The sequence below is a fragment of the Dendropsophus ebraccatus genome, chromosome 12, assembly GCF_027789765.1.
Source record: "Dendropsophus ebraccatus isolate aDenEbr1 chromosome 12, aDenEbr1.pat, whole genome shotgun sequence".
NCBI classification, from domain to species: domain Eukaryota; kingdom Metazoa; phylum Chordata; class Amphibia; order Anura; family Hylidae; genus Dendropsophus; species Dendropsophus ebraccatus.
The window spans coordinates 70,670,774-70,814,952 of record NC_091465.1 but is presented as its reverse complement, the minus strand read 5'-3'; the positions used below and the strand labels follow the sequence as shown (position 1 = coordinate 70,814,952).

The following is a 144,179-nucleotide window of genomic DNA, read 5'->3' as shown; positions in this document are numbered from 1 at the left end:
TTCTTTCACTGGAGAACCCCTTTAACACATTGCACTACCTATCAAGTCCTGAGTGGCAATTACAATCTGTATTAAACTCCAGAGCTGCATTCACAATTCTGCATTACCATTCCTTGCTGATCCTGGATCTAAATGAGCAGCTGCAACGTTTGAGATACATTGGCAAACTGGAAAGGGGTCTGGTGCTCACTGAGCAAGCGCTCCAAGGGGTAGATGGGGGAGAGAGTGATAGCATGGAGGTACAGGAGGAAGAGGCAAGTAGTTGGGTCACAGTTAGAAAACGGGGTAGAGGGAAGAGTGTGAGGGAGGCCAGTCCTGATCAGGCACATCCCAACAAGTTTGCCAAATTGGCGGATGAGGGGGATGTTGATTCAGGGGTGGCATTGCTGCAGCAAGACACTGCCTCTGAAAGCCAGCGGGGTGTCTGCTCCAGTAAGGTGGGAAACAGGAGTTCCGGGCAGGCCAGGCAGGTACTGGTAGTGGGGGACTCAATTATTAGGGGGACAGACAGGGCAATCTGTCACAAAGACCGGGATCGTCGAACAGTGTGTTGCCTTCCTGGCGCTCGAGTTCGTCACATCGCGGATCGGGCTGACAGATTACTGGGAGGGGCTGGCGATGACCCAGCAGTCATGGTGCACATTGTCACCAATGATAAAGTTAGAGGTAGGTGGCGGGTCCTTAAAAACGATTTCAGGGACTTAGGCAGGAAGCTTAAAACTAGGACCTCCAAGGTGATATTCTCCGAAATATTACCTGTACCACGAGCCACACCTGAGAGACAGCGGGAGATTAGGGAGGTAAATAAGTGACTCAAGAACTGGTGTAGGATAGAGGGGTTTGGGTTCATGGAGAACTGGGCCGACTTCTCGGTCGGTTACAGGCTCTACGGTAGAGACGGGCTGCATCTCAATGGGGAGGGTGCAGCCGTGCTGGGGGAGAAGATGGCTAAGAGGTTGGAGGAGTGTTTAAACTAGGGACCGGGGGGGAGGGCAACTACAATATAGTAAGTGAAGACAGAGTAGATGGAGAGCTGGGCCTAGATTATGGAACTGGGGGTGGAGCGGCGGGAGGGGTTAGAACAGTCACTAGTGACAAGAGGAAAGGGAATATGGACAAACATATTAAATGTATGTATACTAATGCTCGAAGCCTCACTAATAAAGCTGAGGAATTAGAACTCATAATGGTTGAAGAGAAATATGATATAGTGGGGATAAGCGAGACATGGCTGGATGAGAGTTATGACTGGGCTGTTAATATCCAGGGTTATAGTCTATTCAGAAATGACCGTAAAAATAAGAAAGGGGGAGGGGTCTGTCTATATGTTAAATCCTGCCTTAAGCCCATTCTGCGGGAGGATATAAGTGATGATAATGTAGAATCTCTTTGGGTAGAAATAAGAGGAGGGACGAAGAATAATAAAATTCTTATAGGAGTGAGTTATAAACCTCCAAGTATAGTGGAAGAGTCAGAAAATCTTCTTATAAGACAAATAGATGCGGCAGCGAAGCAGGGGGAAGTCATTATTATGGGGGACTTTAACTACCCAAATATAAACTGGAAAGCAGAAACCTGCAGCTCCAGGAAGGGAAGCGTATTTTTGGAAATAGTAAAAGATAATTACCTTTCCCAACTAGTACAGGAACCAACAAGAGGGGGGGCCCTTCTGGACCTGATCTTAACCAATAGGCCAGACAGAATATCAAAAATAGAGGTGGGGGGTCACCTAGGTAATAGTGACCATAACATAGTAAGTTTTCAATTATCCTTCAATAAAATAATTAGCAGAGGGGCTACAAAAACATTAAATTTCAGGAAGGCTAATTTCCAAAAACTAAGAGAGGACCTTGGGAACATAGACTGGGACAATGCCTTCAGAAATAAAAGTACACAAGAGAAATGGGACATATTTAAGAGCATCCTGGGTAAATCGTGTGAACGGCACATACCATATGGGAATAAACGTAGTAGAAATAAGAGAAATCCAATGTGGTTAACTTCAGCTGTAAGGGGTGCAATAAATGATAAGAAACAAGCATTTAGACTACTAAAACAAGAAGGTAGTGGGGAAGCATTGAGCAACTATAGACAGAAGAATAAAATGTGTAAAAAGCAAATAAAAGAAGCAAAAATAGCAACGAAAAGAAGGATAGCCACAGAAAGTAAAACGAATCCCAAAATGTTCTTCACTTATATAAACAACAAAAGACTTAAAACTGAAAATGTTGGTCCCCTCAAAAATAATCTGGGTGTAATGGTGGAGGGGGAAGAGGAAAAGGCCAATCTACTAAATACATTCTTCTCTACTGTATTCACAGAGGAGAATCCCATAACAGACGACATGACTAGGGATAATATAAATCCTCCCATAAATCTCACCTGCCTATATTCCTAATATTTAAAGATTCTATTACGACAGGGATTGTTCCACAGGACAGGCGCATAGCTAATGTGGTACAAATATTCAAGAAGGGGTCAAAGAGCGATCCTGGAAACTACAGGCCCGTAAGTCTAACATCTATAGTAGGTAAAGTATTTGAGGGGATTGTAAGAGATGCTATACTGGAGTATCTTAATGAAAACAATCTTGTGACTCAGCATCAGCATGGATTTATGAGGGATCGGTCCTGTCAGACTAATCTGATCAGCTTCTATGAAGAGGTAAGTTATAGACTGGACCTGGGGGAGGCTGTGGATGTTGTGTATCTGGACTTTTCAAAGGCATTCGATACTGTGCCGCATGAAAGGTTGGTCTACAAAATGAGGATACTGGGACTCGGGGAAAACGTATGCAAATGGGTAAGTAACTGGTTGTGTGATAGAAAACAGAGGGTGGTCATTGATGGAACATATTCAGATTGGGTTTTAGTTACTAGTGGGGTACCACAGGGGTCAGTGTTGGGTCCACTTCTTTTTAATATTTTTATTAATGATCTTTATGAGGGGCTACAGAGTAGAATCTCCATTTTTGCAGATGATACTAAACTGGGTAAAGTAATCACCACAGAGGATGATAATATCATATTACAGAGGGATTTGGAGAAGCTAGAGGCTTGGGCGGTGAAATGGCAAATGAAGTTTAATGTGGATAAATGTAAGGTTTTGCACTTAGGCCATAGAAATAATAAATACAGTTAGGTGCTAAATAATAAAACACTGGGTAAAACTACTTCCGAAAAGGACCTGGGGGTATTGGTGGACAGTAAACTCAACTTTAGTGATCAGTGCCAGGCAGCAGCTGCCAAGGCTAATAAAATAATGGGATGCAATAAAAGAGGTATAGATGCTAAAGATGAGAACATAGTTTTGCCTCTTTATAAATCACTAGTCAGACCACATATGGAATACTGTGTACAGTTTTGGGCACCGGTATATAAGAAGGACCCAGCTGAACTAGAGCGGGTGCAGAGGAGGGCAACAAAGGTCATTAAGGGAATGGGTGGGTTACAGTACCAGGACAGGTTATCACGCTTGGGGTTATTTACGCTAGAAAAAAGACGTCTTAGGGGCGATCTGATCACAATGTACAAATATATGAATGGACAGTACAGAGATCTTTGTAGTGGTCTTTTTACTCCTAGGTCTGTAACCATGACAAGGGGGCATCCTCTAAGTCTAGAGGAAAGAAGATTTTATCATCAGCATCGACGCAGGTTCTTTACTGTACGAGCGGTAAGACTGTGGAACTCTCTGCCACATGATGTTGTCATGGCCGATTCATTAAATAAGTTCAAGGGAGGCCTGGATGCTTTTCTTGAACAATATAATATTACAAGTTATGGGCATTAGATTTCCGGTGATACGTTGATCCGGGGATTGTTCTGGTTGCCATTGGAGTCGAGGGGGGAGTTTTCTCCCTGTGGTGGGGCAATTGTCGTCTCCCTAGTGGGGGTTTTTGCCTTCCCTGGATCAACACAGTAGGGTTTCCCTAGGTTGAACCTGATGGACTCTTGTCTTCTTTCAACCTTATTTACTATGTTACTATGTAATGTCTACATAGCGCTTCTCGGGTGATTTGCCTTCTGTGAGTTGTTCTCTTTGCAGCTAATACTACATTATAATATATTAGCTAAGGCCTGATGATTGCTGTTTCCAGTAACAATCTGTACCTTACTACATAAATCAGTTTAGTATTACATTTATAATTAAGGAACAGTAAGCATATGTGCAGTAGTTTATTTTGCATCATTACAATATGTAGCCAGCACTAGAGGACCACCACAATGGTGCACAAAGGGGTCATATAACAAACCATAAAATGGCTCCCTAATGATGCCCAATTATTCCAGAGGGGCCTGAAGTTTATTCCCCCATGTCTTCTTATGTATGACTCCAAGGCCATTGCCCTACCTTTGATTTGCGACCATTTTAGTTACTCTGGGGAAGGAAGTTCTTGGTGCCCAATCAAATGAGTTTGGAACATGCAGGCCGATACAGTCTGTATCTAAGTCCTCCATAGTGACTACACAGACTACCCTGCTGAGACAGACATCAATCGTTTTATCATAATCTGTCTGGATGTATCTAAATGGCGAGTACAGGGAGGTTGCCACTGTCTACCTTGCAGTAGTGGGCCATTGCAAAGCTGCACTAAGAATGACATCAAGTTCATTTATTAAAGGTATATTAAAGGGAACCTGTCACCAAGACAATGCTATCTAATCTATCACCATCATGTTATAGAGCAGGAAGAACTGAGCAGATTGATATATAACTTTGTGGGAAAAGATTCAGTATAACTTTTAACATGTTGATTGAAATCCAGTTGATTGAGTCCAGTGGGCGGGTCACCTAATCGACTGGACTCGTTAGCATGGGAACATCTGAGAATTACAAGTTATACTGAATCTTTCCCCGTAAAAGATATATATCTATCTGCTCAGCTCCTCCTGCTCTGTAACATGATGCCAATAGCTTAGGTAGAATTTTCATGGTGACGGGTTCCCTTTAAAATCATATTACTCTAAAGTTGAGTGGCAGCAGTAAAGTCCTCTCTGCTGCCACCTATGTTCATGTCAGGAACTTCCCTACTCTGACCAAGAGCTGCCAAGGACACAGCATTACGAATACAGAGCCTCCCCCCATGTACTTATTTACTAAATCAATGTATAATTTGCCTTTTTTCCCCCAAAACTGTTACTCTGTGGAGTACCCCTTTAAATTTGTGCCATACATGTGCATTACACTAAATTTTGGGTGAGGTGTTGCACCGATTTATAACCCTTTTTCCTATTCACTACCCTATAACACCAAACAGTTCTACCCACGACCTCTATGACCTCTACATGGATGCTTTTCTCCCTCTCACACACTCTATCGGTTCTCTGCATCCCATTTATCTTATTTTTTAATAATTAACCTCCTTTCTGTCTGCCGCTTCTGCCTTCATTTTTCGAGGGATTCAGAAAGTCCTCATTAATGCTGCGCCATGCATACCGAAACACCATTCAGCAACTTGTATTCCCCTCATGGACATAAAATTATCCTTTATCAGGAATTTAGCATTGGACAGCCTGTCGGCAGGTTTGCTGACTGCTCGTTTTGATGTCTTCGCTCTGTTTGGTTCACCTGTCTCTCAATATTAATCAGTTTTTGTTCCCGAATCCGCACTTTGTTTCATCCTTTTCATCATTTATCCAGAGCTGCAGGAGGAGAATCCTGCCGCATCTTTAACAAAAGGCTTAAATGCTATGCTTCCCCTTCAAGACCATTCCAGAGCTTATATATAGAATTAGCCAGCATAAAAATCTGAGGAACTTCATAAATATATGATATAAGCCTGTAATATACTCAAGAGCTGTATTCATAGTTCTGCTAACTGTAATCGGAAACAGTCAGCAAGGATGCTGTCACACACACCCATAATAGCGTAGGTGAATTTCCATAATACAACAGAGAGTTTAGGGCCTTTTACATGGCTGATTATCAGTCAGGAGCATTGGTAGAAATGATCCTTCCATCGAAAAGTGACAGCGATTAGCTGAGGAGCAGGAAAATATCTGATCCTTGGCTGATCGCATCTTTTGAGCCTGCTTTAAAATGTATCCTTATCAGATTCAGGGGAAGTGCAGGCAATAGCATAGGATAAGCATATATTCCTGCTGTCAGTTTCCAGATCACACAGCAGTGTATTAACCCTACTCCCGCTTCCCAATCTCTCCAATCCTCCTGTCCAGCTCCAGCAGCCACTACATCTTCAGGCTGCCTCCTCCAGAATGCTCGACAGCCAGAGCAGGCAGGGCGGCCTGACATACAGCGGCAGGATGGGAAAACTGGAGAGCAGGATGCCGGATCACACAGCAGTGCAGAAGGTATGTATGCAGTGCTTGTGTAAGCTGGAAACTGACAGCACGGTTATATGCATATATCTGCTGTCAGTTCCCATGGCCACACAAACGATGCAAGGATCATTTGTGCAGACTGGCCATACATGTCATAGGCCCACAACCCATGTCGCCAAAAAACTGACAGGTCCTAGTACGAAACACAATTGTAGCATGGATCACCACCATTCACTAATGAATGGGTCTGTTCATTGCAGCGAGTTACAGATGCACATCTGTAGTGCTGTTGGTAGCTACAGGTCTGCAGCTACGGACAGCAGTACGGACGTGTGAATGGTGCCTCACAAAAACAGTTAAAATCCGTCCTAAGAGACAAGATGGGCTATCACTGAGCTCACTGAGGGATCATATTACATACTGCCTATACATGTCTATAGAAAAGAGAATGGTAAAATGAAGAAGACGGGACAGCAGCTGGAAAAAGCCAGAAGCAGACAGAGAGCATTCTAAAAAATTACATGAGGTTTCAATAAGTATAAGATGTCCCCCAAGTGCCTGAGTCATAGCTTAGACTGCTCAATACTGCTCTACAATGTCCTCCATGCTGCTGCTTCTGAGTTTATACCTCAGAGATACAGTAGAGCATGATCCCCTATTGTGTATATGTATGTGTATGTTTGCAATGTGTATGAGACATTAATGATGTTTGCAATTTTTTTCTACAGGAGACTTCAGTGAGGGGGGAAAAAAAGATTACACGAAGCAATATTACATCATGTTCTCAAAGTTGCTTTACCATAAAGCAAATGTACCAGCAGTACAATACATCACTTTTCTGATTGTTCCATGAATAGACCGGCACGGGCACGGGTCTGTTGACGCCTCAGTCCTTTTTTTGAACTGCAGCCCAGTTCCTGCGCATGGCGCTGGGCTATTACCGAGCACCGGCCCAGCCTAAAGCACTGGAGGTGGGCCGGTCTGCCCCCAGTGGGAGGAAATCCCTTTCACTCTATGACGCAGCTCCATTGATTCTAATGGAGCTGCTTCATAGAGGGCAGGGGGTTTCCTCCCACTGGGCGCAGACCGGCCCACCTCCAGTGCTTTAGGCTGGGCCGGTGCTCTGTAATAGACCAGTGCGTGGGAAACGGGTTAAAAAAAAAGGACAGCGGCACCAGCATACCCATGCCCGTGCCGGTCTATTCATGGAACAAACAGAAAAGTGATGTACCACTTGTACATTCGCTTTAAAATCAACTCACACTCCAACTGGCAGTCTGTATGTTAAGTCTCTCTGTATTACTCATCTGTATACAGCTGTTTTAGGGGTATTGCCACCTAGCTAGCGAGTGGCCTATCGCCATGGGACCAAAGTGGTAATGTTTTTTTGGTACTCTCTTCTTTTGTAGAGATTACTGGATTGGCATACATTCCCAGTCATGTTCCCGTGAACACTGGAGGCGGGCCGACCCATCCCCAGTGGGAAGAAACCCCAGCCCCTCCATGACTTGACAATATTACAATCAATGGAACCCTATCATAGAGGGGCTAGGGTTTCCTCCCACTAAGGATGAGTCGGCCCGCCTCCAGTGCTTCAGCCTGGGCCTGGTGGTACAGTCACTTTAAAGGAAAGCTACCTTTAAAAGGTGGTGTGATTGCTGCTTTGCATATCACTTCTTCCCAGAATTCCCAGTGGAGCATGAACAGCCTATAAGTCTCCATACGTCTTTATGACGTCTATGTCTATCCTCAAGGAGAAACATAACCCCTTTGGTCCAGGGGGAAAAAAAAATCCCACTATAGACTATATATTACAAATGAATGATGAGGCTTTCCAGCAGTATTTTGCAATGTGTCTGCAGAAATGCAATTCACAGCATGTCCTGACAGTGTTCTGCTGGGAGTTGTACATTACTATTACAGTACTCCAAACTTTGTGACAAGCAGCAGTGTGTCCTTACCAATGCCTTATAACCACTCTCACCCACTCCATTTACACCAATGTTAATCAATGACTTTCCCATCATCTTCCTTCATTACTTTGCACAGCTCGGTGCATCCTACCGACACCTCCCGCAGCAGTCTAAAGATGTCTTTGTCGCTGTGGGGAATGGTATCAGAAGCTCGGCTCTTGTCCTCCATATGAAATAGTAATATTTGCTGGCAGCTGTGAGGCTCATGTTCCACACAGTCCTCTAGGGACTGGATAAGGCAATGGGAATTTCAACATTCAGAAATGTTCAGTAAAGACCTACCTGCTGCAACTCTACGGGCTGTAATAGATTCTAAGCTAATCTCCTACCACCCAAAAAGTAGAAGAGGGGGGGGGACATGACTGTGAAACTGGAGAGTACTGGATTCTATGAAGCTGAAGTGTTATGATGGAGATGAGGGCCTTCTGGTCTTTTGCTCCTCACCAAGCTGATGCAACTCATCTCCTGCTGCAGGGCTAGGGCCCCACTGCGAGGATAGTGCATATCAATGGCCAATAAGATCTGCACCATGGGGCCATGCCCTTAAATCCTTCCAGCTGCTTTATGTCCTGCAGGAAGTGGTGTATTTTTCCAGTCTGACACAGTGCTCTCTGCTGCCCCCTCTGTCCATGACAGGAACTGTTCAAAGCAGGAGAGGTTTTTTATGAGGGTTTGCTGGTGCTCTGGAATGTTCCTGACATGGACAGAGGTGGCAGCAGAGAGCACTGTGTCAGACAGGAAAGAATACACCACTTCCTGTAGGACATACAGCAGCTGATAAGTACTGGAAGGATGGAGTTATTTTAAATAGAAGTAATTTACAAATCTGTACAATTTTCTGGCATTAGTTCATTTAAAAAACTTTTTTTTTTCTCCAGAGTACCCCTTTAGGTGCTTCCTGTGACAAAGCTTCAACCTCTGTTACTTCATGAGTTCATCTAGACTTGCTACTAAAGGAACCTCCCCCTTGTTTACTGATTATTCGCAGCATTTGCTGACTGCCCTGACCTTCTGCCTGTTCCATGTGATGACTGCATTCCGCCTGCCCAGACCTTTGCCTGTCTTCTGAATATATCAGCTGTTACCGGGGGGGGGGGGGGGGGGGGGGGGGGTCTACTGCCAGGGCCTCTTGCCAGGGTTTAAGAGTGAAGATCCAGGCAATCTTTTACACTCTGAGCATCAGCATTGCTCTGTACCATACCTGAAGAGACCCAGTGTCTGGTATTGCCAAACAGGTCTTGTTTTGGATAGAAGATGAGTGATCAGTCACCTGTTGAGTCAATGGCGGTAAAAGGTTTAGGTTATGTTCACACATGGTATTTCCGTCAGTCTTTTGGTCTGTCTTTTTTCAACCAAAACCAGGAGTGGGTTGAAAACACACAAATCTTCCCATTATAATTTTGCCCTGTCAGTTCCACTCCTGGTTTTGGATGAAAAAAGACTGACCAAAACACTGATGGAAATACTATGTGTGAACATAGCCTGAGGCCGGATTCACGCGCTGTAAGACACTGACCGTTCAGTGACCTGGTTGTGTCACAGAATGGACGGTGTCTGTGAAGATCATCCTGGCGGGTACTGCAGTAGCGTTTTCTGCGCCGGACTTAAAAATGCCCCCGCATCTCCGGTGCTACGGAGATTTATGTAGAGGCGGACTGCACGGCCGAAAAAACCTACGCCAGCTGAGGACTGGAGTAAGTTTTCAGCGTATCTTTAAAAAAAAAAGATAAATCGTGCGGACTATGAGTCAGCGCCCCCCCCCCCCGTTCCGCCCCCTCCACACCCCCGTTCCGCCCCCAGCGTACCTGGCATAAAATATTCGCAAATCGGCTCTTTACGCCGGAAAAAAAATACGCCGGATGATACATGTCCCCCTATGTGTTTAAACTCTGTCCGGGATCCCATTGACTGCAGTGCAACATAAATTTTCTATTAATCACGGCCGTTGTTGCAAAACGGCAACAGTGGTCATAATTATTGGAAAATACACGTTTTGTGAACTTAGTCTAAGGGTGCGTTCACAAGTACAGACGCTGCAGATTTGCTTTGAATCTGCAACTTTAAATCTGCACCATTAAATCTGCTGCAGATCCTGTTGTGTGAACGTACCCTTAGACTATGTTCAGACATGTTAGACACCGGCCGTTATGTTACCCGGCTGGCTCACAGAATGGCAGGTGTTTCTGAAGATCGGATGATGTTCATTTCTTTTGAATTGGGATGCAGGCGCACCTACGGGCACATCCCAATTCAACGTTTCACACAATAAAGCGTGCGGCCAGTACCGCACTCTCCATTGTGTGACTTGTCAGGCTTGTGCAGCCACTATTCAATAGTGGCTGCACAAGACTGACATGTCAGTTTTTCATGCAGCCAAAAGAGATCTCGGCCGGAGTGTATACTATGTGTATACACTCCGGCCAGGATTCCCTCAGCCTGCAGTGCACGTACGTTTTGAATTAATCACAGCGAATTATCAACAACGGCCGTGATTAATTCAAAACTTACATTGTGTGAACATGGCCTTAAGATGTAAAATGGAATGAAAGTTTATTCTTGGTGTTAAAATTACAAAAATAAGTCATGGTTCACGTGTTACCAAAACCTTAAAGGTGGTCATCAATAAGACTAGACAAGATTAAAGTGCAGACCACAAGTAGATTTATTTTTAGTTGGAGGATAGTAGAGAAGGTCTGTAGGAAGTAACAGATGACTGACAGTTTCCACCTCACAGAATACACATCAGACTTATTATTTTTATTAGTAAAAAATGAACGGAGAGAATGAGAGAAAGTCGCTGAGGTGCCAGATGTGGGATGAATGATGTTAGAGCTGGGGAGTAGTTATATATTCCGCTTGCTAAAAATAGCTGAATCGCCACAAAAAGCTTCAGGCGAAAAGGATGGATACCAAAGAAACCATAGCAACAAGTACACTGAACATTTGAAAGCTGTTTTTATTGAGTATTAATTAAAGGGGTTGTCCAGATTTAAAAAAAAAAAAAAAAACATGGCCGCTTTCCTCCAGAAATAGCACCTTCCTCGTCCTTGGTTTGGGTGTGGGTTTTGCAGCTCAGTGGATGGAGGTGAATTGGTATACCACACACAACCTGAGGACAGGGGTGGCACTATTTTTTGTTTGTTTGTTTTAAATCCTGGATAGACCCCTTTAAGTAATTTTATAGGCTTCAAAGCACAAGACTGCGCTACTGAGAGAGTCTTATAACAGCATGTCCCCTTCTGATCTCTGTCAGGTCCAACGTCGCCATGGATACCTGGTGTGGATCGAACTACAGCAAGATCTACTGGTAGCTTAACAGCTGAGTCATGAGATCCTGGTTGCTAGGGACACAGTCTGGTTGTTAGGCAGCGCGTCCTTAACTACTTTGAAATACGTAGGTCTTCAAGCTCAATGCAGAATTGCCATCAAACTGATGGCAAAGAAAGACAAATGACGCCTCAGTTGCCCCTAGCAACCAATCAGATTCCCCTTTTCATTCCTTACAGACTCTATAGAAAATGAAAGGTGGAATCTGATTGGTTGCTAGGGGCAACTAAGCCAGTTTCACTTTACACCATGTTTGATAAATCTCCCCCATAATTTTTAATTTAAGACCTCACAATTTCAAGAACTCTGCTTGCTTTCCATGAAAGGAACAATTTTATTGACTTTCAGAGGAACATTCAATTTAATTTCCTCTCTTTCTTTTGACATGTAACCGTATTTAAAACTTATCTAGACTGATACACTGCAGCTCTTACACAAATGCTGTATTCACTGACATCAAGCAGTCACCTGTAAACTATAAAGGAATTGTAACCTTTTCATAAGTTCTCATTATACAATATATAAGCCTAGGCTGTTGCCCCCGTGGGTGAATATACAAAGAATATTCGGAGTCTTGAGACGTTGTGAACCATGTTGGCTCACAGATCAGAATAGCAAATATTTCACACAGATTGTACAAGATGTTCACATAATTATTATGCATGTATTTAGCAAGCACTGGAACCCGTACAAACAAAATATACTTTACAACCCCAGCCAGATTGTAAGAGTATTATCCAACGAAAGACGGGAAAGCAACAATAAAACACATCGTATTATGCAGACAGGTAGGCCCCGTTCACACTACGGAATCGCTGACGAGAGTCCAGGTGGAACTCCTCTGCCCAGGATTATGTCAATTATTTGAGCAAAGAGGTGCGAAGAGCCAAGGTGTCCACACTCTCCCATTGTTACTGATAGAAGGCAGGAGTTGTTGTCGAGTCCGCGCGGAGGAGTTCCGCTCGGAATCTGGACACCAATTCCGTAGTGTGAACGGAGCCGTATTCCTGATCAGCCTTGGGACTGATTATCTGGTGACAAGGCCATTGGGATATACTAGATGATAAGTGATCAGTCATAAGGATCTGGGACCGAATTGCGATGGCTAGAGAAATGGGTCAGAATGACTCCAAAACAGCAGTTCTTGTGGGACATCGGTATGAAGTGGTTGGTAGTGTTCAGTGGAGAGGCCAAACTATTCTAGTTTGGCAATGTTCTCTGAACGCGAGCACTCGGCATTTGACCCCCTATTTGGCAGCCTAAGGCTGTAACCCTTTAAGGGATAATCTTCCTGTGTGTATGCAGGCAACGGTGAAATAACTAACGGGAATTTGTTCATATGTCATTGATCGCATTTTTGGAGCCAACTGCAAAATCTTTGTCAATCTTCGCAAATCCTTCAGTCTATGTACACATCGTTCATTCATTATTACGGTCGTTTGTATAATAGAATATACGAATAATCTTAATTGCAATTGTAACTAAGGACTATCTTTCCATGTATCATGGTGAATGTTTTCAGGTTGTTCGCAAAAGCGCTTGTTTGCAATCATTCAGAGAAAATGCTTGGTCTAATAGGCCCCTTACTGTAGAGCTTATTGCTTAAAGGGGATCTGTCACTAGGTTTGTGCTGCCTTAAATGAGGGCAGAATACACTAGTGACAGAAATGCTGAAGAGATCGGTGTATTACTTATATAATTCTGTCCTGCTAATATGCAGGAGAATTGGATTCTTGCCAAACCCCTCCCCCCGCCCTCCAACTACTTATTGACGGTTGACTCCCTATACACAACATGGATAGATAACTGCCACTGCTGGTTGGCGGAGTTTTCTGCTTCTCATGTATATTGAGGACTACTGAGCTCATGCTCATAAGGAGGACTACTTATTGTCCATGTTATTCAGGAGGATATCAATCTGTTCAACTTCTCTGTCCCTAGTTTATGCGATCCTTACATAGGACAGCATAAACCTACTGACAGAGTCTCTTTAAAGAGTTAACGTTAAAGTGAACTGGACCATCAAGCAATAGAAGGCGGCCACCTAGTCTGCTAGTCTGGAAGATGACACCAGGATGCACTATAGGAAGAAGACAGAGACAGTGTGATCTTACGGGCAGAGTTTTGCGGGCTCCTGGCATTCCTAAGGACTTGTTAGCATTGCCAAGATCTACACGTACAGTCCATCAAGGATGTCGGGCTGCAACTCCTGACAGTAGTAGATGTGGCGGATGCAGACTAGTCACAGTGATCACCAGCAACACATTTCCCAACAGTAACAAAAAGGGAGAAAGACAACTGCAGGTGATGCACTGACTAATCCATGTTCCCTGTGGTATGGATTCTAGCATAGACCCCATCCATCACTATCCACCCCTGATGGATGGTCTCACAGTGCAACAAGATGTATCCATGTGTGGGCATTCACACAGTGTAACTACTGCACATGGCCACCCTGAGCTGTGAGGTTACTCTCACCCTGTTGCAGTGTATGTTTGTGTACGTGGAAGGCTTCCATTGTATCAATTATATCTATGAGCTTCCATTCACTTGTCCGTCTCTTACACATCAGATGGAAGGGTGCAGCGGACTCTGCTACCTCATACTGTGACATCCAGGAAAAGAAATATATATTGCATTGTATACTTTTTTTAACTGCATTGAAATTAGTTTGTATATAATTTCTCTCTGAATTCTCTATGTATGTGTTCAATTTTAGTTGACCTTTAAAGGGGCACTCCAGCAAAAACTTTTTCTTTTAAATTAATTGATTTTAAAAAGTTATATAGATTTGTAATTTACTTCCCTATATGTCCTATCTCAGGGTTGCATAAACTAGTGAAAGAGAAGCTGAACAGAATGATGTATCACTTACATTGTTCTGTGCAGCTGATCCAGAGATATCCTCCTGAATAACATGGACAATAACTAGTCCTCTCCATTATGTGCATGAGCCCAGTAGTCCTGGATATTCATGAGCTCCAGCAAACTTTTCCCACCAGCTGCTCATTGGTTATCTATCCATCCTTTGTATAGGCAGTCAACTGTCAATGAGCAGCTGGAGTGCGGAGGGAGTGGTGAATCACATTCTCCTGCATATTAGGAGAACGGCTAAACAGAATGATGAAAGTAGTACGCCGATCTGTTCAGCATTTCTGTCACTAGTTTTTGCTGCCCTCTTTAAAGGCACCATACACCTAGTGACAGATTCCCTTTAAGTCTCATTTGGAGCACTGGACCTTTTAATTAAAGTAATCCCTTCTTTTATTGCATACTTTGGACCCTACGTTTGCTGGCCCCCAAATCTTCTTTCAATAAAATGCTATTTTCCTCCTTCCATAGATAGGTTTAACCTTGATCACCTTTTTGCAGAGCATAGTTATTACCTGGGTCAATACAGATACATGTATACAGGTATGTTCATTTTTCCAATTACTATCACTTTCATGCATGTCTCTAATCCCTGTAGATAGAAAACTCTTCTGAAGTGGAATTTCATCAGTCTTATTTTGCTTGTGTTGGTTTTATAGGCTTCTGTTTGCTTTTCCTTAACAATACACAGAAGACCAAAACCTACTGTATACAGTACAATGATCTGGTTGCTAGGAGTAAGCTGCTCATTGGTGCCCATACACATTGGGTTAAAGGTGATGGTAATGGCTATTTACAAGAAAAACAATAATTCCTCAGGGATAGTCAATAAAGAACGATCGTTTTATTATCAATTTTTATCCAATAACTTCTGGGCCAGGAATAATATTACACCTAAGAATATTCCCAGAAAAATCATTTATCATTTATCCGGTGTCATTGATCATATTCAGAACTGTAATGGACAATATGGAGTTGAGAACGTTCATTCATTAGTTGTTTAACCATCAACCTACTTCAATCTAATGTGTGTGGCCACCTTAAAGGGAAACCTCTGCCCTCCTGGGCCTCTCCTATGTTCATCTGTAGCCCTGCCTGACCATCTAGCCCAAAGCGCTTCAGGTTTCTTGGTTAGGCAGTTCTGCTAGAGGGGATAAAGGGGTCCACCTGCTTTGTTAATGCCTCAAATTCACCAAAACCCAATTATCATAATAAAAGACGTAATTCTTCACGGTGGAGCAAAGCATTTGTATAAGGTACCATTGAATACTGAATTACAAGTTTCGTTTAGCAGTTGCAGTAAATATATATGGTCAATGGTGCTGATAGTTACCCCGTAAAACTTGCCATACCCATGCCATTTCTATTGACCAAAGGCTCCTTTAGCTATTTCTCCTGATCCCCCCCATATACAGGAACACTCCACTCAGTAAAGCATTAGGGAGACAAGCCACTGTCGGACACCTCTTGGGTAGCTAAAATTAAACATGCCCATCCTGCTCTCCACTGATATCATCTGTCTGGAGAGATTCAGGAGGCCCTTAACTAAATTGACCACTTTGGTCAGATTATGTCTAATGTGAATGATGACCTTAACACTCAAATGCCCTGGGGTCTGAGGACTCATGGGATATTTGGTATAGTGCTGGGGTATGAAAAAGTCTGGGTGCTAGTAGGTAATGAAGTTTGGAACTCCTGGAGTGTTGGTAAAATATCAATGCTGGAAAGTGATAAAGTATGGGTGCTGGAGTGTGGTAAAGTATGGGTGCTGGAGTGTGGTAAAGTATGGGTGCTGGAGAGTGGTAAAGTATGGGTGCTGGAGAGTGGTAATGTATGGGTGCTGGAGAGTGGTAAAGTATGGGTGCTAGAGAGTGGTAAAGTATGGGTGCTGGAGTGTGGTAAAGTATGGGTGCTGGAGAGTGGTAAAGTATGGGTGCTGGAGTGTTGGTAAAGTATGGGTGCTGGAGTGTTGGTAAAGTATGGGTGCTGGAGAGTTAGTAAAGTATGGGTGCTGGAGAGTTAGTAAATTATGGGTGCTGGAGAGTGGTAAAGTATGGGTGCTGGAGTGTGGTAAAGTATGGGTGCTGGAGTGTTGGTAAAGTATGGGTGCTGGAGTGTTGGTAAAGTATGGGTGCTGGAGTGTGGTAAAGTATGGGTGCTGGAGAGTGGTAAAATATCAATGCTGGAAAATGGTAAAGTATGGGTGCTGGAGAGTTAGTAAAGTATGGGTGCTGGAGTGTTGGTAAAGTATGGGTGCTGGAGTGTGGTAAAGTATGGGTGCTGGAGAGTTAGTAAAGTATGGGTGCTGGAGTGTTGGTAAAGTATGGGTGCTGGAGTGTTGGTAAAGTATGGGTGCTGAAGTGTTGGTAAAGTATGGGTGCTGAAGTGTTGGTAGAGTATGGGTGCTGGAGTGTTGGTAAAGTATAGATGTTGGAGTGTTGGTAAAATATCGGTGCTGGAGAGGGGTAAAGTATGGGTGCTAGAGGGTTGGTAAACTATAGGTGCTGAAGTGTTGGTAAAGTATGGGTGCTTGAGGATTGGTAAAGTAGAGATAGAGCTTACAGAGGTGTTGGCAGAGAAGTGTTTGTCTAGTGAGGGGTCCTGGTGTCTGAGGGGTTGTATCTTTCATAGACAAAGCTGTCTAATTGTGAGCATTTTGCTCCAGATAATTGTCAGCAGAAGAGGCCAATCTGTGAGAGAAATGCTATTTTACATACAAAGACTACCTCCCCCATGCCCATCTTCCAGTACAAGTAGAGCCATTCATCTGATGCCAATGCTCTTACTAGCTTTGATCAAACAGAGCATTTTTCTCATGACAACTCCCCTTTAAAAGAAGAAAGTCAATTCCATCGCTTTCCATCTAATGGCTTCAGCACATTGCAATAAGACAGCTGCACCGAGAAACCAGACCAGAGCACATACTCGGCAAACCTCTGATTTAATACCACAAATCTGGGACATCACTCCAGAGACTGCCATAACCTAATTCAGCAAATAATCTACCTTGGTAACATTTGAGGGTCTTCCCTTATGTTCACAGCTGTATGATACAACCACCTGCCATCCCAATAAGTGATGGAGGTAATAAGCCGGTCATAATGAGGCTACGGCCTGGATCTTGTACACTTTGCAAGAGATCACAACTGCAGTAGCCGGAGGATTTGCAGATGTTTCTGTATGGGAATAGCCGGAGAGGACATCTCAGGCTGCTGCCGTCATATAGTGCAGGTCAGCCGTTGCCAGCTCTAAATGAGTGATGGTTTTAATATCATATAAAACATATCCCATTCTCCAGCCACCACCAGCAGAATAGTCAGTTTACACCACAACAACACGGGCACTAGTGACGGCAGCTGTGGATACCTGGTCTATTAGGTCTAATGATAGGTAATTACCGTTTCTTTAGGTGTATCATAAATTTTCACATTTTAAAAAGTTTATGTGAAGGAGGGTAATGTTATGTCCCTGATGAAGGGGTATGGGACCCTGATACACGTTGGACTCAAAATAAACACTGTTTGTATAATGGTTTTATAGTACATACAGTCATACGAGCGGAGGTATCGGAGAAATGGATAGAAGTACTTGTACACCAGCCGTGCCGTGGATCGGCCATTGGAGAGCTTCTTTGCACAAGATCCTGGCATGGGGGAGGAATGGGATCTGAACTCCTCTCCTTGGTGTGAGTACTATGATTTGATTTTAATATTGATGCTATTCCCCAATGTCTCCTTTGTATGTTTCTATATTCATATTTTATTTGAATAATTCCTATTTTACCATCTATTAAAAACATCTGTTCTTAAGGGAAAACTCACTTTAAAAACTATAGTTTCCTATGTGAATTCTTCCAACTGAATAACAGAAGATCATGCTGTGTCACATGGCAATGATCCGAGGATGCGCTGGGCGACAACACCGATTCTTCCTTACCCTCTGTATTATGTTGTTCACTGAATCTCCTTGTGATGATTGGTTGCCCCCATACATTTATCACTGCCTCTTTATATACCTATTAATAGGTATAATAGCTATAGGTACCTATAAAAAACAACCTATAGGAGAGACAACCAGCTTGAATTAGGATATTAGGACCCACATAGGAACCCTCCTTGGAATGTCCCACTAAAATCTCACTTTTGGGCAGCATTTGAATAAACCCTGCACTTTTGTGCCCTTGTTCAAGGAATTATCCAGAAAAAAATAAGTTTGAAATATATGTCCTCCCTATGGTGTATGAGAGTCTGACATGCACATTGCTACACAGGGCACTGTGTGAAGCCTTAAAGGGAAACTACTAGCAGGTTAGAAAAATCTAACCTGCCCATATGTCCCTATAGTGCACGAGGCGCTGAAGACGAAGGTAATTTTCTTACCCTCATCCTTGGCACTATTTCAATGATCAAAGGAGTTTAATCCCTATGCTAATAAGTTGTTTTGGTGCACTGGGGGCAATACATCCCCAGCCGGCCCACCCCTCCTATTGAATACAAGCATAGCGGGACAGCCAGGACAGTAGTCCTGCCCCCAGTGCAGTGATACACCCCCAGGAAGCCCACCCCTCCCAATAAATACCAGCAAAGTGGGCCAGCCAGGGTGGATCGGGGTATTCCCACCCCCAGTGAACCAAAATGCTTCATTAGCATAGGGAATAAAGCAGCCATGTTTTGTTTCATTTTTTATCCTGTATGATAGAGATGCGTAAAGGCAACGAGACTTCTGGTCCTAGGTGATAATGCGATGCCAATAACTGGCTCCAGATGAGAGCTGTATTTTATTCTCAGCAATGGGGCCCCCTCAACTCCAACAGTACCAGGGACCTGACCCAATAATAGGGCCAAGAAATCCAGGAGAAGACAACTTTATTTGGAACTATGGTGAGGTGATAACCCAATCACCATAATAGACTCAATGACAACCTTCTCGTTGTTGAGATGGCTCCAACCAACCAAGTGGAATGAGCCAATGACAGGTGTCACTGCTCAAATACCAAACCAGGTAGCCCACTCTAGACCCTCATGATAAATAGGGTAAATATAAGTAAATGTCAGATTCTCAGGTGGCCTGTGTCTTCTTCGGATGGTTTTTGGAGCTGAAGCAGCATCATTTTAGAGATGCCCTATATACTGAATGACAGCCGCAGCCAGGTTCTTCTGTGCCGAGATTCTCACTTTGGAGAATAATAACCATTGTTGCAACCATATCAAGCCTGAACAAAAGAAAATACACAGACTTAGAGGATATCAAGGGAGCTTGACTATAATTACAGCTGTTGATCCTTAATATCATTGTGTAAAGCACTCAAAGCCCTTTCAAACACCACTATAGAAAAGAGCTGTATTTACTATGAAGGATTACAGAGACACACAACAAGCCTGGGGCGTTCTAGTTCAAAGGCAACTGAAAAATGGCTTCTTGTATATTCCATATATTATGGGAAAACAAGAGAAATTGGTCGGGCCACCTTCGAACACCACTCTCGTTTTTTAAGGCAAAATTTTGTACAATTTTAGGCTGGGTTCACACTACGTTTATTTCAGTCAGTATTGTGGTCCTCATATTGCAACCAAAACCAGGAGTGGATTGAATACACAGAAAGGCTCTGTTCACACAATGTTGAAATTGGATGTGGATTGAAAGTGGATGGCCGTCACTTAATGGCAAATATTTGCTGTTATTTTAAAACAACGGTTGTTATATTGAAATAATGGCCGTTATTTACTGTTATATGGCTGCCATCCACTCAATTTCAACATTGTGTGAACAGATCCTTTCTGTGTTTTTAATCCACTCCTGGTTTTGGTTGCAATATGAGGACCACAATACTGACTGAAATATACGTAGTGTGAACCCAGCCTTAACAGGGTTTATCTAACCTAAACCTTTATGGCATTTCTCCATATCCCAGGAATTTCTGCAACTATCCATGGAGAGGAGACATCAGCAAACTTGCCAGAAGTTTTGGTTCACATGAACCTGAACAATCGTGATTTGAATCCCGCTGTCTGGAGGAGGTGGATGCAGCCAGAGGACTGCCTATAAAACATGGGTACAGCCTATGGTGTCGAGATCCACTGCTAATCCGGAAGTTCGGGTCTCGGTTTGGGGTTTCGGTTAAGGTGCGTGAATACAGAGACGCAATGACTGTATTGCATGTGGCCCCTATTGGAATCAATCGGGGTCACACGCTTTGCTATATCATTGTGTCTCCGTATCCATGAAGACCCAAACTTCTGGATTAGCAGTGGATCTCACTGTTTGTCTGGAAGCAGTTTATCATGCCTTTAAATATTTAGATTTTGGCCTATTACAGGGGTTGTTCAAGATTAGAAAACCATAGTTGTTTGTTCCAAAACAGCGCCACACCTGTCTACAGGTTGTTTGTGGTAGTGCAGCTTAGGGCCATTCACTGTACCTGCAATACCAATATACAACTTAGGGACAGGTGTGGCGCTGTTGTTGAATAAAGCAGCCATGGTTATCTTATCCTGGATAGCCCCATTAAATGTTGGCAAGTATGCATTGTGACAGCTGACCATCAATCTAATCTGGATGAAACTCCTGTTATCAATTTAGGTAAAACAATGGCCACATCAAAACTCAAAACAGCCCATATATTGGTAAAGAATTTAAAAAAAAAATACATTTATGGAAAGATAGCCACGTTTAACTTTAGAGTAGAACAAATAGCCATTTAAGAGAGTAGGAGAAGAGGGAGCAATCCAAATTGGTTGGTCCAGTCCCTTTTGTACTGGGTGGCAGGACTGTTAGCCAATAGCGGTGAGAGCAATTGGCTTAAAGGGCTGATCCAGTGTTCGAAAAACATGGCGACCTTCTTCCAGAGACAGCACCACTGTTGTCTCCAGTTTTAGTGCAGGTTTTAAATCTCAGTTCCATTAAAGGGAATGGAGCTCAATTGCAAACCGCATCTGAACAGGAAACTAGGGTCATGTGGTCTTTGGAGAAGAAGTGGCCATTTTTTTCTATTTCTGAATAATCCCTTTAAGGCTTATGGAAAAAGTGAAGGGTGTGTGTTCTGTGGGTCTATTTATTATGTATGCCATTGACAAGGGCAAACCCAACAAGCATGACCCATCCCTAATCTCTTGACTTGATGACCCAACCCAGCAGTTGTGAGTGATAACTAATATGGTATCAAAAGTCTTATCCACAAAATGTACACCAGTAAAGCCAGTATGGTTCCCACGACACAGAGGTTCTGTTATTTCATTGTAACATCCTATAATAGAATTCTTGATTCATGGCGTCCAACTCAATTTAATCACTACACAGGAGACATAAAGCAAAATCTAGAGCACATCCATTCCCGGCACATAATGATCTGCTAGCGTACACACACCGACGCCTCGGGAGTGTGAAGGGATGCACGGGGATTCATTGGATTCCTTGTGGTTTTATAAGGTCACTTGATAGACATCCACTTCACGTTGTATCACCGATACGTCTTTGGTAGCCAAATTGTTTTTGAAAAGTGTATTTTTTTTTTTTTTTTTTTTTTTAAATTAGATCTGCGGCACAGAACCAATGCGCCTCTAATCCCGGGGGAACCAGACATGATGTACAGTAGTTAAGGAGCCCTGACATTGACCTATACCTCTGGCTTTGCAATCATTTCAAGAATTTACCGAGCAGGAATCCCTGGGGCTGAACTGGAAGAACTGGACTGGTTATCAGAGGGAACACACACAGACCTCTGTCCACACTGCCTAGAGCTTAGGTTTCACTACAATTAGACTTCACAAACATTTGAATGACTTGAAAATATCAGTTTCTGTTAGTAAAACAACATGGAAGAGGTAATACAATCAAGTTATAGAAGAGAGAGAAGAGAGTTCGGGTATTGTTATATAAGTACAGTAGTAAGCACTGTAAAAACTTAGCTGCTTTCTTCTAGAAACAGCACCTCTCTTATCCTTGGTTTATGTAGCTGCTCAACTCCAGTAAAGTTAATGCAGCCAAGTTGTAATGCCACCTGAGGACGTGTGACAGTTTTTTTTTTTTTTTTTGACAGGTGTCAGTAAAATAGGCATAGAATTCTCACTGGTGCCTCCTACTGGAGGTCGCTACCCTGTAAAGTACTAGGAAGCGGACATGCCGAACAGTTCTCTGAACCCGAACAATTGGCACTAGACTCCCGGCGGCTGCAGAGGTTAGATGCAGCCCTAGGGCTACCAGAAAAACATGGAGCAAAAGGATCAGTGATTAGTATATGGATGTGCTACCATGTCTGGTTTTTCTCCCTAGAATATCATTTGATATATTCTGTCCCCTCTTTTTTGCCTTGGTGTAGCACTCCTCGCCCACCCGGGTGGTTTTAGCTTTCCTCAGTCTTTTGGCTTTTGGCTTTTTTCCATTTTGCTTCTGCTCTGTGTGGTATTGGTCCCATGCGGCGGCCATTGTTGTTTGCGGCACGTTGTCTGGGGGTGGGGTGGCTCAATGCTAAGGGATGCCATGTGTAGCAGCATTGGGGCTGCTGGACGACTGGGTCACTCCTCCATCTGGCGTCCTCGTTGTTACGATGGTGGTCACCACATGGGGCTGTACCATTTTTTAGTTAGGTACCCGCACAAATCAGGAACATTGAAGCAGAATGTGCACTTATGTCCTTTGATGTAACTAACTCCTGATGTTAGTAGTATATAGTGCTGAGAAACAAAAGGATCAGTAATATGGATGTGCTACCATGTCTGTTTTTTTCTCCCTAGTGTATCATGGATGTAACCTATGGCTGTATCCATGTTTTCCAGGCCTCCTCAGGGAAGCATGCAACTTCTCCAGCTGCCGGGAGTCAAATGCCAATCGTTTAGGTTAAGAAAACATTGCCGAACCTGAACATTTTGTCATGTCCCCTCAACACTACCTGTAAATTAATGTTTGCCCATCAAAAGAGCCTTCAAACATGGTTAGGGATTATTAACCAAATCAGAACCTTCAAACACTACCCCTCCCACATCAAAGGCCTCTCATCCAGTCAACAAGCCCCACGCTCTATACTGATGAAGCAAGAACCTGAAACAGCTATCTATAGATGGGTATATATCCCGTAGAGCATTGCCTTGGCTATAAGCCTCCCTAAACCAGCTGGTGGTCTCCAACACAGAAAGAATACCCACCAAGAACCTGTGAAACACTGTAACTACATACCGGTCTACCCCTCTGCAGTACATCACTCACAGTATATGTGCCCAATGGAGACAGTAGATAATTCTGGTTAGTTGGTTATAGAGAATACAATGAAGAGCGGAAGCCATACAGGACTTCAGAAGTTGGCCTAAGGTCACCTGAACATTCTAGAAAAGCCATCTTCAGAGAGAGTTGTAAACTAATGAAGTGGGGTCCTCCATTCAGGATTCACTTTGGAGGGCCACACTATTTATGAACAACCCATTATTCCCTATGGGCGGGGTGTAATACCTGTTTTGTCCATCAGTGGTGCTGCAAAGGATCAGATATACCCATGAAATCCGTTTATAGTCAGCACTTTTCTAAGAAGAAGGCACATCTGCTGTACACTACTGCCTACTGGGTTTGAACCTGAGGCAGCGGGTACTTTATTCCTACAGCTCCTTGAGTGGTCATGAGGACCGGAGTGGAGCTTTATCATCCTGTATTACGATGTAACACATTTCTATCGGCTTATGGAATGACTATGCAATGTAACAGCCAGCTGGTCAGATCTAATGATACAATTTGGCTGCGGTGTAGCAGAAGCCATCCTTTCCAAATTGAACAGAGAACTGCACTGGCATAGCTCTTTAGTCCATCTTGTTTTACAAATCACAATGATCAATCCTGCAATGTATTTAACACATGCATTCACCTTTGGTAAACCCCTAGTAAAACATTCATTACTATGAATTGGTTTCTATGGTCTAATGAAAGGGAACCTTGGTCCTGAACATGTTTTCTCAACAGCGCACCATGAGGACTGACATGGTATTACAAGTAAAATATATCAATGGTATAAACATCTTTGAACACAATAATAATACAGTAAAGTGATAATGGGCTATCCGATGTGTGTTCTATCTGAACAACCTAACACTGAAGCTGATAGTGCTGTTTCCTGCATAAATTAGCATAAAAATTGATAAAATGCGAATGTAACACCTACTAATGTGCAGAAGTCTAGATGTTATAAGGAAAACAGGTCTCCACTACTAGCTCAGCTCAGATGCCACTTATACAAGATATATGTATAAGTGGGACAGTGGTGGGTGATGCGGCACAAATGCATTGATTTACTTATATTACAAGCCTAGTAGTGAAGAAAAAGACACTGGACAATCTTATACAGGTCAATGGAAACGTATACAACCCCCAAGGCAAGTGATCTTCCTAGATTGACGGACTTTCCTGTATATTTTTTTCAAACCAATATGTTCATAGTTAATATCATATATATTATTTATCAATAAGCCCTGGTATTTGGTCATTCAGAAACATGGTTTGGTGAATATAAGAGCCAGCTAGAAGGGTCTGAAACACATTGGCATTAGTGATTTTGCACGCAGCTCTAAGATTTTTACATTGAGTGGCAGCAGTTAGTGGAGACAGTGCCCCTCTGCTGCCACAAATGGCTTTGCTGGGAACTGCAGGGCTGCTCAAGCCCCAGCCCCTACTTAGTTACATATTGCTAGTGCTGCTGCATGCAGCATCAGTGATACTGTGCCTCCTTGTATCTCCATTCTCATACATGTTAACATTAAAAGAGACATTACAGTTGGAGAAGCTGTCTGTGTCAGTAGCGCCACAGCCATTAACCACATTCGCTCTGTTACAGAGTGCCATGCCTGCATTGTCTATTCTACTGCTAACATGCAGTACAATAGACATACAAGAAGACTCCGTATCACTGACACTACAAGCAGCAGAGCTAGAAACCAGGGCATAAGCATCCCTGCAGTTCCTGACACAGCCACTGGTGGCAGCAGAGGGCTGTGTATTCGTCACTGCTCCCACTCAATGCAAAAATGCAGGCGATTTTAAGAAACTTTGTAATTGGGTTTATTACCCGAACAATGCATTTTTATCATGAAAAAGAAGTTTGAAGCTCTCCCCCCATCTTCATGGTTCTCTTATGGAAAGGAGAGGGGTTGAGGGAGATGAGGCACCAAAACAGGACAACAAAGAGTTAATTTACAGCTACATCACCAGGCCATCTCCTCTGAGGTCAGCACTGACCTCTCTGGCCTCTGAATACCGGCTTTCACACAGGTCCCGCTGTGTAATCCTTAGTTCTCTGCTCTCTGCTGGTGATTAATCTCCCTCCTCCCCCTCCCCTCTCCATAGGCTACATGGGGCACTACAGATGTAAAGTCGAGATTTCCTGATAATGAGCAGTGGATAAGAGAAAGGAGGGGGAGGGGACCTGGGGAAAGTTTTTTTGAATGCAGATAATGGCATATTTGCCTAATAAACCCAATTACAAAGTTTCTTAAAATCGCCTGTACTATTGATACAACAGTGACACTTTAAATATAACTATTAAAAAAGATATATAATTTTATTAAAGAAATGTAAAAAAAAAAAAAAAAAATCTTCCCTGAAATTTTCCTTTAAAGTAATTGTCCAGCCCCAGAAAACTCTTGTGAATGGACTGGCGTAAAAAGAAAAAAAAAAGGTAATATTTTTCTTCCCTAAATACTTTTGCCATGCACTGTATATTACCTAGATTATATTTGCCCCATCATGAACCCTAATTTTCATCAACCCCCTTTAGAAAATGAATTAAAACCAGTGAAGGTTATCGGGTGCTCTTTAGCCGCTATACAGTATTTGCACATAGTGAGATTAGCGGAAAGGACAGAGACTAAATATGTAAGGTGCCAGGCTCACCCCTGCAGATACAAGGTCAGTACATAGGCTGAGCAGAATAGAAAAGCAGAAAGATGTATCCGCTCATGCATGAGAATCTCTAGAATTGATACACAAAGCCGCCAGCTTGATATTATTGTGTTTATCAGCAGACTTTTTTTCTATTTTTTGGGTGTATTTTTAGGATCTCCACAACTGCGATCAGCCGCTTAGCACATGACTTATTAGTACTCATCAAATGTCCCCTCCCAGAATAGAATGGTGTGAAGCACGGCTCTAATCCTAAAAGTATTAGAGCTAATGCCTGATGGAATCTGTATTGAGAATATTCGGAGACTGCGCTTCTCCTAGCCTGGATGTTGTTTTATCTCTATCCACCTTGCTCTGCTCTCTTCCCTAATAATCCAGTCTCTTACACATCAAAGGCTTTCAAATGTGCTGAAATCGGCTGAACAAGGAGATAGATGAATCCAGTCTCGGTATGGAACCCAAAGGGGCTTTAGCATCCCGGCAAAGGAGGGGGGGTATGGAAATTGTGCAAAGGAGTTAAAAGGGAAAGCCGACTTTCAACAGCTCAGACTCCTCCCTCTGCCGACTCTGCTGGGAACCCGCTCATCGACTCCCATATCCACAGAGGATGGGATGATGGTCAAGGGCATCAGACTTGAAAGCAGGGGTTACACAAAGATGTCATCTCTTCACTAGATTTACTCCGGGAAACATTCGAAGTCAAAGTCAGAAAGGATCAAGTGCATTGGAGGGCAGATTTGTAATAAAGGAGATGAATTATCAGAGAATGATTGATTTTTTGCTATAAACATATCTCTTTATGTTATTTCTACCTGAAATGTTCCAGTGTTCTTGCAGGCCACTAGAGTGCACACAACAGGCTGACACTTTCTGGTTTCTGCTGCCTACTTAGCTTTGCAGTGTAGACTGAGACATGACTAGCGGAGGTGTAAGTATTAAAGAGGAACTATCAGTAAGTTAGCCCCTTTTTGCCAAGAATATGCTGAGGAAGAAAGTAATGTTCACATCACTATCCTGCAACAAAAAAATATAAATTCACATGAAGTTAAAGGGGCACTGTTTTTTGTACATTGCCTTAATACAGTTATATTACTTTCATAATTGTATAATATTTATTTTTATTATACATTGACTGGCCGCTGTAAGGGGCCTTCTTCTACCATTAACATTCGTGTCAGGAACTGCAGGGCTGTCCAAGCCCTGGTTCACAGTCTTCCACTATCTTTAAAGGAGAAGTCTGGCGATTTTCAAAAGCTGCCAGCCTGCAGGGGGAAGGGGGAAATTGATTACAAGTAACAACTTACCTCTCCCCTTGCCACTGCTGGGCTCGAATCTCCGCGGTATCCACGTCACGGCCCAGCTGATGGACTTGCCACTCAGCCAGTCAACGACTGGGACAGGATGCCACTTCAAACACTGTTTGGCTGAGCGGCCAGTCCATCAGCCGGGACAGGCCTTTTCCCCCGAGTCGTGACGTCATCACAACTCCCACTTGTAATCAATTTCCCTCCTCCCCTGGCAGTCTTTCAGAAATCGCCAGACTTCTCCTTTAATAGTAGACTATGTCCCAGATAGCAACCAACCACAGGTCGTTTGAGAAAAAAAGCTAAGCCGTGATTGGTTGCTATCTGACAAAAATTAGTCAGATTGGCAATTCTTTGCCAATGGTCCCACTGTAAGTCTGCCATGATATACGCTAGAATATCTTTTGGAAGGTATAATGACATATATCTCCAACATATCAGTAAATTGTGATGTGAATGTGCTCTTAGAGATGTAATTCCATAAGGATTTTTACACTAGGCTTCTAAGAAAAACCTTTTAACACCAAGATACATATCCCATCCCTGCTGAAGATGTGTAGAGTAGAGGAGCCAAGTTCACCCAAGGCCAACCCAAGCAGGCATCTCTTCTCTATGGTCTCCAAAGCACCCCCCACAGTGCTTCTATGGTACCTACACTCTTGGGATCAAAGCCAATCTAGGGTTGATGAGCCTAGAAGCATTAACTTCATGCAAAATTGATTAACTTAATTCCTACTTGTATTATTGCATTCTAAAACCAAGACATAAAGGTTAGACACGGTCCCAGTATTTCCTCCATGCAGCTGAGGAGGAGTAAACAGAGGAATAATTGCTGATGTTAATCAACTAAAAATGATTGCATCCTTTACCCACAACATTGGCTCATTAAAGCGAATGCCGAATGAAGATGAAATCAGAGACGGCAATCATGTTGAGAGAAACAGGATTAAAAAGCTCTCGCCACGTCTGTGACAAAGGATTTAGCATCCCCTTATTGGATCACCCGACGTCTTTGTTAAGAATTAGCCTGGAAATGCGAAGCCGAGTTGGTCCTTTCTATGTACATAGTGTGAGATGTAGAGTTCACCGTGTCTTGCTCCGCTCGCTCATTACGCTGATAAATGTGTTCGCATTGAGGAGTTAATTCTTCCTAATTGCAATATACACATCCAGCCACTAGCTCTCTCTCTGCCTTATCTCTCAGGCTATGTACCCAGAGCAACCACTGCAAGATAATATCACCAGGCTGCAGATTCCTTTGTCTTAGTCGGCAAGAATTTTAGATGGAATGGCTTCCCATATCTCCTTATCATTGTATCAACCGCTACCTGGTTGAGAATCCAATCTGGTCTGGAGGCGGAATTGCCTTGAAACAAGGAAAGCAGGGGGCAAGATAAGCAGGAGAGGCAGTGGCCTAGGGCACCCCTTTAATGGAGCATAGTTATAGAGGTTGTCGGGATGAGACAGCCTTTGGATAATGGTTAGAGATTAGCGCAACTGGAGCATGCTCCAGAGTGATGGTTTTGCATTTGAATACCGGTAGCTGAAGAAGTTGAAAACAGGGAAAACATTGATACAACTATAGGCCATTGGCTGTATCCATGCTTTCAGGACTCCCTAGGACTACATCTAACTTCTTCAGTCACTGATAATCAAATGCCGAAAGACCACACTCAAGCATGCTCCAGTTGCACTCATCTATAATAGTGGACTATTGGGACATGAAGCAATGGGTTCTACATTCTAGAACCCCACCACCAGCACCACCAAGCAACATAATCCAACTCTACTATATAATCCACATCCTTTTATCATAGATATTATTGCAGTGCATTCAGCTTAAACCTTACCATCTAAGGAAGAGTGGTGAGACAGGGGAGGCTCCTTAGAGGTCCTATGATAATTTTAAATGTTCTGCAGAGCATTGGGTCAGGAGCAATTATTATATACCATATCCCAAGCCTGCACTGGGAGCTTTCATAGACATCTTAAGGCCCTATTACACGAAGCAGTTGCCGGCTGTATTTTGACAATTATTGGCCATTACGGGCGATAATGGCTTTCTGTAATAGAAGACAATGATCTCGGCTGATTGTTGTCTTGTCATTGTCTTTCAACATGGGCTCTCCTGTGGGCTCCCTGGATGATCTAAAGTTTGTCTAGGGAGCCCCTCGTGCCCCCTGCAACTCATCGCACTTTTCTGCTTGCTGTCGGCATGTTTAATAGCTAGCACTGACCTGACAGGTTGGCGTTCACTTGCTCCAGGAGATCGCTCATGTAATAGGGGCTTTACTGTAGGACACTGCCTTAAGTTGTCCATGCTATAGAATTAGAAGAGCACATTCATACTCACTTTAGTAGAAGGCCAGAACATGCATAGAAACAGGTAACACATATCAGTTCTGTGGGTTCTGTATTTGTGGCAAGCTTTTACCATGGATACAAAGTAAGAAGCATATCCATTGTGCTGAAACTGGACTTTTCCAAATATAACGCATGTTACAAGACCTTCCCCCAAGAGTTCCAATCTCTACAGTTTTACCCAGTAGACATTTTGATGCTCCCCCAAGTATAGGCTCATTCTGCTTTGTTTCCTTATAAATTTGGATAGGAGGAGCATTTTCCAAGAAACAGAGAGAAAACTAAGGGGGGTCCTCTATTTCATTCCCATCTCCTGTTATAGAAGCATGAGCCTCCAGCTATTTCCTATAAGCTTGTTAGCTTATGGCTCTTGGATTGCGGAGAGGACGAGCCCTGTGCGGGGTCACACAGCCTTAGGAGAGGGGACCTGAGCTAGTTTCAACTCATTACAGCAAATTCATGAGATGCTTGTAAGATATATATGACCTCGGAAAGCGGCTTGCCCTACCATGAATCTAGATCTACCAATTCTTATACTTTGTCCAGTCCAGTTGTCCATTGTTATTGCAAATTTATTTTATTGAACTTTTGGAAGAATGATGCAAGTAATCACCTAAAGGGGTATCAGCACCATTTACATTAGGTGAAACATGATAGATTGGTGGAGTTCCTCACCCACCAATTGCGAGAGTTTTCGACTCCAGTCCTGTTTCCTCTATCTACCACAGGGATGGGGAACCTTTGGCTCTCCAGCTGTTGCAAAACTACAATTCCCATCATGCCTGGACAGCCAACGGCTGTCCAGGCATGATGGGAATTGTAGTTTTGCAACAGCTGGAGAGCCGAAGGTTCCCTATCCCTGATCTACCAGAGCTAAGAGGGACAGAAAATGGATTGGTAGTTGAGCATGAGCTGAAAATCTATAACACTAACAGGAACAGCCGTCCTTATCCTAGGCTCCTAATGGGGGGCCCAGCAGATGGACCCCTACCGGTTTACCATTTATGCTTCTGGCTCAGATACCTCTATAACAAGGGTCTTGAAATATTACTATTATCCAAGATCCATAAAGTAGTCGCCCGCTGATATATAACAGCAGGACGCTCCATTTTTAGCAGTAATCGTCACAACCAAAATCCTTCCTATAGTTTGGTATCAGTCTTTCATATCACTGTTGAGGGTTTTTAGCCCAATTTTCCTTTGCAGAACTGCATCTATTCACACCCACGGGATTTTATGCAGGAGCTGATCATTCCCGGTTCTGCCCCTTAAAAACTCTATTAGGCCAAACCAAAACTTTAATTCTATTCAATATTAAGATGTATTGTCCAGTGGTCCCCTTAGAATTTCGGAGATGATATCTGAGAACTAGGAGGAAGCTCCACCATACAAACCAATGGGATATGCCGGATACATCCATAAAGAACAATATATGCATTATGCAATCTATCCACCCTCTGCAGCTATAGTCCCTGGGATACATGTAAGAACATGCACCCCATTTCTATATGAATAATATCCTAATTCTCACATGAATGCATTGCAGTATATAGGAGGGGAGCTACTTTTTAAGGTCACATTCATTTTCACCAAGAGACACAAAGAGAAGCTGATGTCTATGCTACAGTCTATGCCATGTGGCTGTACCCATATGAAGAGCTAAAACAAAGAATTGCTGCTGTGATCTCATCTTTATCTTGTCCAGTAGTAACCATTACACCTGGCAGTATAGACGGCTATACATTACTTTACGGTCAGCGGAGAAGTTTTCAGGATCACTCATATTCCTGAGTACAATGCTGATCATAGCGGAAACCATAGAAGTTCTTAATTCAGGGAGCAGAAACTGTCTATGAGAGTGATATATAATGTAGATCACTGGCAGATGAATACTATGGCAAGTGAAGTTGGAAGCAGTATGGATCCGTATATGACTAGTCCAGGTCTACTGCATGGTTGCACCTTGGAACCAACCAACCAGATACAGTATTTCATCGCCGCCTAGATTCTAGCTTATTTAGATAGGTAACTTTATAACATATGTTAATAAGCAGAGTCCATATTGTCTTGCAAGAACAGAATCAGTTGCAGAAATAGAATGCATCTTATATATATAACATTGCATTAGACAATCCCCAGCATGGCCGAGCCGGTTCAAGACATTCAACCCATTGCACAGTCCTATAAAGAAGACCAGAAAATATCTATATGTATAAGATAAAGCAAAGAGAAGAGACATTGCAGACCCCCAATACACATGCACATGACATAGACGCTCCTTATTCTTCCAGCCTGAGATTTCAGCACCACAGGCTGGACAGCTCCTCATAAATCCATGAACTCAACCACCAAATGTCACCTTAAGCAGCCCCTCCGCCTGGCTCCCATGGCCTTCCTCTTCTTCTTCATGCTGTCTACTTTTTTGGAAAGATGGAAGCAGATCTGGAATAGGCTGCAAATTACCTTTCGCTGTATGGTAATAAGTCTGAAGCTGCCATGGGAAAACTCAGTGCCTCTCCTCCTGGCACAGTTTGCAGAGTGATCACTTCCCAATGCTACTGACCTCTATCTCATCCTAGATTTATCCTGGATGTGACCCTCAGGGATAATAACGTGGGGCACAATTCATTCCATGTACAATAGTGAGGCACACAGACAGCTGGGGACAGTCGATGTCCTGGGCACCCTAGTGGCACTCCAGTACAATGAATGAAGAAGTCTGGGGGATACTTCTATAAGGTGGCGATGGCAGTGCCAACCTGTATACACATTTAGTGCATTGTAGAGCAGAATGCAGCAGTGCATGCACAATATCACAATACCAGAAGGAATAAAGTAGGCTTTGCAGTATAGAAATGAGGCGAGTCATGGCAGTGCCAGTACTGGGGTAGAGAGGAAGTGTCCTACCTGCTGATTTTGGCTGCCAGAGTGCAGACAGGAGGTGACAGCCCAATGCTGCTGCAGGGTAGTCACCATGCTCTTTTGCTTGACATCTTCTCGCAGAATACCTGGATGTCACTTCTTTCAAGGCAACCTTTCCCAAAGCCGGTTCCAAGCACTCAGTCCCTGTGAATCACTGCAACCCCCACTCTGGCTGCTCCCAGCAGGATGTGGCAGTGTGATACACCGTATTCCTCCCACACACACAAGGTCTGGCTGTCTCCTGGTTTTCTATTCCCAGCATCAGTCCAATCCTGTAGCATTGACTAGTCCTGCAGCATAATGCCCATCCTAACAGGAATCCACTAATGCTCACTACAGCAAACCAATGAGCTGCTTAATGCACAAAAGTGATTTTTTTCTGCCCAAATTCCTCCGCGTTACTGCCTGAATTTTCAGCATCCCAAGAGCTGTCTCCCCGCCTCCACTTCAGACATGCACCCCATGGTCCTATTCCCTCCCTGGTTGCAGGCTGGTAGCCTTCTCAGCTGCTCTCTGGAGGTTGCTTTTACAAGGCTGCTTTGAGCTGTTTCCCTTGGATGCTCATTCTGCTCTCTCCATGCTTTGTTCTGTCAGCTACCCCCATCCTGGAGTAAGCACAGCTCTCTCTAGTGTTCATCTGCTTCAGCAATGGAATTCTAAAACTTGCTGTTGAGGAATGCACAGGATTATAATCAATGCTGTTACAGGGGCCGGGGATAGCAATGGGTTAAATAGACATGCACCGCAAGTATCTACCCCCCTGTATATTAAAACACCTATTTATTTTATTTTGTATGGTAATAGGATGGTAATATGGTAATTGGATGAACATGTATAAGCGAGCATGTAGTGGATGCAGGGGGGGGACATTTGCAATGTTAGTTTATACCAGCTTTTTCCTAATCTGTAGCTCTTCAGGGGCTGCAAAACTACCTTCCCCTGTCAGGGCATGATAGGAGTTGTAGTTTTGCAATACCTATAGAGCCGTAAGTTGGAGAATACTAATCTATATCCAGTACTGTATTTGGGAGGGTGTCTGTTAGGGGTGTGCCACCCTTGTCATTACCAATTGTAATACCAGCTAATGGCTTTTAGGGCATGATGGGGGTTGTAGTTTTGCAACAGCTGAAGGGCCACAAGAAAGAGAACATCACTTTATATTGTATTTAAAAACAATTCTTTTAGGGTTATTGCCAATAGTAATGAAAGACGAAGGCTATCAGGACAAGATGGGAGTTGTAGTGTTGCAACAGCTAAGGTCGTATTACACGTCACAATTTTCTGGAGGAAGCAAGTGCTGACCTGTCAGGTCAGCGCTCACCTTCGCATCGCTCCCCGCTCGCTGCCTGTACTATTACACACAGTGGAAGCAATGGGAGGGGTTGTGGTCAGTGGCGGTCTGCTGCTGCCGCTGCTCCTATTATATGGAATGACGAGCAGCAGTGCATGTCGGGTGATCGTTGCCTTTCAACGTGTGCTAAGCAATTATGGGTCTGAATGGTCAGTAATCGGCCAAGTCGATAATCATTTTATGTAATAGGCCCTTTAGAGAGCCACAAATTGTGGAACACTGTATTAGCCGTACACCACCCTGTTATTACCAATGAGATATCACTGACGCTGATGAACTGGGCATATAAAGCTTGCATCCCCATTCCCGCACCAAGCAGCTTAAAGTACTCTAACAGCATATGGACCTCAGATACCTCAGACACCACCATGTGCTGGGGAGGGTTGCCAACCATCCATTATTCTGGGCTGTAGACATCTGTAAAAAAAAAATATTAGCTGTCCATTTTTTTTCTGTTAAAAGGGTTATCGAGCCTGTAAAAATTGTTGGCCTAGGCCATATTAGAGTAGAGGGTGTCTGACTACCAGCGCTGCCACTAAACAGCTTGTACGTTTCCTAGTGACAGTAAATAGGCAGCAGCTCTTGCTTGGGTGCTGTGACCCATCAGTCAGCCGACTGGCATATGTGACGGGAGCTGGACCCTTGCTGATCTTATATTCATGGTCTATCTGGATGATGATGATGGACCCTGAATTCTTACCGGCTGAATAATCCTTTCAAAGTTGTTGGCTTCCTAAAAGCATTTACCACCTATTCATTGGATACATATAGGATTGGAGGTCTGGCCACAACATTTTCTTGCAGCAATGTCGGTCCACTGGCTTTTTACTGGCTCCTTCTACTCCACCCAGTCCCAAAGTTACAAACCTGTTTTTTTTAAAGGGGTTATCCAGCACTACAAAAACATGGCCACTTTTCCCCCTCTCTTGTCTCCAGTTTGGGTGGGGTTTTGAAACTCAGTTCCATTGAAGTAAATGGAGCTTAATAGTAAACCACACCTGAACTGGAGACAAGAGTAGGGGAAAAAGTGGCCATATATTTGTAGCACTGGATAACCCCTTTAATCACCTTTCCACAGATAAATGTATGATCATCTGCTCCTTTTACTGCTTTAGGTGGGCACAATCTCTGTCCGTCCCATAGCTTTGAATGGAGTGGCGGTCAGGCGAATGTACTTGCACACTCCGAGACTGCTGTTCCTGAAACTGGTGGAAGTACCGGAAGTCTGACAAGTGATTATACTTATATTAGGCCTAGTTTACATAAATCCGGTGGCATTTCCCTCCGCTGCAGTAGAGAAGCACCGGAGGGAAACGCATCTCTGAACTGATTGGATGATCCGTTCTACAACTGATGGCGCCGGACCGGCCGTACGGCAGAACGCAGCGTTCTGACGTACAGCCAGGTCAGCTATCCGGCACTGCATCCACTAAAGTCTATAGGGTGCCTTAGAGAAAGTCCCTGTCCCTGCCCGGACATTAAACTCTTGTGACCCCTGGTCCCCCCCAGCTCCTCTATGCAGTGCAGCACCATTTAGGACAGGGTTAGGAGCCTTGCCTCTCTAGCTGGTGCACAACTACAACTCTCATCATGTTTGGGATATCCAGGCTTGATGGGAGTTGTAATTTTGCAACAGCTGGAGAGCCAAGGTTCCCTACCCCTGCTCTAGAGGACTCCCATGTAAAAGTTGTCCACAATATTTTATCTCCTGTTCTGGTGCTGCCCCCTATATAGCTGGCCCCCTATATACTGTATATAAAAAAAACTGATGACAACTAAAGGAATAAACTGATTGCAACTGATATTAACTGATGGCAACTGATGGTTTTTCATAAAAAAATGATATAAAACAAGATGACAACTGATGACCTTTTTGCCATCAGTTGTGATATCAGTTGCAGTCAGTTTTTTACAAAAAACGGAAACGGATGCATCTTGTATATGTAAACTAGGCCTTACTTACCTTGTGAGGAGTTTAGTGAGTCATAAAGGAGTTTAGTGAGTCAACCTGTTTAAGTTGTTCAAAAAATAGAAATAATCAAACCAGAAACCTTGGTGTTTGGCAGAATAACAGGGGACAATAAGAAGTTGGACAAGACTGCCACTGAGTCCATGAGCACAGGCCAGTCAGTGACTGACAGCTTATTGCCTGTACCCTGTATAGTTATAAAGCTATCATTCAGCGGCAGGTGGTCGTGGTGAGCGGCTTTGCTCTTAGCAGGTGTGCAAGACACAAACAGTGATTCTTTTAGATGAAAAGTAATAAATAATAAATTGTGGATTTGGGGTCTCTATCATTAGGTGGAAACATCTAGTACAAAAAATCATCGGAAAGGGAATACTCCATCTAAAAGGGTTAAATTCAATTACCCAGTCCCCCACTGATATGTTCAGAAGCAAGCACCTGTATATTAGGATGTAGATGTAAGCCACCTCCAAATGACTACTCTCCAGAGGTGGATACAGAGGATCCCTTGTCTACATGAATTATAGGGAGACTGGTATAGCCCCTGATGCATTCTGGACACTGACTTTTGTAAGATTCCGCTTTTCAATATCGGCAAGGAATTCAGAATAATAATAAATAATAATAATTAATATATTATTATTATTATTATTATTATTATTATTATTATTATTATTATTATTATAGATCATTCTATTTTATTTTCCCTTTAAGCCCTGTGAATTCTGTATGCTATTACAAGAAGTAGTGTTCTGTTTAGAGAATATGTACATATCCACTCCTAAGGTCAAGAAGGGTCTTTGTGAAACAGCACATAAGGAATAGTGGTCAGCTCTAAAGTCACCTTCAAATAGGGTTGCCTTCTCTGGATCTTAAAGGGGTACTCCAGCAGAAAAAAAAAATCTTTCAAATCAACTGGTGCAAGAAAGTGACAGATTTTTTATTTACTTCTATTAAAAAGATTTCTAATCTTTCAGTACTCATCAGCTGCTGTATGTCCTGCATTATGTGTATGTGTATTCTTTTGGACATAGTGCTCTCTGCTGCCACCTCTGTCCATGTAAGGAACTGTCCAGAGCAGTAGCAAGTCTCCATAGAAAACCTCTCCTGCTCTGGACAGTTTTTGACATGGACAGAGGTGGCAGCAGAGACCAGTGTCAGACTGGAAAGAATACACCACTTCCTGCAGGACATACAGAAGCTGATAAGTAATAGAACACTGGACATTTTTTAACAGAAGTAAATGAAAAATCTCTGGAACTAGAGATAAGCGAACCCGGCCGAGGCTCGGGTTCATACGAACCTGAACCATCGGCATTTGAATCCTAATGTCTTCCCCATTAGAGGCAGGACCTTGGCTCGCTTCACTCATTTCTATGTGGCACTTTCTGATGCCAGTTGATTTGAAAGATTTTTTTTGCTGGAGTACCTCTTTAAAGGGGTTATCCAGGGTTAGAAAACAATATAGTTTCTTTCTTTTAGAAACAGCACCTCCTTTGCTTTCAGGTTGTTTGTGGTACTGCAGCTCAATTCTATTGAAGTAGATGGAGCTGGGTTGTAATACCACACTCAACCTGGGTACAGGTGTGGTTCTATTAGGGTACCCACCTACCTTACATTCATGTAGCTGTTTGTAGTACACATCTGCCGTATACATCAGCACTAGTGATGAGCGAGTACTAAAATGCTGGGGTGCTCGGTACTCGAGACTAGTATTTTTAGACTAACGAACCCTATTGAAGTCAATGGGAAACTCGAGCATTTTTGCAGGGGACCCAAGCTCGGCCCAGGGAAGGTTGCGTATGCGTATGGTGTATGCCACCTCTTACACAGGACAATGAGCAGTGAGGATGGATATGGCTGCACTAAAAAAGAAGGCAACCCTGCAGACTGGCTGCAGATGACAACAGATACTGTTCAGACTAGTTTTTGGAGGTTGTCGTATAGAGTCTGTGTGCTTAATGGTGTATGTCACCTCTTACACAGGACAATGAGCAGTGAGGCTCTAAGCAGCTGTACTACAAATCACAGCAATACAATGTACAATAGCAGCAGCACCAGTCACAAAAAAATAATAGTACTGAGGACTTCTTTGGGGTCTGTTTGCAACACCAGCTGTTCCCTTTCTGCCAGCAGTCAATCACCACAGTGTGCAGCTAAGATTGTGGTAGCTGCACTGCAAGTCCCAGCCAGCAGTCTGGAGTAATACAAAAAAAATAAAATTTTAAGCCCTTACAAGGGCTGTTGGGTTCTTTGTCTAGTATCCCTGGCTACAGAAGTGCTAATTCCCTCCCTAACGCTCTTCCTGACAGCAGCTCTGTCCCTAATCTCTTCCAGCATGCATGTGAGCCGAGTCTCGGCGGCCAAGACTTTTATATGGCAGGGTCATCTGATCTGGCCAACCAATTACTGCTATTGACATGGTTGGGTCCCATGTGATCGCAGGATGTACCAAAGAGTGTCCTTCATGTTTATTGGCTGAGAAATAGCGGCCAAACTTGCAGGAAAAGGATGATGCCATTTTCTCGAGTATCGCGAGATGCTCGTCCGAGTAACGAGTACCATCGAGTACCCTAATACTCGAACGAGTACCAAGCTCGGGCGAGCACGTTCGCTCACCACTAATCAGCACCTCCTGGTGCATAAACTTATGCATAGACCCCCCCAAATAGTCTAAAAGAATGTCATTTTAGTTGGTTTTCATCCAGAGCTTATTTTACTAGAATGATTAATGCAAATATCTATAGGATCAAATAAAAAAACATATATATTGTAGTATACATGGGATCCCAAGCTAGAGCCTTGTACAATACACCGAGCATTTTTAGCCCACATTCCAGTATGTTTTTTTTATGATATATATCCCATTTCCATTTTGACTGTGTTCTCCATGTATGACTAACGTTCCTCCAGGCTCTCTGACATATCGCACACTCCGTGTTTTCTCAGGTTCAGCAGATTTTCACGGTTCGGAAACCTGTCTTCAGAGCCAAGAAATTAATTTAAGCAAAAGAAAAAAAAAAAAAAAAAAAAAAAAGGACCTGCGCCAATGGTCCTCTATTAATATTATTAAGCAGAAGAGGCTCCACCATGAAACATGCGCTTCTGTAGCCATCAGAAAGTATTAACAGTGGGGAAAGCTTCCTCATGCATACACAGCGGAGATTAGAGAATAAGAGATGTCTCTCCTCCACTGCACTCCGCCATTCCTCCACTCCTGACCCCGGTGATCCTCTAGGAGGAAAGTACAGAAGGATTCATGAAAGATGGAATTACTATATAGGCCTGCCACTGATATTCTTACTATCTCAGAGGCGTCATCTATATTTTATATAGAGAGAATATATTGATTGAATGCAGTAGGGGATGCGTGTCTACAGTAACCTATAGAAGTATTGTATTGTATGAGTATAGTATTGGATCGTGCCCAAACTTAGTATTTTAATAAAATATTCTGATTTATGTTATAATGTACTAGCCATATAGTGGCACTGTTTAGCCAGGGGTTAGCTGACTATTCTTCAGCTTTGAGTTAGGGAAGGAGCTGTCTTCCAATTGGGGGCTACTCCAAGTAGGTAGGGACAGAGGTGCAGGTGGAGATAGGGGCTGCACTTCCCCTGTCTCCTACCATTACACATAGAGGGCAGCAGCCTATAATGCACGTTTGTTGCAAAACTACATTTCCCAACGTGCCTGAACTGCTAAAGCTTTGGCTGTCCAGCCATGGTGAGAATTGTAGTTTTGCAACAGCTCGAGGTCCCCATGTGTGACCACCCCTGGCCTATAACACATCACTTTCTGGTTGTACCAAAACTACAATTCCCAGGATGCACAGTAAAACAGACAGGAGACCCCTACCTTACATATTATAATTTATGAGTGATGTCATCAAATCAAAGGCACGTTGTTGCTGTTACATATGGGGGAGATTTATCAAACATGGTGTAAAGTGAAACTGGCTCAGTTGCCCCTAGCAACCAATCAGATTCCACCTCTCATTCCTCACAGACTCTTTGGAAAATGAAAGGTGGAATCTGATTGGTTGCTAGGGGCAACTGAGCCAGTTTCACTTTACACCATGTTTGATAAATCTCCCCCCGATGATCATATGTGGCACTGTAGACATTGTATTATGCGGTATTATTTAGACACCTCATAGCACTATTATTTGAGCCCTGGATGGTGCTTGTATTTGGGTACTGTATGTGGACATAGCACTGGACCTTTATTCTTGCACCTGTTTTTTGTTGTTGCCTTTAGCCTGTTTTTTGTATCCCATTCATATTAATAATTTACAGAAGAAATGGAGGATGGGGGGGGGGTAGTTATTTGGCCAAGAGGTCTTCACAGATGTCCATGTGTCCTGGTAAAACCTTGTCCTTTTGTTCAACCACAAACATCCCTCCTTCAGGGATTCAACCAATGTGGTAGTGCACACCTCCTCCCCGCCTTGCTGCTTCCCCCTGCCCTCCCCTTAGGCAGTATGTGTACCAAGTATGCTACACATACTATAAGTGGAAGATATATTTATTGCTTACCACAGTAGTTAGAAGCCACCTATGAGGTTCAAAAGAAAAGGTTCTGTATGATAGTGAATTGGTTGTTTCATATAAAATCATATACAATAAAGAGACACTGTTGCAAAATAAAAAAAAGAAGTTTTAAGAAGTCGATAGGGGTTGTGATTGCAAGTAGTCTTACAATATACTTTTATTTTTTTTTATATATTTTTTTGTTTTCTATATTTAAAGGGCATCTCTTTTTTTGCTGGAATTGCCCTTTAAATTAACATTATACATATACCTACTAGGTGTCTCTCTTCCTGCCAAACTGCAATCCCTCTGTGCCAATATTTGGTCTTTTCTCTGTTCAAAAAAAGAGACCAAACACAGGAAGCCCCGTCCACTGCATGCTTACAGGCATGGCTTGGTATTGAGTGACAGCCATTTCTGAGCAGAGCTAGGAGCCTGTAAGTAAATGCATGTGGTTATTATGGATGTACACTTCTTCCACCATTCTCCACAATATCTCACATTTATTTTCTATAATTATTATTATCTCAGCTTATTCTTCCCATTAGTGACATCTATAAGACTACTTTCACACTGCGTCTCAGTGCCAGTCCTAGCTATATGTTGGGGTTATTACATGTTAAATAAAGCATATTGAGTGGTATAAGTTAATTTTACTATAGTTTACAACTTAGCACTATAACATACAGGAAACCTTGACATTTACCATCTAAAAGGAGGCCAAATATATATTTCTTAGTCTCCATTAAGCAACATCTTTTCTTAGAAACATCAGCTCTTGAAATGCAATGAAACGCAAGTGGAAGATGACATAGTGAATATTCAATACATCATTATAACAAGATATTATAACTCATCATCATTATAATAGGAATAGGCGTTATGAGGCTTGCCCACTGGATTAGACATTTAGCGTTACTCATTGACTACATGAACTACTGATGAAGGGATTCCTATGTGATAAAGTTACGTACCCCATTAGGAATAGGGACTAGGGATGGTCCGAACCGAGTTCGGGTTCGTACGAACCCGAACCCTTGGTAATGATACCCGCTGTCTGCCCGCTCCATGCAGCGGGCGGATCCAGTGGGAGGACCGCCTGGAAAACTGGGATACAGCCATAGCCATAGGCTGTATCCCAGTTTTCCAGGCATTCCTCCTGCTGTATCCCCCCGCTCCACGGAGCGGGCAGACAGCGGGAATCTGATGCCGAGCGTTCAGGTTCATACGAACCCGAACCTCGGCAGGTTCGGACCATCCCTAATAGGGAATAATGGGAGAAAGAGGACATGACTTTCTAATACATGGTGTACAAACAGGATTAGGCCATGTTCACAAATCGTATCACAGAACGGCCGGTGTCGGCGAAGATCATCCCAGCCGGTACTGGATGTGTGCCTGTATCCCAGTTCAATAGTGAACACAATGGAGAGTGCCCAAGTGACCTACACTCATGTAGCAGCCACAACACCGCCAAGACTCTTCCAGCCAATAGCAACCCAGACTGCTTCGCCGCAGACACAGCTTTCTCATACAGGCTTGACGCCCAGCTGATGTAAATCCACAATTCCCATTATGCCTGGACAGTGAAATGACAGCCAGGCATGATGGGAATTATAGTTTTGCAACAGCTGGAGGGCTGTGGATAGTGTGCACCACTGTTCTAACAGAAAAGGCTTGACTAAAGCTTCAACGGGAATAGTGGTGTTCATTGATTTTTGGATGAGTGGCTTAAGGGGCAGTGAAAATACTAAGCAAGTAAACTTAGCCCGCCTAGTCCCCCACTGCTGCTATTTTCCTGAATGCCTGGTCCCTGCTGCTGTCCTTTTCTTCCTGGTTTCTGTGACATTTCATGCAGGAAGGTATTGGCCTATCATCCAAATCTCATAAAAACCATGAAAAATAGGGACACAGTAGGGACCGGACACTCAGGAAAATGGGGATCAGTCCAGGCCACTTATTATAGAACCCTCTCTTGTACAGTGCTGCAGAGTATGTCCCTTGTACAGCCCTGCAGAGTGTGATTTTCAACCCCTCGCATGCCTATACATCAGGGTACGTTATGTCAGCAGAATGAGAAACGGTACCCAAGGGTACATGAACTACTGATGATGGGTTCCATAGGTGATAAAGTTACGTACCCTATTAGGGATAGGGACTGATGCGAGGAAGAGGACATGACTTTCTAAAACATGGTGTACAAACAGGATTAGGCCATGTTCCCACATCGTATGACACCGGCCGTTCTGCGACCCACAGAGTGTGTCACAGAACGTCCGGTGTCAGTAAAGATCATCCCAGCTGGTACTGGATGTGCGCCCGTATCCCAGTTCACTATTGAACACAATGGAGAGTGCAGCCAGAGCCGCACTTTCCATTGTGTGACCTGTCAGGGATGTGGGGCCGCTATTAAATGAATAGCTGCCGCACAAAACGGATATGTCAGTTTCTTGTGCGGCCGCTAGTGATCCTGGCCGGAGTGTATACACTCCAGCCGTGATTCCATAGACAGCAGCTAAACGTAAGTTTCCTATCAATAATGGCCATTGTTGCAAATCGCCAACAACGGCTGTGATTATTGAGAAACTTACGTTGTGTGAACATGGCCTTACATTGTGAGGAGTTTTGCATGTGGATATGTAGTGTCCCAGCACAGGTGTGCCACTAACTTTCTACATCACCTGGGCAAAGTAACTCATATCAGGTTATCACAGTGGGATATAGTCTGAGTGTATTCTGAGTTTTCCCCACTAGGTTTCACTACTGTGTTTTTGTGTTCCTTATGTTCTGCACAGCTGCAGGAGTATACTGGGTTAACTGTTTTCTGTCTCAAGTCTGTCTTATGCCCAATCACAGGTGCAGGCTTATTTCCCTCCTTTTTCTGTCCTATCTCCTTCCTTCTATCTTTTGCACCACACAGCCCCACCAATCACTCGGAGGTTAGTTCCTGATGGGGGGGGGCCTCTAGTTCAGTCACCAGAGAGAGAGTAATGCACAGAGAGAGTGTTCCAAGTCAGCAAGTAACTACTGCTAACATGCAGTGCTAGACCCCTCAGGAGGAAAGGACATCCTCTGAGGATCAGCTTGTCCACGTCAGGGATACACTCCACAAGATACAGGGCAGTATACCTGAGTATGGTATTGACCTCAGCAGGACAAAGCTGCCACTTGCCTACGTATCCTTCTGTAATACACGGCTCTTCTGAAAGGTTTCAGGAAGTCTGCTTCACCCAGGGCATAGACCTGGTCCCTCGTACTACCCTTATGGGATGAGTATCCTGACACTGTAGGGCATTAGGCAGTCAAGTACGTGAGTACTTGTTTCTTCTTCTTTTTCTTCTTTTCACTATGCAATCCTGGCAGAGTACACAGCTAAATTGGACAGGGCCTTTAAGATGCTCCTCTACTCTCAGCTCTCTTTTTCAAGCCTTTTCTCCTCTTGCCTGCACCTGCAGTTACAAAGGCCTTATTTTGTATTGCACTAAAGTACCTCAGTAAACAGACGTTATTCTGGTTAAGCTACTGGACTATGTCTGTCATTCCACACCTACACACCAGATTATACTTGGGTTCTCCAAACCTACGGAAGCAGTGCCTGTCTGACGGGAGAAGGGTACCAACGCCACTCCGTAACAAGTGCCCAAGTGACCCACACCCATGTAGCAGCCACAACACCGCCAAAGCTCCTCCAGCTAATGGAAACCCAGACTGCTTCGCTGCAGACACAGCTTTCTCATACAGGCTTGCGGCACTCCAGCTGATGTAAATCCACAATTCCCATGATGCCTAGAAAGTGAAATGACAGCCAGGCATGATGGGAATTGTAGTTTTGCAACAGCTGGAGGGCTGTTGATAGTGTGCACCACTGTTAGAAAAGGCTTGACTAAAGCTGCCACGGTAATAGTAATGTTCATTGATTTTTGGATGAGTGGCTTAAGCGGCAGTGAAAGTACTAAACAAGTATACTTAGCCCGCCTAGTCCCCCACTGCTGCCATTTTCCTGAGTGCCTGGTCCCTGCTGCTGTCCTTTTCTTCCTGGTTTCTGTGACATTTCATGCAGGAAGGTATTGGCCTATCATCCAAATGTCATAAATAGGGACACAGTGGGGACTGGACACACAGGAAAATGGGGATCACTTATTATAGAACCCTCTCTTGTACAGTGCTGCAGAGTATGTCCCTTGTAGGGCGCTGCGTAGTGTAATTTTTAACCCCTCGCATGCCTATACATCAGGGTGTCTTATATCAGCAGAATGGGAAACAGATCCAACAATTTATTTTTCAATCTCATGACGAACCTCAACGACAGGAGCGGAAAAACATTGAGACATCTGTTAGTTAGGTCATAGTGACAGGAAGCTGAAGGGCAGTGACATCCTTTTTGGAGTGGTACCTCAGCAGGTGAATGTGTAGGGATTATCTGTACCCTCCCTCCATTCACACATTTCTTCTGCATAAAACGCCTGGTTGAATATTATACTGGCACAACTGATCCAAGTGGCACAGAGCGTGAGTAAAGGAAGTGGCATGGACATATTGGTCTCCTGAACTCTCCAGTTTCTACGCCTCTACCACATGGCACATAGGAGGAAACCTTCCAAGTCACTGATCAACCATTAACATATGAAACGCTTACGGTTTGTAGCACCTGCTCTGTTTTTATGGATGATGTTCTGATTTTTCATTCATCTACTTATTAAAAAAAGACTCCTGTCACATTCTCCCAGAGACAGCACCACCCATTTCTCCAGTTTGGGTGGGGTCCTGTAACTCAATTCCATTGAAACAAATAAAGCTTAAAGGGATAGTTCTCAAAAAAAAAATTCTTTCAAATTAACTTGTGCCAGAAAGTGCAACAGATTTGTAATTTACTTCTTTTTAAAAATCTCAAGCCTTCCAGTACTTAGTAGATGCTGTATGTAATGCAGGAAGTGTTGTATTCTTTACAGCCTGGAGAGCAGGAGAGGTTTTCTATGGGGATTTGCTACTGCTCTGGACAGGAGGGGGTGAATAGGGTCCAAGGCCGCTACCAGATATTGGGGGGTGGGGGTCTGCTGCCGCTGCCACACACTGGGAAAGGGAGCTTCTGGAGCAGGCAGCCTGACACACAGCTCAGCTACCTGCCCCCAAAGCTCACTGCTCCAGACCCGCGGCACCTGCCCTCTCTTCTCTCCTATCTGCAGCTCTGTACCTTGTATAAACCTCAAAGATTCTCTTTAGGGGCACAGCATGAAATCCGGACTGAATTAAGACGTATCCTGGCATTTGGCCACCACATGTAAACCAGCACTGTGTGCTTGCAGCCAGGCAAACATTTGCCATCCAGCCTGACATGGGTGCTTATACGATAGTAGTGTGCGCCCACCCCTGACCATGTGATGCTGTAGCTTTTTCTCCTTCACTTGTTAATGGTGGGGTTCACATATTAAAGGAGTAGTGAGGGGCCGACCAATTAAAGCAGAATTCACTACAGCATATATTGTACACTGCTAACCGTCATATGCGGGGGATGGGGGGGGAAACCAGTCCTCTCCCCCTGTATACAGAACCCGCACACCAGTCCTCTCCCCCTGTATACAGACCCCACACACACCAGTCCTCTCCCCCTGTATACAGACCCCACACACACCAGTCCTCTCCCCCTGTATACAGACTACACACACATCAGTCGTCTCCCCTGTATACAGACCGCCCTACACCAGTCCTCTCCCCCTGTATAAGACCCACACACACCAGTCCTCTCCCCCTGTATACAGACCCCACACACACCAGTCCTCTCCCCCTGTATACAGACCCCACACACACCAGTCCTCTCCCCCTGTATACAGACCCCACACACCAGTCCTCTCCCCTGTATACAGACCCCACACACACCAGTCCTCTCCCCTGTATACAGACCCCACACACACCAGTCCTCTCCCCCTGTATACAGACCCCACACACACCAGTCCTCTCCCCCTGTATACAGACCCCACACACACCAGTCCTCTCCCCCTGTATACAGACTACACACACACCAGTCGTCTCCCCTGCATACAGACCCCACACACACCAGTCCTCTCCCCCTGTATACAGACTACACACACATCAGTCGTCTCCCCTGTATACAGACCCCACACACCAGTCCTCTCCCCTGTATACAGACCCCACACACCAGTCCTCTCCTCCTGTATACAGACCCCACACACCAGTCCTCTCCCCCTGTATACAGACTACACACACACCAGTCCTCTCCCCCTCTATACAGATCCCCCCACACACCAGTCCTCTCCCCCTGTATACAGACCCCACACACCAGTCCTCTCCCCCTGTATACAGACCCCACACACCAGTCCTCTCCCCCTGTATACAGACCACACACCAGTCTTCTCCCCCTGTATACAGACCACATACACCAGTCCTCTCCCCCTGTATACAGACCCCACACACCAGTCCTCTCCCCCTGTATACAGACCCCACACACCAGTCCTCTCCCCCTGTATACAGACCCCACACACCAGTCCTCTCCCCCTGTATACAGACCCCACACACCAGTCCTCTCCCCTGTATACAGACCCCACACACCAGTCCTTTCCCCCTGTATACAGACCCATGGCCGTTTCTAGGGGGGCGCCCGACAGCGCCCGGTCTCAGCACATTCACAGCATTACTAGTCAGAGGGATCCACCAGCAGGTGCAATAACGTAAAAACTGCGCTTGCTGGAGGATCCGTCAGAGATCTGAATCAGTGCGGCGTCGAGGAGGAAGGGTGGCGCAGACATGTGAGTGAGACAGCTACACCCACCGCCGAGACAGCTCCAGGGTCCGGCGGAGGGCGGTGTAACGGACCTGTCCGGCGGAGCTGTCTCGGCGGTGGGTGTAGCTGTCTCATTCACATGTCTGCGCCACCCTTCCTCCTCGGCGCCGCACTGATTCAGATCTCTGAGGGATCCTCCAGCAAGCGCAGTTTTAACGTTATTGCACCTGCTGGTGGATCCCTCTGGCAACTGACAGACTGAAGAGGCCAGAAGAGAGGACGACCCGCTCCATGACACGATCAGGTGAGTATTATTATTATTATTTTTTTTTGTTTGTTTGTTTTTTTTGGGGGGGGGATACAGGGGGCATTATAAGTATATGGTGGACAATGCAGGGGACATTATTAGTATATGGGGACAATGCAGGGGACATTATTATTACTATATGGGGGACAATGCAGGGGAAATTATTATTACTATATGGGGGACAATGCAGGGGACATTATTAGTATATGGAGGACAATGCAGGGGACATTATTATTACTATATGGGGGACAATGCAGGGGACATTATTAGTATATGGGGGACAATGCTGGGGACATTATTATTACTATATAGGGGACAATGCAGGGGGACATTATTATTACTATATGGGGGACAATGCAGGGCACATTATTAGTATATGGGGGACAATGCAGGGGACATTATTATTACTATATAGGGGACAATGCAGGGGGACATTATTAGTATATGGGGGACAATGCTGGGGACATTATTATTACTATATAGGGGACAATGCAGGGGGACATTATTATTACTATATGGGGGACAATGCAGGGGACATTATTAGTATATGGGGGACAATGCAGAGGACATTATTATTACTATATGGGGGACAATGCAGGGGACATTATTAGTATATGGGGGACAATGCTGGGGACATTATTATTACTATATAGGGGACAATGCAGGGGGGCATTATTATTACTATATGGGGGAAAATGCAGGGCACATTATTAGTATATGGGGGACAATGCAGGGGGACATTATTATTACTATATGAGGGACAATGCAGGGGACATTATTATTACTGTATGGGGAACAATGCAGGGGGACATTATTAGTATATGGGGGACAATGCAGAGGACATTATTATTACTATATGAGGGACAATGCAGGGCACATTATTAGTATATGGGGGACAATGCAGAGGACATTATTATTACTATATGAGGGACAATGCAGGGGGACATTATTATTACTATATGGGGGACAATGCAGGGGGACATTATTATTACTATATGGGGGACATTGCAGGGGACATTATTAGTATATGGGGACAATGCAGGGGGACATTATTATTACTATATGGGGGACAATGCAGGGGACATTATTATTACTATATGGGGGACAATGCAGGGGACATTATTATTACTATATGGTGGACAATGCAGGGGACATTATTAGTAAATGGGGACAATGCAGAGGGACATTAATATTACTATATGGGGGACAATACAGGGGGACATTATTATTACTATATGGAGGACAATGCAGGAGACATTATTAGTATATAGGGGATAATGCAGGGGACATTACTATTATATGGGGGACAATGCAGGGGGACATTATTATTACTATATGGGGGACAATGCAGGGGACATTATTAGTATAGGGGGACAATGCAGGGGGACATTATTATTACTATATGGGGGACAATGCAGGGGACATTATTAGTAAATGGGGACAATGCAGGGGGACATTATTATTACTATATGGCGGACAATGCAGGGGGGCATTATTATTACTATATGGGGACAATGCAGGAGACATTATTAGTATATGGGGGGCAATGCAGGGGGACATTACTATTATTATATGGGGGACAATGCAGGGGGACATTATTATTACTATATGGGGGACAATGCAGGGGACATTATTAGTATATGGGGGACAATGCAGGGGGACATTATTATTACTATATGGGGGACAATGCAGGGGACATTACTATATGAGGGACAATGCAGGGCACATTATTAGTATATAGGGGACAATGCAGAGGACATTATTATTACTATATGAGGGACAATGCAGGGGACATTATTACTATATGAGGGACAATGCAGAAGGACATTATTATTACTATATGGGGACAATGCAGGGGGACATTAATATTACTATATGGGGGACATTGCAGGGGACATTATTAGTATATGGGGACAATGCAGAGGGACATTATTATTACTATATGGGGGACAATGCAGGGGGACATTATTATTACTATATGGGGGACAATGCAGGGGACATTATAAGTATATTGGACAATGCAGGGGGCATTATAAATATATGGGACAATGCAGGGGGCATTATAGGTATATGGGACAATGCAGGGGGCATTATATGTACATGGGACAATGCAAGGGGAAATTATACCTATATGGGGGACAATGCAGGGGGAAATTATACCTATATGGAGGACAATGCAGGGGGAAATTATACGTATATGGAGGACAATGCAGGGGGACATTATACGTATATGGGGGACAATGCAGTGGACATTATAAGTTTATAGGACAATGCAGGGGAAATTATAAGTATAAAGGACAATGCAGGGGAAATTATAAGTATATGGGGCAAAGCAGGGGACATTTTAAGTATATGGGGCAATGCAGGGGGACATTTTTATTAGTATATGAGGGCAATACAAGGGACATTATTATTACTGTATGTGGGGCAAATCAGGGGGACATTAATAGTATATGGGGAAGCAATGCAGGGGGACATTATTATTATTATAGGAAGACATAGCAGGGGACATTATTACTATATGGAGGTACAGCAGGGGATCCTACATACAGGGGGCAACCCACATACCTAGTGACTTTAGTGCACCAAGCAGCAGAATTACTACAGTTTGGGAGCCTATAAGGTGGGAAAAGGGAAGGAAGTTGCTGGAAATGTGTGGAGCCTGAGATGTCTGTCTTGTAGGTTCAGAAGAGATAAATTGTAGCTGCAAGAAATCGTCACGGTGGTCCTGGCCAAATGGAGCGGAAAGGGGAAAATGACGCCTCAGATCAAAGAAGTCGTCACCTGTGAGTCCCTGAATGATGTTTTTGTATTCAGTAGAACAATATTCGGTAAGGGTGCTACACTGTTCTATGCCATAATACACACACTGCTTCTTCCTAGTAACCTAAATCTAGATTAAAGCTCCCCTTCCTTCCCCAGGACCGAACTGGTCCGAGGTGGGGGGGATTCGCCCTGTTGCCAAAATGCCCTACAAACTGCCCTGTACAGACCCCACACACCAGTCCTCTCCCCCTGTAGTGAGTGATAGTGTACCTGATGCCGCTACCACTAGAGGAAGCTCACTGCACAGGGATTTCTACAGCTCCTACTAATCTGTATAGTAGAGCAGTATGCAGTGAGCGCCCTCTAGTGGTGGCAGGGATATAAAATCTATAACTCCATGGGTGGGCATGAGGATGCCTCCATTGTTGCCCTAGACTGGACTTGAATAATCAGTTCTTATCTTTTCCCAACAGCAGCCAATCAAATGGACTACTATGGAGGTAAATACAAGACTCTGAGTGACCCCATATCTACCCCCCCTCCTGTGTCCTGCACCCAATATAGAGCCTACTCTCCTATGCTGTACCTAGTATAGACCATACTCACCCATCCTGCCCCCAGTATAGACCTTACTTCCCCGTCCTGTCCCCAGTATAGACCCTACTCTCCTATCCTGTACCCGGTATAGACCCTAGCCCCCCCCTCATCCTGTCCCCATTATAGACCCTACTTCCCCATCCTCCTCCCAGAATAGACCCTATTCCCCCATTCTGTCCCCTGTGTAGACCATACTCCCCCTCACTCTTCTCTCCCATAGAATCATCAAATTTCTTCTTTGCTACTTCAGCACCGACACATTGGACTGAAGAGTCAAGTCCAATCAAGCAACCATCCAGTGAAAGCAAAAAAAAAATTAATAAAAAGATGACACAAGCAGTATGTAACTGGTGATCAACATAGTTGCTTTTGACCAAAAACAGTGCCACCCTTGCCCCTAGGTTGTGTTGGTATTACAACTTGGCTTAATTCACTTCAATGGAACTGAGCTGCAATACCACAGTACCACACACAAACTGAGGGCAGGGGTGGCGCTCTTTAGACTGTCATATATGAGAAATGTAAAAGCCTCTAACACTGCTCTTAATCCTTATTCACGAGAAATGAGTAATGTAGTAGAATATACTCTTTATTACTTAGAAAACATAGGGGCCAGCTACTATAAGGGAACTACATAAGGGGAATCAACTACTATAAGGGGACTACACCAGGGGGACCAGCTACTATAAGGGCACTACAAAGAGCTGGTCACCTACTATATGGAGCTACACATGGACCATATTACTAATAATTTCACTCTTTTTCTCTTTATATATATATATATATATATATATATATATATATATATACAGTGGTGCCTTGAATTACGAGCATAATTTGTTCCAGGACCATGGTTGTAATCCAAATCACTCTTAAACCAAAGCAAATTTTCCCATAAGAAATCATTGAAATTCCGACAAATGGTTTCACACCCCAAAAATAATGATTTTTTTATTCTATATTTTTTATTATAACATGTAAAACAAATAAAGCAGCAATTTAGAAAGCAGGATATGTTAAATTATAAGTTACTGTACAGTATACCAATCAGCATATGGAGTATAATGTATAGTAAGTGCATAAGAATATAAAAACAGCAGCAGTTTGTAGATACAGGATGGAACTGCAGATTCCAAAAATGCAGTAGCGTACTACAACAGGCTAGAATAGAGAAGCAGGGCTGCTGTCAGAGGTCTGTGTGGTCACATGACAGCAATGGGGAAGGGGGGTGTTCGGCATGGACCAATCAGGAAGTGAGAATAACAGAGCTGGGCAGGAGGACAGTGACAGAAACTTTTCTATACAGCAGTGTGAACAGCTGAGTGTAAGTGCAGGCACATTATAGCAGCAGTGTGTATAGCTGAGTGTAAGTGCAGGCACATTATAGTAGCAGTGTGTATAGCTGAGTGTGAGTGCGAGCACATTAAAGAAGCAGTGTGTATAGCTGAGTGTGAGTGCAGGCACATTATAGCAGGAATGGAGAGGAAGGGAAACACAAGGGCTGACAGAGACTGCAGGGAACATGGAGGAATGAGCAGGGCATAAGTGGGCACAGTATAGCAGCACTGTCTGCCCGGGAAGAGAGAGGTTACAGCTATGAAGAGATTACCTCAACAGTCCTGTCCCCTGATGGTTTTGCTTTTAAAGGTGATGGAGACTTCCTGGATCAGAGTACAGTTCTGTAGACCCCGCTATGCAGACCATGCCCCTCTCCCACTCACCCTCCCGCCCAGTACAGGGAGCTCTTACACCAAAGCAATGCTCTTAAACCAAGTCACAATTTTGAAAAACTGTGAGCTCTTCTTGTGAAACGCTCTCAATCCAAGTTACTCTTAAACCAAGGTACCACAATGTATATATATATATATATATATATATATATATATATATATATATATATATATATTTATTTATTTTTATATATATATATATATTTTTTTCTTTTTTTTTTCTCAATTGAGCCACTTATATGATAGGGACTAGAGATGAGTGAACCGGTTCGGCCGGTATGGGATCCGGGTCGGATTTTTCCAAAAGTCTGAGTCCGGTCGAACTTGGAGTTTTGGAAGTCCGCTCTGAACTTTTTTTTTCTTGCTTTCTAAAATGGCCGCCGCCATTTTAGAAAGCAGGAAGTTTTTAAGAGGAGCGGCCTCCATGTTGACTACTGCTGCTCCTGTACTGGCCTCAAATGACTATTGCTGGACCTTCACTGGCCTCCAATGACTACTGCTGCCCCTTCACTGCATTTGTGACCTTTTTCCTGCATAGACCCTGTAATGGTGAATTTCCTGCATAGACCCTGTAATGGTGAGTTTCCTGCATAGACCCTGTAATGGTGAATTTCCTGCATAGACCCTGTAATGGTGAATTTCCTGCATAGACCCTGTAATGGTGAATTTCCTGCATAGACCCTGTAATGGTGAGTTTCCTGCATAGACCCTGTAATGGTGAATTTCCTGCATAGACCCAGTAATGGTGAATATTGAAGTCTAAAAAAAAAATTACTGAGATATTGAAAAGATAATGATGTTACTGACATGTAAAGCCCTAAATTCAACCAAATACACTACCCCCGTATCATATAGATGCTTTAAACTATGAAATCCGAAGAAATCCAAAATCCGGTCGAACCGAACTTTCCGAAGAAATCCGGAAGTCCAGTCGGAACGAACTTTTGAAAAGTTCGCTCATCTCTAATAGGGAAATTATAACAGATACTGAGTGTTACATAATAGAAGCAGCAAGGAATATTAAATATCAATTAAAGGTCTCTATGGGGTTGATTCCATACTTTTGGATTTGCTTTCACAATGAGCAGATATGGTAACAGTAACAAATGATATTTTGCCATCAGACTACGCATGTCATTCCCTGCAGGGTTTAAATGGTTTCTCACACAATAAGATAGAACTGTAAATTTGCTTTGCAGCAGCTGTGCTTCAGCCAAAGGAATGCAAAAATGAACTTAGGGGGTTGCCATGGAAAAGCATTCCGGCTCAGTGCATTGGGTTCAGTAAATGGTATTTTACTCTGGCCGCTGCTCCTGCGCTGGAATAATCTGCCACATCTTTGGTGACATTAATTCTAATCAGGGACAATCTCCAGATTCTATTCTGGGAGTATATCAAGGCAACGCAGCGAATAGGACACAGCGCGGGAATCCGATTCACTACAGCGCAGTCACCATCATCACAGGGATGAACGGAGAATGTTATTCTGATATGGTCACAGTCAAAATTAATGTCAAAGCTAATGCTCATGGCTGCTCCCGGCCCCCCGCCTGAAGAATCTAGATAACAACCCTGCATATAGAACAACTCGGATTAGACCCTGAAGCGGCTACGGAGCACGTGCACATTGCTCATGGTGGAATCATCCCTCGTGAGGGACTCTACACAGGGTCAATGCATTGTAACCAGAGAAGAGGTGACAGAGCTGGGTGGGGTTACACTACATTGGTATGGAAAGATGGAGTGGCCATCATCACTGAGGAGAATGGAGGAAGGTCCAGCAGAGAGAAGTTCTTTAAAGGAGTTGTCTGGGGAGCAGAAGACGGCTAAAGTCTTTTATTCCCCGACGCTGAAGCTTTTTCATCCCCCCCCTTCCAAGACATGTCCAGATCACAGTTTCACCTACATGCAATGTCCAATAGCTTCTCAGTGTCACCGCTACATTGGAAAGTGTACAAAGGGGTATTCCGGTAAGGTAATATACATGTTGAATCATCCCCCATCCTGGAGACTCATTCCATACTTATTATCCTTTCAGTCTCCTTCCCCTAGTTGTGAGGTGCTGCTTTCTGCAGAAGACACAGAAAACTGTTTGTGAGCTGTTTATTCCACTCTGAACTCGTTCCTCCCCCCTCCCTTCCCAGATGGGTCATTTAAACAGCGTCCCTAACCAGCAGTCTCTGCGCTTTTGTTGCTGGTGACCCCACTGATTATTCCTCTTGCCATCTCAGAGTGCAGAAACAGCCGGCCAGGGACACTGTATACATAAGCCATATTGAAAGGGAATAGGAAGAACAGAGACAGAGAGGAGGAGTGAACAGCTCACACACACAGTTTTCTGTGTCTTCAGCAGAAAGCAGCAGGCTCAGAACCGGGGGAAGGCAACTGAACAGATAATAAGTATGGAACGAATTGTTAGTCTCCAGGAGGGGGGTGATTCTACATGTATTTTACCTACATGTATTTTAACATCACATGCAAAAGATGTGCTTTACAGGAACTTACAGGCGACTTTCTGTGTTGATAACTTTTGATCCACAAAATATTCTTCGATTTCGGTATACAATGGCAACAGGATGTTCCGGCGTCAAGCCTTCCTCAACTGACAGTTGAGGAAGGCTTGACGCCGAAACGTCCTTTTGCCGTTGTATACCTTGATGAATTTTTTTCTACAATAAAATTTATAAAGCATAAAATGGTGAGTGCCAAGAATGAACTTTTATAATACTAAGCAGTGTAAGCTGTAAATAAAACCTTGGGGTGAATTATAACATTCACCCTAAAGTGCAGCCCTGCCTCTCTCTCCAGCCATACTCCAGCCTTCTTACCTGCATAGATTTTTAAGGACAACTGTAACCTGATCCCTCAGTGAACTGATTCATATCTAGACAAACTTAGGCAGTTTTTGAACATTGAATACATTTAGGAGGGAAGTGAGAACATGAAGAAGCCAGATATGTGGAGAAAGAAGCATTTGTTTTTTACACTTGCATATCCAAATTTTGTTGTGCATGGGGTCTCTACCAGGAGCCCCTGTGCCCACTACCAAAGGGCATCTGTAACCCCTTCTAATCAGAACTAATGATAGATAATTTTGTACCCACAAACAAACATAGATGCCGCACCGATCATAATATCAGCCTGATATTTTCTCTATCCTTTTTAAAGTCAGACTAAATTGCCCTTTACCAAACCTGTTCAATTATTCATGGCCGACTTCACATACATTTGACCTGCTCGGCTTGGACTTTTTAATTAACACAATTTTCCTCTATTAAGCCGCTAGATTAACACTATAAACTCCATTAGCTTGAGTTCTAATCGGCACATCTCTTGGAGCTCCACACTTGTGCGCAGTTATTCTTCATCTCCTGGATAATCTTGTTATAAAGAGCTTAGCATCAGTTTTATAGTGCATTATAATGGCCCGATGCTGAATAGGAGCCCTGGATATGGGGATGGGATGGCGCGGAAGCAGCAACACTACAAGAAAGGGGGTGTCACCGGGCAAAATGCTGTTAGTCCGGAAATGAATAGTTATAGATCTGCTTAATTGGTTCATTCATTAGCTGCTAAATGGATATTTCCATAGACCCTGTCTCTTCCATTCATCATCCTCTTGTTTTCTTGGATGCAGCAGTTCCATATAAGATTTTATCATTAAAACCATTAGAAAGAACAATGATTCTGAAACTATTAGGAGTATCACCATAATTATGGGGTCGTATGTCCAGCTATGAACGCCGCTGTCCGCCATGTCCAGTTTATAGACACTGTAGATATGAGCTCCATAAACTGGTGAAAATACATTGCAATTCTTATGTTGTGCTGATTCAGAGTTCTACTATGTATTTATCCGGAGCTGCATTTGTAATTCTGCTGGTTGCAATTGGAAACAGTCAATAAGCTTGACCAAAGCAGGTCTGAAATATAATACAGGATGTAACTCAGAATCAGTACAGGATAAGTAATATAATGTATGTACACAGTGACACCCCCAGCAGAATAGTGAGTGCAGCTCTGGAGTGTAATACAGGATGTAACTCAGAATCAGTACAGGATAAGTAATATAATGTATGTACACAGTGACACCCCCAGCAGAATAGTGAGTGCAGCTCTGGAGTGTAATACAGGATGTAACTCAGAATCAGTACAGGATATGTAATACAATGTATGTACACAGTGACCTACCGGCAGAATAGTGAGTGCAGCTCTGGAGTATAATACAGAATGTAACTCAGAATCAGTACAGGATATGTAATATGATGTATGTACACAGTGACCTACCGGCAGAATTGTGAGTGCACTTCTATTTAAAAAAAAACCAAACTCAAGTCTTCAGTACATATCAGCTGCTGTATGTCCTGCAGGAAGGGATGTATTCCCTCCAGTCTGATACAGTGCTCTCTGCTGCTGACAGGAGCTGTCCAAAGAAGTAATAGTGACAAATCCCCATAGAAAACTTCTCCTGCCCTGGACAGTTCCTAATATGGACAGAGGTGGCAGCAGAGCACTGTGTCGGACTGGGAAAGAGTACATCACTTCCCGCAGGGCATACAGCAGCTTATAAGTACTGGAAGACATAAGTAATTTTTGTTCTAAAAAAAAATCATTTATAAACCTGTATAACTCTCTGACACCGGCTGATCTGAAAACATTTTTCCCTTTAACAAATATAAAAAAAAAAGCTAGAAAACAACCATGATATCTAATCCCTCTCTTTATAATGCAGGATTGCATTCAAGCCACTAGAGCTTGACTGGTCAGTATGATCCACATCGCTGCCCTTACTTAAAGGGTTTCTCAGGATTATAGAAAAGGTTGTTTTTTTTTTCTTCTCCATCACTCGGGTCCATCTGGTCCTGCAGCTTATCTCCACTGGAGTGAAGGATGATCGCTACTCGGATTCAGCTTGCCTACAATACTAGTCACAGCCCAGAGACGAGAGTGACGCCGGTTCTGCTAAAGAGAAGGAAGCAGGCCTTTATTTTATAATCTTGGACAATCCCCCTATAGCTGTTCACTCTTTAACACATCGCCTCCTTCCCCCCTTATGTTAAGTAAGTGTGGTTCCATTGAATTTACAACAATGGCTGGTGAATTGCTCTGTAATTATGTCATGAATGAAACGCCGTTCCCGCAGAACCGGAGGGTACAATGACACACACCCCCACTTTCCAGTCTATGGCTCTCAGTGAACGTGTCATATCAGCATACCTGATGCCTTCAGCCGAGCTGACTGCGATTTTCCCATCACTCCTCTACAATCTTTCTCTAAGAAACTTGGCTGAGCCTCTCGAGACAACTGTCTTCACATTAAAATTAAAACGCTGGCAGTCAACAGTTTGGAGAAGACTGCATTGCCACTGAGCAATTTGCAAAGGCTTCACTGCGGTATTCTTCAATGTAGCGAGCGGGGCTGATCTGGACGTTTTCACGTCCACAGACATCACCACGTTTATTATTGCAGAGAAAATTCTGAGCCTGATGTTCATTGTCGGTTACATTATGTTTCTGTGAACATTTATTTAAATGTAGATAGAAAAAAAATATATATTTAAAGGGAAACTGTCACCAAAATGATACAATATACGTTCCAAATGCGATAACAATTGTGATCTATCGTGATTAAATGAAAGCAAATTCAGAAAAATTTACTTTGAAGACAATTCTCAGTCTAAAGTATTCATTAGTAGAGAGGCGATGGGGGGGGGGTGACAAACAGAAACTCAGTGGTTAGCACTGTCGCCTTGCAGGGTCCTGGGTTCAAATCCCACCAAGGGCAACATCTGCAAAGAGTTTGTATGTTCTCTCCATGTTTGCGTGGGTTTCCTCCGGGCACTCCGGTTTGCTCCCACACCCAAAACATACAAGTGGATTTAGATTGTGAGCCCTAATGGGGACAGGGAGCAATAATTGGCGAAAATATGTAAAGTGCTGCGGAATCTGTGTGCGTTATACAAATAAAAGCATTATTATTATTATTATTATTATTATTATTATTATTAAAATCAAAACACATTACATGAATAAAGTAAATGGCAGATGCACAGATAGAGATGCACAATCTCATAAATAAATGAAGTGCACAAACGCTATCTCAGAACAATACTACTACAAACAACAAAAAAGAAACTAAGATAGATGAATTATGCACATTCAGATAAACAATAAAAATTCTTTTATTGAATATGCAAGCAATATATACTGTATACAGAATGTTTTTAGCTTGCATATTCATTATAGGATTTTTTTTTATCTGGATGTGCATAATTCATTCTTTTTTGTTGTTTGTAGTAGTATTGTTCTGAGATAGCGTTTGTGCACTGCATTTATTTATGACAGTGTGCATCTCTATCTGTGCTTCACCTGCCAGTTACCTTATTTATGTAATGTGCTTTGTTTGTTACCCCCTATTGCCTGTATATTGCTCTGGAATCAAGGGCGCTTTCTCAGTTTTTTTTTGTTGTTGTTTGTAATTCACATTAGACTACATTTCAGCAGAATAAGCCCTCCATGTAATGTCCACCTACTGAGCTTAGTGCTGGTGGTCACACACGCTCAGCCACCTTCCTCTTATGCAAATCTCTGCACAGTTATCCTTTGTTCTGTCCAATAGATATACATTGAATGATCCCCCCCTCCCGGAGACAAAAAGTTCCTTCTATACTTGTTTATTTTTTCAGTCTCATCCCAGTTGCTGCTTTTTGCTGAAGACATAAAAAAAAATGTGTGAGCTTTATTTCTCCATATCTAAATCCTTACCCCTCCTGGGAATGCCAGGAGGGTTAATCTGTGGTTGCTGATTAACTCACTTTGATTATCCCTCCCTGCATTTAAAAGTTGCTACAAAGTTGCAGATAGGGACTTTTTTTTTTTACATCGGCCACCGTGGAAGGAGGGAGTTGAGAGCAGAGACGGACTAAACAGCTCAGATACAGTTTTCTATGTCTTTAGCAGACAGCCTCAGGCTCAAATATGTCCAGAAACACAGATTAACGGCAGCACACCGGGAGACACATTGGAAAGTAGAAAAATGTATTTTCATTGTAGAGAAAGAAGACAGAAAAGGTAAAGAAGCCACAAATGATACATATCAACACTGTAAGCTGAGAACATGAAAGGATGGAGTAAGAGGACAATGTGACTATAATTTAAGTCTCAAAAACCGGGGCTGAGACAACATGTTTCTTGTAAAAATAAAAGAAACCTTGAAATGAATACATTGGAGCTATTAAGTTATACAATAGCTGTAAATCATAAACACATAACCACCCGGGCTGCACCTTTTTACACCGCATCTTAAATCTGAACATGAAGGGACGAAAATAGGGGCATTTTGGAAAAGGAAGAACGCAGGACACAGAGAGTTAGTGTCAGATTTGGACTATGTTCACTTACGTCTTGGGTTTCAATTTATAAAGTTTATAATGGATACCTATAGCACCTTAATGGCCCCATTCACTGATACATCCGATTCTCACATGGTGTCTATCATCTTAAAGGGAAGAATAGCACTGCATTCAGCACTATACTACCTATAAAAGCTGATCAAATTTGTGTTGAGGGCTTCAATGTAAAATATTGTTGAAAAGACCCACTGGGAGAAATGAAAACGTTCTAACTCATAGACAGTGTAAAACTAGACTAGACAAGAATGCGCAAGTTTTATTATAAAGGCTAGGATCCTTTTAATCAATGATTGGCAGGCAGGATGGCTCACTTCTGGTAATCGAAGTGATCGAGCGGGGCCAGAAATCAGCCAAGGAAAGAGAACACGTGTCTTTTGGCATTTAAAGGGGTTATCCAGCGTGGGGGCTATATTTAGATGTGGCCGGGGAGGAGGTGGCTGAAAGAAAAGGCGATGCGGGACCCGCCGCTGGAACCGGGGAGGTGAGTGGACATCTTTTCTTTCAGCCACCTCCTCCCCGGCCACATCTAAAAATAGCCCCCACGCTGGATAACCCCTTTAACTCTTCACTAGTCAGCCAAACAGCTTCCCGTTTAAACAAATGTGTGGCCGATAATGAGTATGACTATGATTAGGCTAAAAGGCAAGTGACCGATCGGCCTCAGACAGACTCTATGAGAAGAGCTGAGATATTACAGATTAATGGTATTCAATGGCATCACATTGAACAGTATGAGCAATCTAATGGATGCCTGTAATAGTCCCCTAGAGGGACTTAAAGGACAACTCCTGCGGGACACCCCCCCCCCCCCCCCCCAAAAAAAAAAAAAAAAAAAAAAACAGGCACACACAGACACCATGCTCACCATCCCTCCGGTGAAGATCGCCACTCGATTTGCCCACCGTCCGCCTCTCCATCACCGCTGTCCGCCGTCCAGCGATGTCTCTCACTTGCGCACCGGCAGCCTTTTCATTGGCTGGAGCGCATCACATGGCTTCCAGCAAGCTCAGCCAATCACATGTGCACCAGCAGCCTTTTCTATCCTATTCACTTTCCATGAAGACGCTGAGGAGGAAGAAGACCCGGACCGCCCCCCAGCTCTGACGTCGTCATCTCAAGATGGCGCCCGGGAGAAGAGGACGTTGACAACCGTAATAGGGGGGGTGTCGGGGGTTCGAAAGTGGGGGAAGGGGGCCAGACCAGGTATTTACATTTCGGATTTACTGTAAAGTGCAATGAGCAAAAATAAAGCCACCCAAATATTGTATTATTGAGCATTTTTTCAATTTCACCCAATAAATAATATAAATTTTTCTGTTTTTGTTTCGTTCTATATATTTCTGGTTAAATAAAAAGTGTCAATAAAAACTACAACTGATTCCACACAAAAAATAAGCCCTCATACAGCTGCGGATCCAAAACTGTCATTGTCATTCCGCTGCGAGTACATAAATGTCAGCCTCTTTAACCCACCGCCGCCCGGAGCATACTGTTCCTGGTCCGCGCTCCAGCTGCATCTGAGGCTCCCGATCCCTGTAGGTCCTGCTCAGCCAATCAGTGCACGGCCCCGCCACAGTCACTGCTTAGCTGGGCGAGACCTACAGGAGACGGGAGTCGGAAGCCTCAGATGCAGCAGGAGTGCGGACCAGGTACAGTATGCTCTGGGCAGCAGCGGGTTGAGGGGGTCCTGCTGCCAGTATGTAATCTCATTGAAAACGACAGTTCGGGATCTGCAGTGGATTTTGCTGCGAACTTACAGTGTGAAATCCGCTGCAGATGCGTCCTGTGTGAATCTAGCCTACTTGTTGTTCCTTGCTGGGTTTGAACCCCAGTGTTGCACACCCCATTAGGGTCACCTTCCAATAAAACGGACTCTAAAGTGAAATTGTAATGTAATGACCATACCTAAGCTGCACTGTGATATAAAGTTAAAGGGGTACTGGCCTGGGAAGGGGTATGACCTGGGAAGGGGTGGAAATAGAGACCGTTGGTCACTTATCTCCCCAGGTCCAGCGCCGGGTCCCGGATCGCGCTGCCCCCTTCTCCCACCCAGCCGCCGCTTCCTGGTCTGAGCTGTGACTTGACACGTGACGTCTCAAGGCAACTCAGCCATTTAGCTGTCTGAGTTGAGTCCCGCCTCGGCCGCTGAATAGCTGAGCTGCCTTGGACTCAGACCAGGAAGTGGCGGCCGGACGGGAGAACGGGGTGACGAGATCCAGCACCAGGCGCTGGAGCCGGGGAGGTAAGTGACCGGCGGCATCTATTTCCACCACTTCCCTGGCCATACCCTAAAAATAACCCCCGCCCGGAGTACCCCTTTAGCTACAAATCCGCCATATAAAGCACACTGGACTCTTTACATAAAATATTTTAGTAACATAAATCATCACAATCCAACACTCTGAGCAGATCTGACATCTGAGCTCTGATGGTCATTAGCTTTTCATTTTCTAAAATCAGCTGTCAGGTCAATCTGGCAGCAGCGAGCATGATATCAGCAGCGAGATTACAGATATCCCTGGTGATTACATCCTCTACTAGATACATGGATTTAAAGTGACCCACTATCTCCAAGCATCACCCTGTATGATCGCAGGCATGAGGCCACAATGGATATTAAGATCAGCGGTGCAGTAAACCTTCCTAAGGTTACGGATCTTGTGAGATAAGTGTTGTATATTCAGGATGTCGCTTCCAAAGCGTTCACATGCTCTTAAGAGTATATTCCTGTTTATGGAAGTGCTATAACCAGTGGTACTGGATTCTCTTAAAGACACAGTACATATAAAACCGAGTGACCTGTACTAAAGCTCAGAAAGAGACGTATAAAACAAATATATAAAGGGTAAAAAAGCACAAAAAAAGATGCAATTTATGGAGTCCGAATTTAAATATATGTACAGAAGGAATAAGCAGGGCAGATGTGGGCACATACATACAGTGCTCTCTGTCCGGGGAGAGAGGGGTTACAGCTATGGAGAGATTACCTCCACAGTCCTGTCCCCTGATGTAAGCCCCAGCCTGAGGTGGATCTGCTATGATTTGGAAGGTGAGGGAGACTTCCTGGGTCAGAGTACAAAGCTGTAGACCCTGCTATACAGACCATGCCCCTCCTCCACTCCCCCTCCTATCCAGTACAGGGAGCTCTTACACCAAAGCAAAGCTCTTAAACCAAGTTACAATTTTGAAAAACTGTGAGCTCTTCTTTCAAAATGCTCTCAATCCAAGTTACTCTAAAACCAAGGTACCACTATATAAATATGTATATGCACAACTATAATGTTACATTGTATTGCAGAACTAATAAAGCACTATTCTCAAGTTCATGTCAGTCCTGTATTATATAGTTTAAATAAAAAAAAGATTTTGCTGAAAAATAGTCTTTGGAAACACAGAGCTTCTTTTAGCCCTCATGGTTCCAACAGCTCTACTCAGCTTTTCCTTTCCTGGAGCCTCTTAGAGGATATGCTCCATTAGAAGTTGGGAGAAGTTGGCTAGGATAGGTTTATAAACTACAGTTTGTCTGAAATGCCAGCTAAGGGAGCCTGCAATATGTAGAAAAAGGTGCCCAGCACTCACCAATATATTCAGTTCATTTAATTTTACAGCAGTATGCTTTCAAAAAAAGAGTAAAAAGGAACATTGTTGTAGACCGATCACCTCATTAAACCTCATTAACATAGTTTTTTTTTTTTTTGGAGTGCTGAAAAAATTCCCTTCAACGTTATCTCATGGTCTTGCTTAAAGTGACTGTACCATCAGGCCCAGGCTGAAGCACTGGAGGCGGGCCGACCCACCCCCAGTGGAAAGAAACCCCAGCCCCTCCATGACGTGACTCCATTAGAATCAATGGAACCCTATCATAGAGGGGCTAGGGTTCCCTCCCACTAAGGGTGGGTCAGCCCGCCTCCAGTGCTTCAGCCTGGGCCTGGTGGTACAGTCACTTTAAGCTGATGAAGGCCATGCTTGGTCGAAAAGCGTACTGCTGTAAAATTGATGCATTTCACACTGAATAAATAAACTGAACATATTGGTAAGTGCTGGGTACCTCTTTCTACATATTGCTGGGTCCCTCCAAAACAAGCACCACTGACATAGGGAGTGCCAACCTTATACCTATACAGCTAAGGGAGCTTGTCTGTGGTTTAGGCAGCATTACATGGCTACTCCAGAGACTAAAAATGTTTTAATACATTCCTTTAATAAAGTTAGACACGGCCCCCTCTGCTGCCATCAACGATCCTCCACTTGGATCTAGTGCTGCCGCACAGCATTATACATGGCAGCCAGGGGCGTAGCTAATGTCTCCTGGGCCCTGGTGCGAGAGGCCAACTTGGGCCCCCCCCCCTCCTTTCACGACCAAGTGATGCTATTGGTGTGTGTGTGTATATATATATATATATATATATATATATATACACACACCAAGACAGATATTACCACTAACACCAGCATATTGGAAGAGAAAGTATTATCACCGTACATATTACTGCCATACTGTTACCGACCAAATCCTGTATACTGAGACCTATATTACCAGTAATACCAGTATATAGGAAGGAAACATTACTGCCACACCACAACCACTACCATCACCACCATATTGTTACTGACCAAATCCAGTACACTAAATCACCTCATCCAGTCATATAGAGGTGGCCCCAGCTCTACACAGGCTCTATACACCATATACATTACAGTGCAGTTATATCAGGTGACTCACAGGGGAACGTCTTCTCTGATCAGAGTTCTTCCCTTTTCATCTTCTTCTCCATTTGCCCTGGGCCGTTATGAGAACTTCTCCGAGCCACGAATCCACAGAATCTGCCAGACAGACATATTAGTCTCCTCACTCTGGCACCATCCTCATCTATATACACACTGCACATCTGTATTGTCCCTTTACACACTCCTTTAGTGGGTAGCCCTGACTCTATGTGACCCCCTAATAATATATGCCCCCCTCTGTGTATTCCCTCTCCCCCTATGTTGCCCCCCCCAAATAGATGGCCCCTCTCCCCCCATGTTGCCCTCCTTATAGATGGCCCCCTCTCCCCCCACCCTCCCTTATAGATGGCCTCCTCTCCCCCCTCCATATAGATGGCCCCCTTTACCCCCTCCCTTATAGATGGCCCCCTCTCCCCCCACCCTCCCTTATAGATGGCCCCCTCTCCCCCCCTCCCTTATAGATGGTCCCCTTCCCCCCCTCCCTTATAGATGGTCCCCTTCACCCCCCCTCCCTTATAGATGGTCCCCTTCACCCCCCCTCCCTTATAGATGGTCCCCTTCACCCCCCCCCCTGCCTTATAGATGGTCCCCTTCACCCCCCTCCCTTATAGATGGTCCCCTTCACCCGCCCTCCCTTATAGATGGTCCCCTTCACCCCCCCCCCCTCCCTTATAGATGGCCCCCTCTCCCCCCCCTCCCTTATAGATGGTCCCCTTCACCCCCCCCCCTTATAGATGGTCCCCTTCACCCCCCCCCTTATAGATGGTCCCCTTCACCCCCCCTCCCTTATAGATGGTCCCCTTCACCCCCCCTCTCTTATAGATGCCCCCCTTCACCCCCCCTCCCTTATAGATGGCCCCCTTCACCCCCCCCCCTTATAGATGGTCCCCTTCACCCCCCTCCCTTATAGATGGCCCCCTTCACCCCCCCCCCTCCCTTATAGATGGTCCCCTTCACCCCCCCTCCCTTATAGATGGCCCCCTTCACCCCCCCCCTCCCTTATAGATGGTCCCCTTCACCCCCCCTCCCTTATAGATGGTCCCCTTCACCCCCCCCCCTTATAGATGGTCCCCTTCACCCCCCCTCCCTTATAGATGGTCCCCTTCACCCCCCCCCCTTATAGATGGTCCCCTTCATCCCCCCTCCTCCCTTATAGATGGTCCCCTTCACCCCCCCCCCCCTCCTCCCTTATAGATGGTCCCCTTCCCCCCCCCCCCTCATAGATGCCCCCCTCTTTCCCCCCACCCATACAGGCTGATAAAAAACAAAACTTAACTCACCTGACAACGCGCTCCCACGTTGATCCTCACTCCTTCGGTCTGTCCCTGGCTGCTGCGCGGCTGCCGGGGGTGTCGCGTCTTATCCCCGGCAGCGCGCGCATCCCAGAGCTCCCTGCGCGCCGGAACCGGAAGTCAGGGCCCAAGGCGCGCAGGGAGCTCTGGGATGCGTGCGCTGCCGGGGATAAGACGCGACATCCCCGGCAGCTGCGCAGCAGCCGGGGGAAGACAGAGTCGGACTCTTGTGACCGCAAGCAAAACAATGCTTGCGGTCACAAGAGTGATTGAAAGGGAGGGCCTTGCAGGGCCCTGAGGGCCCCGCGGGCCCCCCTTTGTGGCGGGCCCGGTCGCGGCGGCGACCCCCGCGACCACGGTGGCTACGCCACTGATGGCAGCCCCCGGTGTACTGTACATTCTTATATATAGTACCAGTACAGTAAGTGTTGGTGGCAGCAAAGGGGCCGTGTCGCTACTTACTGCTGCCTGTCAATGGAAAAATAATATAACTTTATTAAAGCAAATGTGCCATTATGAATAGTGTTTTTTCTTTCCCCACTATCTTGTCGGCACCAGCGCAGGGATCCCGGTGGCACTGTCCTTTTTTCAAAACTCCAACGGTGCTGTTCTTTCCCATGCACCAACTCAGCTCTAAGCACTGGAGGTGGGCTTGGCGCCCCCAGTGCAACAATATGACCTTCCCTCTGTGACACGCCTCCATTAGAATCAAGTGTGATCGCGTCACAGAGGGGAGGGGACAATGTTAAAATGGGGTCGCCATATCGGGTCCCCAATGCATACAGCCAGGCTGGTGCACAAGAAGAGAATGGCACCAAGCATGGGAACCAGGCAGTGTTTTGAAAAAAGGACCCACCATTGGGATCCCCGTGCTTGTGCCGAAAAGGTAGTAGGGGGGGGAAAAAATCATTATTCATAATGGTGCATTTGCTTTAAAGCAATGTATTAGGGAAAAAAATAATAAAATTCAGCAATATGTACTTTTGAGAATTGTGAACATCATAACCCCAAATGCAGGACCCTATTCTATGAGTCAGAAGGGGGAACTGCTCTATAAAAGCAGACCCTATACCAGCTGACTAAATCTTACCATGTTTTACATGGGTTCTTATTCATTTAAATGGCTTTCACATAATACTATTCTCTCAAGATCCATCCCAAGATTAAAATATTTCCCCTATCAAAAGGATATAGAATTGGTGATGATCTGGCCGTCTATAATGAGTGGGGGGAATAGCAGTCAGGGTTGTACACTGCTGTCCATATCACTCAAAAGGACAAGGGATCTCTGCTCTTATTATCCGTCTGGGTCCCCACCAATCACATACTTATTGCCTATCCTATAAATCTTCAACATGTTTTAATATTGGGCTAACCCCTTTAAAAAAATATATATATCATTTTTTTTTTTTTTTGCCAATACCTGTAAAATTATTACTATAGATACCTTTCTGTAATATACAGATGCCATCACTGTTTGCATTATAATGCCTTATTAAACTACATTTAGTGACCAGGTACCTGGCTTTCCTTCACCCTAATGTATTTACAGCACATATACGTAGTGTGCAGAACACAGGAGAGCCCCCATTATCACCGTTTTACCACCTGGACATATGCAGTATATATACACAGCACTATATAAAGCTGCACATTCTTTATCCGCTGTTTTGTGCAAACTCTTCAGCTGGCGGAGGCCGTTATGTAATTGTTATAAAACCCAATGACTGACAATTCCAGACAGGGATAAATATTCATGGCCGGAACGCTCCGCACAAATGATATGTTTAATAAGAGAAAAGCAATTCTGAGTCTCAGCAGGTGGCTGGAGCAGCGGCTGCTCCCTTCTCTCTCTACGCAGGTCGCAGATTACAGCACAGATCAATAGCTGCAGCCACCTTCTCCCGCAGCGAGCGCACTTAAGCCCCCCATCTACATTAACTGCTTTGTCCTTTCACGTTTCATTTCTTTGTTTCACTTTTGCGCCACTTAAAAGAAAAGGTTTTGTTTGTTATTATGACTTATTACAATTCAGCCAGAACAAGAGCGGAGCTGTGATGTAAGGTGGGCAAGATGAGGACAACTTTACCTGTCTTTTCTATTATTTCATTGTTAAAGGGGTATTGCCATCTAAGCCTGTTATCCCCTATCCACAGGATTGGGTGTGACATGCTAATCTGTGGGGGTCCAACTGCTGGAACCACCACTGATCTCTATAACAGGATTAAAGGGGAACTCCAACGATCCCATAAAAAAATAGAAAGAGAGAGAGAGATTAAACAACTGTGTCTTCTTTCCCCTATACTGCTCAGGAGAAGCTGTTGTTTCTCTACCCTTGGCCAGGTGATCACTGTGTGATGTCAGTGGTGGGCGGGGGTTGCAGATGAGTTGTTACAGCTTGTCTGACAACAGAAGAGACAGAGATCATGTGACTTCTGTCTCTGAAGGAAGGGAGAGGACTGAGGAGTGGAGACAAAATGGAGCAGGCTGAGAGGATTTTTTGCAGTTTCAGGGCGTGATCAGGATGTGCAGCTGACAATTAGAGATGAGCGGACTTTTTGGATTTCTGGTTCGTGAGAACCAGAACGATCGGCGTCGGATTCCTGCTGTCTGCTCACTCCGTGCAGCGGGTGGATACCTCCTAAGGAACGCCTGGAAAACTGGGATACAGCCCATGCCAATGGATACCTTAGGAGGTATCCACCCGCTGCAAGAAGCAAGCAGACAGCGGGATTCCGACGCCAATCGTTCTGGTTTTCACAAACCAGAAATCCGAAAAGTCGGCTCATCTCTACTGACAATCAGCTCAAGTCATGTAATAGAAACCTATTAAAAACAAGCTTAGATTATGGGTGGGGATTGGACAGGGTTAAATCTTTCTTTAAAACAATAGAGGTGAATAGAGTTAATAGAATGGCAGCTTACACTCCCTATGGTACTTACATTGCTGCTTTACTGTTCAGAAGTCTCCATTTTAGAGATTGGAGTTCCATAAATTACAAGCTATTCCCAATGCTGTGGGTAACCCTTGGGGTAACCCTTTTAAATGAATGCCTATTCTTTGAATCAAATTATAGCCTGATGATCAAATGTAGTAGCCTAATGTGAATGCTTCCAGGGGCTACAATCCTAAAAGGGTATTCCCAGCATCAAAAGTTATCCCCAATCTACAGAACAGTTGAGAACAAGCCGATCTGTGGTGGTTCAGCTGCTGGTCTCACACACACACACACATGCTGTTCTCTATTTTTTTCCTCTATTTTTGGGATCAGTGGTTGGACATCAGTGATCAGCTGGGTATCCCTATCCTGTAAAAAGTGGATAAAGTGGTAAAGTTGTTTTTTTTTTCCTCATACATTGCTTTAAAGTGATACTGTCAGTTTTTTTTCTGTGTGTTTTTATAATTATTGGACAGTGTCAGTAAGGCGGGGCTTAGTGTCAGTTGAACCACCTCTCCCTGCTTCATCACAAGGGGGCGTGTCAAACAGCAATAGACTGAGGCAGGGAGAGGGGGGCTCAACGAATGCTAAGCCCCACCCAGGTGAGTGTAAAACATAAAGAAGGCGAAGACAAGTTTTACAAAGTTACATATGGATTGTGCAGCATCTAAGTGTGTGGATGGTGGGGAGAACCGCTCATAGAGTAAGGGTCCTTTTACATGCACAGATAAATCGCTTATTTGCTCGTTTAGCAAATGACAAGCAAAGTGATAATTTTTTTTTTTTTATATGATAGGAGTTTAGACGAAAAGATCATTTGTAATGAAAAGTCGGTAATGCAAGTGTAATTGTGTTCGTATATATTCTGTAAATATTTGTAATTCTGTTCATATCTATACACTGTGAACTATGAGCGTTTACACTGAAAGACTTCATAATGATTAACAAATCTGCGGAATCTGTTGGAGCTATACAAATAAATATAATTATTAAGATTAATAATTTTTGGAGGTCAGCTCAAAAGGTGCGATCAATGACACACGAACGATTCTACGTTTCTAGTTTGATTGTTGCAGCATTTACACCAGAAGATTATCACTTAAATTGGAACAATTGACTTATATTGTAGCAGAGAGGCTCGTGTCGCCCCTTACTGCTGCCACTCAAGTCCATATATAAGCAATTCATACAACAAAAGTATATGTTTATTTTAATGAAGTTTTATTACAAAGGAACACAATGTGGGAGATTTATCAGACATGGTGTAAAGTGAAATTGGCTCAGTTGCCCCTAGCAACCAATCTGATTGGTTGCTAGGGGCAACTGAGCCAGTCTCACTTTACACCATGTTTGATAATTCCCCCCCAATGTGTTTAAAAAATCCTGTACTCTCCAGAGTACCCCTCTAAGAATTTTGAATAACTTTAGACCCTATAGGGGGGATTTACTAAGTAAACTCTTCAGTAAACTTCTGGGTTAAGCAGATTCATTACAAGATGCACGCCTGTTAAAGGGGTTATCCAGGGAAAATCTTTTTCTTTTAAATCTGGTTTCAAAAAGTTACATAGATTTGTAGTTTACTTGTATTTAAAAATCTCAAGTCTCAAATCTCAAATCAGCTGCTGTATGTCCTGCAGGAAATGATGTATTCTTTTCAGTCTGACACAGTGCTCTCTGCTGCCACCTCTGTCCCTGCCAGGAACTGTCCAGAGCAGGAGAGGTTTTCTATGGGAATTTTCTCTGGACAGTTCCTACTGCTCTTGGAGGTGGCAACAGAGAGCACTGTGTAAGGCCCCCTTCACACGTCCGGAAAAACCACCCGGATTTCCTATCAGGAAATCCGGACGGTTTTCCGGACCCATACACTTTAATTAGGCACGGACACCCTTCCGGATTTCTCCGGAAGGGCGTCCGTTCCGGAAAAATGATCCGGAAAAAATAGGACATGTCCTATTTTTGTCCGGAATTCCGGCCCGGACGCCCCCATAGAAGTCTATGGGAGCGCCGGAATCACGGGCACTTTCCTGATGTACATCAGGAAAGTGGCCGTGATTCCGGATTGCCTTCTCACCCCCCACCGCCTATACCCCTCTCCCCCACAACTCACCCTGCACCCGACTCTTCCGTCCTCCTGCTCCCTGGTGCCGCGCGTCCTGGAGTGCACCGGGTCCTGCTGCTGCCGCCGCACCTGCCCTCAGGTTGGCGGCCCCCGCCCGGCCCCCTCGCTTGGCGACAACCGACGGAAACCCCCCCCCCCCGGACTTCAGGTTGACGACCCCCCGACACCCCCCCCCCCTACCGGACCGCCCCCAACTGCCAGCATCGGCGGCCCCCGAATCTCGGCCGCCCGCCTTGTCGCTCGCCCGATCGCTCACCCAGCAGCCCAGCAGAAGACCAGGACAGGTGAGATCACTGCTCTCGCTCTCCTCCCCCCCCCCCAAAGACGTAAAACTCCCACCATGTCCTGTCAGCAGGGCATGTTGGGGGTTATACTTCTGCAACCTAGATGGCCACAGGCTGCAGAAGTACAACTCCCATCATGCCCATCTGACAGGTCATGATGGGAGATGTAGTTCTGCAAACTGGATGGTCACAGCTTGCAGAAGTATAACCCCCATCATGCCCTGCTGACAGGTCATGATGGGAGTTGTACTTCTGCAACCTGGATGGCCACAGGCTGCAGAAGTACAACTCCCATCATGACCTGTCAGACGGGCATGATGGGAGTTGTACTTCCGCAAGCTGTGGACATCCAGTTTGCAGAACTACATCTCCCATCATGTCCTATTTTTACTTCTTCCATCAGGAAATCCTGAAGGTTTTTCCTGATGGTTTCCTGATGGTTTCCTGAAGGTAAAAACGGATTACTGTCAGGAAATCCTGATACTATCCTGATGACATTTAAGGCCTCCTGATCAGGATTTCCTGACAGTAAAAACTGACACGGACGTGTGAAGGGGGCCTTAGACTGAAAACACCACTCCATGCAGGACATACAGCAGCGTATAAGTACTGGAAGACTGGAGATTTTTATATAGAAGTAAATTACAAATCTATATAACATTCTGAAACCAATTGATTTGAAAGCAAAAGATTTGCACCTGAGTACCCCTTTAATTAAAGTATTACAGCAGCAATTGCCGGCCGTAGAGACCGTGTTCCCTATTAGGCAAAGCCCTACCCTACACACTTTTTCACAGTGGAGAGGACAGAGTAAACCCTCCAAGCAGTGAATTTTTTTTTACAAAAATTTGTGGCTTTGTTACACCAAGACCAGGCATAGACTGAATCATAAATCCCCTCCCTCCACCCAATGTGATTTGGTTTGGCCGGTGCCATCCCTATCCAGTATACATACATAGCGTTCTCGATGCTTCAGTGACATTGCACTGGGTATATTCATGCTGTAATCTATCAGGATCTCCACATGTGACAGAATATCCTAGAATGAGCCATAAGATTCATTTTGTAACATGTCATATAAAGAGGAAATATTCCGTAAGAAGACAATGATGAGAAAGATGGATAGTATAATGGAGAAGAGAAATATGGTGAACACCTGTGGGAGAGATGATCCAGGTGGTAAGAGGCAGCACGGAGAGAGAACAGAATGTCATCTCTCAGGAAAAGTTACAAGCTGTTGGATCTGCCTCCTCCACATTTTCTGAGACATGTTGAAGCATGAAAACATTTCTCTGTGAAGATGTTCATGATCATTCAGCTTCACTTATTAACAGCTGTGACAATCTTCCCCAAAGTCACTAACACTGCTCGCCTGCTACTGCTTTTTGGAAGACGACAATAAAAAGACAGATCTGCGGACTTGGGAGAACAGCAAGGCAAACAAATGGCAGTTATTAAAAGATATAATGGATAGATAGATAGATAGATAGATAGATAGATAGATAGATAGATAGATAGATAGATATGTGGTGTCCCACTATTCAGGGCCTTAGGCACCTGTTGAAAAGATCTCACTCCAGGTTAAGTAGTGAGGGAGTTGTTTACAGTTTTGCCACTAGATGTCAGTGTCTCTTATATGCTTATGTTCTTGTCTGCACGGCTGAAGTGAGCAATAGGTTAGTTATTGTGTTACCATGTGTTCTGTGCTAACCAATCGGAGGTGCTTTCTCTTCTTCTACCTATCCCTGCTGCTTTTCACACACACACAGCCCCTGTAGGAGGAGCTAGTTAGCTCCATGTGGGAGGAAGTGTGTAGTGCAGTCTAGTCTAGACACCCAAGTGTTCAGATGCAGCTAGAGACAACCAGTTATTCCAGTACTTATACTATATCTACTATGCAGTGCTAAGCACCTTAAAGTGACACTGTCACCTCCTATTTGCATTTTGACTGCTCTCCACAGGTGTAAAGGGTAAATGTTATAGCTTTCATTACTTATTTTATATTATACCTCATGGTGCTTGTTCTGGTAAAAAGTCGTTTTTATCACCTGTGGATTGGTATATGTGGACGGGGCCTAGCGGCCTACGTGCCACCTCGCTCCGACCCTAGCGCCACTTAGCCCACCTCCATATGTGACGTCATCACCGCATAGGCCCTGCCCCCTCAGCAGCCATTGGAAGGGCCAGCCTAAAGCTATGCGGGGACTATGCGGCAATGACGTCACGGATGGGGCGGGGCTAAGTGGTCGTAGGGTCGGGGCAATGTGGCACATAGGCCGCGAGGCCCTGCCCACATATACTAATCCCCAGGTGATAAAAATGACTTTTTACCAGAACAAGCACCATGAGGTATAATATAAAATATGTAATGAAAGCTGTAACATTTACCCTTTACACCTGTGGAGAGCAGTCAAAATGCAAATAGGGGGTGACAGTGTCACTTTAAGGGAATAGAGTCCAGGAACCTCCTAGCCCACACCAAGAACCTGTCTAAAAAGTGCAGGGAAGTATCCTCAAACACAAGAGGAACTAGCCTGGATAGGACCAGCCCCCTCGCAGTGCAAGTAACTGGGATACCCCCGAGAACCTAGCTTCATCCAGATAACCACGACATGAGCTTGTATCACCCTATTAGGACGGGTAACTTGACACTGTAGGGCAGAAGGTGGTCAGATGAAGTCTATACATGGGTACAAGTAAAGTATTCACTCTACAAAGTATTCTTTCAAAGTTCCGGCAGAGTACATTGCTACATTTGGTTAGGACTCCGTCTGCAAACTCTTCTCCTCTACTCTCTTCTACTCTAAACTCTCCAAGCATCGCTACAACTACCTCTCCGCTACTCAACTTCTCCAGCACCTCCTCAAGCACAAACAAGTTTCAGCACTGAAGCCTATGTGAAGATTTATCTATTCTACCAAAGTGTATTGTATTGCTAAAAGACTTTACAGTAAATTTGTTCTATTTTTGATAACGCTGGGACTCTGTCATCCTTCCTACTCACCAGCACCCATACACACTAACCATACACCTTGGGGTTTTTTTTCCCTGAACTGTGGGTGGCGGTACCGATAGTCCGGGTGGGTCAATTGCCACTCAGGGCCACAGTAAGCAGGCTGCCACTCTTTTCCCTAGAGTGACAGCCCAATCAGCAAATCACTGCTCACGATGCTATCCCATCCCAGTCAGCCTGTGATTGGCTGAGAAGGCTGTTACTCTACAGGTCTGAAGACCCTGGAGACCCACAAGAGGACACTGGGGGAGCGTGGACAGGTAAGTATACCTTTTGTTTTTGTTTTTTTTATGGTAACCATCTTTGGTTCGGGAGTGAACCAAACTTTTGGCAAAGTTCAGAAGTTATCTGGTTTCGGGAGGCTCAGCTCACTCATCTTTAACTATGGAGCATGAAGTTTGCACAGGCGTATCCTACCAATGAGCACCTATGATGGCATATTTATCAATATTTTGTTATATTTGGTGCCACTTTTAGTGATTATATTTGTTTTTATCCTAGATTCGTAGATAGAGCTAAAGATATGAGATGTCATTGAGCCCTATTAAAGAAACAGCCATGATAAACAAGGGGCACAAATCGTACCTTCTAGCAATTGCATTTTTCCGCCCTCCCCCCCACCATACAATCTTTCAATCATGTTTGAAGATGAAGTAGAGATGCACCTTCAAGTGTCACCAGAGCAGAGCTTGACTTCAAGTATCATCCAGGAATGAATAGTAATGTGGTAAATATACGAGTGAGCCCTGGCGTCCTGCCCCTTGTGCTGCGGTTTAAGCAGAATGACATCTCTTATGATGTGTAGTAATCTGGTTAAGTGATCATTTCTCCTTCAGCAATCAGATGTGACCCACATCCCAAAGCAAATGTAATAATAGAGAATGCACGGCAAGTAATGTCACTGAGATCTATGCGGCACCTTGTTTGGAGGCAATTTTGCGATTCTTCTAGCCAAACAATGTGCGATTTAAGAAAAATTCAATCAGCTCTAATGATAATTGTTCAGCCTCAGAAGGGACGACAATTGTATTTCATCAATCAAAATAGCAGATATTTGACATTCAGATGCATTTCTGATACACTCGCCAGTATTCACTGCCCCATTATAAGTGTCATTCCACTCCGCAATGTCCTGATTGCTGGCTGATAGGACCTACCCCTCCCCCATTGTATGCTGTCGGAGGAGCATGCGGCATGTTAAATAACGCAAGCTGCCTTAGGAATGGACAAATATCCACATGAGCTGCTTATATGAACAGAACTTCTCCTTAGGGTGCGTTCACACCTACAGTATCTGCAGCAGGTCTGCAGCAGATTTGATGGTGCAGATTTGATGCTGTGTTCAGTTATTTAAATGAAATCTGCTGCAGATCTGCTGCGGATCAGCAGCAGAAAATCAGCTGCAGATCCTGTAGGTGTGAACGCACCATAAAGAGGTATTCCACTCAAACATGTTGCTGTCCATGGTGAGACTAGCATTTCATATTTGTTATTATCTACTCAGTCTGGGCTGCTGCTTTCTGCTAAAGATGCAAAAAACTGTGTCTGAGCTGTTCAATCCTTCTCTGCTTTCAATCCTCTTCTCCCCCTTCTCTTTTGAGACATCTGATGTTAACAAGTCCCTATCTGCAACTTTGTAATGTGAACATTACAAAAAAAGCTACAAAATTGCAGATACAGCCTACTAGGGACTTACATAATCCGTATCAGAAGGGAGAGGGGAGAAGCGGGAGACAGAGAGAAAAGCTCACACAGTTTTTTATGTCTTCAGCAGAAGCTGTAGCTTAGAACTGGGGGGAGGAGACTGAATGGATAATTATGGATAAGTATGGAAAGAATTGTTAGTCTCACCATGGGCAGAAACGTATCAAAAGTTAGGTTTGAGTGGAATACCCCTTTAAAAACCTAACGTGTACTTCAGCTCCATATCTCCTGAACAGCCATAAAAGAAAACAAAAAAATTCTTCGTTCCTGCTGCCTCTGTTTATGGCGTAACATACATAAATTGACTTTTTATTAAACTTTTTATTCTTTTTATATAGATAATAAGGTAACTTTTAGCAGCGATCCTCTGACCGGTCATATATTATACTGCATTACCATTGTGATGCAGTGTATTGTGCCTGTCCACTTTATGTCTATGGCATGGCTATATAGGGGCACATACATGACACGCCTGGAGGCCTTCAGAAGGCCTCTGCCTATCATGAAAACCCATTGGCACCCAGTGAATGGCACTCGGGCTGGCTATGAAATCACAGAACCCCACAGATTACATAGTGAAAATTTAACCACGGCATGTAAAGCGTTAAGCTGCTAGGATTGGAGTTATGATGTTCTGATGTCATGTTGAGAGACGAGCTCCTATAATCCCAGCATTGGAGGCCCAAACCAGGCTGCTTCAGTGGTGGTAGCCTAGTATAAGGCACCTTAAAGGTCACTAAGACCACTTTAAAAACACTTTTGGGTGGGCCTCCTCCCACACCTCATTTATCATGATTTAAGCCTGCATGTTGGGACCACTGTTGGCCAATTTAAGAGGAGTGCGCCTCTAAGTGAATTCAGACAGGGAAAAGGGGGCCTAATTTAAGACCGATGTACCACCTACACAGGTCTTGATAACCACACACACACACACACACGTGTTAATAATTCACACAACCCTTTTAAAATAAAACCAAGAGGTCAAGCAGGGAGGACATTACAGCATGGCACACTTGGTACACCATGACAGACTACTTCAAACTATCTGTAGGCACTGTTGCTAAGGCTAGGTTCACACTGCGTTTTCAGCATCCGTTTAACGGATCAGTTTTTTGCAAAAAATGGATTGCAAAAAATGTATGCATTTGTGTGCATCCGTTTTTGATCCGTTCTTACATTGACTTCCATTATAAAAAAAAAAAAAAAAGGGAACAAAACGGATGCGTTTTTTTTTACGCACAATAAAGTACTGTTGACACTACTTTTATGACTGTTAAAAAAAAACGATCTGTTGAACGGATGCTGAAAACGCAGTGTGAACCCAGGCTAAGTAGAGAGGAGCAAATCTATAGCAAGCTTGGGTCTGTCCGAACTAGAGCGTGCAGCATTCGATTACAGGTGGCATCCAACTTCTGCAGCCACTGGCAATCAAATGCCAAACAATCAGGCTTGGACAGACCTAAGCTATAGTCCCCACTGCTCTGTGATGATGCAGGCGAACATAAAAGAGGTGTCAGATGCAGATCTAGAAAATTTAGAAGCAAAGATAACTTCTTGAACTCTTCGTCATGTTCTTCAGACCATTATTGCTGAAAGTGGTCATAAAGGGCGAAACTTGGTCTATACAATGGGGGAGATTTATCCAACAATCCAACATGTAAAGTGAGAAAGAGTAAAGTGAAACTGGCTCAGTTGCCCCTAGCAACCAATCAGATTCCACCTTACATTTTCCAAAGAGTCTGTGAGGAATGAAAGGTGGAATCTGATTGGTTGCTAGGGGCAACTGAGCCAGTTTGACTTTACGCCATGTTTGATAAATCTCCCCCGCTGTGTAGGTAGGTGGTACGTTTCACAATAACATCCACATCCAGGTACCATCTCTTCCCCCAGGTAAGTGACGCGCAGGGGCGTAGCTAATGTCTCTTGGGCCCTGGTGCCAGGGCCGTATTTACCACTAGGCACCCGTGGTCCTGTGCCTAGGGCAGCACCTTGCAGGGGGGCAGCACCAGGGAGCAGGGAAACAGAAAAAACATTTTTTTTTGTTTTTATTTTTTTAGTTACCATCCTCCCTTCAGACTTGCCAGTAAATCTGGTGTCTTTTCAAGGGGGGTGGGGGGTATGGTGGTATTCGTCAGGTCTGGCATCGCCAATAGGTGCGTGAAGATGGGGCGTCTTCAGGTTTAGTGCCTAGGGCAGCAGAAGCTGTTAATACAGCCCTGCCTGGAGCAAGAGGTCAACTTGGGCCCCCCCTTACCACATACTGACTAATAACACCACATACTGACTAACACCACCGCTGCTACTGATTAACACTACCACATACTGACTAACACCACCGCTGCTACTGAATAAAATCCTCTGTACATAGACCAATATCACTTCATACAGTCATATAGAGGTGGGCGCACTGTACACAGGCTCTATACGCCATATATATTACAGTGCAGTTATATCAAGTGACTCACAGGGGACTTCTTCATCTTCTCCATCTGCCCTGGGCCGTTATGAGAACTTCTCCGAACCACGAATCCACAGAGTCTGCCAGAGAAAGATATTAGGCTCTTCGCTCCTCACCATCCTCATCTCTCTACACACTACACATCTGTATTGGCCCCTTTACACCCTCATTTAGTAGTTATCCCTGACACTATGTGACCACCCTTATAGTACATATCCCCCTATTGTATACACCCCCCGTGTAGTCCACCTTATAGATGGCCCCCCAATGTTTCCCCCTTATAGATGGCCCCCTGTGTTGTCCCTTTTATAGATGCCCCCCATGTTATCCCCCATATAAATGGCCCCCCATTTTATCCTCCTTACAGATTCCCCCCATGTTATCCCTCATATAGATGGCCCCCATTTTATCCCTCTTACAAATGCCCCCTATGTTGTTGTCCCCTCCTCCTCCTCCATCATCATACTACTACCCCTATCATCCTCCTGCTCCTCCATCATCATACTACAACCACCTCCATCATAATACTACTACCCCTTCATCCTCCTGCCCTTTCATCATCATACCACTACACCCCTCATCATCCTCTTGTTCCTTCATCATCATACCACTACACCCCTCATCATCCTCTTGTTCCTTCATCATCCTCTTGTTCCTTCATTATCATACCACTACACCCCTCATCATCCTCTTGTTCCTTCATCATCATACCACTACAACCCTCATCCTCCTCTTGTTCCTTTATCATATCATTACGCCCCCATCATCCTCTTGTTCCTTCATCATCATACCACTACACCCCTCATCATCCTCTTGTTCCTTCATCATATCACTACACCACTCATCATCCTCTTGTTCCTTTATCATCATACCACTACACCCCTCATCCTCCTCTTGTTCCTTCATCATATCATTACACCCCTCATCATCCTCTTGTTCCTTCATCATCATACCACTACACCCCTCATCCTCTTCTTGTTCCTTCATACCACTACACCCCTCATCATCCTCTTGTTCCTTCATCATATCATTACACCTCTCATCATCCTCTTGTTTCATCATCATACCACTACACCCTTCATCATCCTCTTGTTCCTTCATCATCATACTACTACACCCCCCATCATCCTCTTGTTCCTTCCTCATATCATTACACCCCTCATCATCCTCTTGTTCCTTCATCATCATACCACTACACCCCTCATCATCCTCTTGTTCCTTCATCATCATACCACTTCACCACTCATCATCCTCTTGTTCCTTCATCATATCATTACACCCCTCATCATCCTCTTGTTCCTTCATCATCATACCACTACACCCATCATCCTCCTCTTGTTCCTTCATCATATCATTACACCCCTCATCATCCTCTTGTTCCTTCATCATACCACTACACCCCTCATCATCCTCTTGTTCCTTCATCATACCACTACACCCTTCATCATCCTCTTGTTCCTTCATCATCATACCACTACACCCATCATCCTCATCTTGTTCCTTCATCATATAATTACACCCCTCATCATCCTCTTGTTCCTTCATCATACCACTACACCCCTCATCATCCTCTTGTTCCTTCATCATACCACTACACCACCCATCATCCTCTTGTTCCTTCATCATACCACTACACCACCCATCATCCTCTTGTTCCTTCATCATACCACTACACCCTTCATCATCCTCTTGTTCCTTCATCATCATACCACTACACCCATCATCCTCCTCTTGTTCCTTCATCATATCATTACACCTCTCATCATCCTCTTGTTCCATCATGATACCACTACACCCATCATCCTCCTCTTGTTCCTTCATGATATCATTACACCCCTCATCATCCTCTTGTTCCTTCATCATCATACCACTATACCCCTCATCATCCTCTTGTTCCATCATCATACCACTACACCCCTCATCATCCTCTTGTTTCATCATCATACCACTACACCCCTTTCATTCCTCTTGTTCCATCATCATTATACCACTACACCCCTCATCATCCTCTTGTTCCTTCATCATCATACCACTACACCCCTTATCATCCTCTTGTTCCTTCATCATCATACCACTACACCCCTCATCATCCTCTTGTTCCTTCATCATACCACTACACCCCTCATCATCCTCTTGTTCCTTCATCATCATACCACTACACCCCTCATCATCCTCTTGTTCCTTCATCATCATACCACTATACCCCTCATCATCCTCTTGTTCCATCATCATACCACTACACCCCTCATCATCCTCTTGTTTCATCATCATACCACTACACCCCTTATCATCCTCTTGTTCCATCATCATTATACCACTACACCCCTCATCATCCTCTTGTTCCTTCATCATCATACCACTACACCCCTTATCATCCTCTTGTTCCTTCATCATCATACCACTACACCCCTCATCATCCTCTTGTTCCTTCATCATACCACTACACCCCTCATCATCCTCTTGTTCCTTCATCATCATACCACTACACCCCTCATCATCCTCTTGTTCCTTCATCATCATACCACTACACCCCTCATCATCCTCTTGTTCCTTCATCATCATACCACTACACCCCTCATCATCCTCTTGTTCCTTCATCATCATACCACTCCACCCCTCATCATCCTCTTGTTTCATCATCATCATCATACCACTACACCCCTCATCATCCCCTTTAAAACAAAAAAATCTATACTCACCTGAATGATTTCTCTAGTCCCCAAGTCACACGCGCGGGCGGGGCTTCCTGCGGAGGGGGCGGAGCTTGGTGGGACCTATTTTTTTTTTCATTGCAATGCCCCCTCAGCCAGAAGTACTTACCCCGCGCACACAGAGCTCTCTGGGGAGCCGCAAGACAGCCGGGGCCCGTTTTTTCTTGTGATCGCAAGAAAAAACATTGCTTGCAGTCACAAGAGGGAGTGGGAGGGGAGCAGTACAGTGGCAAGTGGGGGCCTCGCGGGCCCCCCCCCTTGGTAGCGGCCCGCGGGCGCTACGCCACTGGTGACGCGTATGTACACCGACCTAGTCATCTAGACATCACAAAGTCCCTTGGGTCCTTATGTTTGCCTATTTATTAACTGACTGATCATTTGGTCTACAGCATCCCAGCCTTTGTCAGACACCATTGTTACAAAATAATCAACTCTATTGACTTCACCTGTCAGATGTATTGAGGCAATGGCCGATCAGTGTGTAATAATATAGTAAAGGGTATTCATAACAATATACCAATGGCAGCTAAAATGGTAATATATGGAAATTTCAACCTTCAGGAAGAAAATTAGTATTTCAATAGGTGCTGGCATGATGATGTTGTACATGATTCATAAAAAAAAATTACCTGCTCTTTTTGCAGTTTTTCTGGCATTTTCTCGTTCTAGTGTAAATTATTATAGATTGTCACGGCCGCGGCGGCGGCCCGTGTTCCGGGCCGCCGCCGCGACCTTCTCCTGCCCCATGCAGCCGCCGGGGTCCTTGTGCAGGGACCCGGCGCTGCTGCTAGTTCGGCCCCCGGGGGCGCCTCACCTCTCCTCCGCTCCTGTCTCCGTCTGTGCCGGCCGGCGCACGCGTCCCCGCCTCCTAGGGCGCGCGCGCGCCGGCTGTCTCAGATTTAAAGGGCCAGTCCGCCCCTAATTGGTAGTTGCACCCAATCACTTCCTATAAATCCCAGCGTGCCCTGTCCCTCGCGTTGGAGCCTCTACATGCTTCCCATAGCGTTTGGCCCAGCCCCCTGTTGTTCCTGTTTCCTATCCGCTACCTGGTCCTAGTCCTTGTTCCTGGTTCCTGCTCCCCTGTTAATCCATTTCTCCTGTGTTCAGCCTGTCACCTGCGGTTTCGCCTTCAGACCTCTGCCAGCACCATCTCCTGCCTACTGCTCCTGCCACGCCTCGCCTGCCGTCACTAGCAACCAAGCCAGGGGTAGCGACCTGGGGGTCGCCTGCCGCAGCAAGTCCATCCCGCCTGCGGCGGGCTCTGGTGAAAACCAGCGGCCCCTTAGACTCCGCTCCCTGGTGAGGTTAGTGCCATCGCTGGTGACGGCCCAGTGGATCCACTACTCCAGGCGTTACAGTAGGCTCCAACCATGGATCCCGGCGAGGTGCCTGATATCCGTGACATAGCCCGAGTGGTCGCCCAACAGGCGCAACAAATCCAGAAACAGTCGCAGCAGATCCAGCAACTCACTGCCGCCTTACAGCAGCATACTACAGCCCAGCGCTCACCACCTCCTGCTGCTTTTTCTACACTTCGACTGCCTCTCCCAAGTAAATACTCTGGTGACTCCAAGCTGTGCAGAGGATTCCTGACCCAATGCACCACGCATATCGAACTTCTAAGCAGTCAGTTTGCCACCGAGCGCTCTAAAGTGGCTTTCATCATCAGCCTATTGGAAGGTATAGCTCTGGCCTGGGCCACACCACTGTGGGACCGTGATGATCCTGTGGCTGCTAATCTCCGAATTTTCCTGGCCGAGTTCCTCTCTGTCTTTGAGGAACCTGCCCGTGCGTCTTCGGCTGAGACTGCTCTCCTCAACCTATCCCAAGGAACTTCCTCTGTTGGTGACTACGCCATCCAGTTCCGCACCCTGGCGGCAGAATTAGACTGGAATGAGGCCGCTCTAATAGCCACCTTCAAGAAGGGCCTGTCCAGTCGGGTGAGAGACGTGCTTTCCGCCCGAGACCTACCTACCTCCCTGAACGAACTCATCCTACTGGCCACCAGGGTCGATACTCGTTTTTCTGAGAGAGAGGAGGAGGTCTGGCATGAACGGCGACTAGGCCTGTCCCGTCGCCATCACCAGCTGGCGCCGGTCTTCCAGAATCCTGACGTTCCGGAGTCCCAGTCGACTCCTGAGATTCCTATGCAGGTGGAACGGGCTCACCTGACGCCAGATGAAAGAATTCGTCGTCTGGAGCTGAATCTCTGCCTCTACTGCGGTGGTTTGGATCACTTTCGGCTGAGATGTCCCCAACGTCCTCAAGCGTCCGGGAAACTCCAGCACCTAGGTCCGGTGGGAGAGGTCTCCCTGAGTGTGAATGCCACCTCTCCAAAGTTGTCAGTGCCAGTTTCCATCCAGACACCCTCAGGACAAACCCTCTAGACTACTGCCTTTCTCGATTCTGGGTCAGCAGGCAATTTTATTGCAGCTACATTGGTCCAGAGATGGCGGATTCTTACCGATCATGTGCACTACCAGACCGCACCTCTAGTCCTCCAGGTGGGCACTTCACATCTGGAAAAGATCTCATTCTACGTCCTGCCCCATTCTTCTTCCACCATCCTCCTGGGACTCCCTTGGCTGCAATTACATGCCCCTAAGCTGGACTGGAGAACCGGGAAGATTCTCAGTTGGGGTCAGGACTGTTCCAACCAGTGTCTGAGGTCACCTCAGCCCAAGTACTCTATGTTGTCCCCCGAGCCCGCCAAGCCTTTGTCCGGCCTACCTGCGGAATACCAAGACTTGCCTGATGCCTCCATCTGCAGGCAAGAAAGAGGGGGAGGCCAAAGGGGGGGGGGGGTACTGTCATGGCCGCGGCGGCGTCCCGTGTTCCGGGCCAGCCGCTGCGACCTCCTCCTGCCCCATGCAGCTGCCGGGGTCCTTGTGCAGGGACCCGGCGCTGCTGCTAGTTCGGCCCCTGGGGGCGCCTCACCTCTCCTCCACTCCTGTCTCCGTCTGTGCCGGCCGGCGCGCGCGTCCCCACCTCCTAGGGCGCGCGCGCGCCGGCTGTCTCAGATTTAAAGGGCCAGTCCGCCCCTAATTGGTAGTTGCACCCAATCACTTCCTATAAATCCCAGCGTGCCCTGTCCCTCGCGTTGGAGCCTCTACATGCTTCCCATAGCGTTTGGCCCAGCCCCCTGTTGTTCCTGTTTCCTATCCGCTACCTGGTCCCTAGTCCTTGTTCCTGGTTCCTACTCCCCTGTTAATCCATTGCTCCTGTGTTCAGCCTGTCACCTGCGGTTTCGCCTTCAGACCTCTGCCAGCACCATCTCCTGCCTACTGCTCCTGCCACGCCTCGCCTGCCGTCACTAGCAACCAAGCCAGGGGTAGCGACCTGGGGGTCGCCTGCCGCAGCAAGTCCATCCCGCCTTGCGGCGGGCTCTGGTGAAAACCAGCGGCCCCTTAGACTCCGCTCCCTGGTGAGGTTAGTGCCATCGCTGGTGACGGCCCAGTGGATCCACTACTCCAGGCGTTACATAGATGCTTTTATATCTGGTGTTTTATCCCCTACATTTTTTTTTCAGTACAAGTCATGTGATTCTTTATCATGTGATTCCAGTGTTTAGAATAAAGAAGTAAAGAAAAATATATACACATCGGGGGGATATTTATTATCAGGCCAAAATGCCTTTTTCTGGTGCAGATGGGCCCGATGCTCGTAGTTTATTTGCAAATGCTGGAACATTTTATTCTCATCGGGTGGGAAGAGAGCACAACTGGGGGTGCAGCCTCTGTGTGCGCCACATTTAACATTTTTCCGCAGGAAAAATGTCATTAAAACCAGGCCGTCTCTGAGCTGGTATAGATTTCACTTTGTGCGCACTGTATTAGGTAGAGGCAGTGCTCCTCTACATAAATCCTCAGAGCCTCGGCACTGCAGGGACATTTTTAAGCCCAACGCAAAAAAATGCCAGACTTAACCCCTTCACGTCATCAATATGTATATCAGGATTGTATATACATTCCTGACTGTGAGGTGCTTTAGAAGTGTGCGGGACTGTTGTAGTGTGAGCAGCCTCGCACACATCAGTGTGTTCGAGGCCGGAGATAATGACAGACAGCTGCGATCCCGCAGCTGCCTTTCATTAATCCCTTAAACGCTGCGATTTATAGCAATCAGGGCATTTAATGAAGTCAGTGACAGGTTAAGCACCTGTCACTGACTGATCATGGCTGTGGAGGACCCGTTTACTTGTACTGATGGACAGGGGTAAGACGCTTACCTCTGTCCTGTCTCATGAACGGTCTGTAGATAGAGTCTGGCGGGCTCTATGTACAGATCGCCGATAGTACTTATCTATGCTATGTAATGGCATAGCATAGATCAGTACATGCAATCTAATGTGAAATAAAAGTGTATAAAAAGTGTAATAAAAAAAGGATTAAAATAAAACCTTATAACCGCCTAATAAAAGTTTAAAATATCTCCGTGCCCATTATAAAAAAAGTATGTAAAAATAAATAAATATACATATTATATATCGTAGCATGCAAATTGTCAGATCCATTAAAATATAAGATTATTGTTCCCTCACGGTCAATGACGTAAACGTAAAAAAAACACAGGAATGCTGATTTTTTTTTTTTAATTATATATCAGGAAAAAAATTAAAATAGAGCGAACCAAATTTTTCTTTTACATCAATATGATACTAATAAAAACTACAGATAATGGCACAAAAAATGACACCCCAAGCAGCCCTGTAGGTGGAAAAATAAAAGCGCTATGACTCTTAGAAGGCGGGGAGGAACATTGCATTAATTTGACCCGGACATCCAGGCACCAATGACCTCGGTCATGAAAGCAGGCCCTGCTGCCATTTCACAAAACTGCAAATGCACTGAAAAATGCCAAACTGACCTGAAAAACAAATATATACAGTGGTACCTTGGTTCTCGAACTTAATTGGTTCCGGAAGGCAGTTTGAGAACCAAGCAGTTTGAAAACCGAGCAGTGTCTTCCCATAGGAAATAATGTAAATGTGATTAATTGGTTCCAGCAGCCACCAATAATTACCTACAATCCTCATTTATTACACTGATAAGTGCTCAGTATAATCACTACAGTACAGTACAGAACAGCACTATATACTGTACAGGACATTAAACATAAGAAATGTTCATCAGAACCAGCAATTATAGTACAATAGTCACCCATCCTTTACTGTATAGCGTCCCCCCCATCCAAGCACTGTAATGTATGGGAGACGGTGGTGCACTGCCTGTACTACTACAGCACTGTATATGCACTCCAGCAGTCTTATACAGCACTGTACTGTATGTGAAGCCTCACCACTGCTTAACTCACCAGGTACAACCCACCATCCATGCTCGCAAAAATGTTCGAAAAAACGTTCGAAAACCGAGCAAAGTTCGAATTCCAAACACTACTTCTGGGTAAATTTTTGTTCGAATACCAAGCAGTTCAAGTTCCAAAGCATTCGAAAACTGAGGTATTACTGTATATATATAAAAAAATCTGGTGGGTTTCATTCCCCCCACACACACACATTTTTCAGCTAAACTTTTCAGCTAAAATTTTGTGTTTTCAGAGTAGAATTAAGTAGAATCCAACCTGCAAATGGGGCAAAGTTGAGTTGGAGCTGCTCTAGTGTGGTAAAAGTCTGGCCACCAGGTTACTGAGTTGGACATAACCAGAGCAGATAACAGTTACTGTTCCCAAAGAATATTAAAAGCAGAAATAATTTAGCCAGACTATACTAATGAACAAAAAAAATAAAAATAAAATTTTTACATAAAAACTTGATTTTCCGCTCACACATTCGAGAAATGAAACTGATCTTGGTAAACTGATTACCCGTCATTACTATAAACCATCATCATCAGCCCCATCCGGATTTGTTGCGTGACACTTGGAATCCTGGGAGTTGCTCATCATTTGCTCCTTAGCAACAGATTATAAACTGACACTTGTGACAATCTGTAATCTGTTGCTAAGAAGCAAATGACGAGCAACTCGCATAATTTCAGATGTCATGCAGCAAATCTCGGCGGGGATGAATCACCTCTGTGATGAGGTCAATTATTGGTTTTGCTGCTTTTACTTTTGCCATTCATCCCTGCACATTTAGGACCATAAATCATCCGTTCTGGATACACTGACCACTGGGATTAGATTGCCCATAGGATGGTCATTCATTGCTTGCATGTTGTAAACGTGTATTACCTTACGTGCACTTTAAAAAAAAACACAAAATATTCTAAAATACACATGAAAAATACAGTTTCCCTGAAATACAGGTGTCTTTTTCTGCTTGTATTTTACATTGTGTTTATTTAGCCTAACAGTATTCTCCTTATCAAAAAACATTCTTCTCCTCCTATTCTGTTCTTTTCATGGTCTGCGGCTTTTATTATGCCCAGAAGGCAGATAAACAAATTCTAAAGAAAGTATTTTGTTCATGTGCATAGAATGGGGGTCACCCCTGAATTGTAGCGTGACCTCCAACACAAATGTAAATGGGAAATGTCTATCATTTTAACAAGCTTATGATATGTCATAGTGACTGGTCAGAAGAGTGTATTGGTGGGGGTCCGGGTGCTGTGACCCCAGACAATTGCTAGAATTAAGGGGCAGAAGAGTATGAATGCACACCCTGTGCCCCTTTATCTCCCCTCTAAACTGCTCCAATGAAAAGTCTAAGGAATGTAAAGGCCCTATTCCACGAGCCAACTGGAGGCTGTCAGCGCTCAATTGCTCCTCGTTCCCCGCTCGCTGCCGCCTCTATTCCACGTGTTGGCAGTGAGCGGGTGAGTCCAGGGGGGCTGCCCAGGTGATCGCTAGATCGTCCGGGCAGCCCATAGCATACAGCAGCGTCTGCTGCTGCTGCTCCTATTCCACGGAGTGACGGCAGCAGATCGCTGCTATATGAGTCGTTTGTTTTTCAACATGTTGAAAAACAAAGGACTGCAATGATCAGCCGGCATGAATGATGTCAGCTGATCGTTGCCTTCTATTCTACGGGACGATTATCGGCCGTAACGGCCGATTATCGGCTGTAACGGACGATTATCGGGCGATAATCGCTCTGTGGAATTGGGCCTTAAGTCTACAGGGCTTGCAGCAATTGTGTATACTGGGAGTCCCATAGACTTCCATTATAATGCATTCTGATGCGATATGTCTGCTTTGTTTTCTTTATTGCCTGTCTGGTATACATCCTGTAAGACACTTCCTTTCCAGTATACATCCTGTCAGGCACTTCCTGTACATCCTGTAAGACACATCCTTTCCAGTATACATCCTGTCAGGCACTTCCTGTACATCCTGTAGGGCACTTCCTGTCTGGTATACATCCTGTAAGACACTCTCTGTCTATTATACATTCTGTAAGGCACTTCCTGTCTGGTATACATTCTGTAAGGCACTTCCTGCCTGGTATACATCCTGTTAAGCGCTTTCTTTTTTTTGTATACATTCTGTAGGGCACTTCCTGTCTGGTATACATCCTGTAGGGCACTTCCTGTCTGGTATACATCCTGTAAGGCACTTCCTGTCTGGTATACATCCTGTAAAGGGCTTCCTGTCTAGTATACATCCTGTAAGGCACTTCCTGTCTGGTATACATCCTGTAAAGCACTTCCTGTCTGGAATACATCCTTTAAGGCACTTCCTGTCTGGTACACATCCTGTTAAGCACTTCCTGTCTGGTATACATCCTGTAAAGCACTTCCTGTCTGGTATACATTCTGTAAGGCACTTCCTGTCTGGTATACATCCTGTAAAGTACTTCCTGTCTGGTATGCATCCTGTAAAGCACTTCCTGTCTGGTATACATTCTGTAAGGCACTTCCTGTCTGGTACACATCCTGTTAAGTGCTTCCTGTCTGGTATACATCCTGTAAAGCACTTCCTGTCTTGTATGCATCCTGTAAGGCACTTCCTGTCTGGTATACATCCTGTAAGGCACTTTCTGTCTGGTATACATCCTGTAAGGCACTTCCTGTCTGGTATACATCCTTTAAGGCACTTCCTGTCAGGTATGCATCCTGTAAGACATTTTCTGTATGTATACATCCTGTAAGGCACTCCCTGTCTACTGTACATCCTGCAAGGCACTTCCTGTACATCCTGTAAGGAACTTCCTGTTCCTGCTGAACACTCTAGCTGGGAATCCATCCATCTCTATCTCTCAACCACTATGCCTTCTTGATTATAGTTCCACCCAGTACACCCACAGGAGGAACACACAGTGGACAGAACTGAGCAGACAGTAAAATAAATTACTAACTATTGGTAAATTAAGTTATTATAATTGAAAATAGGTTTCATCATGGGAAAAACCCTTTAAATAATAATTCCTTATTGAGGTCATTCTGGAAAGAACATACAAAACAGGGTGGACAACAAGAGCTGAGAGTGACAAGGGTAGCATGAAGTCTGGTCTGAGGTCTGGGCTATAGACTGTATAAGTATATAGTCTGGTCTGAATGGTTTTTTTGTGTGGATCTTGCTACATTTCCTTTTGAATAAATGCTGATCTTGGAGGGATAAAATCTTAAGCCCATGCAGGTGACCACTGACTTTGTCAGGGATGAAGGGACAGGTGTATGTGTGTTGTCCCACTAGGGGTGTTACTGTTACATACACCCTTCGCAAAAGTCTGTACTTTTTGTGGTCTTATTATGATGAAAGTAGTATTGAGAGTTAGCCACTAGATGTCACTGTATTGTGTGTTAGTATATGGAAGCTGCACAGCTGAAGGATTGCAAAGGTTATTTTGTTTATGTGTTACCAGAATCTGTAGACCAGTAGGATTTCTGCTTTCTTTTTTCCTATCACCTCTCCTCTCTGTTCTTTTATTGCACTCTTTTTACCAAATCACAGCGCACCCTACACACTGTAGAGGAAGTTAGTCCTATGGGTGGGGGAGGAGCAAGAGTCTTCTGTTCGGGACGGTGTGGAGGAAGGATGCAAGCTAGATAGCTCTCCACAGCAGTCCTATCTGGGCCCTGGCCCTCTGCCAGGTCCCCAAGTAGTCAGTCCTACCCAGTACCCCGCATGGGTAGGACGCAAGACAGAACACTGTTACCAACCTTCTTACAAGTATCTACACCAAGCACTATGCAGTGTTAAACCTCTCAGGAGAGGACTAGCCAAAAGATAACCTCAGCCATGGACAAGGAGAAGTCACAGAGCAGGACAGTATCCACTATAGAGGCAAAGAACTAGGAACTGATCCGGACAGAGCAAAGTTGCAGTAGCCTAGGAACTCTGTATCGCAGCGCGGGTGTCAGCAGGGAACCCTCAGCATTCCGCTCAACCCAGGTAACAAGGTCTGGGTCCTGTGTCACCCATTAGTACGGTTCGGCCAACATAGTAACATAGTAACATAGTAAATAAGGTTGAAAGAAGACAAGAGTCCATCAGGTTCAACCTAGGAAAATCCTACTGTGTTGATCCAGGAAGGCGAAAAACCCCCACGAGGCAGAAGACAAACGCCCCACCACAGGGAGAAACTCCCCCCCCCCTCCCCCCCTCCCCCCTCCCCCGACTGCAATGGCAACCAGAACAATCCCCGGATCAACGTATCACCAGAAATCTAATGCCCATAACTTGTAATATTATATTTTTCAAGAAAAGCATCCAGGCCTCCCTTGAACTTATTTACTGAATCAGCCATGACAACATCATGTGGCAGAGAGTTCCACAGTCTTACCGCTCGTACAGTAAAGAACCCGCGTCGATGCTGATGATGAAATCTTCTTTCCTCTAGACGTAGAGGATGCCCCCTTGTCATTGTTACAGACCTAGGAGTAAAAAGACCACTACAAAAATCTCTGTACTGTCCATTCATATATTTGTACATTGTGATCAGATCGCCCCTAAGACGTCTTTTTTCTAGCGTAAATAACCCCAAGCGTGATAACCTGTCCTGGTACTGTAACCCACCCATTCCCTTAATGACCTTTGTTGCCCTCCTCTGCACCCGCTCTAGGTCAGCTGTGTCCTTCTTATATACCGGTGCCCAAAACTGTACACAGTATTCCAAGTGTGGTCTGACCAGTGATTTATAAAGAGGCAAAACTATGTTCTCATCTTTAGCATCTATACCTCTTTTGATGCATCCCATTATTTTATTAGCCTTGGCAGCTGCTGCCTGGCACTGATCACTAAAGTTGAGTTTACTGTCCACCAATACCCCCAGGTCCTTTTCGGAAGTAGTTTTACCCAGTGTTTTATTATTTAGCACATAACTGTACTTATTATTTCTATGGCCCAAATGCATAACCTTACATTTATCCACATTAAACTTCATTTGCCATTTCTCCGCCCAAGCCTCTAGCTTCTCCAAATCCCTCTGTAATATGATATTATCCTCCTCTGTACTGATTACTTTACCCAGTTTAGTATCATCTGCAAAAATGGAGATTCTGCTCTGTAGCCCCTCTACAAGATCATTAATAAAAATATTAAAAAGAAGTGGACCTATTAAAAAGAAGTGGACCAACGCTAGTGGGCATAAGGTGGTGTGAAGACGAACACACTAAAAGCAGGTGTGCCATCACACCTGTGTGCCCACGTGGCACTGGCGTCACGTGACAACCCATTAAGGTCCGGCTGTATCTCAGCCATCCACAATGTAAATGTTCTTGTGTATCTCATCTAAGCTTACCTGTTTAAGCTAAGGTGGCTAGCATGGGGTTTCAGCCATGCTTATTCATATTTGCTACTGATATTTTCTAATCTCACTGAAGCCGATGGAAATGAAGGGGTGGGGTCTCATCACTGCAGTTCAGCTTACTAGGCTGCTGGTGCTGGAGTCCAGCCAGCTGAGACTCATAAGTGGGGTGGTGTCAATTTACACTATGTGCAGTTTTGATGAGTTTTCTTATTCAAATTAAGTTTATTAGAAAAGTATTTCCATGAAAAGAAAATGGTTTGACCTATAATCACAACAGAGGTGCTTTATTAAGATTTGGAGTCTTCAGGCTGTGTTCATTACATTGTAAGAGCAGACTACTTCATCTGACACATTAAACATTGTGATGTGGGTCAGGCTGGTGATCACATGACCCAGTTATAGTAATAAAAGGCATACAGCTGTGCAAGAAAGAAGTACATGACACTGTAGGATTAGTAATGGTGAGTGTGCATGAAATGGGCCATACAAACCCCCGAAAATCTGGAGTGCTTCTTTACTGGGACAGAGCTGCAATACCAAACACAACCTATAGACAAGAGTGGCGCTGCTTCTGGGGAAGAAAAGGCAGAAAAGTTTTTTAACCCTAAATAATCCCCAGATAAGGATAGTATTATGGCGGTAAACAGGAGGTTACAATGTGGACAGAAAAAAGTACCTTCCAGTATAAGAAGAATAAGACTTCTCTATTCCAACCTAAGGAATGATGGGAGTAAGAAAAAAATGTGTGCAGAATGTAATAATTTTGCAAGGGTGTTAGCAGACCCATTGATGTTCATATCCATAGAAGCTGGTATTGCTCTTTAAGGAGCATGGAGTATCAGAAATGTAACAGGACTTCCCCCTTCTCTCCCTGTGGTTATTGGCCTCGACCTCCATTCCTTGGCGGACGTTTGGGGAAAGAAAAAAAAAAAACAAGACTTTGATATTTCCTGTCTTTAAGAACGACTTAATACGAGGAATTCTGCAGCTGAGACAAAGAAACTTCAGAACAGGAGAGAAGGGCAGCTAGACATCTCAGCTCACTTTCTAGGCTCATAGGCTTCTTGTTTGGTTCTCAGGAGAAGATCCCTCTCCGATAGACTCCCAGACAATGATCTGGATATCTCTTTTCCTTATATTATTCTCCAGCCAGCTCTGCAGCAGTCAGGCTGAGAAACAGGAGGATGCTGAGAAGCTTCTTAATGGTGAGACATCTGAGATGGAGAATCAGCTCTCCGCTGAGGAACAACTCAAAGACTTGGAGAAGGTAGGAAGCCTGCAATTCATTATCATAGGGCATCACCTAAACATTTTTTGACATGCCAATGGGGCACATTGATCATTGATGGTCATCATTGGCACTAGTCCATTCTAAGGAATGGTGGAAGTTCCATAGGCTACTCACACTTTAAAATGATCTTAAGGGTCTGTTTACACGTACAGACTCGCTGCGTATTTATCGCTACTAGTTTCTCGCACATAAATCCACAGTGATACTGATTGCTATCAAGTCAATGTATGTGTATTCTCGCTGCGTGTTTGGTGCGATTTTTACATGCGAGTTTTGATTTTCACATGATTTTCACAGGCGAGTTCAACACCACAAAAAAACGCAGCTACTTTCGTGCGAGTTTGATGCAAGTTCTGTGCGAGTTTTACGCTGCGAGTCTGTGCGTGTGAACAGACCCTAAAGTGGATTTTTTGGACATCCTTATCACTAAGCCCTACCTATGTAGTGGTACAAGTGTTATCTGTTACACAATTCAAGCTTGAGAACGGGTGGACCACAGCATTGAGCATTGGTAGATTCCACAAGAACCAATCTATATGTAAGCTGTATTGTATACAGAGTTCTATAGTCTCGAAAGCAAACTCTGTACCTTGCTCCCCTACACATTCCCTGTATACTCCCACAAAACTACTCCTTAGGGTCCCTACTACAGCATACAGCAAGTCAGCCCCAAGCTAGCTATAGCACCCCCAGGCACCCTCAGGTGCAGCATGCAGGCAGCCAGCATATCTTAGATAAAGTATCTGTGTTGCTCACATACATGGCACGCTGCCCCCTAGACTCCAGAATAGTGGTGTGTGTCTGTGCATGCAAGTGAAGCAGAAAGACTTCCTAATATACTAAAGTAGGCTCCTATGTCTAAAGGCCCAGTTGCGTTTGCACCCTCTGTGACATCTCTAAGGGCCCAGTTGCACCTGGTGACATGTTAAAGGCCCAGTTGTAGTTGCACCCCCTGTGACATCGCTAAAGGCCCAGTTGTAGTTGCACCCCCTGTGACATCGCTAAACGCCCAGTTGTAGTTGCACCCCCTGTGACATCGCTAAAGGCCCAGTTGTAGTTGCACCCCCTGTGACATCGCTAAAGGCCCAGTTGTAGTTGCACCCCCTGTGACATCGCTAAAGGCTTAGCTGTAGTTGCACCCCCTGTGACATCTCTATAGGTACAGTTGTAGTTGCACCCCCTGTGACATCGCTAAAGGCTTAGCTGTAGTTGCACCCCCTGTGACATCTCTATAGGTACAGTTGTAGTTGCACCCCCTGTGACATCGCTAAAGGCCCAGTTGTAGTTGCACCCCCTGTGATATCGCTAAAGGCTTAGCTGTAGTTGCACCCCCTGTGATATCTCTAAAAGCCCAGTTGCCTTTGTACCCCGGTGACATCTCTATAGGCCTGGTTACAGCCTCTGTAATATCTGTAAAGGCCTAGCTGTAGTTGCACCCCCTGTGAGATCTCAAAAAGCCCAGTTGCGGTGGAACCCCCTATGATATCGCTAAAGGCCCTTTTGCTGTTGCACCCCCTGTGACATCTCTATAAGCCCAGTTGTGGTTGCACCCCCTGTGACATCTCTATAAGCCCAGTTGTAGTTGCACCCCCTGTGACATCTCTATAGGCCCAGTTGTAGTTGCACCCCCTGTGACATCTCTATAGGCCCAGTTGTAGTTGCACCCCTGTGACATCTCTATAGGCCCAGTTGTAGTTGCACCCCCTGTGACATCTCTATAGGCCCAGTTGTAGTTGCACCCCCTGTGACATCTCTATAAGCCCAGTTGTGGTTGCACCCCTTGTGACATCGCTAAAGGTACAGTTGTAGTTGCACCCCCTGTGACATCTCTATAAGCCCAGTTGTAGTTGCACCCCCTGTGACATCTCTATAGGTACAGTTGTAGTTGCACCCCCTGTGACATCTCTATACGCCCAGTTGTAGTTGCACCCCCTGTGACATCTCTATACGCCCAGTTGTAGTTGCACCCCCTGTGACATCTCTATAGGTACAGTTGTAGTTGCACCCCTGTGACATCTCTATAGGCCCAGTTGTAGTTGCACCCCCTGTGATATCGCTAAAGGTACCGTTGTAGTTGCACCCCCTGTGATATCGCTAAAGTTACCATTGTAGTTGCACCCCCTGTGACATCTCTATAGGTACAGTTGTAGTTGCACCCCCTGTGACATCTCTATAGGTACAGTTGTAGTTGCACCCCCTGTGACATCTCTATAGGTACAGTTGTAGTTGCACCCCCTGTGACATCTCTATAGGTACAGTTGTAGTTGCACCCCCTGTGACATCTCTATAGGTACAGTTGTAGTTGCACCCCCTGTGACATCGCTAAAGGCCCAGTTGTAGTTGCACCCCCTGTGATATCGCTAAAGGTACCGTTGTAGTTGCACCCCCTGTGACATCTCTATAGGTACAGTTGTAGTTGCACCCCCTGTGACATCTCTATATGACAGTTGTAGTTGCACCCCCTGTGACATCTCTATAAGCCCAGTTGTAGTTGCACCCCCTGTGACATCTCTATAGGTACCGTTGTAGTTGCACCCCCTGTGACATCTCTATAGGTACAGTTGTAGTTGCACCCCCTGTGACTGCGACTATCACTATGGCTTGATTTCAATAAATGTTCATAAATGTCCTCTTCAGCTTCTCTTAGGTCACTTAGACATCACCATACCACCAGAAAAACGTCCACTGCTGCCCAACAAGACAGGAGCTAAATTTTCCTTCAACGTCACATTAATTTCTTCTTCCAAAAATGAAAATGGGGTGATCCTTCAAAAGCCGGATGAGGAAGATGAAGATCATCAAGAAGAGGATGTTGAGGAGATAGATGAAGAAGCATCAAAGGAAGATAAAAAGGTCCCGACTACAACCGCACAGCCAGCTACTACGCTACCGGCAGATGATAACCTGAGCTACGTCTGTGAGTAGTTTTCATAGATTAAATATATTCATATAGCATTGTATGCATTATAATAGTGATTGGTTCACTTTAAGAACTGGACTCCCAAAGCTCCCAACTAAATGGACCACCATTCCATTAACTGTACTGTATATGGGACTGCCAACAATAGCCAAGTACAGTGCCCGGCTACCTTAGGTCCTTTCATAAACATAAAATGGTCTTGCTTTACTATATAAAGTGCAGTACCAGACATAGCCCATGCGTGGTGCTATTTCTGCCCCTTTTTTTTTAGCAGGGTGTGTTTTTAAATAACAGAATTTAAAAAATATATATATAATCCATCAATTTTTGAGGCACTAGTTTTATGAGGCACTAGTTATATAAACCCACAGTAGATAATCAAATTTGCATTAAAAATACGCCAAGGACACTTAAAGGGATTATCCACTTTGTAATCAGCTTATTTCAACAACTCCTTAAAACAAGTGAAGTATTTCCACCCCCTGGTATGACCAGTGATCAACTGTAATGTATGAGAAAACTGGGCTGTTAGTGTTTATTTTCTCTGCAGTGCCTCCACAGGGAAGATTAAGAATTACATGGTACTCACTTAAATAAATAGGTTGTTGATGTAATACAGGAAAGTACAGGTCCTCCAGAACCTGTTGTAACTGCCCATTTTTTTAAACTTGAGATGAGGATCCTGAACAGGGGACACCACTCTAGGTTTTCAAGGTTTTCTAGAATTCAAACCCCTTTAAGGGAATTGAATTGTCTCCAGAAACAGAACTACTCTTGGGTATGGCTGTGTATTGCAGCTTGCATTCATTAAAATGAGATTAGGCTGCAATACCAGTCACTGCCTGCGGACATTAGTGGTGATTTTTTTTTTGTTTAAAAAAAGTTTTTTCCATCTCATACATCCCATACTTTCAAATAATATTGTGAACATTCAGGAACTCGTCATCCTTACAAAACGAGTACATTACGACTATACCACAAACCACAAAATACACACATTCTGACACTCTCTGCCAAGAACAGTTCTATTCCTTGCAAACATTTATTTTTCTAAGTCTTTGCCGGTAAGAAGCAGAGATTTCATTCTTCAACATTTTCCTTGGAATTCATTATTATTATTATTATCTATACATATTTTTGCAACACGATCTGCCCAAAGTGAATACAAAAAGGCTGAAGATGGAGCAGATGACGAGGCTTCTGGGAGATGTCCATGCATGTCATACACTCACCACAAATGTGGGTTAGGAATTCAGTGACACCAAACCACAGGCTCAAATGGGGAGAAAGAAAGAACTAAGAACCACTGTATGGGCTAATTTAAAGAAACATCCACTTTAGCATTTTCAGTGCAACAAATAGTGGAGATTTTTTTCAATGCTCACGTAATACTGAATCAGGCAAGTGAAGAACACTATATTAATAGTTGTCAGTCCCTTTTACATATTTCCAGCTTTGGTAATGTCTCTAGTTTATCCTGGTTAGGTACTGTCAGGATAGGGAGGTAGGGATAAGACACGACAGTGAGCCCTAGGCCTGAAACCACCCTCCCTACCTACTTGCATCAAACGGCCCTAGGCAGCCGCAGACAACCATAAAGGCGGTCCCTGCTCTGGTGTAAATGTAACACAGAACAAGACAGACAAACAAAAACAAAGGAGAGTCAACAAGCCAGAACCAAATGGGCAACGCAGTACAAAATCAGTAAACAATCGGATAGTCAAAGGTCAGGCTGGAGGTCAGATAACAGGTAAATCAGTAAACAATCGGATAGTCCAAGGTCAGGCTGGAGGTCAGATAACAGGTAAATCAGTAAACAATCGGATAGTCAAAGGTCAGGCTGGAGGTCAGATAACAGGTAAATCAGTAAACAATCGGATAGTCAAAGGTCAGGCTGGAGGTCAGATAACAGGTAAATTAGGTATGGGGATCGCAGGAATAGACAGGGGGAGCTGGGATCAGGGTATGAACCTTAATAGCCAGCGATGAGAGACTGGTTCAGCTTTGTTTTATGAGTATTAAGAGCCCGGTCCGGATCCCCATAGGACCGGCGCTCTGATCCTTAAGGTTCCAGACAGGCAGAGGAAAAAGTCAATCAAAAGCCTTGCTCAGCTGCAGCAATCAAGTCTAGCAGAGCTCAGTGTAACTCCTGCATTGCTGAAACCTAAGAAGCAATCAGGTGTGTCACACAAAAGCAAAAACAGGCCCAGTTCACACCAGGCTACTGCACATTCTTGACAGGTACATGCTGGACTGCCTAGAGCCAGGGCTGGATTATAGGAGGAAAAAGAGGCAATTGCCTAGAAGTGCCAACCTCCCAGATCCCTTAAGCACGTCCAGAATACTCCCAGTGAGGGGTGTAGGCAAGCAGACATTGTCACAGATGGAACTGCAACCTTGCTTCCCTTTCAGCTGTTTCTTTGAGGAGAGGATGAGATGCAATTTAGGGCTATGTTCCCACACAGTATTTTTGCACAGTATTTTGGTCCTCATATTGCAACCAAAACCAGGAGTGGATTGAAAACACAGAAAGGCTCTGTTCACACACTGTTGAAATTTAGTGATTTGGATGGCCGTCATTTAATGGCAAATAATTGACGTTATTTTAAAACATTGGCCGTTGTTATGAAATAATGGCCACTATTTGTCATAAAATTACGGCCATAGACTAAATTTCAACAGTGTGTGAACATAGCCTTTCGGTGTTTTTAATCCACTCCTGGTTTTGGTTGCAATATGAGGACCAAAATACTGTGCAAAAATACTGTGTGTGAACCCAGCCTAAGAAAACATTACTTTACTGAAAGAGAAGTAGATGCTTAGAACAAACTTCCAACAAATGTGGTAGGTAAAGTGAATGTAAACCTGTCTTTTCCATGTTTCTATGATTCAGAATACTCAAAATGCTAATACAGTTCAATACTAGGGCAGAGCACAGAACAAGAGCGCAGAGGGAATAGGGGAGAGTCCAAAAGTCCTAGCAATATTCTGCAACTTTATGAGATGGATATACTGTACCTCTTTATCCCCTTGGCACCATACACTCATGGAGTAAGTATCATTGTGGTCATTTAGACCCCTAGATGCCATGGACAACAGTCACTGTGGCATCTAGGTGGGTATTTTAGCTGGTGCTCTCAGGGATCTGATCAGCTCCCTCACGCCTGGTACTCTGGTTTCCCCCCAAAATATACAGAAAGGCAAATTTAGATTAACAGCCCTAATGGGGACATGGACCCCGGCCGCTTCCTGGTGCCTGACGCCGCCCGAGACGCTACGTCTCAGGTCCGCTCAGCCATTCAGTTAAGGAGGCGGGATCTGAGCGGACTTGACATGGATCCTGCCTCCTTCACTGAGTGGCTGAGCGGACCTGAGACGTAGCGTCTCGGGCGGCGTCAGGCACCAGGAAGCGGCCGGGAACCGGGGACCGGAGCGCCACGATGCGGGACCTGCCGCTGGAACCGGAGAGGTGAGTGGCATCAAAAAAGTGCCCCCCCCCCCCGCCGGAGTACCCCTTTAACAAAAAGTGTAAGAAAGAGTTACAGCTGGAAGGCTTGGGTTATTTTTAAGTTTACAAATCTATATAATGGTGCGTTTACACAGAGAGATTTATCTGACATATTTTTGAAGCCAAAGCCAGGAACAGACTATAAACAGGGTGCAGGTCATAAAGGAAAGACTAAGGGCCCTATTACACCAACAGATTATCTGACAAATTTTTGTAAGCCAAAACCAGGAATGGATTTGTAAAGAGGAGGAATCTCAGTCTTTCCTTTGTTACCTGTTCTCTGTCTATAGTCTGTTCCTGGCTTTGGCTCAAAAAAATCTGTCAGATAATCTGTGTAATAAGGCCCTAAGATTCCCTGTCTTTTTAAGTCCATTCCTGACTTTGGCTTCCAAAATTGGTCAGATAAATCTGCCTGTGTAAACGCACCATAACTTTATGTAACCAGTTGATTTAAATAGAAAAGAATTTCTCTGGAGTTCTCCTTCAAGGGATTAAACACGAACCAAAAGTAGATACTGGAGGATGTGTCCGCACATTACCCATTAGGGTAGGACCACCACAAAATTTTTATCCACCTTGACCTGACCTTGTGTGAAGCTATCACAGACGCTTCACTTCTAATAATAAAACATTTCTTGTTGACCCAAGGATAGCACCTAATATCCTTATGGTTAAACACTGATGTCCCTTCCCCCACAGTGTCCCGGCTGAGCGGTATAGAAGCTGCAATCCATCGCCTTAATGTCCAGTTCTATGGCCTAGATGTAAAAATGACCCAGATGTCTCAAAGTGTCTCCACGATCCGGACTAAGCTGAGGGAAGCAGAGGACACCATCGCTACAGTGTCTGAGATGAATGCAAGAAATCAAAGACAGATTGGACAGATTGAAGGTAGGATTGCCAAGCAGGAACATGTGTCAGGCTGTTGTTTTTCAAGTTAATGTCTTGCTTTAATTACAATATTCAATACTTTTCCGAAAGATGATCTGTTTCCTGAAGGGGTATGGGTCTTGTTATGCGGAAGTCCAAAAAAAAAAAAAAAAAAAGGCAAACCAATTTGAATGATAACTTAATCGTGACCTGGATTTAAAGGCTGTATAACAATGCACAATAATAAGGGGGAAGCAAGTGTTGTCCTGTCAGTTCAGGGCTTGCTTCCCCCTTGTTTCCAGCACGCTACCTGCGCTATTACACACATACAGTAAGCTAGGAGCAACGGAAGGGGCTGCCCCAACGATCCTTAGATTGAGGTCTCAGCTGACAGGCCGCTCAAGCAATCACTGGTCACGGCAGTTCCGGGCAGTGATTGGCTGAGCGGTCTGTCAGCTTAGACAGGCTACTCTGAAGCTGCAGGAAGCAGGACCAGGGAAGAAGCAGACTGCAGGAGGAGCCATGGACAGGGATAGGTAATGTATACTGTTTACAGAAACGTCAGTCGCCGGCCGCGCATCGCTATTACATGTAGCAATGCGCTGTCTGCGGCTGATGATTTTAGGTTTGGGCCTAAAGCGACGGTCAGCCGATGATCGTTTCATCAGTTGATTGTTGTCTCTATTACTCTGAGCAATAATCGGCCAAATCGGGCTGTTTCGGCTGATTATTGCTCTGTGTTATAGGGCCCTTAGAGTGGGTTCACATCTCTGAATTCAGAATTAGGGTACGGAACAGATCTATAGCAGATTTGCAGAAGGATTAACCCTATCTTTCAGACGGATTATTCATCGTTTCTACCCAAAATAAATGACAAATTGCATGAATGGATTATTGCCGGTATGGGTGCAAAATCTGCAATGACATCTGTGACAAGGCTGACCTGTGTGAATTATAAGAGAGGTAAGACTAAAGCCTACTAGTGGTGTCCGCATTCAGTACTACCTCTTCTAGAATGACTTCCTAATCCAATATATATTTCGGGCAGCATGAAATTGATGACAGGTTCCCTTTAAGGAGAAGCTATTCATCCAAACATCTTGCTTGTAAAAAGTTACATAACCACCGTCAACTTTTCTCTAGTCACACACTACCTTGTAATAACCTCCGAAAGGCCACCTCCTGCCTCATGAAGAACACCGAGGTTCCTCTGCAGCTGTAACTCATAGACGTTCGGTCTGCATTATTCAGCACCATCCAGAGGGGTTGTTGGAAGCACAAGCATCAGTAAGTGCTGAAGCTCCTGGCAGCGCTTCTTTCCATGTATCTGGGGATAATGCACCATCTATTGGGAAATACCGAGAAATGACAAATGACCTCAGGGTGGAAACACACAGTCAGGTTGTGTTGCTGTCTACAATACTGCGATGAAATTCTTCTATTACTTACTGTTAACTGATGTGATGTAGTTACAAAGCCTCAATCCAACCACAATGAAACTCATTGCGTTTTAATCCCAATAAAAAAAATCTGATATAGTAATAATAATAACAACAAAACAACACTCCAAACATCATACTGGAGCTTACAGAACAAGTTTATAGTGTTACTGCCGTTTTTTGTTTTTTTCTTCTTTGCAGAACTCAATAGTACAGGCGATTTTAGGAAACTTTGTAATTGGATTTATTAGGTAAATATGCCATTATCTGCATTCAAAAAGCATTTCCCCAGGTCCCCCCCTTCCCCTCTCTCTAATCTACTGCTCATTCTCAGGAAATCTCGACTCTTTTACATCAGTGATCCCTATGGAGCTCTTCTATGGAGAGGGGAGAGGGAGATAAGTCACCAGCAGAGAGCAGAGAACAAAGGATTACACAGCGGGAACTGTGTGAAAGGCATATTCAGAGGTCAGAGAGGTCAGTGCTGACTTCAGAGGAGAAAGCCCGGTGATGTAGCCTCATCTCCCTCCACCCCTCCCCTCTCTGTAGAAAACCATGAAGACAGGGGGGAGAGCTTCAAACTGCTTTTTCATGATAAAAATGCATTTTTCGGCTAATAAACCCAATTACAAAGTTTCTTAAAATCGCCTGTACTACTGATTTCTGAAAAAAAAGGGTGTGCTCTCATACAGTGACAGCATAGTGCTAGGAAATAACGTCACTTTATGATCATGGAGGTGCCGGAGGTTGGAGGTCCCGTGATCACATATAGGACAATAAAGTCGTTATAAAGAAAACGATAAAAGGTGTGGGCCATGTTATGCACATACTTTTTCGAGGCAAGGAGCACATCTCAAACCATAACAACATAGTGCAAGGTCAGTGCATATATAGAACAACCAAACGGCATTTGAGGAAACCACAAATCACATTTGTGGTGTATAGGAGCTTATCGGCATGTTGGTAATACAATGAAGAAAGATAAAGTGATGTTTAGCAACATGAATCCTCTGCATTCTTAGGATCGCTGAAGGTCCCGAAGGTTGAAACCCCACCAATCAAAAAGTGGTAGAATACCATAGCTGCGGTATCACTTTATCCTTACATAAGATGGGAATATCCCTTTAACTTTAATTTTGCAACACTTCATTAGGTTTATAGTTCTTACTTTCTTACTTTTAAAGGAGCACTTATATGTAGATAAGATACAGATATAAATATCTGTATAAAATTTAACAGGAGCCAAAGTCATGGCAATGACACATGACTGACTAGATACCTGATGGATTTTGCCATGATTTTGGATTCCATTATTGAAAACATAAAGAGAAATGTTGCTATAAGCTCAAGTAGTGGTAGGAGAGTGATGCTTAGAGTCGGCCCATGTGGCTCGAATCGGACATTGAGGGGAAAACCAGTCCATGGCCTCCTTACTTATTGTAATGGTTGGTAAGAACCTTTTGTAAACTGATACAAAACAAAAACTCCAAAGATGCCAAGACAAACTTAAAACAGCTTGAAAGACACAGGTTGGAGACCAGTCATACAATAACAGCAAACAGGGTCATGGGGATCAAGTCAAACATCTCGTCTATTCATGTGGGTATGGCCAGGTCAGGCAACAGAGAAAGAAGGAGCCCAGTTTAATCCTTGCTATGTTGCCTCTTTTCGCTATATAAGCTTCAAGTGAAGAACACACTGAAGGTAGAGCTAGCAAACTTCGAGCAAACTCGTCTAAATCCAAACTTTCGGCATTTGATTACCGGTGCCTGGAAAAGTTGGATACAGCCCTTAGGCTGCCTGGATAACATGGATACAGCTATAGGCAGTGTTCATGTTTTCCAGGACTCCCTAGGGGTGTATCTAACTTCTTTAGCCACCGGTATTTAAATGCAGAGTGTTCGGGTTCGGACAAACCTGAATGTACTCATCTCTAGCAGAAAGCCATATTGTCAATATCCAACCTTCCTGACTAATAGTCATTGATTGGACTTAGTCAGGCAAGCATGATTATGGGATGGTCGAGGAAGGTCTGTTATCTGAACAAGGGCTACCTAACAGCTACTGTGTCATCTATGATTATAGGTGATTACGGCATTTACCTTTCACTGCTTAGATCTTATAGGTGCATCTAATGTATCTTAGGGGAAAACAAACCTCAATGCTACATGCAGTAAGATTCCTATAAACCCTGCTAAAACCAACATACCTCAGTAACTGTCCCATTATGGGTTAGCAAGAGATTGCCCATTAGGATCTTTGGTGGGTCACCCGTAGGCTTAGCAGCATGTGGGTTAAAGGGGGATCAATGTTGGTCTTGCCTAACAAAGTACTGGGTATGACAGAGGACTGTCGGTGTGTGATTATGCAAAAGTGAGAGCGGTAATGCAAGGGAGGAAGATGCCAGAAAGCCATATGTTATGAACCCCCGGTGATGTTGGTCGGAGGATCGGCCGGTCACTTGCTAGGTGGTCAGGTGTGTCCCCATGCCGGTGTTGGTTGGCCGAAATACAGCCGGAGCTTAGGATGTTAACTCGTGACGCCGGTGCCTGGAGGGCACACAGGTGTGATGGCACGCCTGCTTTTATTTTATAAGGCCGGTTGCACCCTTTTCCCCTGTGGTCAGTGTCCTGCCGGGTTGCTACTGGGTCCCTTAGGATAAGGTGATCACAGATGGCCAGAGTGGTATAGTGACCCTCCCGGATGTTAGGACTCGCCACCCACAGAAAGGGGAAGTTTCCCAAGGTTGTGTGCTGTGTAGGTGGATTGCGATAAATCACAGAGTCTCTTGAGTATAGTTAAGTCGGTTTACTATTTCCAAATGTGCAGCAGGTAATACAGAATCAACACTGTGATGTTTCTCTGGATAAAGCACTTAAAAACAAACTCAGCAATAGTTCCAAATAAACACTAGACAATACAACAACTGGATCTGTGGTGAAAGTGCAGTGTAGGATATAGTCGTGTTGACTGAGCAGTGCTGAGTGGCAGAGAGGAGGATACCGCGAGAGTCTCAACCCATGTAGTACTGTGCTCTGCCGGGATGTTGGAGGATGAGGTAGAAGAAGAAGAAGAAGAAGAAGAAGAAGAACACCGGTGCCCGTGTATTGACCTTGAATAGTCTTCACACCACCTTATACCCACTAGACTCGGCTGAACCTTCCTAGAAGGTGACACAGGCCCCAGACCTTGTTGCCTGGGATAAGCGGAATGCTAAGGGTTCCCTGCTGACACCTGCGCTACGAGATAGAGTTCATAGGCTTGCTGAAACTTTGCTCTATCTAGATCAGTTCTTAGCTCTTTGGCTTTTGTGGATACTATCCTGCACTGTAACTTCTCCTTGTCCACGGCGTAGGTTGAGGTTGTCTCTGTCTTGTCCTCTTCTAAGAGGTTTTAACACTGCATAGTACTTGGAAATGTTACTTCCCATGCGGGGTGCTATCTAAGACTGAACTTTAGAGAATGGGGACCTGGCAGAGGGCCAGGGCCCAGATAGGACCACTCTGGAGAGCTATCTGGCTTGTGTCCTTCCTCCACAATGTCCAGGACAAAAAACCTTTGCTCCTTCCACACCTGTGTGACTTACTTCCTCCCAGTATGTAAGGTGCGCTGTGAGTGGGTGAAGAATGCAATAGAAGAAGCAAGAGGAGAGGTGATAGGAGAGAAGAAAACAAGAATCCTACTGGTCTACAGATTCTGGTGACAAAGAAATAGTAACCCTTTACATCCTTCAGCTGTGCGGCTTCTAAATACATATACCTAATACAGCAACATCTAGTGGCGAAAAGTAGTACTGCTTTCATCACCATAATAACACAATGGGGGGCATTTATTAAGTCCGGCGTTTTTTACGCCGGACTTATAAATGCCCCCGCAGCTCCGGCGCTACGGGGATTTATGTAGAGACGGACTGCCTCTACATAAATCCTGTGCGCGCTGGTGCGCACCGCCAAAAATCTACGCCAGCTGAGGACTGGAGTAGGTTTTTGGCGTACATTTGGGCGGAACGGATGGTAAATCACACGGACTCTGAGTCCGCGCCCTCCGTTCCGCCCACTACACGCCCCCTTTCCGCCCCCCTGGCGGAAAGTGCCAATTTGCGAATGTTTTATTCGCAGATCGGCCATTTGCGTAAAAAAAAATACGCAAATCGGCACTTTCCGCCGAAAATCATCCGTTCGCCGGATGATACATGTGGGCCCAAAAGTACAAACTTTTGCGAAGGGTGTATATAATCGTAATACCCGTGGTAGGACACCACACATAATTACACCTATCCCCTATACTATACACAGTAGAATAGACGATCCCCCCGAGTAAGTGGGGCAGCACTGCACATCCTTGGCCAATACTACACTCATAGATAGCAGCAGCTGGCTATCGTCAGCAGTTTCCTAACAAGTAAATAAAGGGGAACTTAGAGTAAAAGGTACTTTTTGTGATTGATAGGAGTATTAGTAGTTGACCCCCCACTGACTAGCTACTTATCGCCTATCCTATGGATAAGTTATAATTTTGGCATATCCCCTTTAAGTATGTAATATACAGTATACATAAATGTCCCATAAATCATCCATATATTATCATAGAATAATTCTTTGACTTGCTTTACACAATAGCTGCAGCCCTGGTTTGAGAAGTAATGCACAGTTTAAACACAATACTGATCAGTAAGATCAGCACAAACTCTTCCTGCTCTACCACATGCATGACTACCAACAAGGGATATTCCCCTTTAAGAATGAGAGAGACATTTTATTTCACCTGATTTCCTGCTGAGAAAACGCTGTTCCAACCTCTCGCTCAGCTGGAAGCCATCTTCTGCAGGAGTTAACTGTGCCAGCATTTGCTTTTCTGATGTGATCCTGCAGGGCGATTGAGTTTACTATAGTACAGAGCTGTAGGCTGTCACTATAAAGATTTAGGACATAGTGCTGGATTAAGGAGACCATAGGCCCCCTGAGCTGTTCGCCAAGTTAGGCCCCAGCAATGCCCTGCCACACCATGTCTACAGTCAGCACCACGATTCGTTGCTAGCAGGTTTATTCTAGTTGGGTCTCAAACTCGCGGCCCTATTATCCAGTCACTGTATGCTGATAATGGTAGTGTTCATGGTATGACGGTATTATTTGTCCTGTATATTCTGGTTATATTGGTAATATTTGTGTTTATATAGTGAATTTTATTCATTAACAGTATAGTGGTATAAGTCATTACGCGGTGGTAATGAAGGTCATTGTATGGCGGTATTATATGTTACATGTATACTGCTATTACTGGTAATATTGGTCTCAGTACATAGAATTTGCTCAGTAACGCTATGGTGGTGATAATATTCCTCCTTTTATACTGGTGTTATTTGGGAACTGTATGAACTACTAGGTTATATACAATATTATCATTCATAGAAAATTGTCTTATGTTTTATATTTATGTGTTTGATGAAATCGGCTATTACTGTAACTAGTAGATGGGCAATATGCTAGTCATCTGCTAAACACAGCGCCAGTGCCACCCAGCACCTGATGAAGAGGAGCAGTGCAGGAGGGGGCGCCATGGGGCTGTCAGCTGTCACTCTGGTGCTGTTAGCTGCTCACCGTCCCCACTATATAGAGCTGTGTAAGAGCCACCCTGTGGCGGTCCTGAAGGTATAAGAGGTGCATATGCTGTGTGCAGAGACTGTAGGGCAGAGTGGACATGACATGTGAGTATGGGTATGCCACTGCATTATAGAGGAGGCACTGTATACAGACTTGTTTAAATCTCCGCAAGATTCTACTGATACATCCGCACTTTCCCTTGGATTACTGCATTAACACTCGGATTACTGCATTTTGTGGGCTGGTGGGATGTGTTTGCCAGGGCTGCTTTTTGGTCCCAGTCCGGCCCTGCTAAGGCACTTTATGATGATGTAATTTGTGCACTGTATGACACTACAGCAGGGCCTAGCTGCCCATCTGACGAGACGAGCCGGTGTGCTAAGTGGGCTAGTCCATGAACAGATTGATGCCTGGTTTTCCCCAGCACTGCACCCTACCTGCACTTACAACATAGTAAGACGTCCATCAGATTGGAGTCCTGTATCCGGCTTATTGATGGACAGGAATCTTAGGTGCTGGGGTCCTGCCATCTCCTGCTTCTCTATTACAAGGTTCATCAGTCAACAACAACAAAAGCAGATGAGAATAGCAATGTGTCTGGTGTGTCCTGCTGACTGATATGCGTCGTGAGAGTGATAGATGTATTGTCAATAGTATATGTCCATTGTATTTAAAATCTTTTACAATTTCTAGTATACCAGCCCTTTTCCAGTGCCTTGCTTAGTCTGGCCTCTCCCCAATGACCTGTCTGGCATGGGTGACCCCACCAGGAGTATTACTCCCACCAGCTTAGCTCATTGGATCACCAAGGCACACAAGCTCCCTCACCACGTCAAGGTGAAGGTACCATGAGGGAGCCCCTCCACCCTAGCCCGATTACCCATCCCAACCCTTAATTTACCTGTCCTTTGCTAACGCGGACCTTCCTGGTGCCCTTTCCAGCCCAGGCCCGCCCCAGTCTTATTCTTACTCCTCTTCTTCTACTTCTCCTCTTCTTCTTCTTCTCCTCTTCTTCCCATCCCAGGCCCACCCCAGCCCATGCCCATGCCCGCCTCAGCCCCCTAACACGGACCCTCCCAGCGCCATTCCCAGCCCAGGCCTGCCTCAGTCCCCTAAAGCGGACCCTCCTGGCACCCTTTCTAGCCCAAGCCCACCCCAGCCCCCTAACGCGGACCCTCCTGGCGCCCTTCCCAGCCCAGGCCCACCCCATTCTTCTTACTACTCTTCTCCTACTTCTCCTCTTCTTCTTCTCTTCTTCCCATCCCAGGCCCGCCTCAGCCTCCGAACACGGACCCTCCCAGCGCCATTCCCAGCCCAGGCCTGCCTCAGTCCCCTAAAGCGGACCCTCCTGGCACCCTTTCTAGCCCAAGCCCGCCCCAGCCCCCTAACGCGGAACCTCCCGGCGCCCTTCCCAGCCCAGGCCTGCCCCAGTCTTCTTCTTCCTCTTTCTTCTTCTTCTCTTCTTCCCAGCCCAGGCCCAGCCCAGGCCCATCCCAGCCCCCTAACGCAGACCCTCCTGGCGCCCTTCCCAGCCCAGGCCCACCTCAACCCTCTAAAGCCGACCCTCCCAGCACCCTTCCTACCCCAGGCCTGCCCCTGGCCCCCTTATGTGGACCCTCCCAGCAACCTTCCCAGCCCAGGTCCGCACCAGCCCCCTACCGCGGACCCTCCCAGTGCCCTTACCAGCCCAGGCTTGCCCCAGTTCCCTAATGTGGATCCTCCCAGCGTCCTTCCCAGCCCAGGCCTGCCCCAGCCCCCAGCGCAGACCCTCCAGGAGCCCTTCCCAGCCCCCTAATTTGGACCCCTGTCGCCCATAGCAACTAATCACAGCTTTCATTTTACTAGAGCTCATGAAAACCTTAATGCTAAGCTGTGATTGGTTGCTATGGGCAACGAAAAACATTGCTACTGAAGGACTGCTTGATAAATCTCCCCCTATACATTCTAATATCCAGTCTGTATAGAGCAACACAATCTGTTTTTGAGGAGACTGCAGACACCCCCATATTCCTCTGTGGTCCAGATTACAGAGCTGTGTATGATCTGAATGGCAGCAGCCTGTAACCTGTAGTGTTATATGGCCGCGTCTTGGAGTTGACAGTTTTTTCTTTCTTACAGATTACTAATTACTAATGTCCTCTGTGTCCTGTACAGATCAGTCTGATAAATGTCAGCTAGTTACATGGCCCCTAACATGACCAGTCTCCCCCCATGATCAGTGTCCCCTCCGCTGTCCTGTGTGCGGTGTGTACCAGTAATACTTACCAGTAGACGCTCTGGGATGTACCAGGGAGCTGTGCCGTCCATCAGGCGTCTGTGACAGGAAAAATGGGCAGAAAATGGCTCCTCAGCAACCACAGCCGCCACCAGACTTGTTTACATCTCCAGTGATGGTGGCAGTTGGTCGCCAGCCTCACCAGCCAGTTCAAATCATAACAGTCTGTGATTGGACAACGCTTTTTATTTTTTTTAATGAAGAAGTTTTATTAAAGGACAACTCCGGCGGGACCCCCCCCCCCAAAAAAAAAACACAGACACACACAGACACCATACTCACCATCCCTCCGGTGGCGATCGCCACTCCATTCGCCCACTGTCCGCCTCACCGTCACCTGCCTCCGCCGTCCAGCGATGTCTCTTGCTTCCGGGTCCATGAGAGAGAAAAGGCTGCCAGTGCGCTTGCGCACCGGCAGCCTTTTCATTGGCTGGAGCGCATCACATGGCTTCCAGCAAGCTCAGCCAATCAGGGCTGAGCAAGCTGGAAGCCATGTGATGCGCTCCAGCCAATGAAAAGGCTGCTGGTGCGCATGTGCACCAGCAGCCTTTTCTCTCCCATTCACTCTCAATGAAGACGCCGAGGAGGAAGAAGACCCGGACCGCTCCCAGCTCTGACATCACCCGACACCAGAGAAGAGGACCGTGACGACCGTAATAGGTAATGTATATATTCTTTAACTTCCGGGGTGGGGGGTCGGGGGTCGGAAAGTGGGGGAAGGGGGCCAGACCGGGTATTTAACCACATTACAAAGTTATATAACTTTGTAATGTGTATTAAATAAGCCAAAAGATTTTTTTGCCGGAGTTGTCCTTTAACAACCAGTTATCTTTAACACACATACAATGTACTGTGTAGCAGCAAACAATGAATTACCATATTACATATCCCATAGATTGTCCAACAATATAACAAAGGTGTTACTATGCTATAAATTTTACCATGTTATATAATTACCAAGATTTAATTTTTTTTTCCACTTTGACAATGAGGGGTGTGATTTAGGCCATCGGCAACAACGGCCGTACTTTGGATAGGTGAACAATGCCTATTGTTCTACGATGTGTATACGCTCTGGCCGGGATCCTGCACGGGGCACAGTTCACTGTGTGCTATGGGAGGTTATGATGCGGGCGCGCGCTGATGCGCCCACATTAGAACCCTGCGGCCGAAAGATCATCTGGCCGGTACTTAAGTACCGGCCGGGATGATCTAGGCACAGACTGGCCGTTCCGTGACCCAGCCGGTCTCTATACGTAGTGTGAACAAAGCCTTATAGTGTGTGAGAGAGCTATGTCACCATGAGCAGTCCCTTACTAGTTACAAGTCTAGGGACTCATGAGCAGTCCACAGTATAGTCCCATTAGTGTCTGATCGGTAGAATAGGCCATAGATTGTATCCATGTTTTCCAGGACTCCCTAGTGCTGCATCCAACTTCGTCAGTCACCGATATTTAAATGCCAAGCGATCAAACTCGAGCTGTTCCAGTCACGTTCATCTTTAGTCGCTGCCTCTACACAGGGACACACTGCTTCCAGCCTCATTTACTTTGTTGCTTGGACCAGGCTGATATGTAAACGCCCTTCCGTGTTTACCTTTTTTTTTTTAAACGTCCAGCACACAGTATAGGCAACAAGTTTGAGATTCCGACCTCCATGCCCTCTGGGGATCTCTAGATTGGTGCCCCAACTCCTTTGTTATGAATGGAGCTGTAGGTCGGCTTGTGACTTGCACCTCCATTCATTCTCTGTGGAGCAGCCAGAGAGAGCCAAGTTCAGCACTCGACTCTTACCGGTGGAGAATAAATAGTGCTGCAGGTCACAGACCAACCCGCAGCTTCATTCATAACAAAGGAACTGGGGCGCAGATCTAGAGATCAAGTAAGGTTAAATCTGAAAACATGTTTAACATAAACCAGAAAACAAGTGGGCCTCTACGGTCTCCAATGCCAGGGCTGAATTTTATTCCCAGTTCGGCCCTGGGGGATGGCAGAAATCACATAAACCTCAGGGACCTGAACCTACAGTATCTCTACAACATAGACTTCCTGGCCTCCCTGACAGCTATACCAGCAGTTTTAAAGAGAATTGTAAAGTTGGCGCCTCACACACACACGCACACACGCACATATATCATTATTATAACTAATGGAATCCATTTCATCATATAATGTATTGTGCAAAAAATATAATTGTGGGGTGAAACTTTTTTTTTTCCATTTCTTTATTGAAAATTTATTCCATACAAAAAGAAAAGCAAAACATCTTCACATCTGTGTTGCAGCTCATATAGTTTTAATTTGCAACATTTTGAGGTAGATAAGGTTTTTAGAGCACTTTTAATTCTCGTAGGGGAGGTAAGCTATTGTCTTTATAGTACACTGCAATGCTATTGCAGTGTACTGTTTGATCGCTGATAAGTCTATGGCAGGCTGTACTAGCAGACCTGATTTGGCAGCCATGGAGGCCCTCAGAAGGCTCTCTGCTGAAATGACAACCATTTGACACCTGATGATTGTATCGTACGGCAATGATGGGAATCCTGGCAGGACACTCTATCACAACTGCCTGGATGCTGTGGTTAATAGGGGGTTTAAATGACTGGTAGGGATCAGCCTTACTCGAGCATGTTTGAGTCCGAACATTCAGTATTTGAACCCCGGTAGCCGAAGTTGTTGGATGCAGACTTCCTAGTCTGGGAAACATGGCCGATGGATTATGGCCCTACCCATGTTTTCCAGGCAGCCGCTCTCTGAGGCGGTCTATTGATGACAAGTGTCAGCTGTCAGTCTGCTTCTAATCCCGCTCTATACTTCCTGACTTTGGGATGTACTGTGCTAGCACGACACATATCGGGAAGGGGTTAATGTATCAGTTCTGATTGTAAACCAGTGTGCACATTTACTGACAACATATATCTTAAAAAAACAAGGTATAGCAAAAAGTTCCTCATTTATACAGATTCATTTATTTACATAAAACTAGAAGCCCCATTTAAAGGGCTACGGGTCTGATGTTAGATGCAGGTTATCAGAAATGTGGTCAGGCCTATGTGAAACCAGACTTAGATACAAGTGATAGAGAGAGGAGATCATGGATGTATCATGAGGAACATTCCACCTTCAATATATTGGATCTGGCTAATAGAACATTGTGAAAGCTTTTCATATTGACACGCTTATTCAATAACTCTACTCTGACATGTAACAGAAAGCTAATGCACTCAATACTTTGACGTTCTCTCTTCCCTCTAGGTTGCTTGAAGGGTAAGAGATACTACAGGAAGTGTTATCTCATTTTTCAACACTTTGAGAACTACGCCACCGCACAACAACTTTGCCACAGCCGCGGGGGAAATCTGGCAATGCCAATAGACCAGAATGAATTTGCAGCTGTAGCACAGTATGTACATGATGCGTTTTTTCCGTTTAACTGGCCCATCTGGATTGGGATCAATGATCTCCGCTCGGAGGGGATGTACACGTTCGAGAATGGTCATCGCGTCTCCTACTTCAACTGGTTCAAAGATCACTTGGTGACACAGCCCAATGGCGGCATTCAGGAGAACTGTGTGTCCATCTCATCAGATGACGGAAAGTGGTGGGACAATGACTGCTCGAGGAGAATGTACTACATCTGCGAGTACTGAGCGGGAGGGCAGGGGTGACAACACAGCGCTGCTTATAGTACCTATGTCTCATGTTGTGTAGTTCCTATCTCAGGTGTTCATATCAATGCTTATAACACTGCTCCTCAACCTGCGGCTCTACAGCTGAAGGCAGGGCATGATGGGAAATGTAGTTTTGCAACACTGGAGAGTCACAGGCTGGGGAACACTGGCTTATAATATACAACTCCTTCACGTGAAAGCAAGAGCAATATCAAGAACATTTTCAGTAAGTTGCTATCGTATCTTCCTTTTTCCACAAGATTTATTTTGATAGTTTTTTAAAGTGTAACTTTTAAATGTCACTTTTGAGAAATCAATAAGTATCAATAGAACAAGCGATTTCACGGAACTCTGTAAGACTGTGTTCTCACGACGTCAAAAATATTGGAAAGGCGGCCGATTTTCATATTTAAAAAAATTTCCTTTTTTGCCGCGATTTAACTTACTGCAATGGCAATGCATTGAAGTCAATGGGAAGACGGATGTCCAATGCACACAATGCATTGAATAACGGACGTTTTTACCGTGGACGTAAAAAAAATGAACATCATTATTTTCGGATGTCTTTTGCAAACCGGACGTTTTTATTAGTTGTTCACACAGTTATTCTTTCTCCACCGTTCTTTCTCTTTTTTTACGATTAAATTCACTGAACTTCTCAATTAAGCCACATCCAAAGGCCAATTAGTAACCTCAAACTAGAATAATATGCAAACACCAATCATTGCACTAAGGGGAGGCCAGACAGCTGAATAACGTCCGGTATTTTAGCCTCAAAATAACGGACGTCATTTTAAACGGAGCTCAAAAGATCATAGACTAATAGGTTTTATCAAGCAGAAGAGTTCCCTTCTGTATTTAAAAAGCTGTTTTACTAACCCCCCCCACACACACACACACACTTCAGAAGGAGCAGGATTTCTGTGTCCATTATGCTCTATTGAGAGGGGAGGGGTCGAGGGGGGTGAGTGAGTATGGAGAGGAGAAAAGGCATCCCTGTGCAGCACATCATCCTGCAATCTTTTCTTACCAAGTTCCCAGATAAACAAGGACCTTTCTGACCTGTAAATCCAGCGTTTTATGTGCCTAGACAGTTTGCAAACTGCACGAGCTGGCACTGTCCTCTTCCTGCTCTCTCATCCCCCTCTACACCTCCCCCTTCCCCTCCATAGGTTATAATGGACTCAGCAAATACCAATGTTCACCTTACTCCTCTGTAATAAAGATGGCTTTGCCTGATAATTGACAGATAAGAGGTAGAGGTGGAGGGGGGGGGCTAATAAAACCTATTAAAGTTTCTTAAAATTGCTTGTTTCTGCAAAAAAACAAAAACATAAAAAACATGACAGTTACACTTTAAGAGATAAGGGAAAAATTGACCATTCCTTTATAGGAGAACAGATTTGTAGAACATTTAATGCTCATTGTCAATACCCACTACATATTCAGGCAGAGTTCACACACCTGTGAGGGTCACATTGTATGAAGCAGTTGTTAAGCGGTATTCCCGTCTTATAATAATGGCAAGTAGCGCAGCTCGTGGGGCTACAACATTTACACAGCTCTCATTCCAGTCAATAGTTGTTATGCAAATTGAGTGATTCTTATGCAAAAACTGTTTTTGGCCTCCTGACCACCTCCGGCAGCCGCAGACAGGTTAAAGGGGGACTGAGAAGCCATCTTTAAGAGATGGGAATACCCCTTTAAATTTTAAAGAAATCAATAAAAAATTGTGTTAATCCAGGCAGAACTGAAGAATAACTCACATATCTGTATATGGACGCTTTGGTTGAAACAATTCATTCAAATCAGATTCTGTCAGCACAGTATGCGGTACAGTCACTGATAAAATACAGACATCAGCAAGGTGCACTGCACCTCGAAGCCACAGATTGTTGTTTTTCTGCTCCTATAATGGAACAAAAAAAAATGGAGTCGACAACGCAGGTGTGAGGTCTGCAGCTCAGAAAATCATGATCATTTTAGCCTTAATATTACTTATCCATCTTGGTGAAACCCAGGTATAGAATTTGCAATTTTTGTACTTTTCCTGTACATTCTGATAATAAAATGATATAAAACAGTTGTCTATTGCATTATATACCCATCGTACTTTATTATGACTGCGTAAAAGAACAATAAGGTTGTGAGCAAAACTTCCCCTTTAAATGATAGCATCTTGGACGCACCATGTGAGCATTGAACCTGGATGACACTATTTGATTCGCTAAGTATCCCCTTGCAGTGCCCCCTAGAGGAAAATAGAGGGTCACAAATGCAAAGGTCATATGATAAAGTAGACTGCAGGCATAATTCCTATGTATACCTAGGGACATACTTGTTTCTCTCGGCCCTGAATGACCCACAGGACCTTTAGTTAGAATACAGGAAATGCTACAACGCTGCTCTATTATCCACTGTCCTAGCCTCCTCTCGTAAAAGAGCTTTTACCCAATATCTGAAATTAAAAGTATCATAATCCACTATGGACCTGAGGAAGAAGGACATAATTCCTTAATATGGGTTGTGTGATTGTTGTTAATATAATAAAGTTCAACTTTTTTTATTATTATTTTCACTGTTTTAATATTGCAGGATTTATAACAATAGTAAACTTGGGGATTGTGTTACGCAAGCACTACTTTTTATCTCAGATATTGGGAATAAGCCTGAATGTCATAAAAGTTAAAAGAGTATTAGATCAGGCAAAATACATGATGAATCATGTATCTGTATCTGGAGACTAACAATTTGTTCCATACTTTTCAGTGTCCATCCCCCAGTTCTGAGCTGATACTTTTCAGTGTCCATCCCCCAGTTCTAAGCTGCTGCTTTCTGCTGAAGACACAGAAACTGTGTGAAACTGTGTGTTCTGTCTCCTCCTCCCTTCTGAGAAGGCTCATGTAAACAGTCCCTGGACAGCTGTCTCCGAACTCTGTAATGGCAGGAGAGTTAATCTAAGGTCAAGTTGCTGGTGTCCTCAATGTAATTAATCCTCCAGACATAACAGAGTGCAGATACAGCAGGCGAGGGACACTGTTTACATGAGCCAGAAGGGAGTGAGGTTAGACTGGTGACGGAGTGAAAAGCTCACACATGGTTTTCCCTGTCTTCAGCATAAAGCGGCGAGCTCTGAACTGGTGGAAGGAGTCTTAATATTTCATAACAAGTATGACTTGTTGGTCTTCAGGAGGGGGGATGATTAAACATGTATTTTACCTAATCGGTATACTTCTTTAACAGGTGTGATTCTGCAAGGGCCGGACTGTCCATGTGGCAAGTCGGGCAAATGCCAGATGGGCCAGTGTGCTAAGTGGGCCACTCCATGAACAGATTGACATCACAGCACCTCCCTGCACTTCACAACATAGTAAGACATTGGTTATAGAAAGTGTATAGCTCAGAGGGCACTGTGCAGGAGAGAAGCCAGCCGTCAGATTGGAGTCCTTCAACTCCTAGCAGGCCCACCCTCCTCATGGTTGCTGCAGGTCTGACCTTGGAGAAAAAGGAGACTCAGAAGAGCAAGTTAGTTCAAAACCTAAGAGCTTAATGCAAAGGAGTGTGTGATGTGTCCTGCTAACTGATATGTGTAGTGAGCGTGATATATGTATTGTTGATACTATATGTCCATTGTATTTAAAAAAAAATTATAATTTCTATGATACCAGCCATTTCTTCTGGGTGCCTTGCTTTGTCTGGCCTCTCCCCATTGACCTGTCTGGCACGGGTGACCCCACCAGGAGTATTACTCCCACCAGCTTAGCTCATTGGATCACGAAGGCACGCAAGCTCCCTCACCACGTCAAGGTGAAGGCACCATGAGGGAGCCCCTCCACCCTAACCCGATTACTCATCCCAACCCTTAATTTACCTGTCCTTTGCTATAATGTGGATCCCCCGCTGCGTCCTTTTAATGGGGTTATCCAGCGCTACAAAAACATGGCCACTTTTCCCCTCTCTTGTCTCCAGTTCAGGTGCGGTTTGCAATTAAGCTCCATTTACTTCAATGGAACTGAGTTCTAAACCCCACCCAATCTGGAGACAAGAGAGGGGAAAAAGTGGCCATGTTTTTGTTGCGCTGGATAACCCCTTCAAGCCTAGGCCCTCCCATGCCCCCTAACGTGGACCCTCCTGGCTCCCTTCCCAGACCCCTAACGTGGACCCTCCCAGTGCCCTTCCCATCCCAGGCCTGTCCCAACCCCCTAATACGGACCCTCAAGGAGCACTTCCCAGCCTAGGTCCACGCCAGCTTCCTAAGCTGTGATTGGTTGCTATGGGAAATGAAGGTCATTGCTACTGGAAGACTGCTCAATAAATCTCCCCGTATAAGTTCTAATATCCAGTCTGTATAGAGGAGCACAATCTGTTATTGAGGAGGCTGGAGAAACCCCATATTACTCTATGGGCCAGATTACAGAGCTATGTATGATGTGAATGACGGCCATTTAACACTACAGGTTACTGGCTGCTGTGTCTTGGAGATTACACTCCCAGATCTCCATGGCCGCCATCACTAATGTCCTCTGTGTCCTGTACAGATCAGTCTGATAAATGTCAGCTAGTTACATGGCCCCTAACATGACCAGTCTCCCCCCATGATCAGTGTCCCCTCCGCTGTCCTGTGTGCGGTGTGTACCAGTAATACTTACCAGTAGATGTTTTGGGATGTACCGGGGAGCTGTGCCGTCCATCAGGCCTCAGAGACCACAAGCCGCCACCAGACTCTAGTGATGATGGCAGTTGGTCGCCAGCCTCACCAGCCAGTTCAAATAATAACAGTCCTTGATTGGACTTTTTTTTTTAGCTTTATTAACAACCAGTTGTTTTTAACACACATACAATGTACTGTGCAGCAGCACCAGCTAAGAAGCCGCACACAACAAATTATTACTAGAGATGAGCGAACCTGGAGCATGCTCGAGTCGATCCGAACCCGAACTTTCGGCATTTGATTAGCGGTGGCTGCTGAAGTTGGATAAAGCCCTAAGGCTATGTGGAAATCATGGATATAGTCATTGGCTGTATCCATGTTTTCCAGACAACCTTAGAGCTTTATCCAAGTTCAGCAGCCACTGCTAATCAAATGCCGATCGTTCGGGTTCGGATCGACTCAAACCCGAACCCGGTTCCCTCATCTCTAATTATTACACATCCCATACATAGCAGAGCAATATAACACAGGGATCTCTACATTATACATTATACCGCATGTTATATGTTGCAGTCTGTATCTTATACTTTATCTAATCCTTCGTAGCAGTGCAGTAAGGCCGGGCGCCGCCATCTTGATGACGTCACTTGCGTTCCAGCAGTGCGTTTCAGCGGTGGAACGCACTGCTGGATCGCAAGTGACGTTCTCATGATGGCGCCCGGCCTTACTGCAGCGCTACAGAGGAGTAGCTAAAGTATAAGATACAGACTGCAACAGCAGTCTCTATCTTCATGAAGACTATTTATGAAGATACCGACTGCCTTTGCAGTCTGTATCTTATACTTTACCTACTCCTCTCTAGCGGTGCAGTTTGGCCGGGCGCCATCTTGATGACGTCACTTGCGTTCCACCGTTGGAACGCAAGTGACGGAATCAAGATGGCAGCGGCCGGCATTACTGCACCGCTACGAAGGAGTAGGTAAAGTATAAGATGCAGACTGCAAAGGCAGTCTGTATGTTCATTACAAACTATTAGGGTCAGTTAGGACATACATACACAGCGATCTCGCTGTGTATTGACAGAGTAGCGGGCAAAGGCTCATGGGAGCCCTTGCCGCCGCTCTGCATGCCGGGAGCTTCCTGTCTCGCGACGGCTCTTTTGAAAAGAGCCGGGGCGAGACAGTGAATTAATTAGTAAATAAATCAAAAACGTGGCAAAAAAAAAAAGAAAAGTATTTGCAAATGTTAATAAAATAAATAATTACATTTAATTAGGGAATAAAAATTTTTTGAAATTGGTCCATGATTGGTTCTCTTTATTTTTGTTTTTCCAGGGTCACTTCGGCTTTGACAATGAGGGGTGTGATTTATTGTGGGTGCGAGAGCTGTCAACGAGAGGGGTCTCCCGTCTAAAGGGGGTTTTTCAAGTTAAAGGGGAACTCCAGGTAGAGGTTAAAAAAAAATGAAACTTCTGCTGAAGCATAACTATCTATTCCATTTTTGAAACTACCAAAAATCCATTTGTTTTGGGGGGTTTTGTTCTGTTTTGTGTTTCTGCACTTCCTGGTTAAGCAGTTGTACACAGTACTACAGGTTCCAGAATGCAATGCTTTCCCTCAGCTGTTCATCACAGTCCCCCATCCTGCACATTCCCCACCCAAATCTGTTGCAAAACATCTAGGCTGTGTTCACACATTGCAGTTTCATTGTGTTACTGAATTATTTGCAGTAATTTATGATTTCATTGTGGTCCCACCCACACAGCACGCTGTATTCTCTACCTGTAACACCACACAGCACGCTGTATTCTCTACCTGTAACACCACACAGCACACTGTATTCTCTACCTGTAACACCACACAGCACGCTGTAATCTCTACCTGTAACACCACACAGCACGCTGTGTTCTCTACCTGTAACACCACATAGCACACTGTATTCTCTACCTGTAACACCACACAGCTTGCTGTATTCTCTACCTGTAACACCACACAGCTTGCTGTATTCTCTACGTGTAACACCACACAGCACACTGTATTCTCTACCTGTAACACCACACAGCACTGTATTCTCTACCTGTAACACCACACAGCACACTGTATTCTCTACCTGTAACACCACACAGCACACTGTATTCTCTACCTGTAACACCACACAGCACACTGTATTCTTTACCTGTAACACCACACAGCACACTGTATTCTCTACCTGTAACACCACACAGCACTGTATTCTCTACCTGTAACACCACACAGCACACTGTATTCTCTACCTGTAACACCACACAGCACACTGTATTCTCTACCTGTAAAACCACACAGCACGCTGTATTCTCTACCTGTAACACCACACAGCACGCTGTATTCTCTACCTGTAACACCACACAGCACTGTATTCTCTACCTGTAACACCACACAGCACACTGTATTCTCTACCTGTAACACCACACAGCACGCTATATTCTCTACCTGTAACACCACACAGCACTGTATTCTCTACCTGTAACACCACACAGCACACTGTATTCTCTACCTGTAACACCACACAGCACGCTGTATTCTCTACCTGTAACACCACACAGCACGCTGTATTCTCTACCTGTAACACCACACAGCACGCTGTATTCTCTACCTGTAACACCACACAGCACTGTATTCTCTACCTGTAACACCACACAGCACACTGTATTCTCTACCTGTAACACCACACAGCACACTGTATTCTCTACCTGTAACACCGCACAGCACACTGTATTCTCTACCTGTAAAACAACACAGCACGCTATATTCTCTACCTGTAACACCACACAGCACTGTATTCTCTACCTGTAACACCACACAGCACACTGTATTCTCTACCTGTAACACCACACAGCACACTGTATTCTCTACCTGTAAAACCACACAGCACGCTATATTCTCTACCTGTAACACCACACAGCTTGCTGTATTCTCTACCTGTAACACCACTCAGCACACTGTATTCTCTACCTGTAACACCACACAACACACTGTATTCTCTACCTGTAACGCTGATATTGGAATAAAGTAAAGAACTTTTTGAATTTTTTTTCTTTTCATTTCCACGCACATATTATGATCAAGCATCTGTTATCTTTGAAGTTGAGCCCCACAATAAGGCTCTGATCCTCTCTGCCATTTAGCATCATTTACTTGTGTTTCTGCATCATTTTTGTGAATACGCTGCAGTACTGCAATGACACTCCAACATGTGTGAACACAGCCCTAATTTCACTACACACTTTTGCACAATCAAAGAAATCAGTGCAACACCTGATTCTGGCCATTCAGAGATGGTGGATCACTGGATTGGGGGATGCAGCCAAGCCTCCTGTGACTTCACGCCCTGCCCCCTGTCTGCATCATCAGCCTGTCCTCAGCAAAGACGCACAATGTGAGACAGAGGCATAGAAGATTTGTCTCCTAAGGGGGGATAGCAGAAGGAGCAGGAGACAATGTGGATTTGCACAAGGGCCATTTTTTTTACTTCCTGGATTTCTATCAGCTACCAGTGTGGCAGAACCGTACAGATACGGTAATACATTGTATAGACACATATATTTAACTTTTAATGTACTTTCAATAGAAAACAAGTTTTTCTTATCTGGACTTCCCCTTTACACTTACTTGTCCTCTATCTACAGGATAGAGGAAAAGTATGAGATTGCAAGGGGTCCGACCTCCATACCCGATATCTAGATCGTGCCCTAGCACCTTTGTTATGATTGGAGCAGTGGGTTGGCTCATGACTTACTGCTCCATTCATTCTCTATGGAGCCACTGGAGAAAGCCAAGCACAGCACTCAACTCTTTCCGGCGGCTTTATAGAGATTGAATGGAGCTGCAGGTCACGCACCAACCTTGCTCCATTCATAACAAGGAATCTGTGGTGCCGATCTAGAGATTCCTAACAAAGTATCCGGGCGCTAATCTAGACATCCTGGGGACAAGTAAGGTTAAATCTGAAAACCCCTTTAAACATGTTAACATGAACCAGACAGCAAGTTTACCTCTATGCTCTCCAATGCCAGGGCTGAATTCTGGCCCTGGATTCATCGATAAGGGAAAGAGGCTGGTAGTCACTTTACTGCTTCCATCCATATAACAGCAGTTCCTCAGATCACAGACCAGTACGGATTAAGGAAGCAATGTGGCGTGTACATAGGTGTTATTAAAGGAGTCACCTCTTTATTCTCTGTGACTCAAGTATGCATGATGTCTTCGTCACTTAGCGGGTGTTATTATGAAGATTTGCAGGTATTACTTACGCCAGAGATCTAGTAATTTTCCATGGTGGTAGAGATGTAAAAAGCCAACCAACCTGCAAGAACACTCAGCGGGGGCGCAGATTTAAACAGCATGGCTTTTTTTCTGTTTAAGACAAAATGTAGTTTAAACCCCCACGGTTCCCAAATTGAAGCGGTATCGTGCCGGGACGAAGGAATAATAAACTCCACCACAAGGACGAGCTGGAACAGGAAATTTTGTAATGCGGTTGTTTGTTTGATCCTCTGCGCCGTTTCAGCGACTCCTCTCCTGACTCCCCGGCGGTTGTGCCACGCGACCAAGAAATATTGCCTAAAGGCCTGTAATGGATTCAGCCGCGTGGAATAAAATGAATGTGTAATAATAATCCAGCCTGGCTATTAAAAAAAAAAACACAAGGGAAGACGGTGTTGTAAAATATATAGATTTTTTTATTATTATTTCTGTGTGTTATTTTATTTTTTTTTTTGGTTTTCATATAAAGACAATTACAGGATGCAATTCATAGTCCTTTAATTTTCTCTATAGTTGTTTTTAGACTGCCACATCGACCATTTAAAAACAGCGGGGCCACGTTAATATTTAAACATATTGATTTATAATGAAAGGGTTAAGGGGGATTCAGAGCATGCACATCTTCTCCTTTCGTGTCTGACTGGTCTGGCTCCTACTGGTCTTCATGATTGACCAATTTTTGATTGATTGATTGATTGATTAGGATCTGAAATCCGGGACCCCCAGATGATCAGCAGAACAAGGGGGTTGAGCACCACGGACCTTCAATGCCTATGAATGTAGAGCGGTTTGCCTGTACATGACTGCAGCTCATTCCAACCAATCAAAAACTTGATCATAAGAAAAAGCCATTAGCAGGATTATCCAGGATTGGAAAAAGCCCAGCTACAGGTACTTTCTTGCAAAAACAGCACCACCTCTGTGCTCAGTTTGTGTTTGGTATTATAATTAGCCTCATTCACTTTAATAAAATTAAACTGCAAAACCCACATCTGAACTGAGGACAGGAAAAGTGCAGTTTCTGGAAGAAAGCGCCCATGTTTTTCTAAACCTGGATAACCCCTTTAATGCGTTTCTCCTGGAGAAAACATTTAAAGGGTTTGTCCAGGCTTATAAAAATATGGCCGCTTTCTTCCAGAAACAGCATGAACTCTTGTCTCCGGTTTGGGTGCGGTTTTGCAATTGCGAATGGAGCCTAATTGCAAAACCACACCTGATTTGGAGACAATAGTTTCGCTAATCAGCCAGTAACTGGCCGCAGCGCTGTCCTGTCTCAGTCAGTGATTGGCTGAGCGGACTGGAGGCGGCTCTAAACACCGGAGACCCAGAGGAGGACGACCAGGGACAACGGAAAATTCAGCATACCAATTTTTGCAGCCGCCATCTTTACAAACACATTCCGAGCTTTGCAAAAAGTTTGGTTCGGTACCGACCCAAACTTTTTGCAAAGTTAAGAACAAGCTTGACACAAATACTTGTTCAGCTAATCACACAATGGTCAAGAATTGGTATTGGTACGATTTTAAGCACTATACATCACAGGAGGAAATCGATCTTCCGAGCCAATATAGTACATCATCAGACATTGCTGTTTATTTGAGCTATGTTTTTAAATGAATAATCCAATTTTAGTCAAATGACCAAACTAATCCCCTCACGGTAAATCATATACAAAAACTAGAATAGCCAGAATAAACAGCTAAATGGGGAAAACACCAATAAAATATAACTTTTAATAATAATCTTTAAAATGAATAACACCCCACCCACATACAATACCACAGCCGTGGTCCTTATTATAAATCTTTTGCCAAACACCAATGTCCTGGTACTCTTTGGACTCAATTCACACTGAAACTATTAACAAGTGGATAGGAAGAAAGAATGGTACAATCTCACCCACTCCATGATCAGTCTCAGAGTTCCTTTCATCGGAGTCCAATACGATATGATGCAGGGGTACACAATCCTTCCGGGCAGTCAGGATAACTCACCCTAAAACGCCCCTACTTCGTATGTGTGTAATGTCTACCCCTACTCGCACAGGGTCTGTCGGGGCACTCGCCCTAATAAGGGCGACCCCTGCCCCGAGCTACCCCTTTGGGATACAATCCCTATATACACCCTATATCCACATCCCGACGTGGCCCGTTTCTATTGGTCTTACCAAATATCATCAGGGGATATATTGGAAACAACAAAAGGTAAGTATATGTAAAGATCAAACTATGCAATACAAAGAGAGTACCTCCTAGTTATAGATCACAGTGGCGATCCTAAAGTGACTCATGCAGGAAAATCATGCAAGGTTTAAAGTGCTATAAATAATACCTATGCCAGTGGGCAAAGAATATTGCACTACCCTGTAGCTAAAGTGCTATGTGCTGTATCAAAACCAGTAAAACACCACTAAAATGATACTTCAGCTACTACACTTGCTATGATACTAATCCGCTGAGACACAGTCTGGTGCAGTGGCTAACTACAGACTATCCTAGTGGTCCCTGGTATCGTCTGATGTGGGGCTATTTTTATAATTACCTGCTCCTGAACGCCATGCTCCACGCTTCCTGAACGCCGGCTGGAGTTCCGGTCGACAATGACGTCACATCCGGAAAGCCGCGCGCATCAAGCTGGCGGCGTCAGGCGTTGCCTAGGGTACGTGTGACCTCATCAACTCCGCCCCTCGCAACACATATACAATCAATAAACAAATAGGCTGTTACCTGGTTCTTCTATACATGGCCTCCCGCAACTCAAATTACTGACACAAGTAAACAAAGGCACTTAGAAGTTTATGTGAGAAGTTATTAAACTAAGAAAAGATGGAAATTGTGAAAATTACGTCTGTTACATAGTAGACCCGTGACCCACGGTACGAGACTGGTACCAGTGCATGTCTATATCTATATTGTATGGATCGATGGAGTGAATTAAAATTGAGTGAGGACCTAACTGTTTATAAGGACACCCATAATTAAGAATAGACATTACAACCATTGCTTAAAGGATAAATACAATATGAATGAAAGCTGTAAATACTAAATAGGGGATACCTATAGACTACCCAAGGTAGCGCCAGGGGTCATAAATCATAAAAAACATGCAAAGCTCAATTGCTCATTTAAGCCTTTTGGTACAGTGGTTTGTAACCTAAATATCCATTGGGCCTCTCTCTGCAAGATGATCCTGTCCCAATCACCCCCTCTTGGATTTGGTTTAACCAACTCAATGCCAACAAATTTTATTTCCTTGGTATCCCCCCCATGCGTTCCGTTAACGTGTCTCGCTAATGGTTTGTCTGCTTGTACCCTAATATCTCTGAGGTGTTCCCCCACCCTCCTCCTCAGCTCTCTACGGGTCTTGCCCACATACTCAAGTCCGCAGGAGCAGGTCACCTTGTACACTACCCCCTTAGAACGGCAATTTATAAAGTCCCTGATTACATATCGTTTACCAGTCACTCTACTCTCAAAGTGTTTGCACTTCTCTATGTGGGCACAAGCTATGCAGCCACTACATCTGAAACAACCCTGCACCTGTCTATCAAGCCAGGTGCCGGGTCTCCCAGGGCTCTCAAAATGACTATTGATTAGTCGATCCTTGAGGCTTCTCCCCCTCCTGAATGTCACCTGTGGTCTTTGAGCCACAGTACCCTGAAGATCAGGATCCAGGAGGATATCCCAGTGTTTTTCTAGGATTCTCTTCACTTGATCAGTTGCTCCGTCAAAAGTAGCAATGAGTCTGGTTGTATTCCCATTCTCAGATTTCTGGCGTGGTATCAACAATTGGGTACGATCTGCTGCTTTCGCATCCTGGTAAGCTTTACGTAGGACGTCATCAGGGTAACCCCTACTGGCAAACCGGTTGCGCAAATCATCAGATTGTTTCTTAAATTCTGAGTGGGTAGAACAATTCCTCTTCATCCTCAGGTATTGTCCCCTTGGTATGCCAGCCTTAAGGGCCCGAGGATGATGGCTCTGCCAAGAGAGTAGTGCATTGGTTGAGGTCGGTTTTCTATAGATTGTGGTATCAAGTCCTCCCATACCGTTTTTGGTTATCAAAATGTCCAGAAAGGGCAACTTTGTCTCATGCACCTCGTAAGTAAATCTAAGGCCCACCTCATTACTGTTAAGTCTCGCCACAAAGTCTACAAATTCTTTCTTGGACCCGCTCCATGTGACGAATATGTCGTCAATGAAGCGGGCCCACAGACCCACCTTTTCTGTGAATTGGGAGTTGTCCTCTACGAACACCATGGACTCCTCCCACCAACCCAGAAGGAGATTTGCATACGCAGGGGCACACGAATTCCCCATTGCGGTCCCTCTGAGTTGGTGGAAGATCCTCCCATCAAAAACAAAATAGTTCCTCGTGAGGGTATACTCAAGGAGATCCAGAACAAAACAGCTGTGAGCATCATATTGGCACCCCCTGGTTTGGAGGAAGTACTTAGTCGCTGCCAGGCCAGCATGATGAGGGATAGAAGAATACAAAGCTTCCACATCAATGCTAGCTAGCAATGTACCTTCCTCCAAAGTAATCCCATCCAATTTGGTCAATAGGTCCGTGGTGTCTCTTGTGTATGACTGCAGGCCAACAACAAAGGGCTGGAGTACCCTGTCAATGTAGACACCAACATTCTGTGACAGGGACCCCACTCCTGAGACTATCGGCCTCCCTTTGAGGGGTGTAGTCCCTTTATGTACCTGGCTTGATAGACAGGTGCAGGGTTGTTTCAGATGTAGTGGCTGCATAGCTTGTGCCCACATAGAGAAGTGCAAACACTTTGAGAGTAGAGTGACTGGTAAACGATATGTAATCAGGGACTTTATAAATTGCCGTTCTAAGGGGGTAGTGTACAAGGTGACCTGCTCCTGCGGACTTGAGTATGTGGGCAAGACCCGTAGAGAGCTGAGGAGGAGGGTGGGGGAACACCTCAGAGATATTAGGGTACAAGCAGACAAACCATTAGCGAGACACGTTAACGGAACGCATGGGGGGGATACCAAGGAAATAAAATTTGTTGGCATTGAGTTGGTTAAACCAAATCCAAGAGGGGGTGATTGGGACAGGATCATCTTGCAGAGAGAGGCCCAATGGATATTTAGGTTACAAACCACTGTACCAAAAGGCTTAAATGAGCAATTGAGCTTTGCATGTTTTTTATGATTTATGACCCCTGGCGCTACCTTGGGTAGTCTATAGGTATCCCCTATTTAGTATTTACAGCTTTCATTCATATTGTATTTATCCTTTAAGCAATGGTTGTAATGTCTATTCTTAATTATGGGTGTCCTTATAAACAGTTAGGTCCTCACTCAATTTTAATTCACTCCATCGATCCATACAATATAGATATAGACATGCACTGGTACCAGTCTCGTACCGTGGGTCACGGGTCTACTATGTAACAGACGTAATTTTCACAATTTCCATCTTTTCTTAGTTTAATAACTTCTCACATAAACTTCTAAGTGCCTTTGTTTACTTGTGTCAGTAATTTGAGTTGCGGGAGGCCATGTATAGAAGAACCAGGTAACAGCCTATTTGTTTATTGATTGTATATGTGTTGCGAGGGGCGGAGTTGATGAGGTCACACGTACCCTAGGCAACGCCTGACGCCGCCAGCTTGATGCGCGCGGCTTTCCGGATGTGACGTCATTGTCGACCGGAACTCCAGCCGGCGTTCAGGAAGCGTGGAGCATGGCGTTCAGGAGCAGGTAATTATAAAAATAGCCCCACATCAGACGATACCAGGGACCACTAGGATAGTCTGTAGTTAGCCACTGCACCAGACTGTGTCTCAGCGGATTAGTATCATAGCAAGTGTAGTAGCTGAAGTATCATTTTAGTGGTGTTTTACTGGTTTTGATACAGCACATAGCACTTTAGCTACAGGGTAGTGCAATATTCTTTGCCCACTGGCATAGGTATTATTTATAGCACTTTAAACCTTGCATGATTTTCCTGCATGAGTCACTTTAGGATCGCCACTGTGATCTATAACTAGGAGGTACTCTCTTTGTATTGCATAGTTTGATCTTTACATATACTTACCTTTTGTTGTTTCCAATATATCCCCTGATGATATTTGGTAAGACCAATAGAAACGGGCCACGTCGGGATGTGGATATAGGGTGTATATAGGGATTGTATCCCAAAGGGGTAGCTCGGGGCAGGGGTCGCCCTTATTAGGGCGAGTGCCCCGACAGACCCTGTGCGAGTAGGGGTAGACATTACACACATACGAAGTAGGGGCGTTTTAGGGTGAGTTATCCTGACTGCCCGGAAGGATTGTGTACCCCTGCATCATATCGTATTGGACTCCGATGAAAGGAACTCTGAGACTGATCATGGAGTGGGTGAGATTGTACCATTCTTTCTTCCTATCCACTTGTTAATAGTTTCAGTGTGAATTGAGTCCAAAGAGTACCAGGACATTGGTGTTTGGCAAAAGATTTATAATAAGGACCACGGCTGTGGTATTGTATGTGGGTGGGGTGTTATTCATTTTAAAGATTATTATTAAAAGTTATATTTTATTGGTGTTTTCCCCATTTAGCTGTTTATTCTGGCTATTCTAGTTTTTGTATATGTTTTTAAATGGCTTATGGGCATCGCCTCTGGTAACATTTCTTGAGATTTTTTCATTTTCATCTACAATTTTCTAAGAATAACAATTTAACATTCCAACTAACATGCACTAAACTTCATCATAGAAAAAGGAAGCAGGAGGTCTTTAGTTACAGTGTTCACGTATTTCTTTGGTTTATAAATGCGACATGTGGATAAAAACACAAAATGGACATAAATAAAGTCTACAACGAACAGTGCGAAGGATCATCCAGTGGTGTCGCTTATCACCGGAGACCAGCTCTCAGAAAAATAAATTACAACAAAATGTGCTACGGACAGCAATACTGTGCCCCCCACCCCCCATTTTAATAAGCATGTATTAATTCACAATCTGCAGTAAAAGTTACATTTATAATTCTGCTGGTTTCCTGTTAGCTCCAAGGCTGCTTGATTCACCTCTCATTGCTGCCCTTTATACCTTGCTCTGTATTAAGTACTGATACAGAGACGTTCACAATGCACCAGAGATGTCAAGCTGTTAGGGATCTGCAGCTGTGTATGTGAATGGAGATCAGTAGAGTATAAATCAGCATTGTATGTAAACGTAACCTATAAATAACATTCTAAAGTGCAATGTATGATATAGCCAGTATTTATAAATCTACAGTGGGGGCAACACAATGTAAGGCTGGGGCTACACAGTGATTTGGGATTGCACCATTAAAGCAGGGATGGGGAACCTTTAGCCCTCCAGCTGTTGCAAAACTACAATTCCCATCATGCCTGGACAGCCGAAGCTAAAGCTTCGGCTGTCCAGGCATGATGGGAATTGTAGTTTTGCAACAGCTGGAGGGCCGAAGGTTCCCCATCCCTGCTTTAAAGATTGGTACGTTGCCTTACACCAGGGATGGGAAACCTTTGGCCCTCCAGGTGTTACAAAACTACAATTCCCATCATGCCTGGACAACAAAAGCTAAAGCTTTGGATGTCCAGTCATGATGGGAATTGTAGTTTTGAAACACCTGGAGAGCCAAAGGTTCCCCATCTCTGCCCTACACAGTGATTAAGCCTAGCTACGTCCAACTTCTTCAGCCACCGGTATTCAAATGCTGAACGATTGGACACGAGTATGCTCAAACTACACTCATCTCTAGCCGCAACCATGACCCAACATGGATTTTGTGGGGTCCCAACCACTTTGGTGCAGCTTTAAAATACCATTTTTTTTTGCTTAGCCATCATGAACACAATTCATACAGAGCAACGCAGAAATTTTAGGTCACACGACCATGTTGTGGCCAAAATGACCAAGTAGCCCCGGTCTACGGTGATAGTCAACAATACCATTTCTATACTGCCCTGGGATAATACCTAGTTTGGCAATATAATAAATATAGCCCTAAATAAGGAAGGATACCAATACCGGGACTAGAGGCACCATGTGCTGGCTTATCTCTCAGTGACTACCAGATTCTACTGAACTAAAGCTCCATGAATACAAATTCACATTATAAAGTAGCTGTACAGTATACATACTACATCCTTACAACAGTCTATAATCCGGAAACTGACAGCGGGCTACCCTGAAGGGCAGATATAGAAAATACTGAACATATATTCTAGAATAGCAGTTTGTAAAGGTCACGGGGGTCAGTTTACGCAGGTCGACCGGCAGTGGAATTCTGGAAACAATCCACAGGGAAATCTTCGGAACTAATCCGCACACATTTTTAGGGCAGATTATACAGGAAAATAAAATCACCGGTTTTGCAGTTTTGTAATTGCTGCAAAATCTACAGATTACTGCAGATTTATTGCTGGTGATTACTGTCCCCTTGGGGAACATCTCCAATAAATCCATGCTGGTTCCATATATATGTGACATGTTGCAGATCTCTGCGCTATAAAAACTGCAGCATGTGGATGTGGACTGTAAAATATCAAGGTACTCTCATTTTCTGGGGATTTTACCTGCAAAAATCCCTTTTCTGAATTTTTGATGTGTCACAGACACACATCAAAGCTTTGGATCGCTCCATTGACCGATTGCTGCATTAAGCCTGGAGGAGTGTACGAGAAATTCGTCTTTTTACGGCTTTGTACTACATGACCGAGACTTATAATGCAAGTCTGCAGGGCTGTCTCGGTTCCATAGGCAGAGTGTGCGCTTCTCTCCCCACTCATTCCAGCGATCAAAACCCCAACCGGCCAAGGAAAACTTTTGACATGTCTCTAGGACATCTAAACACTATATTACAGGGACAGATACACTTTAACCTCTTAAGGACGGAGACAATTTTCATTTTTGTTTTTTCCTCCTTGTGGTTAAAAGACCATAGCACTTGCATTTTTTTCACCTAAAAACCCACATGAGCCCTTATTTTTGGCGTCACTAATTGTACTTTGCAATGGCAGACGTAATTTTTGCATAAAATATGCTGCGAAACCAGAAAAAAATATATGTGTGGAGAAATTGAAAAAAAAAAAAAAAAAAGCTATTCTTTTCTGAAGGGGGGGGGGGGGGGGGGAGTTTCGTTTTTATGCCATTCGTCCTATGGAAAAACTGACATGTTATATATGTTCCTCAAGTTGGTACGATTAAACGATATGCAACTTGCATAACTTTCATATTATTTGATGGCTTTTAAAAAAATAAAACCTACAGAAAAAAAACCTTCTTTAAAATTGCTCTATGACCATGCTTATAGCGCTTTTATCCTTTGGTCTATGGGGCTGTGTGAGGTGTAATTTTTTTGGACCATGAGGTTTACTTTCTATTGGTACCTTGCTTGCATATATGAGACAATTATTGCACTTTGGCGGGTCTTTGTGCTTATACTGTTTACCGTGCGAGAACAGGAAAGCGAAAAGGTTGGTGATTCAGACTTTTATTAGGGGAGGGTTTTTTTTCGTCAATGAAAACACTTTTTTTTTTTACACTTATACAGTAATTAGAAGTCCCACTGGGGACTTCTAATACAACTACAATGATCTCCCATAGAGATCAGTGTACTTGTATTACACAGCACTGATCCATAAGATCGGTGCTCTCTTGTTCTGGCCTGCTGCAGACCATTGCAATAGAATACCGAGCCGGGATCAGCACCATTCCAACGCTGAGATAAGATGAAGGAATCCCCCCCCCCCTCCGCGATTGCATCACGGGGGGGGGGGGGATCCTGCCACTAGACACCAGGGAAGGATGCATATAAGACAAATAGATGCATCTAACGGTCATAATTAGCAGGAGCGGTGATCGGTCGCTCCCGCTAATACCCGCAGTCCTGTGCTGCAGGTAGCAGTTGGGATTGCAGAGGTTCAGAGCTAGGTCGCGGCGCGCCCCCCCCTCTGAACTCCTCTTGCAGACGTATGCTGTACCCGTACGGCACATGTCCTTAAGAGGTTAAAGTGTAACTGTCATCCTTTTTTTTTTTTTTTTTTTTTTGCAAAAATCAATAGTTGAAGCGATTTTAAGTAATTCTGTAATAGGTTTTATTAAGCAAAAGAGTCTCCAAACTGGCTCTGTCCTCTTCCTGCTCACTCATCCCCCTCCCCCCTCCATAGGTTATAATGGACACAGCAAAGCCGCCTTCACTTTGCTTCTCTGTAATGAAGACTAGTTTGCCTGATAATGAGCAGATAAGAAGTGTGGGGGCAGATAGGAAAACAGCTTTTTGAGTACAGAAGAAAACTTTTTTGCTTAATAAAACGCGTTTTTAAAATATGAGCGTATATTTATACACCCAAATAGTAACATTAGCTCTGTCCTATGTAGAAAAGCACAACGTACCATATACAGTAACTCAGCAATATCTTCTATTGGTTCTCTATTGAGCACAGATGGTCCAGTTCCATTTATCGCATAAAGACCAGAATTCCCACATCATATACGGAATAAGTAGTATGTGCCCCAAGTAAATAAAATGATCAGATCATAAGTTCTCCATACTGAAGACATGTAGCAGAAGATCCTGCAATTCACTGCACACGTATGTGGAGACACATTGCCAAATGTACACAGCCCGAATTCTTTCCACCAGTACACAGCGGCTGCCGCGAATGATGCAAGATGGAACACAGTATTAGTAGTTGGTTGCTAGAGAAGTACGACGTAATAGTTGCCCAGACAGGCAGTCTTTGTTCTCTCTTTATAACTGTACAGGGACGAGTTTTATTGCATGCAGTTTTATGTGCCCCCGTAAACTCAATGACTGGACAAATTAACACTCCTTCCTGCAATAAATATATAGAAAGAAACCGGTATTTCTCCATCAATGCCACAACAGGCACTGATACTATTTGATACCGTAAGTGGGCTCAGATCAGTGAGCGTCCTTGTTCCTCATAGCAATCAGTTTTATGTGCTTGAAGCAAGAGAGGAAAAACCAAGCACAGACTGTAAAAGATCGTTTTGGGAAAGCTAACCACGTACGGCAACCGAAATAGGAAATGCATTTGTTCTGTGCTGACTGAAACACAGCAGGACTGACTGACTACTCAATCTGAGAACTGGGTCTACATGGAATCATATGTCTTTATACTTCATACATCCTGTTAAAGAAATTTTAGGAACCCAATCCCGGACGAGCCCCCATATTCTTGCTATATAACCAGAGAGTAGGAACTTATTATTGAAAAAAAAAAAAAAAAATGAATATTATGATTTCACAGTAAAAAATTAAAAGAGCCTAGTAGGTGTATACATTTTTTAAGCTATTTTTTATTTCATTCTAGGAAGGGTAACCTACAGGAAACAACCTTTACAGTGACCATTAAAAGGCTATCCCAACTTTCAAGGTTAGGGGCTACCTAATCATAGCATTCACACACACACCCCTTTTGTTTCTCTTTTATCTTATTCCTCCCCCCCCCCTCTTCAAACCTTCTTGTTGTAAAGTTATGAGTTACTTCCCTCATGTCGGAGGGCCTTTGCATGTTCTGTATCATTTTGTTAGAACAAGTAAAGCTGGGTTCACACTACGTATATTTCAGTCAGTATTGTGGTCCTCATATTGCAACCAAAACCAGGAGTGGATTGAAAACACAGAAAGGCTCTGTTCACACAATGTTGAAACTGAGTGGATGGCCGCCATATAACAGTAAATAACGGCCATTATTTCAATATAACAGCCGTTGTTTTAAAATAACAGCAAATATTTGCCATTAAATGGCGGCCATCCACTCAATCTCAACATTGTGTGATCAGAGCCTTTCTGTGTTTTCAATCCACTCCTGGTTTTGGTTGCAATATAAGGGCCACAATACTGACTGAAATATACGTAGTGTGAACCCAGCCTAAGCCTAATGGGTTCTGAAACCTGAACAACGCCTTTAATTCTGAAACAGTGCCATGACCATAGCGTTTTAAGGACACGCATTTGTTATATAATGTGTAGCGTTTTGGTTGACTCTCAGCGGTCGTGTTAAACTAACCAGAAAAGCTTTCAAAACACAATAAGTGGGTCACAGGGAGCTGCAATATGAAAACCATGAATACTGATTTAGCAGCGAGGACGTGTAAAATATTTATTTCACACACTTAAAACACTATCCACTCTCTATAGATCACCACGATAACAGTAGACGACCGAGACAACTATAACGCTCGGGGTCATGAAAGATTAAAGCAATTAAAGCCTATTCTACTTATCACAACATTCATGCCGCCATCATCCTACAGCTATTTATCTGACGCTAGCCTCAGCTTTTTAATGTCCTTCAGTCTAGTTACGCACTGGTACAGTGATATTCATTGGCCTTGATGAATTTCATGATCCATGGGGCCCCATAGCAAAATATTAAAAAGGGGGAATAAAGGAATTGGGATTGCAGATCCGGGGAGACCTCACAGTGTTAAGCCCCTATTACACCCTACGAGAGGGAGCAGGCGAGCGCCGACCTGTCAGGTCTATTACACGTGTTGGCAGTGAGCGGGTAAGAAACCGGGGGGGGGGGGGGGGTCGCGGGGAGGCTGTCCGGGTGAGCGCTAGATAGTCCGGGCAGCCCATGGAGGATAGCATATCGCTGCTAGTCTGATGAAAGACAACAATCATCGTGCATGTTGGCTGATCGTTGTCTTCTATTACACAAAGCGATTATCGGTTGTAATGGTCGGTATAGGCTGAATATGACCGATAATCGCTTAGTGTAATAGGGCCTTTACACAAGACTGTTCCAAAATATTGGAACAGATTAAATGTTGCATAACTTTTTTTCCAGACTAACCAATCGATTGAAGCTCGGTTAGGATGAATCTGAATTTACTCATCTCTACTTGTTGCTATCGTGGGTTCTGCTTTGTCGTCTGTATTATTCTCTATTAATTTCCAAAGATCTGAAAATATTACATTCCATCATTCACATCACTACCACATGTGTCGTTCACTGGAAGTTACGTCCATATCATGACCACATGAGGGTATTATACAGAAGATATAGTCATTCTGTAAAAGGAATGGTCTAGCTGATTGCCTTTAGAGATGTCCTGATGGGAAGACCACCCACATCACTACTAGAGATGAGCGAACCTCCAGTGTGCTTGGGTTTGTTCGCCTGAACCCGAACGCTCTGCATTTGATTACCGGTGGCTGAAGAAGTCGGATGCAGCCCTAAGTCTGCCAGGAAAACATAGATACAGCTATTGACCATAGGTTGTATCCATGTTTTGCAGGATTCCCAAGGGTTGCATCCAACTTCTTCAGCCACCCATAATCAAATGCAAAGCTTTCGTGTTTAGATGAACGAATCCGAGGTTCGCTCATCTCTAATCTCTACCGAGAAACTTTGAGAAACCAGCCTAAGCAGACAAAACAAGGCATGTGTTGGCAGCAAGGCTTGGCCTGATTTGATGGTTCATATGTATGTGGGTAAAGGGGGGTGGCGATAGCTATCGGACAAATGGTCAGCCAGCAGCTATTGAATGTGTAGGAGTGTCTTCCTTTATAGTTAGAAGTCATGATGTAGTCTTAATATGGACACTAATTCCTGTTTACAAACTAAGTTTGACCAGCAAGTGTACCTTAATCTAGTAATATCAAGCTCTAGTGTCCATATTAAGACTACATCATGACTTCTAACTATAAAGGCAGATGGGACTCTCTGTACCCCCATGGATCAGCTGATTGAAAGGTTTGCTGCTCTCTGTTGAGCGCTGCAGCCTCTTTATTGTTTGCCAGGTGCATCTCTGTGCATTTCCTAGTGGCCATGCGTGGTACTGCAATTCCGTCCTATTGATTTAGATGGATACTTTACAAGGCAGAAGACGAGTACAGGATAAGCATAAAAATAATTTCCAGCTTATGGTGTAAAACCAGCCTTCTTTATTGAGTCAGTATTTGTGTCTCCGGTGAATAAAGAAGCCTGGTTGTAAGTCATATGCTGGAGGTTGCTTATATCCTGTATTGACTTGAATGCGGCTGAGGTGCAATATCAGGTACAGCTACTATAAAACATATGAAAACAATGAAGTAGCTGGGAGGTGAACCTCTACAGATCTAATTGTAATGTCCCATCCAGAAGGTACCCTTTAAATCTGATTGTAGTGACAGTCGACGACACTTGACCTTTCTGCACTTACTATGTTCCAGAGTGTAGAACCTGAGAAATAACATGTTCAGTGTGATAAAGGTGAAGGACAATACATGGAATAATCACAGAGCGGACCTCTTGTTCTCAGTAAGCGTTCTCGTACATGACGCACTCAGAACTCACAGCAATTAATCCAATTACATCAAGTGGAACAATCACTTCAGTCCTGTTTATTACGCCATTGCACAATCTATCTTACTCATTAAACCGCCAAAGGTCAGTAAATTTACTGACGGCACCATCAGCTCTCATTCATATAGGTTATTATACCCATATTTAACAGTATGTTTTCAGAATAATACCCCCGGACCCCCTGTGGTCCTATTGAGCCAAACGTACAGCTCCATAGACTGAGGGTTTCCCCGGCATCCAGCAAGTGACCCACGTAAGAGGCCTTAGATTAGGATCGTACAGTGATCTGTAGTTCAGCTCTGTAACATCATGGAGTCTGCGAGCTCTGGCCATAATACATATTGAGCTGGGTTCACACTACGTATATTTTAGTCAGTATTGTGGTCTTCATATTGCAACCAAAACCAGGAGTGGATTAAAAACACAGAAAGGCTCTGTTCACACAATGGTGAAATTGAGTGGATGGCCGCCATATAACAGTAAATAACGGCCATTATTTCAATATAACAGCCGTTGTTTTAAAATAACTGCAAATATTTGCCATTAAATGGCGGCCATCCACTCAATTTCAACATTGTGTGAACAGAGCCTTTCTGTGTTTTTAATCCACTCCTGGTTTTGGTTGCAATATGAGGACCACAATACTGACTGAAATATACGTAGTGTGAACCCAGCCCACGTCTGTATTACACCGGTATGAAACTAGACTAAGGGCATGTTCACACGGTTAATACCACAGAAACCATACCACATTCTGAGGCAAATAAAAAGCGGTTTCAGCTTCAGAAACCCCACTCTTTACTGCAGTTATGCACCGATTCTCTCACAGATGTCAATGGGATCTTTAGTTTTTGGCCCTCCCCCACTACCTTCAATGTTTTGCTTTGTTGCCATTGGCCATGACCATTTTAAGGCATCCATTAAGATGGTCAAGCATGCTCAGTTCAACTGTGTATAGCCTGTTAGTCTGATCAAGGTGGACACCGTTCAGAAAAGAAACCAGGAAGTGATTAAATTCATGGGGGAGAAGAACAGTACAGTGATGAAGGAAATTTTACCTAGAAAACAGCACATTGCTAGTCCTTTACATATATGTATCTGATTTTACAAAATTAGTTTTGGGTTAAAAGCCCTTTGAAGACAAAGCCGCTAAGCTTCAATGCATGTAGCTTAGTCTGGTGCTGCAAATCAACTCCATTTTGCTCCTATATTTGGCTGATGTGTGGGTGTCCTAAGGCTTGGACCCTCACCAATCACCCACTAAAAACCCCTTTATTTTGTTTTCCCTGCTTTAACTTCTTTTTTTCCAGACCCTCAAGACTGATGGTAGCAGAAGCCAGACACATGCCGTCTATAAATAATACTGCTCTCCTCATAAGTTCTTTAGCGCTTGAGTAAACTAAAAGGAAGCTCTTTGGTCCTTTGCCACATTGTATCACCATTTAGATGAACGTAAATGATGCGTTTAGAACTTTGCCTTATGGGGCACAGAATGTACAGTGGTCAGGGCAATGAATGGCATCCAACGCAACCACACGGTATATATCAGTACGCTTACATAAACAGTACATTTATTCAATTACCACTGTACTGTGTGGGCATCGGCTCCGTGAACATCGTGTTCTGCTCACAAATCTTCAAACTATATAATAGACATTACTTGTTAGCGGTTTTCTTGTACTGACGTTGCAGTATATGACATTTTTTTTTGTAATGACTTATAATCGCTTATAACCCATAACCTATTCCATATAAAAAAGGTCCATATTATTGAGCCAATGTTATTCTATGAAGCTGTTCAGGTGTGAAGATGTTGCACAGGTAGCAGCTGTACCTGGGCACTGGTGGCTGAGGGGGGCCTTCGTTTAGACGAAGCGATTATTGGTGAACAATTCACAATAACTATCGCATTTGGGCGATAATCGTCTCATGTAAACACAGGGAACGATCAAGCGACGAGCGAGAAATTGATCATCGTGATCTTTCAACATGTTCTTAAACCGTCGTTGGTCGTTCGCTGAAAATTCGCAATTGCAATAACGATTTTTTAAATGATTTATCTTTCCGTCTAAACACTGATCGTTATAAAAACAAAATCGGTGCCTCGAAATCGTTAAACGATTGTTTGGACGAATGGTATATGGCATATACTGTGGTGTAATGCCGGTACTACTGAGTTCAATGGACTGAATGTTGTATATAGTGACTATAATTGCTCTATTTAACTCAATGGACCCCACATGGGTACACTGCGATACATGTCAGCATACAGTCTAGCAAAAGATTTACAAAAACCTTCATAAAATAAACTATGTAATTGTCCACAGCTTCATTTCTAATACACAGTATTGTCATACAGGTGCTACAGTAATGCATAAAACAACAAAAACTGCAGTTTTTGTTACAATTATTATTGCCTTTAGAGATAAGTTTTTCTATAGTGATTTAAAGGGGTAGTGCAGCGCTAAACAATTATTCACTAAATAACACACAATACAAAGTTATACAACTTTGTAATGTATGTTATGTTAGGGAATGGCCCCCTTCCCCGTGTTCCCCCCCACCCACACCAGACCCGGAAGTGTAGTGCTCTATACTCACCTGATCCGTGTCGACCCCCGTCTGCCATCTTGCGACAATGATTTAATCTTCGGGTGGCCGGCCGAACTGCTCCGACCGTCCCTCGTGCCGCCCCCCCCTCTGCCGCGTCATCAGCTGCTTAGCAGCGACCGGCACGAGGGACAGTCGGAGCGGTTCGGCCGCCCGCCCGAAGATGAAATCATTGTCGCAAGATGGCGGACGGGGGTCGACACGGATCAGGTGAGTATAGAGCACTATACTTCCGGGTCTGGTGTGGGTGGGGGGGAACACGGGGAAGGGGGCCATTCACTAACATAACATACATTACAAAGTTGTATAACAGACTTTGTAATGTCTGTTCTTTAGTGAATAATTGTTTAGCGCCACACTACCCCTTTAATGATTTTCTGGTGGTCTTGTGCTTATACCCAGAAGTCTGAACAAGCAGAGCTTCAGTGTAAAGCATGGGGGTCAAAACAGCTGCCCGATTTTCTAATGATCTTAAACCACCCAGTAAACAATGCAGATAACCTGTCAGTAATAACAGCTGTGCACTAATAAAGCCAAGGCATGCAGATGGCAGAAGGGTAACACCAACAGGTTAACTATAAGCTACAATGAGAGGTGAGTCAGTAGATAGATTATTACACAAATTTAAAGAAATTAAATTACTTTATTATAATGCAATCTGTCCATTCCTAATAAGATGAGGTATTGGCACTAAATTCAGGCTCGACGTGTACCCAGTAACAAAGACTATCCTGAGTAGCACTGACGCGTTTCAGTAGTATTACAATCCCCACAAGGTAAGCTCTAGCTCAGTGTAATACCTAGCTCTGTTATCTTTGCCCTGCGCTTGTCACGTCCTTGAGTTTCAATACATTTTACTGAAAAACAAGCGACAACAAACATGGAAGATTTTAGAAAAATTTGGGCTTTAATGCGCAAGATAGACATAAGCTAGAGAGAGGGGCTACCAGGGGAATCAATGGAAGGGGAGCATTACAGTACTTAAAAGGATTATTTAAGTTAGGGTTATTATGTTAGGTGAAAAAACACAATGGAAACCTATAAATACATATATACCCAGTGGTACGTTGGTTTAAGAGCTCACAGTTTTTCAAAATTGTGACTTGGTTTAATAGCATAGCTTTGGTTTAAGAGCTCCATGTACTGGGTGGGAGGGGGAGTGGAGGAGGGGCATGGTCTGCATAGCGGGGTCTACAGCTCTGTACTCTGACCCAGGAAGTCTCCCTCACCTTCCAAATCATAGATTATCCACTTCAGGCTGGGGCTTACATCAGGGGACAGGACTGTGGAGATAATCTCTCCATAGCTGTAACCCCTCTCTCCCCGGACAGAGAGCGCTGCATGTATGTGCCCACATCTGTCCTGCTCATTCCTTCCTGCTCCCTGCAGTCTCTGTCCGCCCTTGTGTTTCCCATCCTCTCTATTACTGTACAGTAACTTATAATATCACATATTCTGCTGTTTCTGAATGTTTGTTTCATCTGTTTTACATGTTATTCAGAATAATAAATCATTATTTTGAGGGTGTGAAACCAATTGTCTGCATTTCTATGATTTCTTATGGGAAAATTTGCTTTAGTATAAGTTGTGGATTTGGATTACAAGCACGGTCCTGGAACCAATTATGCTCATAATCCAAGGCACCACTGTATATATATATATATATATATATACACATCAAGGGTCAATATCAAGATGTCTCCCATAATCTAGATCTAGTTACACCCAGGACTGTATCTATAATAAAGGGGCATCAACTAGAGGAAAAAAGTCTCCATACCAACATAGATAGGGATTCTTTACTGTAAGAGCAGCGAGACCAAGGACCTCTTTGTGGTCATAGTGTCAATAAGAAATAAAAAGGGGCCATTCTGGAGTGTAATAATATTATAGATTATAGTTACTAAAATCTGGAGACAGGATGTTCATCTAGGGATTTATTATATTATTCATTTATTATCATTTGGAGTCAGGAAGAAAGTTGAACAAGTTGACTTCAAGTTATTATTTTTTGCCTTTCTCAGGATCTATACTGTAGAATAACAGGCAGGACGGGTGGACGTATGTCGGCCTGTCTTGTAGTAAGGTTCTATCAGTTGCCCATAGCAACCAATCACAGCTCAGAGTAAAGTGAAAGCGGAGCTGTGATTGGTTGCTATGGGCAACTGATAGAACCTTACTACAAGACAGGCCGATAACTCTCCCCATTTCTATAGGAAAGGATAGTGTTAGAAAAACATGGCCATTTTCTTCCAGTCTTGTCTCCAGTTCGGGTGCGGTTTGCAATTAAGCTCCGTTCACTCACGAAACTGGAGACAAACCTGGAGCTGTTTCAGGAAAACACTGGATAACCCCTTTAAGTAGGCCTCCTTGTTACTGTGTTTATTCCCTGCTCTAGCCCTGCATCGCCAATCTGCTTTATACAATTCCTTCTCACCTTTCTGTGTATATCATTGTATGCAAAAAACTTACTGAAAGGAAAAAAAAAACACTACAAAAATTTCACAGTTTCCAAGGAGAATCCAAAGTGCTAATGTTCTCCCTTAAACAAGACAAAACAAAAAACTTTGTATTAAAATAAATGTACATTGAACATCAATAGAAGTTTTCTGTATACTGGCTATACGAAAGGCTGGGCGTGATATTATATAGAGCGTAAACCAACACAAAAGGAGGGCACTGTGTGTTGGTACGAGGCTAACGTTCACTCTATGGATGAATAAGGAAAATTCCCCATGCAGCAATACTAATAGGTGTATTATAAAATGTATGCATGCTATTCTATTCTTCAAAATGTAAAGTGTTCCTGTCACTTTAAAAACTTTTGACACATTATACAGATATATCAAAAGTTTTGATCAGTTGAGGTTGGGGTGTTCAGACCCCCATCGATCATCAGATAAAGTTTAGGAGAAGCTCTCAGCCAAACTGCTCTCCCCTTCTATAGTAAATCTATGGACCTAATCTCCTGCAGCAAGAGGAAGATCACACCTAAGCGCTTCTTCCACCTCTATCTAACAGGTGGGGGTATGAACACGTCAAAGAAAAGTGACAGAGATACTTTAAAGGGGTCGGACCGATCTTGGATCTTGCAGCTCTTGGATCCTGAGCTGGGCGCCTCTCCGATAGTGTTACCTAACCTGCAGCTAAACTACAAGACCCATGATGCCTTGCCAGCCGGAGGTTGTAGCTGTACAACAATGGGAGAGGTATACAGGTTATTTGTATAAAAACCAACTGCACCAATATCCTTCCCATACCTTCCATCATGGACCGTAGAAACAGTTCCTCAAAAGAAAAAAAAAGAGGCCATTTTCTGCAATTATTACAATACTGAATTGATCTGAAATATATACTACATACGGCAACATGCTACCTCTATTGGGTATGTTGATATTCCTATAGAAGTTAAATGTGAAATTTTGCACCGAAACTGCAAGGTTTCCGCCACATTTAAGAGAAGGAGAGCTGGACCAGGTGTGATAGGCACTACCCTAACATAAAAAAACTACATAAAAAGTAATAATAATCAGCAGTAAAATAGTCCTTTTTCAGCCTAGTAATGTGCTGGCACATATGCTACAGATACTGGAGTAGACAAAGGGTTCTTAGCTTGTCCTCTTCTAGGAAAGTAGTGGAAGCACTAGATCAGACCTGGAGGATATATGATGGGCCACTTGTAAGCGGCGGCTACGATAGTCGGGATGGAAGAGGCACAATCGTGAAGGACCAGCCAGCAGAGGTTTAAAGTAATGACCTATTGCCATTGAGAAAGACTAGCATATCGACGTGTTCTGCAGTCAGAGCAGAACGCTTGCGGTAAACAGCCAGGCCGGCATCTGTGAACAACCAGTTTGTGGGGACAGAAGTGGCAGGGATAGCCAGCAGTTTGCGGGCTGTCTTTGCCAATAGAGGGTACTGGGTATGGTGCATCTTCCACCATTGCAGTGGGTCCTGACATAAGGAAGAAGCCTCGCTTGTCTGGAAGCTGCTGATCTCCTGCTCTGCCTGCTGATTTACTGTGCTTGATGAAGAATTTCTTACATTACACAAGTCGCCCAGAAGAAATTCAATGCCGTTTTCCTGTTTGAGTTTTTTTGATGGCGGCCTTGAGTTCTGAGGTTCAGAAGTAACACAGATTGGTTCTGTGGTTTGAAACTTTGCCAGACTGGAAGCCTCAAGCTTCAGCAAGTGAAGGGCCTCTACGCGGTCTGGTTGGCTAAGGAAATCAAGGCCACGGAATCGGGGGTCCAAGGCACAAGCCAAGTTGAGGACCTGATTGACTTCAGAATTGGAATACCTAAAACTCAACTCTTCATGGATGGCCTTTTTGATGTTTTTGGAAAACTCAGAGTCCCATTCATTAGGGGCCAAGTGCTTATACAGCAGGCTGGTTATGACTGGCTTCACCAGTGACAAGCCAGCAAACTGATCTTTGGTAAAGGTTGAGGTAGCAATCGATAACGGTTTAAGGATGTCTACAACATCTTGGAGTATTGACCAGTCTTCCGGCTGCAGAGATATTCCATCTTCATTC

General features: G+C 44.3%; 2 protein-coding genes and 2 long non-coding RNA genes across 9 annotated transcripts in view; 2 read left to right on the top strand and 2 right to left on the bottom strand.

Moving 5' to 3' along the window:
- The first annotated feature begins 14,926 nt into the window (after positions 1–14,926).
- On the top strand, positions 14,927–22,271 carry LOC138769660 (uncharacterized). Its single transcript, XR_011359275.1, has 3 exons — positions 14,927–14,998; positions 17,996–18,140; positions 21,986–22,271. It is a non-coding gene; the product is annotated as an uncharacterized lncRNA (long non-coding RNA).
- A 7,603-nt stretch (positions 22,272–29,874) lies between these two features.
- On the bottom strand, positions 29,875–110,225 carry LOC138769661 (uncharacterized). Of its 4 annotated transcripts, none has more exons than XR_011359278.1 (4): positions 110,103–110,225; positions 107,002–107,102; positions 101,953–102,143; positions 29,875–29,951 (listed from the first exon to the last, which is right to left on the bottom strand). It is a non-coding gene; the product is annotated as an uncharacterized lncRNA (long non-coding RNA). The 4 variants fall into 4 exon arrangements; XR_011359279.1 differs by lacking the exon at positions 29,875–29,951 and adding an exon at positions 57,711–57,860; XR_011359277.1 differs by lacking the exon at positions 29,875–29,951 and adding an exon at positions 57,711–57,857.
- Positions 93,147–115,859, top strand: CLEC11A (C-type lectin domain containing 11A). Its single transcript, XM_069948270.1, has 4 exons — positions 93,147–93,476; positions 96,138–96,417; positions 100,628–100,819; positions 113,367–115,859. The coding sequence occupies exons 1-4, from the start codon at positions 93,321–93,323 to the stop codon at positions 113,759–113,761; spliced, it is 1,023 nt and encodes a 340-aa protein (XP_069804371.1). The 5' UTR covers positions 93,147–93,320; the 3' UTR covers positions 113,762–115,859.
- Positions 115,860–141,826: 25,967 nt separating this feature from the next.
- Positions 141,827–144,179, bottom strand: part of LOC138769106 (E3 SUMO-protein ligase ZBED1-like) — a 19,993-nt gene continuing 17,640 nt past the window's right edge. For all 3 annotated transcript variants that reach the window (XM_069947330.1, XM_069947331.1, XM_069947332.1), the window contains exon 6: positions 141,827–144,179. This exon is cut by the window's right edge and continues 1,255 nt beyond it. In XM_069947330.1, the coding sequence (XP_069803431.1) occupies positions 143,387–144,179 (793 nt within the window). In that variant the 3' untranslated portion in view covers positions 141,827–143,386.

Bases quoted from the DNA above. Each gene is read 5' to 3' on its own strand.
- CLEC11A (XM_069948270.1), top strand. From the start codon at position 93,321: ATGATCTGGATATCTCTTTTCCTTATATTATTCTCCAGCCAGCTCTGC. The intron at 93,477-96,137 runs GTAGGAAGCCTG...TGTCCTCTTCAG, and splicing joins AACTCAAAGACTTGGAGAAG to CTTCTCTTAGGTCACTTAGA. The intron at 100,820-113,366 runs GTAGGATTGCCA...TCTTCCCTCTAG, and splicing joins ACAGATTGGACAGATTGAAG to GTTGCTTGAAGGGTAAGAGA.